The following is a 144179-nucleotide window of genomic DNA, read 5'->3' as shown; positions in this document are numbered from 1 at the left end:
AATAATGAACGATGTGCAAGAAGAGCCAATGGATATAACGCACCGAGGTCCGCAGGACCAAGTGCGGTATACCCATTTTGCGAGTCGAGCACAGAGTTCATTATTAGGTCTAGTACAAGTATGTGTGCCTTTTTAACAACCCATTCCCCATGTTACCGATTTGACCCAAATGCTATATTTGATCTGAATTATAGATAATTCTATATATTTCCAGACCTCGCAATATCCTGCGCTCTTATGTCAGAGTGAAAGATGTTGTATTACGTCAGAGTGCAGTATAGTGCATTTCGGATGTCATAGTGCAGTTTGCTAAATAGCGTGTGATAAAAAAATTGGACCAATCAGAAAACATAACTTTCTTGAGAGTTGTATAATATTTTATACTAAATGTCATCGGCGTCTCATTATAGCGCCCATCAAGAGCAACCTTTTACCTCATATCCTATACATCAAGTCGTTATCGAATAGCATATTTCGATAACGATTCTATAATCATTAATTCATACATTTCGTCCATGAATCGTGTACTTTTTTGGTTATTTAATACTTAAATTTAATTACATTTACTTTATTTCTTTGTATAACATATTGTAAATGCTCTTGTATTGTATTATTTCAAACACAATCTTTTAGATATTACTCTGATTTTTATCTCATCTATAATATATTATTGATTTACATGTATTTATGTTTTTAATGTCAGGACCATGATGTAAAACAGTTTTTAACTGATCTTGTCATCCTGTATAAATATATTTGAATAAATAAAATAAATAAATGTTTATCTTTGACGAATATGATAAGATAATTAAAAGTAGTCTAAACATCGCTTCCTCTCAATCACTCACCGTTCTTGGTGAACTTTGCTACTCGCAAAGTTGTCCTTTAATAACTTTGCTACTCGCAAAGTTATTAAAGGACAAGGCCACCCCAACAGAAAGCTGCTTTGAATAGAACGAGAAAAATCAGACAACCATAACTCTGAAAATGTCATCAAAATCAGATCTAAAATTAAAAAGTTATGAATTTTTTAAGCTTTGCTTAATTTCATAAATCATTTTGCACATCCTGTGTCGTGTTGCATAAAAAAAATTACCAAAGAAAACTGTGGTAAAACTTAAAAATAAGGTTAGTCTGATTTCTGCCACTGACTTTAACACAGGGGGAAAAAACAACCCTAGTTTTCTCAGGTAAAAAGTTTTATGCAACAGGCCCCAGGTCAGAATGCATATTAGGGGACCGATGGCGTCACTCAATCACTATTTCTTTTGTGTTTTATTACGTAAAATATGAAATATTAAATTTTCTCCTCATTGCCATGTGAAAAAAATCCTCCCTGAACATGTGGGATTCCATTACTTGAACCTTTTGTGGTTCAAATGTCAAACAAGAGGGTCCTACTTGTTAAATTGGTAAAAATATTGAAATATTGGGTAATTCAAACAATAAAAACAAAAGAAATAGTGAGTGACATCATCGACTCTCTCATTTGCATATTACTGAATTGTGCATGTAACTGTTTTCTGAAAAATAAGCGAAACTTTAAAATGTCATAACTTTCTTATTTTACATCCGATTTTGATGACGTTTTCAGCGTTATTCTTGCTAGATTTTTCTCTATTGATTCAAGTAAATTGTTGTCTGGAGTGGACTTGACCTTTAAACAATGAACACGATTTTAAATTGAAAATCATGTCAAAGTGACTCATTTTCACGTTCATATTTTGCAGAGTTCATTATCTGCAATACCTTTTTCACGGTGAATTCAAATACTCAAACCACAATCAGATGGATAATACATTCGACATTGCTTGAAATAAAACCAATTATTTTTTTTTTATCTTTATGGTGTGACAATCCCCAAACATTCTTGCAGTGCATATTCTAGTTTTACTTGGCATATTTCATCATCTATGTATGTTTTTTATTGATGTTTATGCCTTTTTGGGTTTATATCGTTCTATCTATTCAATCAATTATCCACATACTTCGCGGAAGGTGTTAAGAATCCCGAGAAAGACGTTAAGGGCAGAGGAGATAAATTAAGGAAACCGGGGGCGGGGTACTCGACCATAAAAGAGGTAGGCATGTGCCGCGGGCGAGACCAAAAACGGGGGCCTTGGAGCGGGTTTATTGCAAAAAGGAGGGTCCTCGGAACGGGCTTCGGAACTACAAATGTTTGAGAAAAAAGGGGGTCTTTCGAACGGGTTGCTTGTGTGTGAGTGCGTATATGCATTCCTATGGAACGGGCATACGTACATGCAGCTAGCCCGTCGGCACAGGCGCCGGGTGCGCAGAGGCGATGGTCGGACGGCGCTCTGTGGTCGCTTTTCACCAATATTGCAGCTCATTGTACCGGATCAATGAGGCCGGAACGGAGTAGCGAAAAATATTTGACGCTTTGGAGCGGATTTCTTTCTTCTTTTGTTCTCGAAAGGAAGAAAATTCTTTGCGTTGGAGCGGCTTTCTTCGTTCTTTTTCTCAATAAGACAAAAATGCTATGCCTTGGAACGGAAATTTCAGCGTAAAAATGGGGATTCCTTCCGCGGCATATACCCACCATTCATTAAATACTGGGTGCCCCCCCCCCCCCCCCCTCCCCGGGAGGTAAATCGAGATTTTGTTAATAATAATAATAAACAGTTCTTGTATAGCGCATATCGCACTTATGAATAATGTATGAGAAAGCCTTTACTTATCTACTCATGCTCCTCTCACTTTCCACTCAAGTCAGTATTTTACTATATCTACTCAGTCCTTTCATCTTGTCTGCTAATTTTCTAATCTCTCTAATTTACGATTTATTTTAAAGGAGAATAAAACATTTGGAACAAGATAGCTTGTGTGAAAACAGAAAAATGAACGAAACATATCATATACTTCACTTAAATTGCCTCTTTTATCACATCTATCAGTAGATCATGTGTTCTTTCAATAGGAGGGCATGCAATACAGATTTTTAAAGAATACATCGTCTACGAACAGTTTATATTTACCAAAAGAAAAAAGCAAAAGAGACATTTTGAGGATATTTAATCCAAAGGGAAAGTTGTTCACATGTGACATCCACATCCTTGTCGCATTGCCAATGGGAGGATCTCCATGTCATTAGTGATGGTAATTTTCAAATGGTCATAACTTTCTCAATATTTGTCCGATTTTTCTCAAAATGTCTTTGTTCTTATTACTTGATATTTCTGGTTTTACACAAGCCTACTTGTCCTAAAGGTTTCATTCCCCTTTGAGGACTACACCTTTTTACACCATTCAAACCTTCACATTTACTCATTCATTTAAATAAGAAACAATCAAATCATAAAATGTGTTTTTTATTAATGTCAAGTTAACCCTACAAATATTAAAAATATAACTGGCAAATTACTAGATATCTCAAAAGTAAGTAAAATAAGACCAAAGTAGAATCAAACGGGTTTATGTCAGACCAGTATTAGATTAAAAGATAAAAATGTAATTATGTTTAACACGCGATAGCACTACATGTCATAGCAAAAACTCCCAGATTGACACTGTGGCACACCACCCCACCCCTCCTCTTCGCTACCATTCAGGACACACTAAACACTGTACCATGAATTTTCTATACTACAATCTGTGACATGAAAGTATAGTATAGTGATGGGTTCATGGCCATATATACACGCTTGGCAGCCAGTGGCTGAAATATACATGTTTACAAAATATGAGAACATACAAATATATTTTTATACGAAGAGTGCATAATTAAAAAAATAAAATAGATTAAATTACACAAATATTTTTATTAAGATTGATCTAATTACATAAAGGATTTCTAAGAGTTAGTTAAATTATAAATCGCATTGAATCACGTTGCATAGACAGAAAAATGCAAAATAAAAAAATGGTGAAACAAAAGGAAATCTTATTCAGGAGGTCAGCAGAAATATGATTATAAACCAAGCATTGAAAGTTTCATTACTGATTAATGAGTAAATGTGTAATTATCTTATTAAAGTTGTATTAATGTTGCAAATAAAAACAAGTGGAATGCCTCTGGCCGTCTCACCTGCATCACGCGGTTCAATATAGCAGCAGTGGTGACTTTGAATACTACTCTAACTCGCACAAGATGTTCAGTGATACATGGTTACTCTTATGTCCACTTTTTATGAACTAGACCAATAAACTTACAGAGATATGATGGTTATTCAACAAAAAAAACCAACATGGCCAAAGTTCATTGACCTTACATGACCTTTGACCTTGATCATGTGACCTGAAACTCGAACAGGATGTTCAGTGATACTTGATTACTCTTATGTACAAGTTTCATGAATCAGATCCATAAACTTTCAAAGTTATGATGGTAATTCAACAGATACACCCAATTCGGCCAAAGTTCATTGACCTTTGACCTTGGCCATGTGACCTGAAATGCGCACAGGATGTTCAGTGATACTTGATTACTCTAATGTCCAAGTTTAATGAAATAGACCAATAAACTTTCAAAGTTATGATGGTAATTCAACAGATACCCCCGATTCGGCCAAAGTTCATTGACCCTAAATGACCTTTGACCTTAATCATGAGACCTCAAACTTAGACAAAATTTTTAGTGATGCTTGATTACTATTATGTCCAAGTTTCATGAATCAGGTCCATAAACTTTCAAAGTTATGAGGGGAAATCAACAGCTATCCCCAATTTGGCCAAAGTTCATTGACCCTAAATGACCTTTGACCTTGGTCATGTCACATGAACCTCATGTAGGATGTTCATTAATACTTGATTAACCTTATGTCCAAGTTTCATGAACTAGGTCCATATATTTTCTAAGTTATGATGACATTTCAAAAACTTAACCTCGGGTTAAGATTTCGATGTTGATTCCTCCAACATGGTCTAAGTTTATTGACCCTAAATGACCTTTGACCTTGGTCATGTGACATGAAACTCTAATAGGATGTTCAGTAATACTTGATTAACCTTATGGCCAAGTTTTATTAACCAGGTCCATATACTTTCTAAGTTATGACGTCATTTCAAAACTTTAACCTCAGGTTAAGATTTGATGTTGACGCCGCCGCCGCCGTCGGAAAAGCGGCGCCTATAGTCTCACTTTGCTTCGCAGGTGAGACAAAAAAATGAATGGAATTATAAATTCAAAGAAATGCATAAATGACCATTTAGTTATTACAAACTTACACATGATTTGGGGTTTCTACTAATGATGCCTCCTATATTTATGTAATATGTAATATAATATGTAGAATTGTGTGTGGGGGGTACTTCGACAGTCTCACAATGTTGGACATGCTTCAATGTGCCGGATTTTCTCTACCTGTAACTTGCAGACAGGCACAGTGTCCCCTTTATTTTTTGTTGTACCTCTAAACGAGGGATTTATTCATAATTCATCACACATGTCATAATAAACTGAACATCACCATTTATGAACATCACAATATATTTAACATTTTCTCCGGCAATCTCTTATCTGGCTTCTTCAATTCTTTGTTTGTAATTATTCTATTTTCAATTTCTCTTACAAGAAGGTATTTCAAACTTGAATCTCTTCTGTCTATACCATATCTGTTTCTATTATGCAACATTTTATGTATACACCAAAAGGCGACTGTCATTGTTATATCTGTGTTTATATCAGTGTTGATTTTTAGTAAACAAAATGTATTCACATGAATTTCGACTTTAAAAGTATACATAACAACACTCTTAACATAAGAAAAGAATTGTTTGTTCAAATCACATTCAATAAAAGCGTGTATTAAGTCTTCTTTTACATGACAGTGCGGACAATAGTTATCGTCAGAAAGACCCCATTTAAAAAGATTACTTCTAACGGGTAATAAATTGTATAAAAGTTTAAAATTAAATTCTCGTAAACGAAGCTCACCTATACATGTCAAGTTTCTTTTAAACACAGAAGACCAGTAAATATCAGTCTGCAGTATATTTTCCCAAAGGATACAACATCTATTCGTATAATTCGGTGTTAAACAAATCAGATTATAAAAACGTTTACTACTTATGTCACTCGCTGCGACGAGCCTTTCTCCAATTAAAAAAGTAGGGGTTTCAAGAAAGTAATTTAAATCATTCGCTGTCTGTATATTTGTATAAAACTCTTTTGACCACACTTTTGGAATAGCTTTCTTTAACTTTGCATAATCAAATAAAATATTCTGCTTGCCTTTCTTTGTTGTAAGGCGAACTATAATTTTTTCCATAGAAACAAACTGTCCTTCCTCAAAAAGATCCTGTACATAAATAATCCCACTCTTGAACCAATCTTCATAAAACAAAGACTTATTATTCCAAACAATGTTCTTATTATGCCATAATACTTGTTTGTGAATATACATGTTTCTAACAGAACCAGTTTTACATGTAGTATTATTGTTTACATAACTCCATGCTTTTAAGATTTCCAGATAAAAATCAGGTATATGAACACTTCGAAAGTCTAATAAATTACAATCATAATTACAGTGCAGCAGAAGATTTAAGCCTCCGATACAATTATAAAAGTAATGAGACATATCTTTCCATGGACCATCACAGTCTTCCAAGCCATCTTAAACAAAAACTGAGTATTTGTTTGGTGATATCAATCATTCGTAATCCACCTTGGCTATAGTCTTGTGAGAGTGTACATCTTTTTACTTTTTCAACCTTAGAATTCCAAATGAAATTAAAAATTGATCTATTCAGTTTCTTGATATATATTTGCGGAGTCACATCTACTGTCATAAGATGAATTACTTGACTCAAAGCAAGCGATTTTACAACGGTAATTCTTCCGAAAAAAGTTAAACATCTGCTCCTCCAGTTATCTAGGAGTTTCTGTAATTTCGACAATTTGTTTTCCCAACTTATTTTGATTGAGTAGTAGAGGACTTTTACTGGTATCCCCAATCCAAAAAAACAACAGTCTTGTCTTTATTTAATTTTGGACCTGCAATGTTTCCAAATAAATCTAATTCACTTAATATATTAAGTAACGACGGTTTATCTTTAACGAAGAAAAGAGTGTCATCGGCGTACTGTAAAAGCTTTAAGACGGAAGTGCATCCTTTAAATTCAATACTTTTAATTCCATCATTTTGCCTTATTCTATTTGCCATAAATTCAGCTGCTAATATAAACAAGAGTGCCGATAGGGGGCAGCCTTGACGTATCCCTCTTTTGACAGAGAATGTTTCCGAGATCCAACCATTTACAATAACCGAACTTGTGATATTAGCATAAAGAACCCTTACCCACTTCTGGAAGTAAGGCCCAAAGTTCATTTTTTTCTAGACAACTGTTTACAAACTGCATATTAATAACATCAAACGCTTTACTGAAGTCTACCAACATGATCGCTCCAGTTTTCTTATTCTTTATTGTATAGTGAATCACATCTTTTACGAGTCGTACATTATGGGCCGCCAGTCGACCTTTAACATAACCAGTTTGATTTGGGTTAACAATCCGAGATATAATTTTTTGTAATCTGCGGGCTAACACAGCTGCTATGACTTTGTAATCACAATTTAAAAGTGTTATGGGTCTCCAATTCTTTAAATTCAGTCTGTCTCCTTTTTTATATAAAAGTGTAATGAGACCTTTCCTCTGAGTGTTTGACATAGTTCCATTACTATAACATTCATGACTAATGTCGGACCAAAACACCTGATAAAATTCGACGGGAATTCCGTCACAACCGGGAGCTTTATTCTTTTGCATGGAGAAAATCGCACGCTTACATTCCGTAATTGTCAGCAAACCTTCACAGGAATTTTTATCATTATCATTCAGATACGGTATATTTTTTGATTGCACATATTCTTCAAAACTATCGTCATTTGTATTTTCATCAGTATATAAAATACTATAAAATTTCATTGTTTCTTTTAAAATATCATTTTCTTTATTGAGTATTCTTTTCCCATCTACTGATCTTATTTGGTTTATACCTTTTCGAGAAACGTTTCTTTTTTCCAAACTTAAGAAATAATTTGAGCTTCTTTCTCCTTCCATCCATTTTAATCTTGCTCGAATACCTGCACCTTTTGATTCAAATTTATAAATAATTTCGAGTTCTTCTTTTACTGATTTATAATTCATTTCTGTTTCAATATCATTCTTTTTTCATCAATCTGTTTTCCAAGAAAATCCATTCTTTCCTGTAAAAAATCTTTTCTCTCCTTTTTCCTTTCCGTATTTTTACTGCAAAATTTTTGTGTTAATTCACGAACCTTTATTTTCAATAGTTCCCACTTTTCGGAAGAAGTAAAATCTTTAGTTTGAATCTTACATATAATATTACGAACGTTGTCTTGAAAGTTTTCATTTTTCAAAATACTAGTGTTCATTTTCCAATACCCAGGACCTTTATTGTTGTTTTTAATTTTAATCTTAAACGATATTGCGTTATGGTCGGCTCTTATTGCCGGTCTAATATCTGATTTTATTACTCTGGGCTGTACATTTTTGTTTACAAGCCAATAATCTAGTCTTGATGCGATTCGTAGAGATTGGTTTCTCCATGTAAATTGCCTGCATAATGGGTTCATTCTTCTCCAGATATCACAAAGGGAATATTGTTTTAACAGTTTACAAAAATTTCGTGGTTTTTTGTAAAATTTACTGTAGGTACCTTGAACATCACGAGCATTTGATACACAATTCCAGTCTCTACCTAAGATGATCTTAGAATCTGAATAATTCACACCATTCCTAGTAAGAAAAAGTTGTAAATTTCTATAAAAAAAATCTCTCCTTATCATTTTTTTTATGTAGGTCGGTTAACAAGAGTTATACATGCATAGAATCAATAACAATTTCCAGAAGCATCATTCTCCCATAATTATTCTGTTTTACAGAAATAACATCAACATCAAATTTTTGATTAAAAAGAACTGAAATTCCTGATGAAATGATTCGATCCTTGTGAAAAGTAACATGGTCCATGCCATTCATTTCTGATTAAATTCTCTATATCAGTTGTCCAATATGTTTCTTGTATAAAGATTATATCAGCTTTTTGTCGTTGGAACCATCGAAATATCTGTCTTCTCTTTTCTTTATTTCTAAGTCCGCGGACATTAAGACTGATCAAATGACAGACTGACATCTGAAAAATGGATGTAGATGTGTTGAGTCGTATTCAAATTTGTTCATTTCTTTTTTGATTGTCTTTTGATTCCTTTCTGCTTCCTTTTTTACTTAAACGAGGTCGAACAAACTCTGGTGACTCAGCTGAGACATCAGAGAAACGAGAATCAACATGACCATTAGCGTGATGATGACTTTGCACTGGTGTATCGCTGTAAGAAACTCCAGATGCTTGGTCTTGTAGAGGAGGCGAGTTGTTGCTGAAAAGATCTTGTTGCGGGTTGCGTGTAGCGGAGACGAAACGTGTTATCTTCGATTGTGATGTTGTATCGCTTGATGCTCGATCGCGATTACGGGTGGGACTTGACGGTTCGCTCTCGTCATCCCCGTCGTTGCTAGAATCGTCGTTCGAAGATTGAGACTCGAAGATGGGAACCACATTTTCCGTGACCTTGCTAACTGCCTCTCGTTCTTTCTGCAAGAATGTCGTGATCATGCTTTGTTGTGCTACATTTGGCGGTTGATTTCGTTTGGTAGATGGTGATGAGGCATCCTGTATTCCGGGTTGAGCGGTGTCGTCACGAGGAGCGGGGGAATGGTCTGGGTCCGTAGTCGTGCAGTCTCTCTGATAGTGGCCAGGTTTGTGACAAAAGCGGCAGATCACTTCATTCTTGCACTTGGAACGGTGATGGCCCCTTTCCAGACAATTCGAACAAACCGTGGTCGTATTGTCGTCGGTGATCTGATTTGGGTGGAACACCCTCGCTTTGAAGGCGCCAAAATTGACAAACCTTGGCAGGGATTGAGAGGGGTTTTCGATGTATAACACTCTGTCCCCGGTTAGACATTCTGTCAGTTTACCATCGACACGAAGTCTTTGCAGTATGATCTTTCCCACTATTTTCAATTTCTTAGCTTGGAATTCATTCAAGATAACATCATCATGAACAGATAATGGCAAATCTTTGATCAGTACTCTGGTTAGATTGCCCTGGCTAGCAGGTAGGTATGGGTTTAGCTCAAAGACAGTGACACATGAGTTTCGTAAGTCTAGACCTTTTGATATGAGGTCAATTCTACTTTTCTGATCCGACAAGTATAACCTCCAAAGTCCTCCTATCTTCTGAATGCCACGTAATTTCGTGAAGGAAAGTGTTTTAGTCAGGGCTTTATACATTTCCTGGCTTGTTACGGCATTGTCCTTGGACAAAGGTATATCACTGTGCTTGATAAAAACAGGCTTACCTTCCGTGTTCATAGCGTGACGTTCATGTTCGTGTGCGCCTGCTTTCGTGGCGCTAGCGTAGGATGAACCTCGGGAAAGCCCACTAGCCGCCATCTTACTACCCAGTTGGTTGTAGAAAAGTTCAAAAATATAGGCAATGTAAAGTCCAAATCATCCAAAACGATAAGATCACAGGTCGACAAAGTGTTTATGAAAATTATGTAGTCCTTAAAAAGAGTATTCGTAGTCCGATTGATGAGATATCGAGGGATTTTTTTCTCCGGTTTTGAAGTCGTGACTATCAATATACCGTGAAAGGGCGCCCTCCCCTTACCGTGAAAGGGCGCCCTCCAGTGTCCCCTTTATGTTTTTAAAGAAATAAAAAAATGGAAGTGACTTTTCCATGTATAAAAAACTGACATTTTGTCCCAATGGAGAGTTCCAAAAGGACGCTGCTTTAAATAAAGAGTCAATTGCAGAATGAGATGTGATACTTTCGACAGGCAGCCTCCTTTGTGGAATAGGATGTAATTCACTTATAACATGAATTCGACAAAGCAACGTCTCCTCTACTAAACAGAGGTTCGATAAAACTAAAATTTGCTTTACTGCTTTTTTGCCACCGTGGGGCTACACAAACATGACATATTTCAATACAGTGCGTGTCAAAATAAAGTTTACACTTTGAAAAAATCATGTAAAATTATATATTCGTAATATCCTGGAGATTTTTCCACGTTTTAACATTGGTACAGGTCCATTTTAAGCAAATGACGATATAAATGTCGAAAATTATTTCCGCTTGAGTGAGCACCACTCAATTTTGGAAAGTTAGGGAAAAATCATTTGCGCAGAACTTTGAAATAGTTATGCGGATATAAGTAGACCCTGGTCACGAAGAACACATGGATTTTAGCTAGTAAAATTGATTTAAAGATATCTTCTACCTTTTTAAACTTGTTTCCTTGCCCAATACACTTCGAAGAGATCATTGCGCCCTATCCACTCCCCCACACACCGAGGTCATCGTGACGAAATTTGTCTCACGCTGAGCTGTGATTTACATGAACTGGCTTAGGCTTGATTTTTATTTTGTTAATCATTGTCAAGTTTGGGAAAAGTGTGGAGAAAAAGTAATACATTACAAATGAAATGTAAACCCATTTTAAATGATAAAAACTTAGTGAAAAATGCTGGATATATCTGCTATATAATCTTTTGTTCGGATACAGTTGCGTCCTCAGATCTAGCTGGCACAAAAAAGGGTAAAGTTTGTGCTTACTAAGTGCTGAAATTTCAATTTGGGTGGCAAAATTGTTACAAAATGCTTGAATGTATTCGTTTTATGTCAATCACCTAAAAGTGCAAGGGAAATGTGTGAGAAATGTTTTGCAGGGTAAGTTTGATAGCGTCCTTTCCCTTTGACGAGCATTTTTGCGCAAACAGATTTCTGCAAACTTTACAAAAATGGACAGTGCTCATTCAAGTGCAACATTCTTTCATAATTTTTACTTTTATTGGTTAGATGAGATCCAAGCCCAAAAATATATGTGTAAAAAATACCCACATGTTGTATATTTTTAAATTCCCAAGGCTTTTTCAAAGTGTAAATTTTTTTTTGATACGCACTGTATAGTCAAATATGGAAAGAGATGGGGAACTAGTTCCCTTAGAAATAGGCTTTCATTTGCCAAAATTTCTTATTCAGATAGCATGTCCTCCAGGACAATGTGAACGAGTGTTACAGGGGTGCTGATGTAAATTTTAAAATAAAAAATGGTTCAATGTAAAATTTTTGTCCAAAGAAAGGATTGCACTACAAAATGAAGGTTAATTGGTAACTTTTTTTTTCGTTTTGCCACATCTGCCCGAATTCCAGGGGGTGCTGTCTATGGAGAATAATACACACAGCACCCCCCCCCCCTCAAAAAAAAAAAAAAATATTGCGGGTGTTTCAGCCCCTGCTTCCCAGTGCGAGGGCATCCTCTACACAAGTGCCCTTTTCCAGATGAGAGCTTCATTTGTACGATATTCTCATTATATATTGTCAAAACAAATTAAAGGTTGGGTAAGTTCGAGAGGCCACCCTCATGTACATAACCTTATTTTATGCGATATAAAAATGCCTTCCATGTTTTTTTTTTCAAGAGGAGAACGTAAAACGGCCTTACTTTGTAGTTGAAATGAATTTTTCTTCCGATTGGGCTCTAAAAATATTTAAATGTAACATAGAGTGGAATCAATAAAGGGGTTTGAGTAGTTTAGAGCTTACACGTGGCTGTTCTGCAATGTACTATAGCTCTTCTACATGTCACTTGTAGAGTATTTTCTCCTCAATCGATTCCAAGATATCAATACAAACAAAAGTAATCCTTTGAGAGTTCTAAAGAAAATAAATTATTTTAATAAATAAAACCAAAAGTGGAAAGGTATCCTAGGCATGCTCATGTCGGGTTATAGCCTTTACTGTGCTAGAGCATTATTACAAACTGCAGAACAATATCCCCTCTACAGTGCGCATCAAAAAAAAAACGGGAGAGATTTTGAAGTCTATAATTTTTTTTATTATTTTGTCTATATTTAGGTATTAAAAGGTGCTCTAAGGTCTTATCTTTCGAATGCTATTGGAAAAAATGTAGTTTTGTTCATGCTTGAGCGAACACGGAATGTTTTTGTGTGGGGTTAAAAACGAGGCTTGCGCCAAAATGGCATAAAATAATAAATATGATGATCGGACTTCTTGCTAATTAGCAGATTTCTTCGTAACTTTTTCACTATCTTTGCCATAATTTTCAAATCATGCGGTCAAAATTCATTTTCAGATCTATTTATTTGTTTGAATTTTCCTGTTGTTGTTTCTTTTTAATATGCTCTCTGTTAGCTTTGAATATTCCTTATTCATGCTAAAACAAATTTGTTTCAACCGAAGTATAAGGGAGAGCGTTTTTCAAACCCTTCCATTGTGTGCTACAAAGGTTAAGTTGCCTTTAAAAAGTTCCACACGGATGGGCGGGGGCTTAGGATGCTCCCACCCTCAATTAAAAGAAAATCATGACCATGAAAAAAGTGGACAGGAAATAAAAGTAAATTATGATATTATTTTCTGAATATTATGTCAAAATCTATCGCAAAATTTGATATTGTAATGAAAAAGTGGGAATATTTGCGTGCTCACTTCGCTCGCTCACAATTTCTTTTATACATTTTACCCGATCTGCCAAATCTCGCTCCTTCAAAATTGACTTAATATACCATTGTCATTGAAAGACATGAATCCCTTCCTGTGTTTCTTGTCAAGCAATTAAACTGGTCAAGGAATCAATGACCCCTTGAAAAATAGATTCATGTCTTTTAAAGGTACATAACATAATTTGTTTCACAATAAATAAAAGAATTTTAATAATCACAAGTTTTCCCAATTAATAATGCAAATCTTTTTGCTTGGGTTGACAAAAAAATCTTTTCTCAGTTACTTATGAAGGAAAATTAAAAGGTAAGAGAAGTTTAAATGAAAAACAAAATAATTTAAGTAAATAAATATATTTTAAATACAATTTGACAGCATAATTAGAAAATTGTGGCACAGATAACGAAAAGGTAAAGAGGAAGTCTCTTGATTAGCAAGAAGTCTGATCATATTACTCATTTTCTGCAATTCTGGTGCAAGCTTCTTTTTGAATCCCCAACAAAAACGTCACGTGTTCGCTCAAGCATGAACAAAGTTTATTTGTATTAATCATTTCGAAGATAAGACCTTAGAGCACATATTTACAGCAAAATATAGACATCATTATTTGAATCAAAAATTTTATAGACTTTTTAAATCTGTCCCGTTTTTTGTACACACTCTATGTAATAATAATAATGATAATAAATATAAACATAAAAATATAAATATAAATATAAAAGTTGCTTTATTATGCCAAAAACGCCATTTGCCTTGTCTTTGGCTTTAAAACACGATATTTTTTTATTTAGTGTCGAAATACGGAGAGGGGATGGGGTACATTCGGAGGGCTCCCGTTGGCGTAGGCTTAAATAAACCAAAAAATTTCTTCAGGAAACAAGTTGACTGATGTCTCATACATATGTCTTTTCCAAGTCGACAAGTCAAACTGGTTTAAAGTTTTGCCACTTTGGGGTCTCCAAAAGATAGATATTTTAACTAAGTTAAAATATGGATTGAGGTGGGGTACATTCGTCATGATTCATGTGTTTACATTTTTGAAGTCCCAGAGCTTTCTTAAAGCAGTAACCTGCAAAGAATGTCTCCTGTAAATTTTCCAAGAGAAACAAATTCGAAATAAACATGATAAATAAGTGTTTTACCGATACTGAAATGCATTTTGCCCGTATATACCATAGATGGCGGTGTGGCAGACACACCAACAAAAACGATACGAGAAGCCGATGGAAGTTATTGTGATGGGATTGTGTTATCTCGAGTGACCTACCATTGATTACTTTATTGTCGGATTCGTGAGTGTGACTGTGAAATAGAGGGTGTTTTGGTCTCGTTTAAGTGCAATATCACGTATTACATTTTGACATATTTGCCCTCTTTCTAAGCAAGTTAAGACACTAATACTGCCATGAAGCACATCAATGTTTTCGCTAATATATTCTCTTTCATGTAGAATGTTGACATTGTGCATTAATGGCTGTTATTCATAAAACAGTTCAGGATTCATGAAAAAATACTCTGTTTTAAATTATAATTTGCATAATTTATGTAAATTAGGTAATAATAAACAGGGGGATCCCAATCATTTTATGTCAATTTACTTCCTTTCTTACCCTAAGTCTTTATTTCCTTTTTTAGGGCAGTTCTAGTTAAATATATATTCTAAAATACTTGTTTCACTATATCGACCTAATATGCAAATTTATGCAAATTGTTTGCTTATTTGCATAGATAGAGCGTGTCTTTTTAGATGAATTGTTTTCTTTTGACTAAAGGAACATTTGTGCCAAGTGGGACATTTGTACTAAAAAAATGCAGCGTTCAACCTCTTAACAAGTCTACTAAATTGGGTATCAAAAGTAAGAAGCGTCATCGTTTACGATCTTTTTTACTAAGGCAACTTTCTAAATGTTGTCAACATCAATGCCCATGATTCTCTGCACTGTACCGATACATTCATTAAAGACACTTCAGTAAGTAACTTCAGTAGGACGGGTACATGTATCACTATACGAGCTTGGAATTACGTGTTAGAGTGCATAACTAACAGCAGAATAAATAAATAATATCAGTATCTGTTTGTTTTCTGTTCTGACATACAGATATTGATCTCATTTGACATGACCCCTGTTAATCATTAGTGATGCTATAAGCTTGATATCATAAATAAAGATTTTACGGTCCTTAGTGAAATAATATCATAAATAATTATAGAGATGCCAAAGGTTGTCCATGAGGAAATATATTTGTGTAAAGGTTAAGCGGGAAAATAAAAGTTCTCTGTCAGTGATACTGATTATTTTTCACAAAACATGAAATTGCCTTAATTATCGTGTCTCTACAATAAGGCTGCAATTTATTTTTCATTAAATTCATTAATTCTTGGTAATTAACTGTTTTAAACAAATCACTCTATTTCTCTTTTGTTTCATTTTACCATAAACACATTTTTGTAAGCTGTAATAAGAATACAAGAATATTTATTTTCGCTTCTTGCTAAATGCATAAAAATGGCTTTGAAGGGGGAAAGGGTTGTATAGTGATATAAATAACAAGGAGTCAGCTTTCTGGCGTTTGATATTTGTTTATATTCCCTCATCAAACACGAATACATGAAGAAATTGATTGATTTATTATGAAACTTATATCCAGTATGGTTGCACGGTTTCAAGGCGTGCGGCAATGTTTGTTTAGTGACATACCGTGGGTGCTAAAGTAGGCATACAGTGTACATTTATATGTTTTTATATTGGTATAATTATTACTTCATGTTTGTGATGTACCTATTTATTTATTTATTTATTTGTGATCTGTGTGCCGTATGTGCCGTACACTGTAAGAAAATTTATCCTTAAAATAAAAGAAGTTCCTGCAGCAGAGTCTCGAAAACACCTGTAATCTTACCAGATTGCGTAATCTTACAGGAAATTGGTATTTGGTGTATGGAATCTTACAATTTGTTTTGAAGAAAACACCCTTTTTAAACAGACCTGTTCTGTTAAATTGCAGGAAAAAATACTGTTTTTTTATTTAAAGAATGATTCTGTTATTGCTTTCTGCAAAAAATCGTTTTTCCCCTGTAAAATCAGGGGGGGGGGGTGACAGGGTACTTCTTCCCATGCATGTTTTGTTACTCTATGTTATGTATAAAGATTCTTATGACAATCTGTATGTTTCATCGATTACATGACATAAAGTAACACATGAATTCAATTTCGATTGAAATTGAATACATGAAGAAATCGATATGTTTCCCTTTTGAAACTTTGTACTAAACATATAAGCCAGTTTTACTGAAAATGTAGGAACTAACCGGTTTGATATTATCATAAATTTTCAGATGACATAATACAAGTAATAAGGGCAATATCTAAGGGGACCTAGCCTATTTGAATACGTGTGAGAGATCACGTCCTTCATCTCTCATTGGGTTTACGATATAAGAGTGAAGAGCAATTATTATTAAACTAAGGATCACGGGATCATTTTACAACTTTTTTTGTCTCGTGACAGCCAGTGGCAAGTGTTTTTTTAATAAAATATCATAAATATCTTCTTTTTTTAGATACAATGAGTCCACAAGTTATCGGGGTCTACATTCATTTATTTATTCATTATAGTATTATTGTGTGCAAAGCGGATCATAAAAAAAGTGGTTTCATAATACTGGTTTTACGATTTGTAATAAACCTGTGAATAGAGATAAAACTCGATATGATTAAGGTACCCCGCCAGCACCCTGGATATCATCGTTACTAAGTTCCCGCTCTTGAGCTTGAGTTTGGAAACGCCCCAAAATAGTAGACCGGCCAAACCTCAAAAAGTGCTCTAGATAAGGATTCGACGGCAAAATTTGTTAATGCTTGGCATCCCAGCTAAAAGTCTTGCAAAAATACCCAGGAATAGCGTATGGCCGGATGCCAAGCGCAATTTTGTGTGAAAGTTTTATTTTTAGCGTAAAATCTGAAAGAATGTCAAAAATCACGCATTTTGTGGGAATATCTATATCTAAAATCATAGAAACAGGAGCGTACCTAGGATTTTCCACAGGGGGGGGGGCAAAACCGTCGGCCCAAAAAATTGACAAGCCAAAAGGTCTTCAAGCTCGTAGGGGGGTAATCATCTTTTGCATGGGTCGTCAGGCGAGGGAGACTGCGCCCTCTGCCCCCCCCCCCCCCATACATGTTTGAATAAAACGATCAAATTAGCATTTTTAAACTACTCTGTCAATCTACATTTTACTTCAATTATTGGACTATCAAAGTCTAAAAAAATATGGCCGTTGCCACGGCAATACCTATTTTTTGTCTCGCATGCATGCATAGCTGCAGAGCAGGACTAAAGGAACCTGTTTTCCGGCGGAGGCGACGGTAGTTTTGATATAACAGCGGCAAATCAACCTTGAAATCTTATAACTTTTGAATCTTATTGATCCAGTTCATGATTAAATTTGAATATAACGGAGTATCATGGATCATTTTGCACAAATTTCAGTTCACATGATCAAGGTCATACGTCATTTAGGTTCGATGAGCTTATTATTTTATTATCACATGAAGAGAGTGCCGGTTCAGACACTGATGAACTTGGCCCTGAACACCACCATTTCTTGAAAGACATAGGGCATGTTGAGCGAAGTGATCAATTCATAAATCCAGAGGCTCATACCAACGATTACCATCTTTCTACTGATGACGACCTGATATCAAATAAAGAAATTCATGATGATCAATTTGTTCACCAACCTGTACAACAACATGTTTTTACTGATGACCTATTATCAAATAATGGAAATAATGATGATCAATTTGTTCAACAACCTGTACAACAAAATCCTCCTACTGATGACGACCTATTGTCAATAATTAATGGAAATCATGATGATCAATTTGCTCACCAACCTGTACAACACGGTGATGAAGAAGAGCATGTATTAACAAACAAACTATATCCAAATAACAATATAGCAATTAACAATAAAAATGGTCTGAGAATAGCGCATCATAACATAAGATCACTTCTCCCGAATTTTGATGAAGTGAAAGTTACGACCCAGGAACACCGCTTCGATGTGTTAGCATTAAATGAAACTCGTCTTTGCGAATATATTAATGATGCCAGAATTGCCATAGATAACTATGTTGTCTACAGGAAAGATCGTAATACTCGCGGAGGAGGAGTACTTATTTATGTGAATGAGAATAGATTGAACCATAAATTGAGGCAAGACTTGATGATGGATGAAGTTGAACTTGTTGCCGTTGAAATAATGCAACGTAATTCATCACCAATAATAGTAATTGCCTGGTACAGACCGCCTGGTTCTAATATTAGGTTATTTGACTCTATTGAAGTGATCTTAATGAAAGCAGATGACGAAAACAAAGATATAATATTCTTAGGAGATTTCAACTGCGATTACCTTGCAACAGACTCTAATAATTGTTACACGAATAGATTAAGAGTAATATGTTACTATTTTCCTTTAACACAGGTCGTTGAAAAACCTACAAGAATCACTTCTGATACATCTACGATGATCGACCTAATTTTCACGAGTAATGAAGCAAAAATTGTTGAAAGTGATGTTATGCATATTGGTACTAGTGACCATTCATTAGTTTATATCGTCTGGGGGAAAACCAGACATTCGATAGCCAAACACGTTTACAGAACCTACAGAAGTTATAAGAATTTTGATGAAAATGATTTCTGCTATGCATTGAGTGAGATTGACTGGAATACAGTTTATTACCCACAAGATGTAAACCTGTCACTACTTGCATTTGAATGTTTGTTTTCTTTTGTGTGCAATGTACATGCGCCGGTCAGAACAAATAGAGTACGAAATAACAAGTCACCCTGGATTGATGTCGAAATATTGAATTTAATCCATGAGCGAGATTATCTTAAAAAATGTGCCATAAAAACGGAGAAGAAAGAAGACTGGGAAACTTTCAAGAAAATGAAATATTATGTAAATACAAGAATAAGATCTAAAAAAAGACAAAAGTTTCAAGAAAAAATAAAAACTTCATGTGGCAATGTAGGCCAAACGTGGAAAAATCTTAATCTTTTAATCCCTCGTAAAAAGAAGGGTAATAAGATTACATCTTTAATGACAGACTCGGGAGAAATCAATGATGCTCAACTAATCGCTCATGAACTAAACGAATATTTCGTCAGTATAGGACCAAACTTAGCGAATCAGATTATACGGGATTTTGATATTGACTCATGCTTGTACATAGACAAACCCGTGACAGTTGCTCTTTTGATTTTACTCCTGTCGCAACTAATACTATTTCAAAGCAGATAGGTAATTTGTCTAACGACAAGGCCATGGGAAACGACTTTCTACCGATTAGATTGATAAAACTAGCAATGCCATACATAAAAGAACCACTAACGCATATAATAAACTTGTCCACAACTTCTGGGATCGTTCCAGAAAATTGGAAAGTTGCTCGGGTGGTGGCATTGCATAAAGGTGGAACGAAGGAAGCATGTAATTATAGGCCAATCTCAATCCTTCCAATTTTATCAAAGGTTTTAGAAAAAAATCGTATTTAATCAACTTTATGAATATCTAAATAGTAATGGAATAATTAACAAGTATCAATCAGGCTTTAAGCCACTTCATTCTACAACCACGGCACTTTTAAATTTAACTGAGGACTGGCTTAAAAGCATCGAAGATGGACATATCGTGATTGCTGTAATGCTAGACTTTAGAAAAGCTTTAGACACAGTAGATCACGATCTCCTTCAAAAACTGAAAAACTATGGCATTCAAGATCGCCCTCTACGATGGTTTGCCAGTTATCTGGAAAATAGATCACAAGCAACGTGTATAAGTGGCAAAGTATCTGAGTTTTCAGCTATTTACTATTCATTAGCAATATTTAATATCTATTCATATAATATTATATTATTCCTCTCATATATATTTTCACCAGTCAAACCGTTTTTTGTTATTTTATAAAGATTTATTTTATTCTGTTTTACATTACTTTCTATTTATTCGTATTATATTATATTATTCATCTAATATATACGTTCATCAGTCAAACCGTCTGTTTTTGTTATTTTTGATAAGAATTCTTTTATTTTGTTTTACATTACTTGCAATTTTGTGTTATTATATTATTTTTGAGTTTTTCATACATTTTAGACTGTATTATACCTCCTCTATTTTAATAATTTAATAAGTTTGTGCATCTCACTTTACTGCAATAATTCTCCTTTTGTTCTATTTTTATAACTTACATGTTATCATGGTATTAGGCATATTTAAGTAAGCCTTATATATTTATTTTATTCATGACATAAATTATAGTTCTATGCTTTTTATTTATTTATATTTCCTTTGATAATCTTAAATACGTTGCAATTTTGTAGCTTAACGAATTTTATCATTTGTATGTTTTCATTTTACATATACACAATTTGATTTTACTTTTCATTTTTCCTTTATCATTGTGTCATCGGTAATTCCTATTTTCATTGAGTTCTGTATAATATGTATCTCTATTGTCATGCATGTTTTATGTATTTGTTATTTTGCACGGCCCCTTTGTAAACCAGCCTAGTAGCTGAACAGGGCTTTTACCGTCAATAAATAAATGAATCAAATCAAATCAAATGGCGCTTTTGTGAATAATTATTAGTTTCAGTTGTTTCCAATCTTCTGCTGCTATAATTATTATGTGAAAATATGAATAATAAATGTTATTTGGTCTTTTGCATTGCAGGTTATAATTTTCATTCAATTCATTTTGCTTCATTACAGTTTTCGCGTTTGCTATTATCATACGTCCGTACTGTTATATATTGTAGTCTAAGACGGGGGCCGGAGTCCGCACAGCCCGACCCTGGGCAGCCCTGGACATACATGTATGTATTGCCAATGCCAATTTGGGAAATGCAATGTATATATTACAATATCTGCTCTGGACGCTGATCATTAGCCTTTAGATTTGTTTGTCATAATGGTCTTGCGACTGCATTTCCCAACATGGCAAAACATGTGATGAAATGAGCTTTAAGAATTAAATGTGAACTTAAAGAACCTACTCTTTTAGTATTTCAAACATCAATCTCCACAGATGAAAACTTTTAGCTCATGCAAATGGTTATTGGCCGATCTATTTTAATTTCTGGTCTAATGAACTGTTCAATTAACTGATCAAAGAGACCGCAGTGGCATGAAACAACGCCTTCTACATTCTAAAATTTGGAAAATGAGCTACGGATACTGACATAAGCCTTTTGATAGAAGATGCATGGAAGTGATGGGGAGGGGGAGACTTGCCCCCCCCCCAAAAAAAAAAGAAAAGGCATAAAACAAAAGAAACAAAATAACGGAAATCTTGTTGGGGAGGGGGTCATTTAGTTATTTATTCATTTATTTATCTATTCTTTTATTCATTTATTCATGTATTTATTTATTTATTCTTTTATTTGTTTATTCATTTATTTATATATTTGTACACATTTATAAATTTATTATAACCTCAATTGAATATAAATATTGTAATTTTAAACATTTTTTTATTAATAAACACAAATTCTTCCCTAAATTAGGGCTTTTGTTTAAAAGACTTGGTCAGTCAGCTCACTCACCAACAGCGTAGCTAGGATTATACAGCAGAGGAGCACGGGGACGGGGCTTGGTATTTTGCAGAGGGTACAAAAAATAGATCGATTCATCAAGTATCTATTATTAAGAAAATATTAGCTTTATTCTCACAAGCAAGATTAGGTATCTGACAAGGCCTATTTGAATAATGCGAGCGTGAAGCGCAGGCATTTTTATAATCATATGCCATGAAATTTAGAGCTGAAAGTTAGAAGTTACACAATTCGTAAGTGTAATCATGAACATTATTGTAATGTTAAAAATTTCAGAAATTTTCAATATTCTGACGTGAAAACGGAGCATTTAATACATATTTTTTTTAAATGATATATAGGCTATTGATGCGAGCGCGAAACGAAATCTGATTTTTATATTCCAATCCGCAAAATGGACATTTTGATGACGTTTTGAAATAAAGAATGTTATGTATCTGTTTAAAATAAAAATCCAGCACAAGCCGAGCTGGCTTTTTTAAATTAGAAACGAAACATTGTAAGGCGCGATAGCTCAATCGGTAGTGAGGGGGTTTCGGATTCCGGTGGCATGGGTTTGATTCCCACTTGGCGCGCTAGTGCTAAGTAAGGCATTTAAATGGTAGTAAGGCATTATAATCCTCATTATAGGTCCCTTGGAGAGTACCATCGGTCATCTGGTTGCTTGCTTAGAAGCATTCAAGCTTTCTTAGCAAATGAGGTAAAACAAAAATCGTCAAATCATGAACAATGATCAGTATTTCATTAAAGCATTTGATGCGAGCGCGAAGCGTAAACTGAAAATGTCGAATTAAACGAAGGATTTTAAACATGTTTTAATGTAGAAAAAATGAATATCTTACTTAACAAAAACGTTAGCGCAAAAGCGAGAGCTAAAATTGGGAGAGACTAAGAGCTAAAGATTGGACATACAGTATTCAAATGTATTTAATAATGGCCTGGATGCGACTGGATTCTGAAAAGTTGACACTTCAAGCAAGTTTTTTTTTTAACAGATAGCAAGTTGTTTATCTCATATAAACCCCTCAAAAAAAGTTTTGCAACTCAGTTTTGGGGGATGATATCTTTTTGAATCATGAACAATGATCAGTATTTCATTAAAGCATTTGATGCGAGCGCGAAGCGTGAACTGAAAATGTCGAATTAAACGAAGGATTTTAAACATGTTTTAATGTAGAAAAGATGAATATCTTACTTAACAAAAACGTTAGCGCAAAAGCAAGAGCTAAAATTGTGAGAGACTAAGAGCTAAAGATTGGACATACAGTATTTAATGTTAATAATGGCCTGGATGCGATTGGATTCTGAAAAGTTGACACTTCAAGCAAGTTTTTTTTAAACAGATAGCAAGTTGTTTATCTCATATAAACCCCTCAAAAAAGTTTTGCAACTCAGTTTTGGGGGATGATATCTTATTGTTTAATGAAGTATATAGAAGATGAACTGGTGTCATTGAAAAGCTGAATTATTCTTCTTTCCAATGACATGCCAGTTGCTGTGATTATGTAATCATGGAATATGCAGTCACCCTGAACATTGAGAAAAGTCAGAAGTGAAATGTTGCAAAATGCATTGATTTCTAACAAGAGTCTCCATTTCTATAGAATTTCCACCATGCAGGTGACAGTGAATGCACTCGGTCCATCCTCGAAACAATTGGAAATTCGCTATTGGAAACGACGCATTTTGCAACATTTCATTTCTAACATTGCTGCGTATTATCATGTCTGTGTATTTCATGATAACACTAGCATTACAAATGACACATGATTGTAAAGAAGAATAATCATACTTTCCAATGATACCACTTTTCCATATGATGATGGCACACTAAGAAATTTATTAGCACTCAAACTTGAGTTGCAGAACTTTTTTTGAGGGGTTTAGTAATACCAGCGTGAAGTTCGAGTCGAAAATTTATTTGCAATCTTTTTTGTAATCCCGTGTAGGGTGCCTATCTCGCTAAACCACAATAAAATATACATTCGAATCGCGAGCAGAATACTTTTGGTATATTACAGCGGCGTACCCAGGATTTTCCAAAGGGGGGGGGGGCAAATTTTTTTGGAGGATATTTCGTCCGCGAAAAAAATTTACAAGAAAAAAAATCGTTAGGGGCGGGGAGGAGTGGTACGTGGCGGCCAGAAATTTTGTAACTCGTTTTAAGTATGTACTTTTAATATTTGTGGCATTAGGACAATTACTATACATTTGATGGATAAACTCAGTTAAATCGAAGAATTTAAGCTGCGTAAAAAACTTCAAACTATTGATAGTTTTCACAAACTTTTATTTTGAGCCCGGGGGACACTTACATTGACGAGTGGATACCACGCGCGACCAAAAAAACACGTAAAAAGGATGTCTTTTTCACGATAGGGCACGTTACGTACGTAACGTGATAAGGGTGTCAAAAACGCAAAAATAATGAAAAAAGGGTATCTATTTCACTAGGAAAATTACGTGTTTAGGGTCGAATTTGCGGGGATGATGAGACAAAATTAAAATGTCTTATAAAGGATGTCCTTTTTGCCCCAACACTACGTGTTTAGAGTCCGATTTGCGCGGGGTGTAGAAGGTGGGGTCGTACTAAATCAAATAAGGTAAAGCCGACGACCGAAGGACCCGTAACAATAAAACATTCCTGTACTTGTTTAGGGGTTCATTTCAGGGAATATTTGCCAAGAATATCGTTTTGTTTCGAATACTTGTTAAGGGTAGGGTTTCACACGCCAATACTTGTTAAGGGGTGCATTTTCAGAATATGGAAATTACGTGTTTAGGGTGCTTTTCGAGACCCCATGGTCGCGCATGGTATCCACTCGTGAATGGAAGTGGCCCCCCGGGATTTTGAGTAAATCACGATTTTTTAAAGTCATATTGCCATATATGTGTGTGCAATATTCCAAAGTGAAATGCAAAATTAGTAGACCTATAATTTGAAACTCTGAATATAAATAATAAAATATCAAAGATAATAAAAATATGATGATAATCCGTCAAAATATCAAAATGCGTGATCTTCGACAGTCTTTCAGATTTCACGCAAAGGTACACTTGGCATCCATCCGCACGTTATTCCTCAGGATTTCCGCAAGAATTTTAGCTGGGACGCAAAGAATTGACAAATTGTGCTATCCAATTAAAAACTCACTTTAGTCAAGGAGCTTCAAACAGAAGCTCCTTGCTTTAGTGTATACCTATACATGTAATTAAAAACTCGCTTTAGTATGTACTTATACATGTAATTATGTACATAATGTACGGTATTTTCAATTTTTCTTTCAAAATGCGCACCTATTAAAATGCACATTGTCTCCTTTTGGATAACATAAAATGAAATATCTTCCATCTTACTTGAAAATTCTTTTAATATTTGTGGCATTAGGATATTTACTATACATTTGATGGATAAACGCATTTAAATCGAAGAATTTAAGCTGCGTAAAAAAACTATTGATAGTTTTCACAAACTTTTATTTTGAGAAAATCGCGGTTTTATGTTTCCCTGCATGTGCCTTATATGTGTGTGTAATATCAAATTTGAAATGCATATTTAGTACACATAATTTGAAATTATGAATAAAAATAATTTCATATCAAAGATAATCAAAAATATGATGATAATCTGTCAAAATATCAAAATGCGTGATTTTCGACATTCTTTCAGATTTTACGCTAAAAATAACACTTTCACGCAAAATTGCGCTTGGCATCCGGCCGTACGCTATTCCTGGGTATTTTTGCAAGACTATTAGCTGGGATGCCAAGCATTAGCAAGCATTAACAAATTTTGCCGTCCAAAGTATAAAAAATCGTTTTGGCCGGTCTGCTAAAAGACAATTATGACAGGCATTTGTTTTTCTCGTGGTTTTTAATCATTACTTGTTCGATGATATGAAAATTCAGTATGCAAACTCTGGGAATCAAATATTTCAAAGACCTTTACAAAGGAACTACCTGGCTTTAGACCTTACTGTATGCCCGGGGGGGGGGGCACTCGATCAAAAGAGTGGTGGGGTGTGCCGCGGGCGAGCCAAAAAACGGGTGCCTTGGAGCGGGCTTATTGTAAAAAGGAGGAAATGTGCTAAACTCTGCTGTAGAAAATAAAAATATTGTATTGTGGTTGTAAAATTAATCAAATATTCTAGCATCCAAACAAAAAAAACAATACATGATTTACTGTATAGCGAATCTAGGACAACTACAGTGCCGGCCGCAAGAAACGTCACGCCCGTGCCCTCAAAACACCCTAGGGTGCTTTTGCGTCGAACCGAGGGTATTCGAGGGGAGAGAACGGGGGTGTCTATATCCGCACCCTCAATCACCCGCATCGTCAAAAATTTTGGCCTCGCCCGCATTTACCCAAGGGCACATTAGCATTAGGTTTACATGTACTTCGGTTTTCTTGTGATAAACCATTATATATGTTTTCAAAACTAGTGTGATCGAAAAATGTTGTAGATTACATTTCTAATTTTAGATATTTAGGTGTTTTCTTTTCTTTCATTCTTTAATTTCTTTTTTCCCTTTTAAATTATTTTCCCTTATTCTTTTATTCCCTTCCTTGCTTCCTTCCTTCCTTTTTGGTCTTTTAAAATGATTTTGAAATTAGCTTTGGAAATTTAGCCAAAGCAGGCCTTTTACAGTAATAGCCAGCGGTAAATCTTTATAGGTTGGGGTTATATATATATATAGATGATATACAAGCCCTTGGCTAACCCTTGGCTATGGGTTTCTTGTACTGATTGCAAGTTTTGCAACCAGTATTGCATAAAATTTAGCAAGCTTCTAATAGACGCCATCCACCTTTCTTCCCGTTCTTTATACATGTATTTTTCAATCCTCGGCAGGCCGGTAATGTTATGTTGTTCTTTTTTTTCCTTGTCCCTTTTCTTCATATTCTGATTTCCCAATTACCTTTTGGCTCTACCTACATTTCCCGTCATTCGTGCCCTCTATTGCTTATGATGCTAATGTATTAGTATTTCAGAATATTGTGTACTTTCGCACGTGTTCTTCTTTCCTTCCATTTTCCCTGTAATTTTTTTTAGGGATTTGGGATTCATCAAACAGGGTTTTTTAATAGATGTCCAGAGGTAGAAACTGTCAGACATTATATTTTACATTGTCCAAAATATATAATTGAGAGATCAATGCTCGTTGTAGAATTGAATGAATCACAGACAGGACAAATAATGGGGTATTTAAAAAAAGATGACACAGGGATACACAAATAAAAAAAACACGAGTGATCTCCCCCTGGCCACCGACCCATAATACGCCGCGGCGTTCATCAGCGTTATTTTAGAGAAATTCAAATAGCAAGTTTTATTGTTTTTCACCAAAACCGTCAAAAGTCCCCCTAAATCCCCTCAAAATTTGTTTAATCCGCAATGTTTTTTCCCCCCAAGGGCTTTTGAAAATCCCCAAACTTTCAAAGTTTGAGGGTGGAAATATACCGTACACTCTAACTGTACTCCAATATCCAATATCAAGGGGCGCACGTGTGAAGATTTAAAGCCGACGCGCGGCTTCAAGCTTAGCAAATTTCACCAGAAATGTGAAAACAAGTCACCAAACTTTACAAATTAGACCAAGTGGCATGTAGACGAAATGAATGTGAGACTATCTGGAAATTAAACCAAAGGGAAATTAGCCGAAATGGAATTTAGCCGAAATAGAAATTAGATCAACTGCACATTAGACCAATTGGCTATTAGACCAAAAGAGAATTGGACTAAGTTTGTTTACCCTGAGTGTTGTTTGCCCATCTGATGATTTGACCAAATTATGTTAGACTAACCGTCATCTTTGAAACAAAGGATCGTGGGTTCAAATCTACAGTGCTGTATGGTTATTTGTTTTTAAATGAGATTTTTCTTTCAATGAATTGATTATGCTAATCTATGCATTCAATAAAACATTTGTTTTTATTAACTATCATCATGATCATACCGCACTAAAGTGCTATTTTTCACAGACTCCTCGAAGGATGCAGATCAAATGTATTTCACAACAAAATTGGTATCGGATTGTTTTTCTTATGTATTTCACTGTTTTATTATTTCTTATGTCTTTCTTTGTTTACAAATTGTTGCAGACTTAATTCTAATCATTAATGAGACAAAATTAATTCAATGTTTAATCAGTAAAAGTAGGAATAATGATACATTTATAGATTTTGCCTAATTTCATAATTTGAATTGGATTTGAGCAGTTTTAGGGTCTGACATGCACTTACATAATGTTGCGTAGTTTCGTAACCGCGTACCCGGGCATCAAAAATTTGGTGTCAAAAGTTGTGCAACATATAAAAGTAAAAGGTCAGTGAGCTGCACGGTTGAAAAATTTCGTGCGGCAGATTTATGGTGAAAATATGTAGAGGGGGGGGGGGGGCGGATGATTTCGCCCTCGATTAGATAAGTATAATACAAACCATTGGGTACTGCTATCAGTACAGCCAATACCTTTCAATATCTTGTAACAAAATACTATGGTCAATGCTTTCCTCAAATCGGTAAAATCAACACCTGCTAGTTTGTTATCGACATTTAATGATATGACCACTGGTTAACTGGCTTCATCAGAGCTGTTGCAATTGAGTGAAGAAGACGAAAACCTGATTGGTTAGGATGCATTATTTCATTCCTCTCATGAAAGTCACAAACTTTAAACGTAAATTTTTTTCTAGAATCTTGCGTCCCGCGGATAACACCGAAAATGGTCTATAATTATTTGTACTCGACATATCACCAGTCTTGTATATATATACCCTTGCCTTTATCAAGATTTTTGGCATATACCCTGTTCTAATTAATTTATTTGTGAACCAAGTTAAATAGTCAACCATTGTATATTTTGTCACTTTGAAAACACGGATCCTGGTTAGATTTAGGTATGATATGCATCATACCCTCACACTCTTTGTTTCTATTCCCTTCAAACGTATCCATCTTGGAACTGTGGTAATTTCTCTTTTGTTTCCTTTATCAGAAGATGATCTAATTTGTTCTTTAATTCTTATACCTTTTCAATGATGAGGCATCAATCTCATCAGCCATATCATGAGCATGATCTTTTTAATGCATTTATTCATTATTAATTTATTTATTCATATATTTATATTCCACAATTCTCAATGCACAATATTTAGGGCAGCAGTGGCAGAATAAAAAGAGGTGTTTTTATCGGCACTAAGCTCATGAGCAATGCAAAAACACTCTAGTCATGAATATCACAAGAAGGTACTTTTTTCAGGGATTGCCAACTGACTGCTTTTCAAAGATGAGGGACCAACCTTCTTCAGCAACACATCATGAGCATGATTTCTTTCATGCATCGTATTAATGATTTCATTATTGAGCTAAGGGCACGCATTATATGTTATTGAAATAAAGCCGTGATAAAAATGATCACGAAATATTCAAGGAAGGCTTAAAAAGTAACCGCAAAAACCTTCACACTTGAATTGTTTATACTAAAATATGTTACATTTAGGTGTTTGTAAATTGGTACCATGTAAGAAGGTATTCCTTGAACGCTCGAGCGCCCGATCAGTATAGCCGGGCCGAAAACCAGTGTAATAATATGCACCTTTTGAAATATTTGTGTTAAGCGCAATATAAATGTTCATTATGTTCATCATTGCTATTATTATTATTATTGTTGTTGTTGTTATTTATTATTAGTAGTAGTATTATTGTTATTGTTATTATCATTGCATTTACCGATTAATTGAAATCATAAATAATCATCCACAGTTATATTACAATTATCTTGAAAGTGATTGCATTTTACTCTTCTCGAGGTTTGTGTTTGGTTTTGTTATTTTTGTATCATCCATAATGTCAATGAACAATATTAATACAGCACACATCTATAAGTACATTTTCTAAAGGACTTTGCCATAAAATATAGCACATAGCAGATGATGATAATATATGAAAATTTTTCCAAACTTTACAATTGGGAAACATTATCTGTCATTGAAATAAATTACCTACCTATTGATATCTCAGTTACAATGCTCTGTCTTCATCTAGATGTTGTAGAAGCGCTAATACTTTGGAATGAATGCAGCTTAACCTCTGAAAAGGAACGCTTGTAATATTCTTAACGACATGTCCTTTACAATAATATTGGTCAAATCTAAGAAGCCACAATCGAGAGTAAGGTTTTCAACTCCAAGGGAAAATAAACATGCAATTATTCAAACACAATATCGTTCTCATTATTTCCTTCTAATTAAATTCAGGGCTTCTCCGGCAATAATGGCTTTCAAAAGAAAGGTGGCAACATTGAGTAAAGAAAACATTCAATAATATTGGGCCCTGAGACTCCGCGTCCTCCTATCATTCGATGAAGAGAGGCGAGCATTCACAAATAAACACAAGACACTTGGCACCGATTTAATATATTTCAATTCCATAATTATGCAAATATCATTGATCACGCTCATGACCCCAGGGGCCTACATTAGATCACGCGTTTGCAGCAGGAGCGGTGATTTAACCACGTTTTAAGGAGGACGGAAGAGTCTCATAAAGTCTGATAAATACAAAAACAAACAAACAAAATGATGTTCTGCGAGTGACTGAGCCAAATGAATTTTCTGGTTTTATTTTATTTTGTTTTACGAATGGGGCTGTGTGAGGTTGGATGTGTGTAAGCCTACATAATAGAATTAAGAGTGTGACTTTATTATGGTTTTTGTTCTTTCTTTCTTTCCTTCTTTCTTTTTCAGCTATGCTTCGTTTTCCTTTGAAATGTATGATTTTTCTTCACTTTAAACTTAGTTGTATATATGTTAATAAGTAGACAGTTTTTCTTGTTTTACATTTATGTCATTTGTTATATCATGTCTGTACTTGAGTCCATTAGCATTGCTAAGCCTATACAGTGTGAGGTTTTGACTACTATTTCCTTGTTGGATGATTATCATTTACAACAAGATATTGATTGTAGGTACTATATTCCAAATGAGTTTAACCCACCTACTGGGAAGCATCAATCTCATTACTTAAGCTTCTTGCACTGCAATGCAAGAAGTCTCTCTAAACCTGCTAAAAGCTTTGAAAACCTAAATATGTTGCTATCATCTCTAAAATTTAATTGCTCTATAATAGGTGTTACAGAGACGTGGTTGAGTGCTCATTCACCACCATTATTTCTGATTGATGGTTACCAGAAAGTAAGGAAAGATAGATCAATTGGCCGTGGTGGGGGTATTCTCTTTCATGTGTCTAATAAGATCTCTTTCAAACTCAGGGAAGATCTTTCCCTCCAAAATCAAAGTGCTGAAATCTTGTGTATTGAGGTAGACTTACCCTCTGATAAGAACATGATTGTATGTATAGTGTATAGACCCCCTCAAACTGATATTGATAATTTTCTCACAGGTATTGAGTTATTATTGACTGATATAAATGCATCTTGTAAATCAGTTTGCATTATGGGTGACTTCAATGTTGATCTATTGACAGAAAATGCAAACACTCTCCGTTTCCAAAATATTCTCGAGTCTAATGCTCTTTGTGCAATGATTAACAAGCCAACAAGAATAACTGACAGGTCATCAACACTTCTTGATAACATTTTCGTGAAAACTACCAAAGGTTATTCCCAATCAGGTTTATTTTTTAGTGAGATTTCTGATCATCTTCCAATCTTCTGCATGCTTTATGATATTCATTCCAACAAATACAATAAGGCCAAAGTTGTACTAAAGCGCAAATTTACTGAAAGCAATATTTCTAGCTTGAGGGATGCTTGTCAGGAAGATAATTGGGAGGATGTATTGGAATGTCATGATGTTGAACAGGCTTATGAATCATTAAGTAAAATTTTTCATCACCATTTGGACAAGACTATTCCACTTGTTAGAATAAATAATAGAAGTACAGGAAAACGGCCATGGATTACAAAATGTATACTACAATCTATCAAAAGAAGAAATGTCTTATATAAAAAGAGTGTAAAGAAACCTACACAAGAGCACGTTGAAAAATACAAAAAGTACCGAAATAAGCTTACTTCTATTATACGGTCATCACGGAGTTTGCACTATTCTAGACAGTTTGAGAATGCTCGAGGTAACATGCCCTTGACATGGAATGTTGTTAGAGATATATTATGTAAGCGAAATAAGTCAGAACCTGCCACAAAATTTGTCCATAAGGATAAAGAGTTTACTTCTGATAATGACATTGCAAATGGATTCAACAGCTACTTTGTGAACATTGGGCCTGACCAAGCAAAGAAAATAACTCCCGTAGAAGTTAATTACAAAGAATATTTACAAGACAGGTCCGAATCATCTATATTCCTTAAGCCAGCTGATCATGTTAAGTCTCTTAAAAATAGTAGGTCATCTGGGCATGATGAAATAAGTTCAGAATTGTTAAAACAAATAATTGGCTCAGTCCTAACTCCTTTACTGCATATCTGTAATCTGTCCATTTTAACTGGTGTATTCCCTTCCTCTCTTAAACTAGCCAAGGTTATTCCTGTTCATAAAAAGGAAAGCATGACCGTTATAAGCAATTATAGACCAATCTCAATTTTGCCTAGTTGCTCAAAAATACTAGAAAGAATTGTTTATAATAGACTGATTGCCTTTCTTGACAAAAACCACCTACTTAATCCCAACCAATTTGGATTTCGCAGGTCTCACTCAACAGACCTTGCGTTGTTGAAATTTTATGACTATGTATCTAGTTCTCTGGCTAATCGTGAGCACGTTATTGGTGTATTTATGGACCTGAGCAAGGCATTTGACACCCTTGACCACTCAATACTGCTTTATAAACTCCAACATATGGGAGTAAGGGGCGTTGCCCTAAATTGGTTTACTAGTTATCTTTCAAATAGAAGACAATTCACATGCTATAACTATTCTAATTCTGGTATATCAGTTCTGAGGTGCGGTGTGCCGCAAGGTTCTATATTGGGTCCATTATTATTTCTGATTTATATTAATGATATTTGTTTGGTATCAAACACATTGAATTATATATTATTTGCTGATGACACAAGTGTTTTCCTATCACACCGTGATATTGATATCTTAGAAAACATCATTAATGTCGAACTTCCGAAATTATCTAATTGGTTTCGAAGTAATATGTTATCACTGAATGTTAGAAAGACTAATTATGTACACTTTAAAGGCAGAAAGTCATGTGCTGATCATGATTTAAGATTGAAACTTGACAATGCTTTGCTGGAAAGACAGACATCTACGAGGTTCCTTGGGGTCTATATCAATGATCAACTTAACTGGAATGATCACATGAAACACATCAGTAAACCAATTTCTCGAAATATAGGTATACTGTATAAAGTTAAGTACCTTGTACCTTATAAAATACTTTACATGTTGTACAATACTCTTATTCTACCTTATGTGTCATATTGCAATATTCTTTGGGCAACATCAACGAGTGTCACAAACCCAATTCTTTTGTTGCAAAAGAAAGCAATTCGCATTTGTGCTGGAGTTGGTTACCGTGATCATACACGCCCTCTCTTTATAAAGCTGCAATATCTTACTGTTGATGATGTCCATTTTCTTCAAACTTCCCTTTTTATGTATCGGTTTAATGCCAAAATGTTACCTACCTGCTTTTCCAATATGTTTCAACAAAATAATACTATCCATACCTACCACACAAGACAAGCATCTAATATGCATTTGTATAACCCTCGCACACTGTTGGCTCACAAATCTGTCAGACATTATGGACCTGATGTTTGGAATTCGATACCTACTAGTATTAGGAATATATTATCAGTGCATTCCTTCAAAAATGCGGTAAAACGCATACTTGTCTCTAAGATGTAATTTCTTTAGCAAGACACATTTTGTTGCACTGTACATTTTAAACTTAAAGATTGATATAATTTCAAGTATTATTACGCCTCATACACTCCTTGTAAATATTTGTAAATAGTTGTGGAACATAATAATTTGTTTATTTAGTTTTCTTTGTTTTGTTTTTCTTTTTCTTTCCCTTCTTTGAGTAATCATTAGTTTTGACTTTTCAGTATTGTTTTTATATTTATGTATGCATTTCATATATTCAAAGGTCTGACAACAGCTCAAGCATCTGCTTATTTTGTCATACCACTGCATGTCTGCAACCTTGTTATAATCAGTTATGTTAATGTTATGCTAATCATCATAATCATACATTATTATTATGTAAAATTCAATGTAATCAATTTTGTGATGGTTACACTATGTAAATTATCATGACATGCAGAAACAAACAAATAAATAAAATAATAAATTTTATTTTTCACAATATTTTGATATCATCAACTGTGACTATTGTATTCCTTAGATTCGGGAGCAGAGTATTTATTTTTTCTCATTTTACTGCTAAACTTCGACCTTTATCGGCGTGTTTTTTTTTCCTTCAGATTATACTGTTTTGGGTTTGTTGATTACATCGATTGAAAGTTACGAAGCCCTCTACGACGAAACCAGGAAGGTGATTACTATGATTACCATGGCTATGCGTACGAAGAATATTCTGTCAGGTCGGTTCATTGTACGTCAAAATAAACCAATGGGCCTGTGTGACAGTTTGAACCGTATTTACATTCTTCATTATTTTCCAGCAAGCCTGAACGTATTTTAACAAGACCCAGGTGATGTTAATTGGAAGAAAAAAAATATCCCAACCATGACCATGATGTACCTGTGGCGGCCACTCGCGTACGCGCTCACACACACACATGCCCTCACACAGTGGCGCAACAAAAAACTGGGAAAAGGAGAACAAAATGGAAAAAAGGAAGAGAAACGTATGGGGAAGAATAAATCATTGTTCATTATAATTATGTTATGTTATATTACATAACAAACATTTTTGCATAACTTTATGAAACATAACTTGCTCAGGCGGGCCTATGTCTTCATTGTTCCTGGTGCTTGCATTGTCTTTTTAACGAGATATATAATCATGTACTAAAACTTCCGGTTTTCCAGTCAATATACACTAAATGTAGGGTGTTTATTATTGTTTTATGTAGTGACATGTGCTTTATTTTCAAGACTACCGAAAGTGATCGCCCGATTTCAAGGTCCTATTATGAAACATTTCCTGTCCGTGCTAACGTTTGCATTAGTGGATTAGTGATATAGTCTATTCTTCATGAATTCCTAAAGCCTGTCCCTAAAATGTTCCTTTTTCTAATCTGAATACGAAAAAAATTCACCTCGCATCATCCTCCGTGGTCCTAGTTCTATACATCTAGATGTTATAGCATGTTTAGAAAGCGGATATAACCGTTGTGTAATCCATTGTCAGTGACTACAACACCCCAAGTATAGATAATCCTTCGAGGACAGGTCCAGGTCAGTCGTGTGTTTCATTAAAGCTAATTACATAAATAACTATCAAAACTATGCATTTCTATGCAGACACCGGCAGAGTATAAAGCCCTCTACGACGCAGCAAGGAAAGGAGATTACTCTGATTACCATGGCTACGCATACGATGGTATCTGGGTGATGGCTCTAGCTATTAATCACGTGATTAAGATGTTTGAGAAGGAGAATAATCTTGATGCCTTTTTTATTTCAAGTATGATAATCAGAAGATGTTGGATCATTTTAGTAAAGCTATGAATAAGACAAACTTCCCTGGGGTTACGGAGAGGATTATTATTTTCTTATCTTATTATTAATATCTCATTTATAAAGCGTCTGTGACACCTCAACAAAGATTATACACCTTGCCTAAAAGGAACCGCGTAAGTGACAGGGTGTATTTTAAACCTAAACGCAACACTAAGCCAAAATAATGGTTCTCATTTTTTATTCTGAATGGAAGGTATGGAATGCCTGAAAATCATTATAAATCAATAAATCGAGTGAACTTGTTAAAATACGATGGGCTGTAAAAATGCCAAAAAAGAAAAAACTGCAAAAAAGACAACATTTTAACATTAATTTAACATGAAAAACGCCATTGATTTAAACGAACCCTATTTATATGATAGATGCACAGCAATCAACGTAAAAACACGGCATTTCCATTGGTATTTTTACAAAGATTATTATATTTTACCTTGATTTACATTTAATTTTTCTCAATTTGTCGGTATAATATTTCTGCCAGCCTGGAGAACCCCTTTAAATTTGGTGTACTCATGCATGATCGTACTGTTACTTATCGGTTTTTGTCATTTCACAGCCAGTTAAATATGACTTATAAAGACATAGTAATATCAAAGGACTATCATGCAATATTTTGATTTATGGTATGACAATAATGAATATAACGTTTGTTTCGTTTATTACAGGGAGTAGTTCAATTCAGAGAGGGAGAACGGCTTGGATGTACCATGCATAAACAGTTACAAGGTTTGTACCCCCCACCCGACCTTGCGGGCATATCGGTTATATTAATCGTTTTAATGTCGATGATAACCCTTGTTCCTCATCCAGATGACAGCCCTATATGTCATCTCACCCACGAATTCCCCGGGGGGGGGCACTTACGTTGACGAGTGGATACTATGCGCGACCAAAAAAAACACGTAAAAAAGATGTTTTTTTCACGATAGGGCACGTTACGTACGTAACGTGATAAGGGTGTCAAAAACACAAAAATAATGAAAAAAGGGTATCTATTTCACTAGGAAAATTACGTGTTTAGGGTCGAAAATGTCGGGATGATAAAACAGAATTAAAATGTTTTATAAAGGATGTCCTTTTTGCCCCAACACTTCGTGTTTAGAGTCCGATTTGCGCGAGGTGTAGAAGGTGGGGTCGTACTACTAGTAAACCAAATAAGGTAAAGCCGACGACCGAAGGACCCGTAATAATGAAACATTCCTGTACTTGTTTAGGGGTTCATTTCAGGGAATATTATCGTTTGTTTCCAATACTTGTTAAGGGTAGGGTTTCACACGCCAATACTTGTTAAGGGGTGCATTTTCAGAATATGGAAATTACCTGTTTAGGGTGCTTTTCCAGACCCCATGGTCGCGCATGGTATCCACTCGTGAATGGAAGTGCCCCCCCCCCGGGACGAATTCTAATTTTTAAAAACGGGCTAGAAATAGGTGGATGGGGTTACTTGATACACAGAGGGAAGGGGCGGTGTGACATTAATAGTGTATCTCATGGCCAAACTCCTTTGCTGACTCAAAGTCGTTTATTTCCATGCGTTTACAATAAGATCAAAATAATCGTTTTTATCTGCTATGGTATGCTTCACCCAAATGCATTAAAATTAGCTAAACTTTTTACAAAGAAAATATGAATCATGAATTTAGGATGCTTCTTTCGTCGTTTCACTGTTTTTACTGAAAGTTTCAAATAATAGAATAGTAAAGTAATGGTATTTTTTTTTTTAGTAATCTTTTATTCTCTTCTCTCATAAAACACAATTGAACATATAATATAACAAATGCATTTCATCTGTCCGCATAAGTGTTAAGGCAGCTGTCATGAAAATAAGTGCATATCATGCATTAATTAAAAACAAAAACAAATGGATTCCGAGTGCCTCGTCATCGTGAAGTGTGAAAGTTGTCCCACTTCCTCAGGTGACCGGATAATTTTCCACGTGCCTCTGCTATTCTTTTTTCCTCCTTTTCATTTTCCAATATCTTTTTCCTTATCTCTTGAGGGGTTGGGGGTCTTCTTTTAGCCTTACTATGCTCAAAGATCATAAATTTAATTAGAAAGATAATATGATTTAGTAATTAATCCGTCCCTATATCAAAAACCTTAACTCCAATATGAATATCCTTCCAATTAACATTTTCTATTTGACGTAATTTAAATAAACAACCACAGTCTTTCCATAAAGTTTTTATGTATTCGCAGGTGAAGAATATGTGCTCATATGTCTCTTCACATTTGCCACAGAACGAACATAGATTATGTGTTGATAATTTAAATCTAAACAAATATTTTTTAGTATATACAAGTTCATACAGCAATTTAAATTGAAACTCCCTTAACTTGCTATTTAAGGTAGCTACCCTAGGTCTTAAAAATATTGTATCAGTATCTTTTTCAGAAAAGTCATATATTCTTTCAATGTTTTTAACAGCGCATGACCTCTCAGATTTCATGTTTAACAAAGCTTCATAGATTTTCTTTGATGTAACATTAGCTATTGTGTTCACATTTCCATGAAACATAAATTCGAAATTTAAAGCTGTGTCCCTGCATGTGTCTGTTTTCTTCAAGAGACATTTCCACGTTGCTGGAATATTTTTATATACTGTGTGGAGATATTCTATCTCATCTTCTTTTAATCCCATCCTCTGGAAGGCTCTAGATGATTTAAAATTACCCCTGTCATCAACTAAATGATGTATTTTATAAATATTTCTAAGAAATAAGCTTTCTTCAAATAGCATATTTCCGTCCAAACGTATAAATTTATTATTAAAGAATATCTCATTTCTTTTTGACGTTTCCTTTTTAAGCAATATTTCTTTCGTAGCACCCCATATTTCCAACATACTTATGTAAAAGCTTGGTAGGGACAATCTGCACAAATTTAAAGATATGTTACTAAAAAGTATTAGTAAGCCTCCAAAATTACGTGTCCTATTTATAAAAAATCGTTTCCATCCTATTTTCGAATCTCCGAGTATGAGTCTCTTTAACCACATAATCCTTTGTGCAAATACAAATAAGTTAAAATCTATCATTCTAAGCCCTCCTTTTTCGTAATCCATGCACATAATGTTCCTTTTTATTTTGTCTTTCCCATTCCATAAAAATTCAAACATTAACGTTTCAATATCATGAAAAACCCAAGGTGGTACTGGGGTGAGTGACGATACAAAAATTATTTTCGAGAGTGCAAATGTTTTCAACAATTGAATTTTTCCCATTAGAGTGAGATCTCTCTGTTTCCACCAATTCAACAAATTTTTAATATTGCTTAAGATCTCTTTATAATTTATCCTTTCCTGTACCTCCACATCCAATGAAAAAGTTATACCCAATATTTTAATGACTTCCACTACTTTACCAAAAGGCATTCTAACGTTTTCTTCGGAGAGGGGGCCTAACAGCAAAATAAAGGTTTTGTCTTTATTTATTCTCAAACCTGATATTTTTTCAAAATTTTCAAAGGTTTTTTCTATGTTATCTATTGATAACGGATCTTTTATGAAAAGGGTCATATCATCTGCATAAAGTATTTGTTTAACTTCAAAATCACCAAAGTGAATTCCACGTATATCGGAATTTTTACGAATCGAATGAGCTAAGACCTCGATACATAAAATAAATAAATAGGGAGAGAGCGGGTCCCCCTGCCTTACCCCCTTTTCAACGCAGAAGTACCCTGTAGATATGCCTCCATTAAAAACACAGCTTGAGGCTTTGTTATATAATGTTTCAATCCACCTACACCAAGATGCTCCAAAACCGAACTGACGTAAAACATTTTGTAAAAATACGTGGGACACAGAGTCGAATGCTTTTTCAAAGTCTATTGCCATTAAATAGCCAGGAATATTATTTTGTTTCGTATAAAAAATCATGTCGTCTATTAACCTTACTGCCTCTCCTATATTTCTGTCATTTATATATCCAACCTGATCAATATAAATAATTTCATGCAATACTTTTTTAATTCTTATTGAGAGAGCTTTTGCTAAAATCTTATAGTCGACATTCAGTAATGAAATTGGCCTGTAATTCTTAGTAAACAAAGGGTCTTTTCCGTCTTTCGCAAACATAATAATAACTGCTTGTTTTTGATGTGCCGAAAGTTCCCCCTTAGAAAAAGATTCATTCAAAGCGTCTACTATCAAATCTCCTATTATAGACCAAAATACTAAATAGAATTCAACACTAAGCCCATCGTTTCCCGGTGTTTTATTAAGTTTCATTTGTTTTAAAGCTTCCAAACATTCACCTTGAGTAACTTTTCCTTCACAAATGTCTCTTGAAGCCGGTTCTAATTCCGGTATATCTTGAAAAAAGGTATCTTCCATAATCTCGTGTTTTTCGCCTTCCTGTTGCGAGTATAATTTACTGTAAAATCTTTGTATTTCTTGAATTATTTCATTTTGATTAAAACTGATTTTTCCTTCTATCATTAGTTTACGTATTACTGTTTTTCTTTTATTAGATTCCATCAGTTGAGTAAAATACCTTGTATCTCTTTCACCACTTTCATAATATGATGCTCTAGATCTTACCTTCACTCCCTCATTTACGTAATTATAAATTGCTTTTAATTCATTTTGTTTACCTTCTAATAATTCTATTTTTTGCCTGTCTACCTTTCCTAAAAGATCGTTTTCTAAAACCAATATTTCTTTTTCCAAAATCTTTATTTTTTCCTTCCGTATCTTAGCCTTTTCTTTAGAGTATTTTCTTGTAAAACTGCCAATTTTCATTTTTAGAAAATCCCAGAGAACTCTCTTATCTGCAATTTCTTCTTTAAATTCTTCCTTCAATCTTAAAATTTCCTCTTTCATCTTTTTCTTAAAATCTTCATCGTTACATAAACTATTATTGAATTTCCAGTAAGAACTTTTAAATTTTAAATCAGATGGCAGATTATAGCAATGCAACTGAACTGCTGAATGATCTGGTGCTAAGGATGGAAGTATTTTACAATTTGAAATAATCTCTTCTAAAGTTTCTGATACAAACCAATAGTCCAATCTACTTTGCATGAAAGTGTTCATTTGTTTGTAGGTATATTGTTTTTTAATTCCATTTCTTTTCCTCCATATATCTATCAATTTATGTTCAATCAAAAAATCATTGAAAAGAGATTCAAATTTGGAATTCATATTTTGTTTACAAGTACCCCTATAATCTAGGTCTTTATCTCGTATCGTATTGAAATCTCCTCCTATTATTATGGGGTAATTATTCTCATTTATTCTTTTTAATGTTGTATTGAGCTTCCTCAAAAAAGTTATTTGCTCCGATTCTTTCCCACGAACTGGGAAATAAACGTTTGCTAAAACTAAATCAAACCCCTGTATGTTGCATTTCCAAATTATAAACCGACCTTCTTCATCAGCAATGACTTTTAAAACTTGGGCATCTAGCTTAGCATCTACAAGTATACTAACTCCTTTACTATGATTCGTACCATGACTGAAATATATATTTCCAACCCATTGTTTTTTCCACCTCTCTTCGATATCTTTCGTACTAAATGTCTCCTGTAAAAATACAATATCTGAACGTTTATCACGACACCAATCAAAATTTTTTCTCCTCTTTGATTCTTCTCTTATCCCTTTTACATTTAGAGAGACGAAATTACAATCCATGGATATCTTACTAGTGCTACACTCCATATAAATTATTTATAAGTAATAATATACTTGTCCACATTTTACTGCTTCTAATTATTGACGGCGAGGCACTTTCAAATACACATCTGCTATCCTTGATCCTAACATCATTTTCACTGAGACGTCCACACCCATGCGGACAGAGAGATACATAAAAAACAATAACCATACATTCCCCACAAAGACACACCTCCCAATTCACACACAACAAAGGGAATCGCCGTAGTGTCGTAAGCATTAGACCTTAACCTATAATTCCCGTATTCGCCGCCCCCCCCCCCGACACCTAGGAAAATGAATTTATACAACAAAACGACAAAAAACATTAAAATGAAAGGAATCAAATGCCAAAATATAAAAAAGAAACCAATGCAAATATATGAGACATAATAAAGAATTGAAATTAAAAACCAAAATAATTTGAACTAATATCAATTATCTTTCTTTTTTTCTTTTGTATATTAATTACAATATCTTTAATCATGTTAATAAACATGACATGCACGTTTTTAAAAAAATAGATTTCATTTTTTTCAAAAAAAAAACAAAGGGCATCAGACCCGACAGATTATGACCTGCACCCGCTAACGATCCCTTTCCATTCTCACTATAAACCCCATGTCAGGGACTGCTTCCCTTTAATAATTGTATCCCATTAAAAAATATTCTCGATACAATGATTACAATGATGCAAAATTGTAAATGCACACAGAGCTATTCATCCTGTCTATTACCTTCTTAGGCAATATTTATTCTTTTATGAAACTGATTTAAGGTTATGCCTTTAAATTAGACTAAGAAGATTTACTGTCATGTGCATTCAATTCCTTTTTTTTCTTTCTACCCCCTTTTTGGGGCTAAAAGTGGTTTAGTGAATGAGCCAAGAGCTCCTTGAGAAAACCCTTCATACCTTGCAAATTCATACTCAAAATTAATTAATTGTAAGTTAGGTAATATTTGTGTACCTATATATCTTTTCCACAAAATAATAAAGAAAGGGTGATTGTTCCATCAACGTCTTCTAGTTTCTTCATTCTAGATAAAGATTCTTCTTGTTGCATGAAATATCTTTAATAATCAAAATGGTATGATTATTCTATCGATCTCTACACAGCAAAAACTGTGGTGTTAACCGGTGTACATAGAGGACCACACCAGTTATTTTACACCGGTGTTAAATTAGTGGTGTTAGTTTTACACCTAAAGGTGTTATTACAACACATTTTGTTGTTGCATTTACACTCTTGGGTGTTACGTTTAATATCTAGGGTATAATTTTAACACCTCAGGGTGTGGTCCTCTATTAACACCAATTGGTGTCAGTTTGAACACCGCAGTTTTTACAGAGTACCATGTCTACATGTTTAAGAAAACAAAGAAACGGTTCCCATCACGATCAGTTCATACAGTGGAACACTTTTGTGCATGTTAACTTTACTAAAATTTGTGTCAGACAGTTATTTCATTCGCAGATGTGAATTAATTTGTTTCGTTTAGCTTGTTTTGATTTTAAACTTTATTTTTGATAGATGGAGAAATGTTAAAGGTAGCCGAGTATTACGCAATTACTGACTCTCTGAATCTGTCTACCAGATCCGGAAACAACTTCAAGTGGGAAGGTAATCTATGGATGTAATTGTGTTATATAAACAACTCCATACATTAACTACTTTGTTATGTTTGTTGCTATTGTGTCCCCCCCCCCAAAAAAAAATCCCTTTGTGATTTCCTTCTGTTAATCGAGAGTCTAAAAGAAGAGATATACCTGAATGATTTAGTCCCCTTCATAAGACCCCTACTAAATTATCATTCTTTGTAATCAATACGTATGAATTTATGATTACTCCAAAAGTAAACCATTCCCTTTTTATATTATTTTGTTGACGGAAATAAAGGTGATGGCCCGCCCTCTGACGTCCAGATGCAGGAGATTCTGAACCTTTGGGTTTCTCGGATAGTATTCGCTGTACTCGCTACCATAGCAACGGCTGGTATCATCATGGCATTTGGCTTTCTAATATTTAACATGAAGAGCAGAAATCAGATGTATTTTACCTATAGTTAAATGTCATTATTTTAACACGAAGAAAAATCTCTCTCCCAGGAGATCACTTAATATATTGATACTTCCTGGTTTTTAAATTCCATAAATTTTACAATTCCATAAATCTAAATAATAAACCATTCCATTCACGCCCCTTTGTAGTTTGTAGTAGGTTAGTGAGGGGCAATTATGAAAACATTAGAAATTCCACTTTCAACGCAACGTGCGTCTTCTAAAATCTGCGATTTGTTATTTCATGCACGACTCTTCACATCACGGAATGATGAGTACAGTCTTCTATACTTCTTTTAGTAAGAGTGTGTCATATCAAATGCATACTAAAGTGAAGAGAATGCAATTGATTTAAATATACACGATGACCTTTACAATTACAGGTTTTCGTAAAATAACCTTAAAAATGGACATACGCTTTTTGACAGGCACTCATCGGAGTAAACGCGAGAGCTTAACAATATAATTATTACAGAACCGAAACTAGATAATGGACAATGATGGACCGAAACTCGACATACATGCGATTTCCCTCCGTTGAGTGCATGTGGAAAAGCTTCAGTATGTCCGTTTCTAAAGCTATTTTACGATTATACGGTACCAAACACTTATTTAATTTCAGGTTTATAAAGATGTCTAGTCCATTCTTGAATAATCTTATCATCATGGGTGGTATATAGCAGGCGCGGATCCAGGATTTTGTAGGGAGGGGGGCCCAAATTCGACCTGATTTTGGCGCCCCTGTGTAATTTTCGGAAAAATGTCAGCCCCTCCCTCCCCCAGGCAATCATAAGTGCCTTAAATGCATGTTAAATTATCTTATTTCATAGGCACATGAATCAGGGGCGGATCCAGCCTTCTGAATTTTTTTCAGCCATATTTTCCCCGATCGGCCGCTCGAAGATGTTTTTTTTTTAGTTTGTTTCTTTGAAGGGGGTAGTCCTATAAGTCACTTCTTAGCTTTATTCTTTAAATCAACATAAATGTATACTATCATAATCCTTATTTTATAATGCCTGCGCGAAGCGCGAGCAATTTTTTTGAAATTGTATTTATTTTTTCTTAAAATTTGAACATTCTGAAAAAAGATGTGCCTGCAATAATTACTGCGAACGCGAAGCGCGAGTAGAAATTTTTGATAAACGTTTTGAACTGATCGGAAAGCTAGTCCTAACAGTCCTGTTAAAGATTATTTATTTATTTATTTATTTATTTATTTATTTATTTCAAATATTTAAAAGAAGGGTAGCTCAATCAGCAACAAGCTGGTTTTCGTTGAGGCCCTTCGTGAACAAACACAAATATAAAACATGGTAACATATTCAAATATAAACAAAGAATAGAGCATAAATACTAATATTGAAAAAAAAATGAAATGAAATGAGCATAATTAACTATGGAAAATAACAGAACAAATAAAATATAATACTGTAAAGATGTTAACTAAAACTAAACGAAAATATATACACATGAAAAGAGATAAAATATGTACAAAATGAGGAGAAAGAATAAAATAAATTCCATCATTAGTCCCTTACATATTAAAGGTTTTTTCCCATTTAACCATTTCCTGTTTGAACTGTTTAATGTTTTCTATGAATCGGAGGTGTTCGGGTAGTTTATTCCAATGTAATGGGCCTGTGACAAAAAATGATTTCTGATAAAAGGTTGTACGAGCATATGGCACTCTGATTATCATCTTATTTGTGTTTCTAGTTGTTCGGGAGGATACTTTCTCTATATAAATAAACTTATCACAAAGCACCTGGGGAGCAGCTTCGTGTAAACATTTATGAACCATTAAGCAAGATGCTCTAAAAAAGACATTGCGTATTTTGGGCCAGGATAATATTTTGAAAATTTGTTCAGATGGAGTTTCCCAAGAGAAGTTAGATACCATGTATGCTGCCCTCTTATGTAATCTCTCTAACTTACTGTGATTAATTTCAGATCTTCCCGACCAGACGGTACAGCAGTACATTATATGGGGCATTACAAATGCCCAATACAGCTTATTCAATTGTGCTTTATCAAAATACTGTTTACAGCGACGAATAGTTCCTAGTTTTTGTTTTACAATTAAAGCTATGCTGTCAACATGTTTTTTTAAAGTCGAGATTGTTATCTATGATAACTCCTAAACATTTATATTCATTTACACATTCCAATTGACATCCATTTAACACTATCGATAGCATATTGCTGTCTAGTGTTCTTAGCTTTTGTTTTGATCCTAGTAGCATCGTTTTGGTCTTGTCACTATTCAAAATCAACTTGTTTTTATTGAGCCAAGAGTCCAAATCCCTGAGAGCTTTTGACAGTTTTAGCTCGACCTCTTGCTTCGATCCCCCCAAAACAGAAATAGTAGTATCGTCAGCATACATGTAAACGGTGCCATTTGGTATAGCGTTTGGGAGATCATTAATGAATAAAGTGAAAAGTATCGGGGCTAAGATCGAACCCTGTGGCACACCCATTGTAATGTTTCGTAGAGTAGACTTTTCTTTTCCTAATGATACATATTGTTGGCGGTTTTTCAAGTAAGAATCAAACCATTTGATGACATTAGGTGAGAATCCATATTGATATAATTTATCTAATAGTAGGGAATGGTTAACCGTATCAAATGCACGTCGAAGGTCTACAAAAGCTATACCATTCAGGTGTCCTTTATCTACATTCTCTGACCATTGATTCACCATGCATAATAAAGCTGTTTCGCATGAATGCTTAGGGCGAAACCCAAACTGATTCTTATATAAGTAGTCTTTCTGAGATATATAATCAAATACGTTTAAATACACTGCCCTCTTGATTATTTTAGATAGAATCGGCAGTATAGATACAGGCCTGTAGTTTTTCAGTGTGGCTGAATCCCCTCCTTTTGGAATCGGTTGGACTCTGGCTATTTTCCAAGCATCAGGGTATACAGAAGACTTTAAGGACAGATTCAATATATATACTAAGCTTCCGATTACACAAGGAATATCACAAATATAATTCAGTATTTTGACGGAGGGTTCGTCATATCCAGTTGCTTTTTTGCAACTATAAGATTTTATCTCTTTGATGACGAAATCTATAGAAATAATAGAGAAATTAAACAAATCACTTTTTATCTGCTTTTCCGAATTTTCTTCATTAATGTGTTCACACTCTTCGGAATTCTCAACACTTTGTTCAAAATTGTTAGTGAGTTCCTGAACTCAGTCAATAAAATATGTATTGAAGAGCTCAACAATTTCTTTCAAGTCAGATATTTCGGCATCGTTTACGTTCAATGTCATATTTTTAGGTTGCTTTTTCTTAGTCAGACGCCTCATAACATCCACAATGCATTTGCGTTACCTGACTTAACATCTAATAAAGAGGTAATATATGATTTTTTAAGCTTATTGAGTTCCCTTGTCACAAGATTTCTATACCTTTTATATTGATTCCAAAGATATGATGACGACAGTTTGATTGCTTTTTCATGTAAGTAATCCCTTGTATTCATCAATGCAATTACATCACCTGTCACCCACGGACACGCCTTGTTTGGTATACGTTTTCTTTTGTATGGTGCACATTTGTTTATAATTTCCATCAGCGGCTTGTACCATATGTCCCATGCACAATTTACATCTTCACATTGATATACATCTTCAAAATGAACTTGGGATAATAAAGACTGAAATTCAGAGAATTCAAAGCCTTTGAAATCTCTCCATTCTATAATATTTTCTTTTTTATTAATATCTGTATCACCATAGACAGTAAAAATCATATAGTGATCACTGAAAGATGTTTTTATTACTCCATTCATTGAGTGGTTGTCTATATCAGTGGAATATATAAGATCAATAATAGTTTGTGACGTTGTCGTCACTCGTGTTGGTATATCAATTAATTGATCAAACAAAAAACCAGTCATGATTTCATCAAGAGATCGAGACATAGAATCAATATAGCATGGAGACATATCACAGTTCAGATCTCCAAGTAATATAATTTCTACATCTGTGTTTGTAATAGCTTGATTTAACATTCTGTTCAATAAATCAAAAAAATTAGACCCCGAGTTCGGTGGTCTGTATATAACACATATAAGCATTGTTTTTGAGTGTTTTATTGACAGTTTAACCCAAAGAGCTTCAATATCGTCACACACGATATTATTTTCATACAAACAATTTATGTCATCTTTCACGTAGAGTGCTACACCTCCTCCATGTCGATTGCGGTCTTTGCGGAAAACATTGTAGTGTTCAATATCTAATTCAGAATCAGATATTGTACCATCACATTTGGTCTCCGAGATGGCAACAACATGGATAGGATGATTTTGTAGAAAAAAAATTAAGTTCAGATACCTTTGACACTAGTGAATTTATATTAATGTGACATAATTTCAAACCCTTATTTGGAATAAATCTAAACAACTTATCCTGGATTCCGAAATATTTACATGTATGGGCCCAATTCACATCATGTTGTGAGTGAAATGAAAAAGTACTCATAGAGCTGTTTGCATACAGTTAGCCATGAAGACGTTATATATTTCAACAATCAAAGAATGCGAGCGCGAGCTGAAAATATTTGACATTTCTACATAAAGAATGGAAAACTTTAATCAGTTTTTGTAATCATGAACATGCAGGATAGCTATACAGTATAACTAAACAATTTTATGCGAGCGCAAAGTGCGAGCGGAAAAATTCTAGATTTAGACCTAAAACGGGACACTCTATCCATGTTTCCTAAATCATGAAAAAGAGGGGATCTTCCCACATTAATAATGCGAGCGCAAAGCGCGAACAGAAAATGTTTTTATACGTTTTAACTGATCGAAAAGTGCCTTTTAAGGACTGCTTGCATTTAGCCATGAAGACATGACATATTTCATCAATCAAATAATGCGAGCGCAAAGCGCGAGCTGAAATTTTTTGACATTTCTACATAAAGAATGGAAAATTTTAATCAGTTTTTGTAATCATGAACAAGATAGCAATAAAGTATAACTAAACAATTTTATGCGAGCGCAAAGTGCGAGCGGAAAATTCTAGATTTAGCCCTAGAACGGCACATTCTATTTATGTTTCCTAAATCATGAAAAAGAGGGGATCTTCCCACATTAATAATGCGAGCGCAAAGCGCGAACAGAAAATGTTTTTATACGTTTTAACTGATCGAAAAGTGCCTTTTAAGGACTGCTTGCATTTAGCCATGAAGACATGACATGTTTCATCAATCAAATAATGCGAGCGCAAAGCGCGAGCTGAAATTTTTTGACATTTCTACATAAAGAATGGAAAATTTTAATCAGTTTTTGTAATCATGAACAAGATAGCAATAAAGTATAACTAAACAATTTTATGCGAGCGCAAAGTGCGAGCGGAAAATTCTAGATTTAGCCCTAGAACGGCACATTCTATTTATGTTTCCTAAATCATGAAAAAGAGGGGATCTTCCCACATTAATAATGCGAGCGCAAAGCGCGAACAGAAAATGTTTGTATACGTTTTAACTGATCGAAAAGTGCCTTTTAAGGACTGCTTGCATTTAGCCATGAAGACATGACATATTTCATCAATCAAATAATGCGAGCGCAAAGCGCGAGCTGAAATTTTTTGACATTTCTACATAAAGAATGGAAAAATTTAATCAGTTTTTGTAATCATGAACAGGATAGCTTTACAGTATAACTAAACAATTTTATGCGAGCGCAAAGTGCGAGCGGAAAAATTCTAGATTTAGACCTAGAACGGGACACTCTATTCATGTTTCCTAAATCATGAAAAAGAGGGGATCTTCCTACATTACTAACGCGAGCGCGAAGCGCGAGCAGAAAATGTTTGTTTACGTTTTGAACTGATCGAAAAGTGCCTTTTAAGGACTGCTTGCATTTAGCCATGATAACATTACATGTTTCATCAGTTAAATAATGCGAGCGCGAGCTGAAAATTTTTGACATTTCTACATAAAGAATGGAAAACTTGAATACAATTTGCTTAATTACAGAAAAAAAAATTCGAATTTGTACTGATTCCCAATATTTATCACACACAAATCCATTATTCCATAAACTAAAGACTCTAACAGTATTTGACATAAATACACTTCAAAGTTTGCTACTTATGTTAAAGTACGTAAATAACATGCTCCCACCTACCTTCATTCCACAATTCTTATTCTCTGAATACATCTATTCATTCATACCCTACCCGTAACTCTTCAAATTTCCATTTAATCAACCCAAAACTGCTTATTGCGCAGAGATCCATACGACACCATGGTCCAGATTTGTGGAACTCTCTACCAGCAGAGTCTGTAAAACAATCTTCGTCTCTTCACTCATTTAAGGCAAACGTTAAATCTATGTTATCAGAATATTTGAAGTAAAATTTCTGTGTCGTATCCTTTTTATCGTGAATTTATTCCTCCTTCGATTTAGTCATTACCAATATCTTCATCATGACCACCATCATCTCCATGGCCTTCATCATCATCATAATCATCATCATCATCATCATCATCAACATCATCATATCACCGTCACCCTCAGATTTATCATCTTCATCTTCATACTATAATATTGCATGAATTCATGTTTCGTATTTGAAAATATATGCCAATTCTTCTTTATAAATGTATTAATTCAATTAGTATAAGTTTGGGATTGTAATTTTTTCAAGCAATCTGCTTATGATGACAATCCTCCTGCAAATTGTGAATATCATATAGTTAATTATTTTTGTCTGGAATTATTTTTTTAGTACTCTTTATTTATGATTCATGCCAAAAATGCTAACGTATTATGTTTATTATGTTGTGAAAAATGTATTATGCGAATGTTATGGATGCAGTCATGCAGAAAAAAAACAATAAATCAATTGATGCGAGTGGAACAATTCTAGATTTAGACCAAGAACGGGACACTCTATTTATGTTTCCTAAATCATGAAAAAGATGAGTAAGAGGGGATCTTCCTACATCAATAATGCGAGCGCAAAGCGCGAGCAGAAAATGTTTGTACACGTTTTGAACTGATCGAAAAGTACCTTTTAAGGACTGCTTACATTTAGCCATGAAGACATTACATATTTCACAATCAAATAATACGAGCGCGAAGCGAGAGCTGAAAATTTTTGACATTTCTACATAAAGAATGGAAAACTTTAATCAGTTTTTGTAATCATGAACAGGATAGCTATATAACTAACGATTGATGCGAGCGCGAAGTGCGAGCGGAAAAATTGTAGTTATAGACCTAGAACGGGACGCGCGTTTCCGTTTTACACCCTGGCGAAGGCATTTTCCGGAAAAGTAGCCAAAAAGCGACTAGTGAAGAGTCTACACACGTCGCTGGTTGCATGCAGCGTGCGACATAGGCGAGTCCACCACCGCATGCAATTTGCACAGTTACTGATCAGAGCACAGAGTTCCTCGGCACTTCATGTACAGAGAGAGCGGCAGTCAGGAGTAAAATCCGAACATGCTTTTGCAGTCGCGTTGTTTATGACAGTTTTTTTTTCTAAAAATGAATTATTAACTAAATGAATAGAATGACAGACATAATCAAAATAAACAGATACTTATAATGGAAAGACAAATTGAAGTTTGATGGATTGATACACTTAGAAGCTGCCGAAAGATATATAGAAGACTGATAAATAGATAGAGACAAGATAGACAGATAGATAGATAGATAGATAGATAGATAGAAAGAGAGAGAGAGAGAGAGGTGGATAGATAGATAGAAAGAGAGAGGAAGAGGGAGAGATGGATGGATAGATAGATAAATGGAGAGAGGGGGAGAGACAGAGAGGTCGATATATAGAGGGAGAGGGGGAGAGAAAGAAAGAGAGAGAGAAGGATAGATAGATAGAGGAAGAGAGAGGTTGTAGATAGAAATATGGACGGACAAAGAGAAAGAGAGAAAAAAGACAGACAGATGCTAGAGAAGGAGAGAGATAGAGAATTTGAGAGACAGATAGATAGATGTTAGAATGAGAGAGACGTACGGAGAAGATAGACAAATTAACAGATAGATAGATACATAGATAGATATATAGATAGAGAGAAAAGTAGAGAAAGACAGACAGATGGATAGATAGATAGAGAGAGAGAGATATTAAATAGATAATTAAAGAATGAGAGAGACAGAGAAGATTATTAACAAATTTAATTAACAGATAGATAGATACTCTAGTTTAAAAATAGATAAATAGATAGAGAGAAATAGAGAAAGACAGACAGATGGATAGATAGATGGATAGAGAGATAGATAGATGTCAGATAGATCAAGAATGAGAGAGAAGAGCGACAAATTAACAGATAGATACTATAGTTACATAGGCAGGTAGAGAGAGAAATAGAGAAAGACAGATGGATGGATAGATAGAGAGAGATAGAGAATTTGAGATAGATAGATGTTAGATAAAGAATGAGAGAGACAGAGAAGATTATTAGATATATAGATACTGCAGTTACATAGATAGAGATAGAATTTGAGAGATAGATATATAGACAGATAGAGAGAAAGACAGACATCAGCAAATCGGCAAGGCAAATGATCAAGGCAAACATTCGTATTGAACATGGAAAGTAGCTGCATTTGCAAGTACGGTATTATTCGGTGCGGACATTGGATCGCGCGCCCAGCTGATAATGTAAACAAACGTAGACGTAGACTCTTCACTAGTCGCTTTTTGACTACTTTTCCGGAAAATGCCTTCGCCAGGGTGTAAAACGGAAACGCGCGAACGGCACACTCTATTCGTGTTTCCTAAATCATGAAAAAGAGGGGATCTTCCTACATTAATAATGCGAGCGCAAAGCGCGAGTAGAAAATGTTTATATACGTTTTGAACTGATCGAAAAGTGCCTTTTAAGGACTGCTTGCATTTAGCAATGAAGACATTACATATTTCACAATTATGCGAGCGCGAAGCGCGAGCATAAAAAAATTCGAGATTTCGACCTTGAACGGGATACTCTTTTCATGTTTTGTGAATCATGAAAGGGATGAAAAAGGGGATCTTCCTACATTAATAATACGAGCACAAAGGGCGAGCAGAATTTTTTGATATATATTGTGATCTGAAACTGGATAACTGAATGAAAATGCGCGCGCGTGTTTTAGATTTAGACCTAGAATCTAGGCATTCTAAACAATCTTTTATCATGAAAATAAAAGCGAGCGCGAAGCGCGAGCATAAAATATTTGATATTCCGATCTGATATTTCAAACACTTTGTAGGAAACTTGTAAGGTGGATATAAATCGCACTTGATAAAGAGCTGATATGTTTCATTATTACTTTAATTTTGAGACATAGGAACTTGACATCCTTAGGACATGTTATCATATGAATATGATGACTATATATCTTCCTATTCATCTTGCTAAGCGCGAGATAAAACAAAAGTGACAATTTAATTATTAAATTGATATTAATGCATAATGAGGGTGCGGAATTTGATGATATTATGGCCTGAACACTGAACATTTCAAGCACCTTTTTATTTATGAATAGGATGCATCATTAATTAGTTGATATATTTTTAACCATTAATGCGAGCGCAAATCGCGAGCCGAAATTTTTGATAAACTGTCATGAAAAGGGATTTTAAGTAGTTTGTTAGACAATCAATATTGAGACATACATAACCCGCCAATCAAAAATGCAAGCATAGCAGCGCTAGCTGATGCGTTTTCGTTTTGACAATCAGACCTGAAAAGGGATATTTTGAAAACTTTATGGAATACATGAAAATAATAGGTACCTGATACATCACAATTCGCGAACGCGCAGCGCAATTGGAAAATGTTAATATTCAGACCATAAAACTGACATTTTTACAGAGCACTTTTTAAAAAGCAATATACAAATCACAAAATTAATGAAAGTTAGATTTCCAAGGAGAAATATGTTTGTATATTGACTTCCAAACTTGATATTTAAGCTCCGTGTTGAACAAGATATGTGGATCACTTAACAGGCAATGCGAGCGCTAAGCGCGAGCGAAAATTTTATATAGTGACATAAAATATTTTGTCCAAGTCTTCCTCTCATCTTATTTTATTAATTCGTCTTTCTCCTTTCCTTTTTTTTCTCTTTTCTTTTCCTTCTTTTTTCTTTCTTTCCCACATTTTTTTTTGCTCTACCCATAGGGGGTCCGGGCCCCTCGGGTCCCCACCTGGATCCGCCTATTCATGTAGAAGAGGCAATTGAATAATGGTTTTAAAATGATGTGTTCATGAATAAATGTAATATCACTTTAAAAAAATAATCAATGCGAGCGGGAAACTCGATCGATTTCTATTTTAACCATTTGATGCTTTCAATTTCGTTTTATTCTCATCAGAGTAGGCCCTGATTATGTTTCAAAATTGAACATTGCGGTTGGGGTTCAAAACTGCACCCCTAAATTTCAAATTGAACCCCTAGGGGTGCAATTTTGAACCCCTAGGGGTGCAATTTTGAACCCGCAGGGTGCAGAAATGAACCCCAACCGCAGGTTCAACTTTTGAACCCCAAATCAGGGGTTCAATTTTTGAACCCATAGGGTGCTGATTTTGAATCAACCTTTCGGGGTCAATTCTGAACATTTATTTCTTAGTGTGTGCAAGTAAACTTCAAAATTTCTGTAAATAATATCTGTCAATATATCCATCAGTGTTGTAAGTCAAGGCTCAAACCTCCAAGACCCAAGACCAAGGCTTTAATCCCCAAGGCCAAGGCATGGAAACCCAAGGCCTAGAAACCTCAAGGCCAAGGCATTTCAAACTTTCAATTTATGGAACAATGAACCAACAACAAGGCGGCAGTTCGAATATCAGTTCGTCGCCCCTACATGTAGGTCGATCATCAATTTGCCCCCCCCCCCCCCCCCGTTCGAACATCAATTCGGTCCCCAGTTCGAATATCATTTTAGCATCCCTTCGAACCCAATTTGCCTTCCCTAGTTCGAATATCATTTTACCTCCCTAGCTCGAGTATCAATTTTGCGCCCCCAAGTTTGAACATCAATTCGGCGCCCCCTAGTTTGAGTATGTATTTGGCGCCCCCCTACCTAGAACATAGATCCGGGCCCCCTCCCTAGTAAGTAAGTAAGAATGCCCTTCTGTAAAGTTGTATTTGATTTGTATTGTTTTATATTACTTTGTATTATGTTTTGAATGGAAATGAAATAAAAGAATTGAATTGAATTGAATAGTTCGAGTATGAATTTGGCGCCCCCACTTCGAACATCATTTCGGCGCCCTCCTAGTTCGAATATCAATTCGGCGCCCCTAATTCGGCCCCCAGTTCGAACATCATTTCGGCATCCCTACGAACTCAATTTGCCTTCCCTAATTCGAATATCACCCCCCCCCCCCTAGCTCGAGTATCAATTTTGCGCCCCCCCCCCCCTAGTTGGAAACATCAATTCGGCGACCCCCCCCCTAGTTTGAGTATCAAGTGGCGCCCCCCTCCCCAGTTCGAGTATTAATTTGGCGCCCCCAGTTCGAACATTAACATCCCTTCGAACATCATTTCGGCGCCCTCCTAGTTCGAATATCAATTCGGCGCCCATACATGTAGGTCGATCATCACTTCGCCCCCCCCCCCCCGTTCGAACATCAATTCGGCCCCCAGGTCGACTATCATTTTAACGTCCCTTTGAACATCATTTCGGCGCCCTCCTAGTTCGAATATCAAGTCGGCACCCCTACATGTAAGTCTAACATCAATTTGGCGCCCCTAGTTCGAATACCATTTGCCCCCCCCCCCCCCCCTAGCTCGAGTATCAATTTTGCGCCCCCCCCCAGTTGGAAAAATCAATTCGGCGCCCCCCCCCTAGTTTGAGTATCAAGTGGCGCCCCCTCCCAGTTTGAGTATTACTTTGGCGCCCCCAGTTCGAACATCATTTTAACATCCCTTCGAACATCATTTCGGCGCCCTCCTATCGATTCGGCGCCCCTACATGTAGGTCTAACATCAATTTGGCTCCCCTAGTTCGAATACGATTTGCCCCCCCCCCCTAGCTCGAGTATCAATTTGGCGCCCCTAGTTCCAACGTCAATTTGGCGCCCCCACGTCCAACATCAGTTCGCCCCCCCCCCCCGTTCAAACATCAATTCTGCCCCCAGTTCGAACAGCATTTTGACATTCCTTCGAACATCATTTCAGCGCCCTTTTGGTTCAAACATCATTTTCTTCTCGTCCTTCCCCTCTTCCTCTCACCTTTTCTTCTCTTCTTTCCCCTTTCTTTCTTTCTTTTTTCTTCTCTTCTTTCTTCCCTCTTCCTCTTTCTCCTTTTCCCTCTTCCTTTCTTTCTCACCCTTTCCCCTTCCTTTTTTTCTCCCCCTCCCCTCCCTTTTCTTCCTCTTCCTTCCCCCATTCCTCTTTTTTCTCTTCTTCTTTTCCTCTCTCTTTCCTCTCTTTCTTTTCTTTCCCTCTCTCTTTTCCCCTTTTCTCTCTTCCCTCTTCTCTTCCCTCTTCCTTTCCTTCCTCCTTCTCCTCTCTCTTCCCCCCCCTCCTCTTTTTTTCTTCTCCCTCCCCCTCCCTTTTTCTTCGCTTCCTTCCCCCTCTTTTTTTTCTCTCTTTCTTTCCCTCTTCTTCTCTCTTTCTTTCCCCTCTTCTTTTCCTCTTTTCTTTCCCTTTCTCTTTTTTTCCCGTCTTCTTTCTTCCCTCTTCCTCTCTTTCCTTTTTTCTCCTTTTCCTCTCTCTTCCCCCCTCTTCTTTCCCCCCCCCCTCCTCTCTCTCTTTTCCTTTTTTCTTTCCCCCCTTTTCTTCTCTTTTTTTCTTCTTTTCTTTCCCCTCTTCCCTTTTTTTTTTCTTTTTTTCCCTCTCTCTTTTTTTCTTAGCCAAGGGGGGGGGGGCCAAGGCCCCCTCGGCCCCCCCATGGATCCGCGCCTGGTATATTGACCTATGGCAGTATCTTTCTTCTTGGTCTTGATCATGGAATGGTCGGTGACTACTCATCATGACTACTCGTCATGTGAGCATACCCGCCCTCAACGACAGCAAATATATAGGGATGAGCGTATACAATGTAGTAATCATGTGTGTATTGGGTGTATCTCTATCATTCGTCATCAATGATAATCCCAATGCTTCATACGGTCTTTTGTCAACCTTCATTCTCTTCTGTACGACCATCACTCTTTGTCTCGTATTCGTACCAAAGGTAAGAAATAAAGAGTGCCGTCTAAATACCACATAATTAAAGGGAATCCAGCCTTGGCCATAAAATGTTATGTTGGGAAGGAGAAAAATAAATCAAACAGAATGGTGAAAGTTTGAAAGAAATCGGACAAGCAATGAGAAAGTTATAGCTGCTTTAAAATTGAGATCACTAATACTATGTAGATTTCAAATTGGCAACTGTGTAAGTAAATTATGACAAGGGGCAAGGACAACTTTCCCATAGGCCATGTACTTTATTATCAGGGATTTGTGGTTTTCTCCTAAGTACCCATTCCCCCGGGGCAGTAATCTAAATATAACCCAGGTAGTATATTGTTTTATGTCCTCATGAAAGAAAAATATAATTTGAAATAAAACTTTTGGGAAAAATGACAGTTTAGCCATAATATGTATTGGAGTACATGGAAGAGTAGTCCTTGCCTTACATCACTATGACATCACATATGCGGCCAATTTGAAGTCTCCATGGGTATAGTGATTACCAATATTTACAACTTTTAAAAATTCATAACTTTCTTGTTGTTTGTCCAATATTGTTCAAACTTTCACCTATCAACTTGTCTGATTTTTCTTTTCCTTATAAAAACAAGTTTTTATTTGGGTTGGATTCCCCTTTAACAACTTCTATACCTGTATACTTTCGGCAAGAAGAATAAATTGTATTCATCATCCATAATGGCAGAATCAAAACCTATATATGACTTATATGTCGCAAGACATTACATTTTGCACCCCGAAAAAACCATATCATTTACTGTAGGCAAAAGGCCATTCTTATAGCCAGCAATTGCATTTTATGCAGGTTCCCTCATATTTCACTCCTTTAAATTGTCTTTAATTCCAAACCACCATTTTCTTTAATTTGAATTAAATGTTCTGCCTCTTGTCTGATTTGTATTCTCATACGTTTTCTGGTATTGTTTTCATAATTTTGTTTGTACTTGTGAAATATGTTAAATAAAGTCAAATCAAATCAAATTGTGGGACAAAAACACGTTATGATTAAACCGTCATATATAGGAGAAGGCGGTTGAGCATAGGAGCAAGTTGAGCCACCAGCCCCCACCAATAATGAATGAGTCAGACGTTGTTGTGGTGTCATGTATTGATGGCCCATTACATAACCCTTTACCCGACCATATTGTTTTCGACTATGAACCAAAAGGACTTTTTTAGACGGAAAAATACAAATTTCAGCCAAAAAAGTAAAAAAAAAAGGCGTAAAATAGAGGAGTGCTTTTAGCCACACACGTCTTTAAATATAATAAACAATTAAGAGCAATATTGCTTTGGAACAGTCTCCCCATAAATGTACGTGAAGCGCCATCATCATGATCATTATAGAATTGTTTAAGTCCCTCTTGAAAACTCACCTCTTTTAATTTTGGTTATCCTATCCTTCCCTGCCTTACTGATTTGCATGTAATTATACCCCTCAGTTAAATTGTATCACAAGTCATATTGTATTTAATATTTTAGTAGTTTATGATTTTAATTGATTCAGATGTCGATCTTTTGTATTTAAGTTGTATCTGTTTAGATTATTTCTATATTGTATTTCTAATTAATTGTAGTAATGATATTCTTACTTTCATTATATTTGTTGTATACTATATAATCCTAATTAATTGTCTTATACTATTCTTACTCTTATCATTTCTTTATTTTCTTAGCGCTTTGAAACATTATGTATAAAGCGCTTTAAAAATGTTTGAACCAAAAGGTGCCGAAATGATGTTCGAAGGAATGTCAAAATGATGTTCGAACGGGGGGGGGGGGGGATGTTCGACGTAGGGGCGCCAAATTGATGTTGAACTAGGAAGCGCTAAATTGATGTTGGAACTAGGGGGCACCAAATTGATACTCGAGCTAGGGGGGGGGGGGCGAAATGATATTCGAACTAGGGGCGGCAAATTGATGTTGGACCTACATGTAGGGGCGCCGAATTGATATTCGAACTATGAGAGTGCCGAAATGATGTTCGAATGGATGTTAAAATGATGTTCGGAATGGGGGCGCCAGATTGATACTCGAACTAGGGGGTGCAATCGATGTTCGAACTAGGGTAGCGCCAAATTGATATTCGAAATAGGGGGGGGGGCTCAGATTTGATGTTCGACGTAGGGGCGCTAAACTGATGTTGAACTAGGGGGCGCAAAATTGATGTTTGAGCTAGGGAGGCGAAATGATATTCGAACTAGGGGCGCCAAATTGATGTTTGACCTACTTGTAGGGGCGCCGAATCTATATCCGAACTAAGAGGGCTCCGAAATGAAGTTCGAAGGGAAATTTAAAGGTCAAGTCAACCTCAGAAAAATGTATATTTGAATCAATAGAGAAAAATCAGTCAAGCACGATGCTGAAAATTTCATTAAAATCGGATGTAAAATAAGAAAGTTATGACATTTCAAAGTTTCGCTTATTTTTAACACAATAGTTATATGAACGAGCCAGTTACATCCAACATGTCCAAAAAAGAGAATTGATGATTTCACTCACTCACTATTTCTTTTGTTTTTTGTTTGAATTGTAAAATATTTCAATTTTACGAATTTGACGATTAGGACCTCCTTGCCTGAAGCACAAAATGTTAAAATAAAGAATTTCCACGTGTTCAGGGATGAATGGAACTTCATTTCACATGACAATGATGAGAAAAAAAAATATTTCATATGATAAAATACAAAAAAATAGTGAGTGATGTCATCAGTTCCTCATTTGCATACCGACCAAGATGTTCCTATAACTGTTTTGTGAAATAAAGCGAAACTTTAAAATGCCATAACTTTCTTATTTTACATCCGATTTAGATGAAACTTTCAGTGTTATATGCTAGTCAGTTTTTCTCTTTTTATTCAAATCAAGTTTTTGTTGGGGTGGACTTGTCCTTTAAAATGATGTTCGAAATGGGGGCGCCAAATTTGTACTCATACTAGGGGGCGCCGAATTGATGTTCGAACTAGGGGCGCCAAATTGATACTAAAGCTAGGGGGGCGAAATGATATTCGAACTACATGTACATGTAGGCCTAGGGCGTCGAATTGATATTCGAACTAGGGGCGCCAATTTGATGTTCCAACTGGGGGCACCAAAATGATGTTTTACCTAGGGAGGCCAAATAGATGTTTGACGTAGGGGGGTGCGACGAATGGGTGTTCGACGTAGGGGCGCAAAATTTATGTTCGACATCGGGGGGAGCGCCGATTGAATGTTCATACATTCCGTCCCGAAGAGACTTCCAAGAAATTCTCGAGTTCTCGAAAGCGGGCAAGGCGCGAATTTAAACTCGCCAGTCTGCAACTCATGGCGCCCAGGCAACCACGCCAAAGTACAAAGTTCTCAAGTACCATGGCCAGCAAAAAATCTTCAGGTTGCGAAAATCGAAAAAAAGGCGGAGAGGATAAAGCAAGCTGGCTCCCTAGACAAGTACCTACGCCAAAATTTGAGAGGTAGGAACAAATGGTGAAACATGAGCATTCATCGATTGATAATTTAGATAGATCGATAGATAATCCAGTACGACAATACACCAGACGGTGGACTGTACTGTTTCCAGAAGAAGAAGAATTTGATGTCTCATTGATAATTTAGAATATAGTAAATCCCCTGAAAAAAGGAAAACGTGATTCGGTGAAAGGTTTTGCTACCATAATCATAATTTTTCTTCATGTGATGTATAAATCGAAATATATGATTCGTTTCTGTCATTTAAAGACCATATCGATGGCCATCAAACATGCAAAGTTCATAACTAAAACATCCATTTATTTTTGTTTTTCATCATTATGAAAATATGAAAATATGAATGACGCACGGTCGCGAAAAAGTTGCATGAAACATATTTGATTCTTTACCTATTCGATGAATCGTTGGAAAAGAAACATATCACGGCAATAATGTTCAGTTATGCCAAATTGAATATTTGTTTCCTTTGAATTATGGCTCAAAGCTCATGACTAGTTGACCACCATAGTCATGAATGTATGTCGACCTTAGTTATGAGGATAATTGACTGATGGCTATTTTGTTATTTGGGGGCTAGTTGACCACCATAGTCATGAATGTATGTCGACCTTAGTTATGAGGATAATTGACTGATGGCTATTTTGTTATTTGGGGGCTAGTTGACTACCATAGTCATGAATGTATGTCGACCTTAGTTATGAGGATAATTGACTGATGGCTATTTTGTTATTTGGGGGCTAGTTGACCACCATAGTCATGAATGTATGTCGACTTTAGTTATGAGGATAATTGACTGATGGCTATTTTGTTATTTGGGGCTAGTTGACCACCATAGTCATGAATGTATGTCGACTTTAGTTATGAGGATAATTGACTGACGGCTATTTTGTTATTTGGGGGCTAGTTGACCACCATAGTCATGAATGTATGTCGACTTTAGTTATGAGGATAATTGACTGATGGCTATTTTGTTATTTGGGGGCTAGTTGACCACCATAGTCATGAATGTATGTCGACCTTAGTTATGAGGATAATTGACTGATGGCTATTTGTTATTTGGGGGTTAGTTGACCACCATAGTCATGAATGTATGTCGACTTTAGTTATGAGGATAATTGACTGATGGCTATTTTGTTATTTGGGGCTAGTTGACCACCATAGTCATGAATGTATGTCGACTTTAGTTATGAGGATAATTGACTGATGGCTATTTTGTTATTTGGGGCTAGTTGACCACCATAGTCATGAATGTATGTCGACTTTAGTTATGAGGATAATTGACTGACGGCTATTTTGTTATTTGGGGGCTAGTTGACCACCATAGTCATGAATGTATGTCGACTTTAGTTATGAGGATAATTGACTGACGGCTATTTTGTTATTTGGGGGCTAGTTGACCACCATAGTCATGAATGTATGTCGACTTTAGTTATGAGGATAATTGACTGATGGCTATTTTGTTATTTGGGGGCTAGTTGACCACCATAGTCATGAATGTATGTCGACTTTAGTTATGAGGATAATTGACTGATGGCTATTTTGTTATTTGGGGGCTAGTTGACCACCATAGTCATGAATGTATGTCGACTTTAGTTATGAGGATAATTGACTGATGGTTATTTTGTTATTTGGGGGCTAGTTGACCACCATAGTCATGAATGTATGTCGACCTTAGTTATGAGGATAATTGACTGATGGCTATTTTGTTATTTGGGGGCTAGTTGACCACCATAGTCATGAATGTATGTCGACTTTAGTTATGAGGATAATTGACTGACGGCTATTTTGTTATTTGGGGGCTAGTTGACCACCATAGTCATGAATGTATGTCGACCTTAGTTATGAGGATAATTGACTGATGGCTATTTTGTTATTTGGGGGCTAGTTGACCACCATAGTCATGAATGTATGTCGACCTTAGTTATGAGGATAATTGACTGATAGCTATTTTGTTATTTGGGGGCTAGTTGACCACCATAGTCATGAATGTATGTCGACCTTAGTTATGAGGATAATTGACTGATGGCTATTTTGTTATTTGGGGGCTAGTTGACCACCATAGTCATGAATGTATGTCGACTTTAGTTATGAGGATAATTGACTGATGGCTATTTTGTTATTTGGGGGCTAGTTGACCACCATAGTCATGAATGTATGTCGACTTTAGTTATGAGGATAATTGACTGATGGCTATTTTGTTATTTGGGGGCTAGTTGACCACCATAGTCATGAATGTATGTCGACTTTAGTTATGAGGATAATTGACTGATGGCTATTTTGTTATTTGGGGGCTAGTTGACCACCATAGTCATGAATGTATGTCGACTTTAGTTATGAGGATAATTGACTGACGGCTATTTTGTTATTTGGGGGCTAGTTGACCACCATAGTCATGAATGTATGTCGACTTTAGTTATGAGGATAATTGACTGATGGCTATTTTGTTATTTGGGGGCTAGTTGACCACCATAGTCATGAATGTATGTCGACTTTAGTTATGAGGATAATTGACTGATGGCTATTTTGTTATTTGGGGGCTAGTTGACCACCATAGTCATGAATGTATGTCGACCGTAGTTATGAGGATAATTGACTGATGGCTATTTTGTTATTTGGGGGCTAGTTGACCACCATAGTCATGAATGTATGTCGACCTTAGTTATGAGGATAATTGACTGATGGCTATTTTGTTATTTGGGGGCTAGTTGACCACCATAGTCATGAATGTATGTCGACCTTAGTTATGAGGATAACTGACTGATGGCTATTTTGTTATTTGGGGGCTAGTTGACCACCATAGTCATGAATGTATGTCGACTTTAGTTATGAGGATAATTGACTGATGGTTATTTTGTTATTTGGGGGCTAGTTGACCACCATAGTCATGAATGTATGTCGACTTTAGTTATGAGGATAATTGACTGACGGCTATTTTGTTATTTGGGGGCTAGTTGACCACCATAGTCATGAATGTATGTCGACCTTAGTTATGAGGATAATTGACTGATGGCTATTTTGTTATTTGGGGGCTAGTTGACCACCATAGTCATGAATGTATGTCGACCGTAGTTATGAGGATAATTGACTGATGGCTATTTTGTTATTTGGGGGCTAGTTGACCACCATAGTCATGAATGTATGTCGACTTTAGTTATGAGGATAATTGACTGATGGCTATTTTGTTATTTGGGGGCTAGTTGACCACCATAGTCATGAATGTATGTCGACCTTAGTTATGAGGATAATTGACTGATGGCTATTTTGTTATTTGGGGGCTAGTTGACCACCATAGTCATGAATGTATGTCGACTTTAGTTATGAGGATAATTGACTGATGGCTATTTTGTTATTTGGGGGCTAGTTGACCACCATAGTCATGAATGTATGTCGACCTTAGTTATGAGGATAATTGACTGATGGCTATTTTGTTATTTGGGGGCTAGTTGACCACCATAGTCATGAATGCATGTCGACTTTAGTTATGAGGATAATTGACTGATGGCTATTTTGTTATTTGGGGGCTAGTTGACCACCATAGTCATGAATGTATGTCGACCTTAGTTATGAGGATAATTGACTGATGGCTATTTTGTTATTTGGGGGCTAGTTGACCACCATAGTCATGAATGTATGTCGACTTTAGTTATGAGGATAATTGACTGATGGCTATTTTGTTATTTGGGGGCTAGTTGACCACCATAGTCATGAATGTATGTCGACCTTAGTTATGAGGATAATTGACTGATGGCTATTTTGTTATTTGGGGGTTAGTTGACCACCATAGTCATGAATGTATGTCGACTTTAGTTATGAGGATAATTGACTGATGGCTATTTTGTTATTTGGGGCTAGTTGACCACCATAGTCATGAATGTATGTCGACCTTAGTTATGAGGATAATTGACTGATGGCTATTTTGTTATTTGGGGCTAGTTGACCACCATAGTCATGAATGTATGTCGACTTTAGTTATGAGGATAATTGACTGATGGCTATTTTGTTATTTGGGGGCTAGTTGACCACCATAGTCATGAATGTATGTCGACTTTAGTTATGAGGATAATTGACTGACGGCTATTTTGTTATTTGGGGGCTAGTTGACCACCATAGTCATGAATGTATGTCGACCTTAGTTATGAGGATAATTGACTGATGGCTATTTTGTTATTTGGGGGCTAGTTGACCACCATAGTCATGAATGTATGTCGACCTTAGTTATGAGGATAATTGACTGATGGTTATTTTGTTATTTGGGGGCTAGTTGACCACCATAGTCATGAATGTATGTCGACCTTAGTTATGAGGATAATTGACTGATGGCTATTTTGTTATTTGGGGGCTAGTTGACCACCATAGTCATGAATGTATGTCGACTTTAGTTATGAGGATAATTGACTGATGGCTATTTTGTTATTTGGGGGCTAGTTGACCACCATAGTCATGAATGTATGTCGACCTTAGTTATGAGGATAATTGACTGATGGCTATTTTGTTATTTGGGGGCTAGTTGACCACCATAGTCATGAATGTATGTCGACCGTAGTTATGAGGATAATTGACTGATGGCTATTTTGTTATTTGGGGGCTAGATCTATTTATTGAGTTCATATGGGGAGATTAAAAATCTCCCTTAGAGCTGAGTTCCAGTGTATTTCCTACCCTGCTTTGGGGCCTTCTCATACAAAAGTTGACATACACTCTATTTGACATTCACCAAAAAGAAAGACTGTCACATTTTGTGCGCACGTCAAAATTTCGTGTGTCACTCCGTGGATTTTGCTTACTAACCGAATTCCCCCCCCCAAAAAAAAAAAAGAGCCGTTATTTGCCCACAAGGTCAAAACATTTCTATTGATGTATATAATTACCACTAGCATTACATACATAATAAAAAAAAACATGCATAAAAACATTTTGGACTTAATGATTTCACAGATTCAAGTAATATATTTCTATAACGGCTTTTGGGGTCATTTTCCAAACGATATTGGATTCGACGTTTTCTTTGTACACTTCAAAATCATTCATATTCAGCTAGTCGGGTAATTCCATGGATAGAACAAAGGCCAAGGAAGCGGGGGTTTGGGGGCTTCAGGCCCTCCCTACTTTCGTCAAAACCGTGTGCAAAAATGTAATAATTATCATAATTTTATGAATGTGATTTTGTTGCATGGTCAGCAGCCCATTCCCCCCCCCCCCCCACCTCCACTTTGAAACTGATGAACCGGCAGAAAGTTAACTTCATTAAGTTGTTCTTTGCATGTGAACCAGTTAATAAGAGAACTCTCAATTGATCTATAGGTAAAATATTGTTAAATGAGAAGTCCCCAAAGAAAATGGCCAATCACCGACTGGTGCATTTTTCTTTCACAAGCAAACTTACTCTCCCTACGGGGGGGGTGTCAAGTAGATCTAAAACACTTTAAAAAAATGCTTAGCACACCGTCTGAACGGCAGGTAATGTTATTCTCAAGTTAGGCCCCCACAATCCAAGAAATCAACTAAATTAGATCTACTTCAAGAAGGTTTCCAAAAGTTTCAAAACTCCAAAAACGCTACATATTATTTCACATACAACTAAATCTACATACAAGCTAAATATCCATTGTATTTCAAGATTATGGTTGATGATTAACATAAACACAATAACGCCAATATTTACTTTTAGCACATGTTTCCAATTCAACACACTTTACAATTATATACACGTCATGATAAAAAAAACATCCCAATGTTTCTTTTACTATCGACCTTGTCACATACGCGGGTGTATCTGCTAGTTTATATAATGCGACGTACATTTTTATATTGTATTTTTTTTATTGAATACATCTAATGTGGGAGATTAGCTTTAATCTTACACACGCTTTGGAATATCTGATTCTAGTTTTTAATTTTGCTTACAACAAAGGGTTGTTTGCGTTGTTTATTGGTATGAATCAGGCCGACGAAAATGTGATAACAAATTAATAGAAGTTTGTCAGACTCGTTGGGTCGAAAGGCATGACGCCTTTGAAGTTTTCCTGGCGCTCTTTCCGAAGGTTGGTGACATTTTTTTAAAAAATACATTGCTATCGCTATCCAAAAGGAATTCTCTTCGGAAAAATAAATCAAAAGGAAAATTTTTCATATCCTGAAAGATTTCCCACATTTACATGATGGGTAAAAGTCTCTTTAAAGCGAGAGACAATATTATGACTCCTGCCAAAGTTCCCGGTTGAGATCTAGCACTTCGTATTTTAAAAAGGTGCTCAAAACTGGACATGGCTAAATGGATGAAAGTGGATGTACTCATTAAGAGCACATTGACTTTAGCTAAGAAAATTAATTTGCAAATATTGATGTTTATAACTTTTTCCTTGACAAACACATTCGCCCAAGCCTCACTGCCGAAACTGCCCCGCCCCCTCATTACCGCAATATGTCTTCTTTTCCCGTAATAGTTAGATTTTGTATTTTTTTTGTATGTTGTATGCTGGGGAGGTGTAAGCAGACGACTTTATAATTCAGTTTAAAATTGTAACTACTTGTACTGCGGCTGCTGCTACTTCTACTACTAATAATAATTATGATGGTGGATTCGTTTAGAGCGCACAGATATAGGACAAAAAATGATGAGGAGAAACGCTGGTGAAATTAGACGTTAATTATTAACGATCATTTTCGTATCACTTTCTCGTTTCAGATCGTTGACACACTAAACGGGGGTGAACGGGGGTTTGCGCATGCTGCGCCGGAACTCTGGAATAGCATCCCACAAAATTTAAGGCAAGTTGACACAACTGGGCAATTTAAAACTGCATTGAAAACATATTTTAACTGAAAATAATATTAAAGCATTACCAGCAGCTTACCCTTCATCTTTCTTTTTCTTCTAAAGCGTATTGAGACCTTTGTAAGGTGTAATGCGCTATACAAAAGCTGTTCTATTATTATTATTATTATTAAACAAAAATGTCTTCCCAACATGACAACAGGGATATACAGCAGCTGAGACAGCAACCCTCCTTGCTGCTATCATAAAATTTGAATATCTGGTGGCGCTATCCATTGCGTCTCCTAGTATATCCGGGGGCCGTTTCATAAAGCTGTTCGTAAGTTAAGAGCGACTTTAAGAACGACTGGTGAACCTTTCTTACCGCTAAACCGTCACCAAGGAATATACAGTGTACTACAAGAAAGCCGGATCACCAGTCGTTCGTAAAGTTGCTCTTAACTTACGAACAGCTTTTTTTTACTGCAAGGATGTCAAGTTGACATCATTCGCGACTAGGAGCATGTGACTCTGGTGCAGGAGAAGCTTCAGAAGGAATACGAAGAAGAGTAAAGTTGTTACTATTTCATTTTTATCTCTTACAGTACATGGCAGAGTTGAAGATTGTATTAAAGATCTATTCACGTTGAGATAAAAGTGTAAAAAGTTAAATGAATTAAAAATTTGACCACTCACATGTATCATATATTTTGCATTTTATAAGATGTAATACTAATAATAGGCATTTATATAGCGCCATCTATCTAAGAATATTCTATTCCGAGGTGCGTTGTTATTATTACCCCGGCTTTAGCTCGAGCTGCCTTTCTGCGCTCACGCATTCAAGGAATTAATCCAGCCGGGTACCCATTCACCTCACCTGGGTTGAGTGTAGCACAATGTGGATGAATTTCTTGCTGAAGGAAATTACACTTCTTGTCTCAGCTATTTCTCTCCTCTCTCTTTAATTTTTTTAAAACTATAATTGCAATTTTTTTCAATTTGACAAAAAAAGACTGACCGGTAAATTATGTTGTATTTAAAAAATGATAATTTTCTTTTGCAGGTAAGATCAGAGGAACTGGACGAGAAGCATCTGGAAATGTACAATGCTGCTTGCCAAGTAGCAGAGCATGTGAATATTTCTCTATCCGTCTCCCAAGGACCTGCAGCCAACTGATTCTCCGCGCGGATCCTGACATTGATGAGGGAGAAGACACCATCAGTGCATACTACCGAGTTACAATGACAGTACCAATCCTGGACCATCTCCTCGCAGAGTTTGCATCGAGGTAGGCCTACAAAAATAGTGTAAATGAATGATTAAGAAAAATAATTAACACGTCTATTTCATTTGATTTAGTTTAAGAAATAAAAAATAACTATTTAAAGGGATAAGCTATGGATCCCACATAGAGAAATGGAAAATTAGAATTGAAATAGGATTTATTGTAAAGTAAATTAGATCAAAGTACTACCAAAACAATTATGGTATGAATTGTATCATTTCTGGCTTGTGATGTAATGCATCAGCTTGTCCAATTCATCATCAAATAATTTGTTCATTTTAGATTCAGTGTACTTAAGCAGAAGGCCCTCAATTGATTTCAGATATTGCCGTCCGTAGCTGCTAAAACTTTCCCTTCTGTATAGATGCATTTGATTTCTTCCACGACGACATCCTACATCCCGCAAATCTTCCTCAAGAGCTCGAGCTTTGGCAGGTATGTATCTTATAACATGATTATAGTAGCAGAAACTGTTAGCCCAGTATCTGAACAACAGTGACGTAGTCGTGACTTGTCTCTTGGATGATCTTCTCTATTTCACCCAGAATACCCGCTACGTGACAGATGCAATAAAATATAATCACTGTTCTTTTTATAAAAAACATGTTATTGAGCAATATTAGCAAATTCCGCAAAACTCAATTCAAACCTTGTGTCACCGGTGAGATACCCTGAAACAGCAGCAAAATATAGATTTGGTTTTTCAATCAAGGAATGATAGGATATCATCAGGACTGGTAAATCCCATGTGATGGAAAATATTTGTTTCCATGCAACGATTACAGAGAATGAGAGAAATTCGATTTTTTTTATATAAAAAAGTATTACTGCTATAAAATTTGGCTCTCCAAATTGCCATCTTTCTTTTTTCGTTGATGAAGTGTAATGCAAAATCATTGCACCTGAACAACTTTGCTTTGTAGTTAATCAACGATATATGACTTTATATTCGAAATAATTCAACTTTTCATTTTCATTTTAGATTTCCTGTCCCAAGGAAGAGAAGATGAACGACACATGTCAGCTATCGATGCCATGCGAGCATGCGATAAAGCGAGTTTTTCTGATGCATGCACAATACTTCATATTATGAAAAAATTTTCCAGTGACCAGCGCTGAAGCAGAACTTTCTTTCAGCGCCATCAAGAGATTCAAAACGCGTATGAGATCGACGATGACAGAGGTGAGACTGAATGGGCTGGCAATGATGTTGCTTCATAGAGACCTTGAAGTCGACATTGACAAAGTTGTCAAGGATTTCGCCACTTCCCATCCTCGAAAGATGAGGCTTTCCTGTGTCATTGATGATCCTAACGATGTATAACAGGTAAAACGCTTAACGTATAACAAGTGGATATTTGATTGGTTTTATGTCTAAATTTCTTGAATTACTAGTAGATCCATAAACTATATGTCGACATTTCAAAAAAATTATTTTGGTAAGATTTCGATGTTGATTCTCCAAACATTTTCTAAGTTCATTGACCCAGGCCTGCATTAACCATAAATTCCCTTTGATCTTGGTCACGTTACCTTAAATAAACGTATAGCCAGAATAATCCGCTATATTTTATTACCCTTGTTTCCAAGTTTCATGAACTATGACATTTCAAAAACTTAACTTTGGTTAACATTTCAGTGTTGAAGCCGTCCCCATCGTCAAAAATAGGCGCCAGGCCAATTATTGTCTCGCTCTGCTATGTAGGCGAGACAAAAATTATGTTTTGTAAGATATTTAAGAAGGGGGCGCGTAGGCAATTCGTCATTTCAATGAGTAATTCGTGAGCTTCGCGAGCTGAGGACTCCATAACTCTATTCCTAACAAAAGTCGCTCTTGTTTATTAACGGCTGAGAAACAAAATATGAATAAGAATTCTGAATTCTTGCATGAAAGGAAGCACTCTTCACTTTGACAAAAGTGAGAAGCGTCTGATTTTATCTGTTGCATTTATATTGCTTGCAACACTTAAGCCACTAATCCCAAACGGATTGGAAAATATAATGTTAACAAATTACATTTTATACTGACACTGTTAACATTTTGTACTGATACTCTTGATATTTATTAGAACAAATGAGGATTTCTATTCTTAGGTGAATCAATGTTCTCTTGTTATTTCTCTATTGGAAAGCCGTTTGCAAATCGGTCTAGTAGTATAGTCACCAAACGTTTTGCATGTTCTAGGTGGGTAGACATATAACACAACGCATATCATATTCTGAAATAGGATGTGCAGTATATACCACCATGTGAACTTAAATGTGTATGGAGATATTCATATTATTTACAGAAATGTTGAAGTTTACTTGCAATATGTAAAGGAATAAATTAAATCTTTCATTGTAATGGTCAGAGTTTCGGATGCGTTTTTTTTTGACGAATCTTCAAATACTCTAATAACTGAAATAACTCTATGGTTAATATCGTTTCTATATTTGTGTTTCATGTATAGTAATACGTAAAAGACAGCTAGATACAGTTGATGATACGACACCTTTTCGTTTCCAACCTTAAGTGGGAAATCACTTTGTGATTTTTTTTAAACGAATTCCACTGAAACTATTACGTGGATTTACTCAAGCCTAAACTACATTGCCATCATTTACATTTATTTACATCTTGAAATATTTGAAGTATATAAGATACATGGGACCTTGTAATTCACGTTTCACTTGTATTGTATCAAAGAGAGAGATAAGAACTTATCGTCCAAAATGATGCGAACTTGAGAGCATTGTTTTCATATTTATATAATCATTGCCAATAAAGTATATTTTTACAGCATATTTATCTTTAGTATCTTATTTGTTTTATTTACACCATTTACACGCATTCTGTTTCTTTTGAAAATCTATTTGAAGTATATACAATATGAGCAAGATTATAAGATACATAAGCTTTTGATACTTGATATGATTGCTGCAAGAGCGGAAGCGCCAATGTTTGTTGAATAGGATTGACAAGACAACTCACTGTTTTGAATGGATTTCAAGCGAATAACAAAATATTATATGACATATCCAAACACTTACAGATATAAGTAGGCAGTGCACTCCTAATTAGTAAATGCTGAGTGGTGACTACTGAGTCTACCTCAACTCTATAATAAAAAGCAGGTATATCTTTTCAAAAATATATTACCCAAAATAAAACATTAATTTTCTTTCATGCATAATATACAATTTAGTTATTGCACAACCCGTGTTCATACGCGGTGATACAGGGGCGTCATCCCAGTAAGATTTTTCAAGCCCTGAACCAAAAACTAGAAAAAAAATGGGAGTACCCAGAAGAAAGAAGTATGCCTCTACAATGCAAGAGAGGTTTCTGTGTGAAGTAACTAGACATTCAAAGCTCACATAATTCTAGCAGGGCCTACTCTGATGAGAAGTTAAACGAGATTGAAGGCACCAAATGGTTAAATAGAAATCGCTCGCGCTTCACGCTCGCATCGATTCTTTTTTAAAGTGATATTACATTTATTCATGAACACATCATTATAAAACCAATATTCAATAGCTTCTCCTATGAAATAAGATAATTCAACATGCATTTAAGGCACTTATAATTGCCTGGGGAGGGAGAGGCCGCTATTTTTCCAAAAATGACACAGGGGCGCCAAAATCAGGTCGAATTTGCCACCCCCCCCCCCCTACAGGATCCGCGCCTGATCATACACACCAAACCATATGAGCGTAGGATAAGTTGAAGTGAAGATATCGCATTTACAAGGAAAACAGACAGACGAACGGACGGACACCGAGCGTGATACCATAATAATATGTCCTGTCTTGGACAGGCGTATAGAAAGTGCATTTGTGTGATCTGAAAAATGTGTGTCGGTAATAATAATATTGTAACATTTGGAAAAGAACTGCACGCCTGACTGTGTGTGTGTGTGTCAGGGTGGGTGTGAGTGTATGTGTGGTGTGTGTTCGTATGTGGGCGGATTGGGACGATAGGGGATGTCATTGTGTGCCAGTTTTATTAGTTAATAATAATAATAATAATAGGCATTTATATAGCGCCATCTATCTAGAAATATTCTATTCCGAGGCGCGTTGTTATTATTATTACCCCGGCTTTAGCTTGAGCTGCCTGTCAGCGCTCATGCATTCAAGGAATTAATCATGCTGGGTACCCATTCACCTCACCTCGGTCGAGTGCAGCACAGTGTGGATTTCTTGCTGAAGGAAACTACGCAATGGCTGGGATTCGAACCCACGACCCTCTGTTTCAAAGTCAGAAGACTTATCCACTGGGCCACAACGCTCCACAGTTACTATAACCGTAATTGCACTATCCAAACTTAGAGCTCTTTTATACACTTCTTTGCAAGTGTAATAATTGATTAATATTCATGTTCCATTCGGGACTATGTCGAACCCTAAGTTAGTATTTCTCGTGACATGTGTACTGCCTCCAAGTGCGTTTCATTCATTATTGTTGTTTGTTTTCCACACGTTTTCATTTGTTGTTGGTTCTCTTGAGCAGGTGTGTACATCTTCCTTGCTTTCACGGTCAATGAGAGGGTTTGGAGTCTGTGTAAAGTCCTCATGTGCGGTGACGTCAGCAAGACACCTTCAACAACCTCCAAATCATCACAAGTCAAAGAGAGCACTCTGATAACTGGTTCTGATAGTAGGTCCTTCACGAGGAGCAAAGATGTAGATGACCCCAGAGTGGATATGACGATTGACTAACAACTGATGATGAGAAAGAGGCATGGACCGTCAAATGGATGAGACGACTGCCGTTGACAAAAATCAAGAAATTTCGACATATTTTTTGTTTTAATTCTTGACGAATATAAAGAATAGAACATAACATTTTAATAAACGGAACATGTTTCGAGGTGTCTTGAAATTTTTACTTGACATCCTAACTGTATAAATACCAGTGACTCTGTTAATAATTTTCAGGCTGAGGATGAGGTGCGACACCTCGAAACATGTTCCGTTTATTAAAATGTTATGTTCTATTCTTTATATTCGTCTTCAATTTAGTATCGTGTCGTTCTTTTGGAAGTTTTAATTCTTATTTCACGTTTTTAATTTCTATTGTATTTATTAATTTCAATTTTTGTTTCATTTTATTTTTGCGGGATGGATACAGGGTATGCTACATTAAAGAGGCCAAGGTATAGTCTTTAAAAATAGAATATAAGGAGATGAGGTCAACTCAATAGATGACGAAGGAACTTTCGTCTTTATTAAGATTTCGTCAGAAGTGGTTTGAAAAATACAAAGGGGATTCAACATTCAAGTTAACTTTGCCTTAAAATCAGAAATGAACGCTCTTCAATGAATTATCATAAAGTTGAACAAATTCCATAACCTCATTAGACAGATGAATGAATAAATAAATTAGTTAATAATTAATAAAATAATTAATTCGATTAAAAGAATAATTAGATAAATGAAGAAGATACCTATAATTACATATTATTTTGGCAGTAAAGTAGGATCCCTACCGTTGGTGTATCGTTCTTAATGACTTTGTCACAAATTTCAAAAATGTAAACATTGGTTGCAATGTGGTGAAAGCGTATTGGTAATGCGTATACGTCACAATGATTATGTATATTCATGAAATAGATATCGGAAGCTGGGGGATGATGAAGAAAACATTGTTTCTTAAACACATTTTGGTAATAAGTAATTAAAACTCGTTGGAACAAAATGAATATTGAAATCAAATTGAGTAAAGATTAGATTGGGTTACCTAGGCTAGAAAGCACCTAACAGATACATGAGAAACATGTATCATGAATTGATATCATTAAATTAGTGACACTGATGTAAAAAATGTGACACACGATTGAGGTAAATTAGAAAATATTTATTCCTCTATATTGATTAAGTATGATTCATTCCTGGTGTTTTTTCTGATAAGTTCTATTCCTACGAAATTAATATCATCTTTGGAATGATTATTGAATGGGCAGCAATTGGGTTTTTCTTGCGTCTACTCCATTCCAAAGTCATTCACATTTCTAGAAAACCATGCACATACATGTACAGAGGAATTCCATTAGCCTGCCAATCAAATTGAAGTTCACTTTGACAAAAATGGTTATTGTAGAAATAACAGAAAATTTAGTTTTTAAAGATATTGTTGAAGGTTTGATGAAAATCTATCAAAGAATAAAAGTTATTAGAATTTTAATTATTTGGTATGTGACGTCATAATTATGCGAGCAGCTTTTGTACATATCATATTGTAAAAAATCGATTAAAGGTCATTTTCTCAGAAAATTTAAAATGTTTTTTTATTGAGCTTCACTAAATCAGTAGGAAAATCATTTCACACCCGCCAAAAAAAGAAAAAAATATATAAATCAGGAAAAATTGAAATTTATGCATTTTATAAATTACAAAACACATGGGGACAACTACTCGTGTTTTGACGTCACAAATCTCATTTAATTTTTGATAACTTTCTTAATCTTTGATGGACTTTCTTCAAACCCTCACAAATATTCAAGTTCTGCTATCTTTATGACAAACATTCCGTTGGGATAAACTTGCATACATTAGGCTTGTGCTACGTAGCATGCTTTCAGTTTATCAAGAAAAAATAACCTTTGTTTACAATGTCTGCCTACTTTAAAGATTTGAATATGTTTAGCAAACAGGTATATTTGAACGGTGCCATCCGTCCAGTCACATTGGAATTTGTGAAAACGATTTTATGCGAGTTTTTCAAGCACGCCGATGACGTATTCTGCGACGCCAAATGTATGACGCCGAGTGAAAACACGCTTTGGATTGATTGATTGATTGATTAATTTTATATATACATTCATATATACAGTATACATCTTGTATTGATTTCTTAAGTCATCTACTCTTATATTAATTATTTGATTCAACATGATTTCATTATATTCATTTGAATATACTTAATTAGGCTATAGTTCAAAAGCACAACTCATATAAAATATCATGGAGAGGATACAATGAGTCCTATGGTCGCACGCAGTATAAACGAACAACTTCAAGCGTACTCATGTATTCTTATTAAATTTGTATGTAAATTAGCAAAAATATAGCGACCTTAACTTTGTAAAGTATCAATCTTTTGATGAGGAGAATATTTGTTAAATATATATCAGTTGATCAAACATTTACCTATATATGTAGTATCCTCTGTCATTTTAGGGTTAAGGTTTGATCAAACATTTACCTGTATGTATCATCCTCTGTCATTTTAGGGTTAAAGTTTGATCAAACATTTACCTGTATGTATCATCCTCTGTCATTTTAGGGTTAAGGTTTGATCAAACATTTACCTATATGTAGTATCCTCTGTCATTTTAGGGTTAAGGTTTGATCAAACATTTACCTATATGTATCATCCTCTGTCATTTTAGGGTTAAGGTTTGATCAAACATTTACCTGTATGTATCATCCTCTGTCATTTTTGGGTTAAAGTTTGATCAAACATTTACCTGTATGTATCATCCTCTGTCATTTTAGGGTTAAGGTTTGATCAAACATTTACCTATATGTAGTATCCTCTGTCATTTTAGGGTTAAGGTTTGATCAAACATTTACCTATATGTATCATCCTCTGTCATTTTAGGGTTAAGGTTTGATCAAACATTTACCTATATTTAGTATCCTCTGTCATTTTAGGGTTAAGGTTTGATCAAACATTTACCTATATATGTAGTATCCTCTGTCATTTTAGGGTTAAGGTTTGATCAAACATTTACCTGTATGTATCATCCTCTGTCATTTTAGGGTTAAGGTTTGATCAAACATTTACCTGTATGTAGTATCCTCTGTCATTTTAGGGTTAAGGTTTGATCAAACATTTACCTATATATGTAGTATCCTCTGTCACTTTAGGGTTAAGGTTTGATCAAACATTTACCTATATATGTAGTATCCTCTGTCATTTTAGGGTTAAGGTTTGATCAAACATTTACCTATATATGTAGTATCCTCTGTCATTTTAGGGTTAAGGTTTGATCAAACATTTACCTGTATGTATCATCCTCTGTCATTTTAGGGTTAAGGTTTGATCAAACATTTACCTATATGTAGTATCCTCTGTCATTTTAGGGTTAAGGTTTGATCAAACATTTACCTATATGTAGTATCCTCTGTCATTTTAGGGTTAAGGTTTGATCAAACATTTACCTATATGTAGTATCCTCTGTCATTTTAGGGTTAAGGTTTGATCAAACATTTACCTGTATGTAGTATCCTCTGTCATTTTAGGGTTAAGGTTTGATTAAACATTTACCTGTATGTATCATCCTCTGTCATTTTAGGGTTAAGGTTTGATCAAACATTTACCTGTATGTATCATCCTCTGTCATTTTAGGGTTAAGGTTTGATCAAACATTTACCTGTATGTAGTATCCTCTGTCATTTTAGGGTTAAGGTTTGATTAAACATTTACCTATATGTATCATCATCTGTCATTTTAGGGTTAAGGTTTGATCAAACATTTACCTATATGTAGTATCCTCTGTCATTTTAGGGTTAAGGTTTCATCAAACATTTACCTGTATGTATCATCCTCTGTCATTTTAGGGTTAAGGTTTGATCAAACATTTACCTGTATGTATCATCCTCTGTCATTTTAGGGTTAAGGTTTGATCAAACATTTACCTGTATGTATCATCCTCTGTCATTTTAGGGTTAAGGTTTGATCAAATATTTACCTGTATGTAGTATCCTCTGTCATTTTAGGGTTAAGGTTTGATCAAACATTTACCTATATGTATCATCCTCTGATATAACTATGCCACAGAAAACAATTTTGAATGAAATATGATTCGCTACTTGCTTTACGATTGCTTGACTGATTAATTTTATTTTGTATTCATTTCTATACGTGTACACATTATATTAAGTCTAATCAATTTGGTATTATTTTGTTAATCTCATTTTACAGGTAGTACTTGAGGGAGCAGTAGTACCCCCCCCCCCCCTCCACCATGATTGACCGACTCGTTGATTGTTATTAATTTCTATAGGTGTACATATATCACGTTATTGTATTGATTTATTCAATTTGATGTTATTTTGTTCATTTCATTTTACTGGTAGTAGTACTTGAGGGGGGGGGGGCATGTGTACTCCTTTCGCCCCCCCCCATTATGATTAAATTAGTGATTCATTGATTGGTTGATTTATTTAAGTTTGTATCAATTTCTATGGGTGTACATTTATCAAGTTAATTTATTGACTTATTTAATGTATTATTTAATAATCTGATTTTAATGGTAGTACTTGAGGGGGTAGTTGTACCTCCTTACCCCCTTGCCACCCCCCCCCCCCCCTCCTCCCAGCTGTACATTTATCACATTGTTGTATTGACTTATTTAATTTGACATCATGTTGTTCATTTTATTTTGCTGGCAGTGGCACTTTACGGGGCATGTGATTCATTCATTGATTGGTTTAATTTTTTCCATAGGTGTGCATTTATCAAGTTACTTTATTGACTTATTTAATTTGATATTATTTAATAATCTGATTTTACTGGTAGTACTTGAGGGGGAGTTGTGATTATGATTGTCTGACTGATTCAGTGATTCATTCTATGATTGATTGGTTTAATTTTTCCATAGGTGTGCATTTATCAAGTTACTTTATTGACTTATTTAATTTGACATCATGTTGTTCATTTTATTTTACTGGTAGTGGCACTTTACGGGGCATGTGATTCATTCATTGATTGGTTTAATTTTTTCCATAGGTGTGCATTTATCAAGTTACTTTATTGACTTATTTAATTTGACATCATGTTGTTCATTTTATTTTACTGGTAGTGGCACTTTACGGGGCATGTGATTCATTCATTCATTGGTTTATTGATTGGTTTAAAATTTTCCATAGGTGTGCATTTATCAAGTTACTTTATTGACTTATTTAATTTGATATTATTTAATAATCTGATTTTACTGGTAGTACTTGAGGGGGCAGTTGTGATTATGATTGACTGACTGATTAAGTGATTCATTCATTGATTGGTTGATTGATTGGTTTAATTTGTTCCATAGGTGTGCATTTATCAAGTTACTTTATTGACTTATTTCATGTGATATTATTTAATAATCTGATTTTACTGGTAGTACTTGAGGGGGCAGTTGTGATTATGTTTGACTGACTGATTAAGTGATTCATTCATTGATTGATTGGTTTAATTTTTTTCCATAGGTGTGCATTTATCAAGTTACTTTATTGACTTATTTAATTTGATATTATTTAATAATCTGATTTTACTGGTAGTACTTGAGGGGGAGTTGTGATTATGATTGACTGACTAAGTGATTCATTCATTCATTGGTTTAATTTTTTTCCATAGGTGTGCATTTATCAAGTTACTTTATTGACTTATTTAATTTTATATTACTTAATAATCTGATTTTACTGGTAGTACTTGAGGGGGAGTTGTGATTATGATTGACTGACTAAGTGATTCATTCATTCATTGGTTTAATTTTTTTCCATAGGTGTGCATTTATCAAGTTACTTTATTGACTTATTTAATTTTATATTACTTAATAATCTGATTTTACTGGTAGTACTTGAGGGGGCAGTTGTGATTATGTTTGACTGACTGATTAAGTGATTCATTCATTGATTGATTGGTTTAATTTTTTTCCATAGGTGTGCATTTATCAAGTTACTTTATTGACTTATTTAATTTGATATTATTTAATAATCTGATTTTACTGGTAGTACTTGAGGGGGAGTTGTGATTATGATTGACTGACTAAGTGATTCATTCATTCATTGGTTTAATTTTTTTCCATAGGTGTGCATTTATCAAGTTACTTTATTGACTTATTTAATTTGATATTATTTAATAATCTGATTTTACTGGTAGTACTTGAGGGGGAGTTGTGATTATGATTGACTGACTAAGTGATTCATTCATTCATTGGTTTAATTTTTTCCATAGGTGTGCATTTATCAAGTTACTTTATTGACTTATTTAATTTTATATTACTTAATAATCTGATTTTACTGGTAGTACTTGAGGGGGCAGTTGTGATTATGTTTGACTGACTGATTAAGTGATTCATTCATTCATTGGTTTATTTTTTTCCATAGGTGTGCATTTATCAAGTTACTTTAATGACTTATTTAATTTGATATTATTTAATAATCTGATTTTACTGGTAGTAGTTGAGGGGGCAGTTGTGTCCCCTTCCCCCCCCCTTATCTTATGATTGACTGATTCATTTATTGATTGATTTTATCATGTATTAATAATAAATTTCCGTAAATGTACATTTATCAAGTTAAGGTATTAATTAGATTTAATTTAATATCATTTTTTCTGGTGATTTTACTGGTTGTAGAACTTAAGGGGCAATAGTACCACCCCTACACACATAAATGATTTTATTTTGTATCATAAATCTAAATGTAATAATAGATCAAGTTATTGTATTAATGTGGTATGATTTCACATAATTTTATTCATCTGATTTTACTTGTAGTATTTATGGGGGCAGTCCCCCCCCCCCCGAAAATAAAATAACATATCACTACTTATTATAAGCAAACAATATGAAAGCTCATCATCTGGTTTTCTCAGAGACTACATTTTATATTCGTCCGACCTTTTGTTGCCAATCACTATACAACCAATATTTTCGTAGTGGTAAAATGAAGTTGCCACCACTTCACAAACCACACAAACTGATTTTTTTTTTTAAATTGCTGGTACCTGTCTCTTGTTATAGGAATTATAAAAAAGTATTTACCAAGAAAACAACTGCTATTAAAGAAAAAAACGGACAAAGACTAAATCTACAGCATGAAATTACAAAAGAAAAGAAACAAAATAGGCTTCTATTTGGTAGAGAATGAAACCTTCACAACAAGATAGCTTGTGTGAAAACAGACAAATCAAAGAAACAGATCAACAAAAGTTTGAAAAATTCGGACAAATATTGAGGTTATGAGAATTTGAATATTGTGATCACTAAAGCTATGGAGATCCTCAAATTGGCAATGCGACAAAGATGTGTGATATTACTTATGAACAACTCTTCCCATTACTCTAGTATATATTTCACTTAAATTGCCTTTTTATCACATCTATCAGTAGATCGTGTGTTTCTATAGCAGGGCATGTACTACAGATTTTTTTAAGAACACATTATGAAAAAATAGTTTGTATCACCATCAGAAAAAGTAAAAAGAGACATTGGGGGGGGGGGGGATTTTATAGTCCATCAAAGAGAAAGTTAATCCCATGTGACATCACACATCCGTGTCGCATTGCCAATGAGAGGATCTCCATAGCATTAGTAATTGCAATATTAAAATGCTCATAACTTTCTCATTGCTTGTCAAATCTTTCTCAAACTTTCGTTGATCTGTTCTTCGATTTTCTGTTTTGACACAAGCTTATTTATTTCAAAGGTTTCATTCCCCTTTAAGACTGCATAGCGTAGCAAATACATTGAATTGGTATTTAATGAAATGAAAATAGGGACTTAATGACTGTAAATAGGTACTATGTAACGCTAAATCATTTATGAGAATCACCATTACTACAATTACAGTTGTTAAAACAGTAAATTGTTATTTACATTTTGTCACATGTTCTGAATAAAGAAAAATGCACAGAAAAGTAATGTTACTTGCCTGCTTTTGTGTGATCAGAGTAGTAAACCCATCATATAAATTTCAAATATTGGATGGAATGGTCTTGCCATTTATGATAAGCTTCGTGTTGACTGGCAATAGATTTTTATAGCCAGATTAATGGAGATGGTGGCCAAGAGGTATAGACGCTGGCCTTAAGAACTAGGCCAGTTCGATCACCGCTCGGTCCTAATTTCTTTCAGGGGCTAGACGTTTTAGAATGGAGAATGGTAAAAACAAAGTTATGTTTCATGGGCCCACTGGGAAACCAGTTCAAAAGAGCTGAAGTGGCTTCATCTCTTCACACATCTATATTCTTATTTTACCTGCAGACTTTCAAGGTCTGTTTTTAAAATTATTTATTCAATCCACCAATTTTCTGTTCCCTATAGATGCTTTTAAATGTTTAAATCATTCTAGACTCTCCTCGATTTTCCCCTTTGAAATATATCAAGCCCTATCGTTTTCCATTGGCTTTATCCCTCTTCGAATCTCTTTTTTTTCAGGATCCTGCTTTTTTATTAGTATCCCTCTTTTCCCTCTCCTACCTACCTAATTATCTTTCTGTATCTTTATCTTTTTATCCTTAACAATATGCACAACACAAACTACTGTAGACTTTGCATAAGTCGACCATCCATAACTGAAATAATTGTCTCAATCAAAGCATTATTTCAGACCAGGGCAGGGCCCTGGGAACTTTTTTTTTCAATGGGGGTGGTGTGTTAATGAGCAAATGAGCAAGATTTATCCAAGTCCTCTCGTGGCTGAATTCATGTACCTGCAAATCTCGTGAATTGTGAGACTTTCTTTCTCAAAGAATTTAACCACTTTCCCCTTGAGTAATTTTATTGTACCATGAGCAAGAGTCAATGTTACTCTTTATACTGGCAATTTCTTTTTAATGAAATATTTTGAAAAATAAGTTATTTTTTTACCTGAAAAGATGTATCAAACAATATTTTCTTTTTCTGTTTTCACTTGAAAATTGTGCAACATTTTGTGTTTTAGGTACCAACATTATTTATATCATCAGAAAGCTCAAACTCTATACTTTCTTACAGTGTCATTCTTGATATGTGGCATATTTTAGATGGGTCAGCAGCCAGCTTTTTCCATCATGATGCAAGACGAGATTTCTGAAATTTATGAGTAACATAAAATCCAGAGTTCTGATTGGCTGAATAATGTTTTCAAAACAACAGCCGCGGGTAATTTGAAGAGATTACCACATGGTGAGTGTGACCTTGCAGAGGCCCAATGTGGGGAACATTGGAATTTGCGTGGGTGTGTGGTCTCTGTGACCAATCAGTGCGCAGTATTTTTGTTTTGAGCTGCTAAATGTACTTGGCCTATGAAAAGCTGGCTGCTGACCCATCTAAAATTCATCTTCTTATAAAAATTATATCATATTAAAGCTGAGATCTTCAGCTTTATCATGATTTAAAAATCATTCGTGCTCAAATAGAAATTAAGTGTGAAAATAACTTTTGTTGCATTAAATAAATTATTTTGTTTCATGTTTTAGATCAAACGTTTTCCCTATATTACAACATCCTTTTAAAAATCCAAACACATGACCTGAAAGAATGATTCTTCTTCTTTACAAAGATACCAAAAAACATGAAATTTGGTCAATATATAGAGCAGCAATGGCCGAATAAAAAGAGGTGTTTTGGTTCGCACCAAGTTCATTAACTATGCAAAAACCATCTAGTCATTAATATCACTTGGATAAAAGAAGCTACTTTTTCAGGGCTTGCCGACTGACTGATTTAGGGTCCGATTTGAGCAAGGTATGGTAGAAGGGCGGTACTGATATGTATTACAAGGTAAAGCCAATTGCCGACGTCCACGACAGAACAATTATAATATTGTACTTGTTAAGGGGGTCAAATTTAAGGGGTGGTCTAGGCTGGAAATATTTATCTCAATGAATAGAGTAAAATTCACAATGCTGAAAACTTGATCAAAAACGGATGACAAATAACGAAGTTATTGAATTTTAAAGATTTGCATTAGTCCGGTGAAACAGTTTTGGGCATGTCTTCATGAATATTCATTAGGTGGGCTGATGATATCATATTTCCACTGGTTCTTTTGTACTTTATATGAAATTAGGTTTTTTATGGCAAGAGCTAAAACAATTGGAATGACAACCGATTAAGTGCATTAGTTATTAATATCCACATCTTATTTTATCATAATTGAGACACATCATTTACACATGTGAAGAGCTCACTTGCAAAAGGGGTTTGGTCAATTTCTCACCAAATTTGATTTTTATGTCTGAATTTATAGATTTTTAGTATCTCTATAGGATGATACCAAAGAAAAGTTGACACTGGCAATTTTAAAAGGTTAAAAAGTGAACTAAAATGGCAAAGAAAAATCACTTTTTTCAAAAGGGGTTAGGTCCACACAGTTTTTTTTTTAAGAATAGCTTAAAAATATGAAGACAGGTAGATTTCTTTTATACTCAATTTTATGTTCTCATGGTAGGGTATCATGAAAATTCAGTTTTTGCATAAGAATATTGCAATATGGGAGAACTAAAAAAAAGGGATTTTCATGGAATGGACCCAATCCCTTTTGCAACCAAACTCTTCTTAAGAACTCATTTTTCAAAATGAGGTTAGGTCCATTTTCCATAAATTATATTCCTTTCTGTCTCTAAACCTCTAAATTTTTAGTCGCTCTGATGATACAAAAAAAATGATATTCAAACAAAAACGAGAATAAAAATGGCAAAGGAAAATCACTTTTTTAATCAAAAGAGATTGGATTCATTTCAGTTTGCTTGCAAAAGGGGCAAGGTCCACAATGATAATTTGAAAAAAAAAATATAGGAAAAAATTGAAGACAGGTAGATTTCTTTATACCTAGTTCCATGTTCAAATGATAGGATAGTGCATCATTGTACATCAATATTGCATTCTCGGAATGGTCCAAAGTGGACCTAACCCCTTTTGCAACTAAATCTCCTCATGTATGAAAAAATGAAACAGATTCCATGTAATAAAATAAGACAGTGGGGATATGACATCATCATCCATCTTCATGAATATTCATGGCGGTGTGCATATAAATGTTTTCAAAAAAATATTGATAAAATCTAAAAATTCAATAATTTTGTTATCTGATTTTGGTGAAATTTTCAGCCCAGACCATACCCGTAAAGGAATGCTTGTCAAGGGTACCGTTTATTTTTATTATTTTTTATACTTGTTATAAGGGTAGGGTTTCACACACCAATACTTGTTAAGGGGTACATTTTCAGAACATGGAAAATATATGTTTAGGGTGCTTTTTAAAACCAAATGTGCATGCATGGTATCCACTGGTGAATGGAAGTGCCCCCTCCCCCGGATAGAAAGTTAACTAACTCAACATGCCCGAAAAAAAATGGGATTTGATCTTCCATAGATTTTAAATAGCGCCATCTGTATGGCAATTAGGAAACAGTTTTTTTCGGGGATTCCCCGTGACGACATCGCTCTTCGCCATTTTGGTAATTGGCCGCGTACTCTACAAACTCTTCTTCCTCATCTATTCCGAACTGAGTTCGGAACTCTGACAGTTCACTGGTGGTCATTGTTATCATCATCATGGAGACGTCCAAATGCTGAGATGTTGATCAAATGTTCAGAATCAGTCGTTGACTTAAACAACAAGATCTAGTAGTACTGGCAAGACTGGATGATGGATCTAATCGAGTTCTGAATTGGACATCTTTACTTTAGTTTCGCCAAGTTCATCACGACACGAGTCACGTCAGGTTGTTGGCCTACGACTGGGCCTTGGAAGAATGATCAGATAATACAGCTGCAGGTTATGATGCAGGTGAGATGATCGACATGTTCTCTTTCCATTAATTGCTGTAATTGCCAACCTTTGTTTTGTAGCCTTAGGGGCCGGGGGTCTTCCCACGAGGCTGAGCTGAGGGTCAACGGCCACAATCCAACTTGACCAATTTTTCTCAAATCGTATTTAAATTATAATATCAGGAGTAACGTTACTATTAAAGTAACAGATAGAAGCGCTGTTCCAAAAATTGGGATCGTTCCAGAAAACAAGGATATCCTCATAAACCAGGACAAGTCATGTCTTGAGAAAATGAAATTGTGTACAGGTGTAGGGACAGCTTTTCACTTTTGAATACCCCCCCCCCCCTGCCCTGGCCCTGAGGACATAGATCTAGAGGGGCCAGATCTAGATGGCAATTTAGGATTCAGAATCTTGTTATGAATCCTGATATGTTTTTTTGGCATGGGGTCCGGACAGCCCGACCCGCTGCCCTGGACAACTCGTCCCGGTTGAGTTGTCCAGGGTTGGCTCTGAATCGGACAACTCGACCACTTGAATTCTTCAAAATTTTATTAAATAAAATTTCAAACTTTACTTCAAAAGTATTTTCCTGCATAATCCATGTTTCTTCAATACGTTTTTGATGGAGAAATTGACATTTCAGTGCATTTTGAGCTATTTTGAAAGAAAATAAACAGAGGGGATCAGGGGAATAAAGATGAAATGGCACTTATGGCAGGGGGGGGGTGATCATCATCACAAACATAATTGCCTCCACCAACTTCATCATCATCAATATCATTACCATCATCGTCATTATGACATCATCATCACCACAAACTTCATCATTATCATTGGCTTAATGAGTGAAAGATTTGGAGGGGTAAGACATGGCCCATCATGCCAAAGTTATTTTTTAAAAATTGTGAACCAGTAAAAAAAAATTTTATTACAAAAACTCTTTTTTATAGATTATGACATCGTACTAAAACTCTTCTCTCTTTTCGTTTCTCTTTCATTTTTTTTTTTTGTATTTTATCTTCTTTTTTTGGAGGGAGGGGGGGGGGTGCTCTTACCCCCAAGATCATGATCCCCACCACCTGTATTCCACTGTTCAATACCAACACCATCTACTATCGTCATAAACATCATCAACACTGCTAGCTAACATCACCACCACCGTCATCGACATCGTTACCATCACTAGCATCACCACCTTCCATCTCATAACAATCACCAGTCCATAATTATCTTCATCACATCATCATTATCCTCATCACCACAACATCTTGATCATCATCATGATTATTTCATCTGTGATTTCATACACAGATACTAGTACTTATGTCACATTATTCATCTCTTACCCTGCCTAAGATGGACTTTACATATTCTCACCCGAAAATGACATTTAAATCATTGTTAGTAAAAATCAATGAATAGGATTTATATCTCCCTTATCAAATCAGCGCGTGTTGAAAATGCTTTGAAAAGGGAACCAGATGTATTTCAGTTCTATTAATGAAAGTAAAATGTCAAGATTCAAACTCGCAGCTAAAGAAGTCATATTTGCGTTTGAAAAAAAGAATATTTCAAGCTAAAGCTGTTTGTTGGAATTCTTGTAGAAAAGTGGCACGAATATTCATCCTTGGATAAAGACATGCAAGATTCATTTTCTAAATGTGTTGGAAATGGCATTACCATGGGAATAACAAAAGACGGTATTAATTTCCTTCAGTTCAGTGGTATCCCTTTTCTGCACTTTTATTCCTTTGCATTATTTTTCCTTTTTTTTCATTTCTTTATTTGTGCCTTGGCCCCCTGAATGTCCCCCCTAGATACGACCCTGACTGACCTGGGTACAATACTAGTTTTATCTACTTGATGGTAGCTCCCAAAAAAACTATCAACTTTTGACATGGCTGCCGAATAAAAAATATATCACTGGGGGGGGGACCTACATATGGAAGTCAATAAAGCCAACTTTCAAATGACACCAAAATGTGTTGATCGAGCACTTCCCACTTAAACAAAGGGTATGAAAATTAGTCTGGGCAGGAAAAAGCCTTCCAATTTCAGTCAGTTTTTGAAAGGCAAATCCGTTAGAACCTGCAAAGTTAAGGGTGTTGTGATAAATTGATGATCGATCATGGCAAGTTTTGGTTGTTAAAGCAAATTTCATAAATTATTAAATTGAACTTTAATGCATGAGTGAAGTTCAACACACATTGCATTTTTTGGGGCAGCATTTTAACTTTATTATGTGGATCTCAGCAATGTGTTTATGGGAGTCGGGAGAATAGGGGGTGAGATGGAACTTAGGTGGGAAAAGTAGGTTGATGGAATAAGGTTAAACAGAACATTTAGCCCCCCCCCCCCCACCTCCCTCTCACCTGCCCTCCCCTTCTGTTGAGAGACTGACTGCTATTACATGTACGTATGAAGTCCAGAGAAGAATTTTCGGAATTTAATGATAAGTTCCAAAAATTGGGGCATCAACTTTTACCTTTCAATCTTTTGTCAAAAATTTATCAATAAATCAACTCAATCAATTTGAAATATGCTTGATCAAACATTCATTTTTTCAATAAATTATTTAATAAATCATCATCGGCCTAATCAGTCAATTTCTTGGTAATCATTTGGCACCCCCTAGTTCAAACATCAACCCCCCTCCCCTTAGTTTAAACATCAATTTTGCACTCCTACATGGATAGAACATGGCAGGGGATAAGGTTTTAATATCAATGACACCCTTGAAAATGTTATGAGGGAATGTGGTGACCAGGGAGAAAATCTTTGAAGAATGTGAATAGTAAAAACTCAATTGATTCTAGAGCACTTGATGACATGAATGGAATAGTTCATTAATACATAATATGACCCACATATATAACGATTATTTTTCTTTGGGGTCGAAAAATCTTGGTAGGGCTTGAGCGATTTTTTTGGGGGGGTGGCTTTAATCCCCCCCCCCCCAAAAAAAAAACGCGCCTGAAGAAAAGAAAAAAAGGAGGAAAAGAAGAGAAAAAGTGGAAAGACAGAGTGAATGAAACAGAGAATGGGGGAGAAAGGAAAAAGAAGGGGAAAATGAAGACAGAAAAAGCGAGAGAAAGGAGAAGAGAGTGACGGTCCTACTTTAGGCCTTTTGAGATAAACTAATCGTGTTTTTGAGAATGAAATTATGATTTTCTTAAACTTTGGTCTGCAGAACTATCCCCACAACATATTTATCTTGGTGCCCCCAACCAAAGTTCAAGACCCCCAGTGCACCAAAGCTAAACAAACCCAGCTACTTCATGCACTGATGAGATCTAGTCAATGGATTGCATCATTTCCAAGAGGTTCTCAATAATATTCCTGAGATGATGGAAAGGATGTTGGTGGCGATGGCGATGATGGTCATGATGATAATGATGTTTATGATGATGATAATGATGAACATTGGTGATGACGGTGATGATGGTGGTGATGATGATATTGGTGATCATGATGACGCTGATGATGATTATGATGGTGATTATACTGGTGATACGATGACAATAATGATGATGTTGTGATGATGATGGTAGAGATGGTGGCGATGATGGTGATATGATGATGAAGATTATGGTGATAATAATGATGGCGATGATGATAGTGGTGATGGCGATGATTATGATGATGGATGAGAATGATGTTGGTGGTGATGATGATGTTGGTGTGATGATGTTGGGGTTGATGGCAATGATTGTGATATTGATAGTGGTGATGATAGAGACAATGATGTTGGTGATGATGTCGGTGTGATGATGTTGGTGGTGATGGCAATGATTTTGATATTGATGGTGGTGATGATAGAGACAATGATGTTGGTGATGATGTTGGTGTGATGATGATGGTGGTGATGGCAATGATTTTGATATTGATGGTGGTGATGATAGAGACAATGATGTTGGTGATGATGTTGGTGTGATGATGATGGTGGTGATGGCAATGATTTTGATATTGATGGTGGTGATGATAGTGACAATGATGTTGGTGATGATGTTGGTGTGATGATGGTGGTGATGGCAATGATTGTGATATTGATGGTGGCAATGATAGTGACAATGATGTTGGTGATGATGTTGAATGACAATGTGATGATGGGGATTAAGATCATGATGGCGATGATAGCGATAGTGATTATGGTGATGATGATAATGATGGCAATGAAAATAGCGATAACAATTGTGGTGATGATGATGATAATTAAGATAATGGAGATGATAATGATGGCGATGATGATAGCATAGTGATTATGGTGATGATGATGATGATGATGATGGTGATGATAACGAAGGCGATGATGATAGCATAGTGATTATGGTGATGATGATAATGATGGCGATGAATATATCGATAACGATTGTGGTGATGATGATGATAATTAAGATAATGGTAATGATAATGATGGCGATGATGATAGCATAGTGATTATGGTAATGATGATGATGATGATGATGGTGGTGGTGATGGCAATGATTGTGACGATTGTGATGGTGGCGATGATAGAGATGATGTTGGTGGTGAACTGGTGATGATGTTCCATTCCTCTTCTACATCCCCTCATCTCCATCGCCTCCTCATCTCTGCTCCTCTCAGCTTCATCTCTCTCTCTCTCATCGTCATCACCTCCATCTTTTCCATCATAATTTCAATCCCTCCTCTCATCATCTATTCCTCTCATATCTATCCTTCCTCTCATTTCCATCCTTCCTTTAATCTCCAACCCACTTTTCATAACCATCCTTTTCATATCATCGTCTCCATCCCTCCAATTTCAACTTCAACTTCATCTCTCCCAAACTGTCCATGTAATCACCACAGCACTTAAAGATGAAATGTTCAGCAGAAAAAAATACATGGGAGTAATAGAACCCAATATTCACAATACTTTTTTAGTAGACTCTTTATTTTCTATGTAACAATGTGATAAACTTGATCCCAACTAAAATTACTAAGTAACACATAATTTTCTGTCATATCTTACAAACAGTATAGCATAACAAAAAATGGTCTTGTTATGCTGTTGAAAGAAAAAAACATACATAAAGAAAATCAAATAGTGCACCATATATTTGTTTACTATTTACATATTCACAAATTCATGTGTGCCCAGTCATACTTTTGCCTCTTAGTATAAAAAGCAATTGCCAGTCCAACTTCAGACAAATAATTCCTGCTATACTTCCTTAAAGCCTGCTATATTTGTATATTATTAGTACATATTCACATATTCATGTGGGCCCATACTATATTTGTTGATTTGTAACTCCGATTGAGAACAATATCCTCTGCTTTGGGTGCAAATGTAACAATATAGACAATCTTAAATAGTAACCATACAAATTAACATATAATTATTAATTGCCCCTTTTGATTTAAGAAAATACATTTGAAAATTTATTGCATTATTTGATTACCATGACAACTAACGTAACCTTAACTTACAGAGGTCTCTTTCAAGGTTAAGTCCACCCCAGGAAAATGCTAACTTGAATACATAGAGAAAATCAAACTAGCATAGTGCTAAAAATTTCATCAAAATCGGATGTAAAATAAGAAAGTTATTTTAAATTTGTGCTTATTTTTCACAAAACAGGGATATGCACAAATAGGTGAATAAGACGATGATGCCCATCACTCACTATTTCTTTTTTTATTGTTTGAATAATAAATATTTCATTTTTAGGTGGTCTGTCTATGACAGATCACCTATTGATTTCGTCAGAATTTTCTTTATTTCTTTCTTTCTTTATTTCTTTCTTTCTTTATTCTTGGCACCTATGTTTGTCGCCAACTTTTCTCGGAATTGGCTGAATCAATTTTGCTGATTTTTTCGTCATATATAGAATCTATCATAGAGACGGCAAACTAAGCTTTTCAAGGTCATATGGTCATGATGACGTCATCTACGCGCCATTTTGTAAAATTCTTCATTTGATCATATCTTCATTATCAATTATCAAAAATTAACAATATTTACATGACATTAACTTCAGGTCAAAGGTCAACTGTCAATGTCATCAAAGGTCATGTAAAGGTCATGACGCGCGCGTACGCGCGCGTCAAAGGTAAAAAAATTCTCTAAATGGCCTATAAAATTTTTTGGGTACGTTTCAGGTCATTTTAAGCATTTCAAAAATTTGCGCGCGCGCTTCCGCGCGTAACGCCCTAACGCAACACAGAAACACCGTTTTTTTTACATCATTGCATTGATAATAAAATTCTGAACAATTTGATACCTTGATCAACCTTCTACAACCATTAATAACGAAATTAACACCCGTTAAACTTTGCAGCACGTGTGCGCGCGAGCTCTCACTATAGGCCATATATGGGCAAAAACATGCCTATTGAAAATTCACTGTAGCTCTTTAAATAGTCCATTGACCCCCAATTTTTTTTTCATATATCGATAGAGTATGAGTTGTAGATTTGATTTCATGTCACCAATGTCCCTCAATTTGATCATGACGTCATCAAAATGGCGCCTAAACTAAAAATTTCATTTTTTCAAAAATGACGTCATCAAATTTATGCAAATTTGGTTGTAACTTCTCGAATATAGATCGTTTTTCGCCCAGATTTCGATATGTTGTAGATTAGAATGTACTCTTTCTCTTAAGTACACATGAATTTTCGTTTTGAGAAACGCATCATTGCGTAAAACAGCGATGAAAAGAGGCATGTCATTTTTCCTCATTTTGCGTGTAATCTCTATGGGACATGACTTTTTCTCAAAACTAGAATCGACATTCCTCTATTTCGTGAGCCATATCTCCATTTTTTTTGTCGGTTTTCCCTGAGCGTTTAGTATGTTGTAGCTGAGATCCTATGCTTTCGGAATGTGCCCTCCATTTTTTGATCAGATGCCGGGATCATGCCCGTTTTTCACTTGCAAAATTGGTATTGTAATTCTCAAAATTGCTTACGTGTAATCTCTATGGGGAATATCGTAGCTCAATGGATAACGCATTTGACTTGCTTTCTCGAGGGCGGAGGTTCGAGTCCTGGGGTGAACGAGATGATTTTTTTTTCAATTTTTTTTTCTTTTTGCCACCTCTTACATGATCCTTTATGATGATTAAAAGGCATAAAAGTTTAAATTTAGCAAGATAAAACAGATTATAATTGCTTTTTTTCATATCACATGTATTTTGCGTGTAATCTCTATGGGACATGACTTTTTCTCAAAACTAGATTCGACATTCCTCTATTTCGTGAGCCATATCTCCATTTCTTCTTGTCAGTTTTGCCTGAGCTTTTAATATGTTATAGCTGAGATTCTGGGCTTTCGGTAATAAGCCCTCCACTTTTTGATCAGATGCCGGGATCATGCCCGTTTTTCACTTGCAATATTGGAATTGTAATTCTCAAAATTGCTTACGTGTAAAGTCTATGGGAAATATTCTAGCTCAATCGGTTAGGCGTCAGACTTGCATCTCATTCAATCATGCGGGCAGGGGTTTGAGTCCGCGGGTGAACATGATTTTTTTTAATATCTTGCGCACGATCAATTATAACAATTCTAATAAATAATAGCTAAAATATTGCAAAATAAAACAGATTATAATCACTTTTTTTTCATATTATATCTATCTAATCATATCCGTCCATCCGCTATCTGTTATAAATCTATGTATATTTCTTTCTATCTATCTATCAATCCATCCATCTGTCTGTCTATCTATCTACCTACATGACATATATGTCTATCTCTCTGTCAAATATATATCTACATGTTTGAATATGTCTCTCTCTCTCACTCTATCTATCCATATATATGTCTATCTGTCTATCTACCTACTTTGCATATGTATCTGTCTATCTATCTCTGTGTCTAATATAATATACCTATCTGTTTAGATATGTATATCTATCTTTCTATATATCCATCCATCTATCTGCCTGTCTATCTATCTATCTTTCTATATGTATGTCGGTCTGTCTGGCTATCTATCTATCTATCTATCTATCTGTCTATTTCTATTATATATATCTATTGAATATGTCTATCTTTCTATATCAATCTATCTATATGTCTGTCTATCTATGTTTTATTAATATAACCACCTATCATTTATCTCTCAATCCATCACTTGATCCATCCATCGCGCCATCCATCAATATATATAGTCATGATCTGTGTGAATATGTATGTCTGACGGTTGTCATCACCACATTAATAATCACATTGAGCAATGGTCAAAATTTATTCTTAGGATGTCTAGAATCAAGATTATCAATCATATCTAAGTGATTCATTTTATACATTAGCCCGACTCCGAATGAAAAATCATGACAGACCACCTAATTCGTCCGCATGACGAATTAAATTCTAGTTTTTAATAGATTTGATTTGACAATAAGGACTAACTTGACTGAACCATATTAGCATTAAACAATGATAATTCCACATGTTCAGGGAGGAATTAATCGTTGTACAGTTATCACTTGACAATGAGGAGAAAATTAGAATATTTCATATAATAAAATACAAAAGAAATAGTGAGTGGATAACGTCATAGTCTCCTCATTTGCATACCAGCAAGGATTTGCAGATAACTGTTTTGTGAAATTAAGCGAAACTTCTAAATGTCAAAACTTTCTAATTTTACATCCGACTTTGATGAAATTTTCAGTGTTATGCTTGTTGGATTTCTCTCTTTTTATTCAAATCAACTTTTTGTTGGAGTGGACTTGTCCTTTCAGCACTTCCTTACAAGTTTGTTTTGTAAATAAAAACAAGCTACATGTAAGTACGGTTTGCAATCCATGTCTCAACTAAGTCAAACAGCTGGAAAGATGAAATGAAGTATGAAATGAATTATTGACAAAATTATTGTAATTTCAAATATTTGAAGATCTGCAGTCTGCACCTCTTGATAATAAAACAAATTCGACCACTTTCAATCTTCACCTTGTCTTTAACAATTTAGAAGCAAATACAATTTTGATATATCGAAGTTAAGTTAATTTGCTAAACACACTAGAACCATATCTGGTATCTTCTTGAAGATTTACATAACATAAAGGATCCACATAAATTTCGCATTACCATACCCAAAAAATAATTTGAAATGTTACAACTTCTATGAAACCTATAAGTAAAATAAGTAAATTTTTTGTTCAATTCAAGATGTATAAAGAAAAAAAAAGTGAATTAATTATCCAATTCAATTGTCCTTTCTTTCTTTTAAAAATTCGAAAATACCCCAAGAAATTAAATTTCACTTATCTATAAAGCTGTATTTACCTCATCGATCAGGGGACTGCCGCTCTGATGCCCAAGACATTGGAAATCGGTAATATTTGTCGAGTATATGAAACCTCTTCTCATCCCTGGTACAGCACAAGTGCTTGTATCCTCCAGAAGACCCACAGTTACCAATGGAAGTTGCATTAAAAAAGCTGCGACAGCAATCAAAAACGAAAAGCAAGTCTTTAGATTTTGATAAAAAGTTAAGTTTTTTCAATTTCAGCAGAATACATTTCATTTTTAAGGTAATATAGGAGTGCCTTGAGCACCTAACAAGGTGAATATGTGCGCAATATAAATATCCTATATTATTATTATTCAATAAACTATTCAATTTTGATAATTATAAATACCCAATCTATTGTCAGTTGTTTCCCTCCCCCCTGCTCTTCAAAACTTAGAAAACAATAAAAAATTGTGATAGTTATTTAAGAACAAAAATAAACAATGACACTTTCCTACATGAAATGAAAACCGGTATGCCGGCTACCGAGACATTTTCAAATCTATTTCCTTTTATTTAGTGACATAAAAAAACCCTGTTTAATAAGTGGAAGAAGCGTACAAATACAAAAATAGCACACTCTCGCCACTGGAAAATGGGCAATATGTCAAGAGACGGAAAATTAACTAAAACAAGTAAGATCGACCTCGCATAGCTACATGTAGTTGAGCTGACTGCCTCACTCAGTCACAATCACAGCACAGCCGGTCGCCCAGCTGGCCGGCGAGGCGAAGCACCGCATCGATGTCCTTTCCAGGTGAACTATCTCAAAAAGTTTGCATTAAGTATCAGTTTTGTGAAATGCAATAACTTTAAATAAGTATAGGAAATGTGAAAATGGAATATGAAAATACAAAATAGCACACACTCACCATTAAAATATGTAAAGTGACGGAAAAATCAACTCATTTGCTAGTTGTAAGTTGAATGAACACAGCTTGCCGGCAGTATCGGATTTTTCTCGTTTTATTTTCTTTCAAAATAGCTCAAAATGTACTGAAATGTAAATTTTACTGTCGAGAATGTATTGAAGAAACATGGATTATGCGGGATAATACTTTTGAAGTAAAGTTTGAAATTTTATTTAATGAAATTTTGAAGAAGAATTCAAGTGGTCGAGTTGTCCGATTCAGAGCCAACCCTGGACAACTCAACCGGGACGAGTTGTCCAGGGCAGCGTGTCGGGCTGTCCAGGCCGGGCTGTCCGGTGGTCGGGCTGTCCCGGAACCTTTTTAACTAGCACACACAATTGATGTCGGCACTTGACAGGTGAGTGAATGAACTTTCATAGATTTCTCGTGATGAGAAATCTTTGAAAACTGAGACAGTCCCTGTAAACTTGGGACGATCCCAATTTTCTGATCAGCGCCTGTACTACTGGTCTCAGCTAATAACTGGTAACTTTCTGAAGTTACCGGTAGGGCTGTAGCCCGGGGGGGCCACTTCCATTCACGAGTGGATACCATGCGCGACCATGGGGTCTCGAAAAGCACCCTAAACACGTAATTTCCATATTCTGAAAATGCACCCCTTAACAAGTATTGGCGTGTGAAACCCTACCCTTAACAAGTATTGGAAACAAAACGATACTCTTGGCAAATATTCCCTGAAATGAACCCCTAAACAAGTACAGGAATGTTTTATTGTTACGGGTCCTTCGGTCGTCGGCTTTACCTTATTTGGTTTAGTACGACCCCACCTTTTACACCTCGCGCAAATAGGACTCTAAACACGTAGTGTTGGGGCAAAAAGGACATCCTTTATAAAACATTTTAATGTTGTTTTATCATCCCCGCAAATTCGACCCTAAACACGTAATTTTCCTAGCGAAATAGATACCCTTTTTTCATTATTTTTGTGTTTTTGACACCCTTATCACGTTACGTACGTAACGTGCCCTATCGCGAAAAGGACATCCTTTTTACGTGTTTTTTTGGTCGCGCATGGTATCCACTCGTCAATGTAAGTGGCCCCCCCGGGGGCTGTAGACGGTGAATCGCCAGCGTGCTGCTTTCATGTGGGTCAGAGTGCTGCTCTGAAACTTTCTACATATATTTTGTTCTTTAAATTAGAGTAGGATCCAATAAATTCCAAGCTCTGGTTGTTCTTAGAATTTTTTTCTTCTAATTTTCTAATAACATACATGTAGGCAATAGTGTGTTGAATAAGTTGCTGGCTTACTACATGTATGAAGAATTTTTAAGTTAAAAGTTTATTAGATTTAATGACGAATCCAGATCAAAACATTTGAATTGCTTTTAAATCTTTTTCGTATCAACAATGTAAAACTGTTGCAAGAAATATCGGTGTCATCAAGAAACTTAAAAAGGTTCTTCCAGCACAGGCGCTATCCATGTTGTATTGTGCATTAATTTTACCGTATCTTAATTATCAGATTCTTGCATGGGGAAATGCCTCTCAAACGAGACTCAACAAAGTATTTCTACTTCCGAAAAAAGTACTAAGGATAATATGTAATGTGCCCTTTAGATATATGGATTTGTTTCGTCAGAAACGTATCCTTAAAGTCATTGATTTTGACCATTTACAGTTATTCCAATTCATTTGTCAGCTAGATAGAAATAGTGTACCTAATGACCTACAAAATAAATTTATGAGAAATAATACCTTGCATTCATATAATACTAGACAGTCAAATGACTATCACTTAGTAATTTCAAGCAAAACTGTATTTTTCACAAGACCCAAATTCTGGAATTCTCTGAACAGAATGATAAAAGAGGCATCTACATGTACCTTGAATCAATTTAAAGTACTCATCAAAATATTCTTCTGAATTCTTAATGATTTAAGGAAATATCTACAGTAGTGTTGATTATTTTTAATTTAGTATGTAATTCGTGTTAGCAAAAATGTGTCTGTAGGTGTACTGCTCGGTCTTGTGTAATATACATAACAGCACAAGTATTTTAATACACTCTCCTCTTATTTCTTCCAGAATTTGTGTTGGTAGACCTATTGAATGAGAATGGAAATGGAAAAGAAAGATAGAAGGTAAGGATGAGTTGAGGTAAAAAGAACGCAGAGAGCTAGAGCGTAAGAAAAAGGCACATCACCATATTCTTACACTATAATGTAATATTATAATAATACCCATTAATTCCAAACTGCATGGATCCAGGTTTAACTTACCAGATCGACAGTGGTCAGGGACTGACCAAACTCTGGACCTACTTTCAAAACCCAAAAAAGATTCAAATTGAAGAGAAAGAAAAAAAAAACTCTTAATGAATCCCAAACTTGGAACAATTTTCACCAGAGACAACGTCATGGAATCTTATGAACATCAAGGTCTACATGTGGGACTAGCATTGTAAATGCTATATTCTGGCAAAGGAAAGTACAGTTTTATTATGATAGTCTTAGAAAATTATTTTTCTTGGATTGACATGGCCCAGTGGATTAGTCTCCAGACTTTGAAACAGAGGGTCGTGGGTTCAAATCCCAGCCATGGCGTAATTTCCTTCAGCACTCAACCCAGGTGAGGTAAATGGATATATGTAGGAATTAATTCCTCAAAAAGCCTTGTGCACCTGAATAGGTAGCCTAGCTTAGACAGGTAATAATAATAGCAGGGCCCACTGGGAGAACAGTTTTAGTTTTCGGAACTTAAGTAGCTACCATGGGTAAATATACCGTTATTATTATGTTGTAGTGAACGCCAGTAATTGTTTTTATTGTTTTCTATATTTGCATGAATTTACTGCTCTGGTGACAAACATGGGGTGTGGATTTAATGGGCTGTTTTTTGTTTTGAGCATCGACTAGAGGTGAAGGCGAGACTAGAAAGGGATACGAATGGAGTCTGCGTGTTGTCTGTCTGTCATTCGTCTCTTGCAACATATTTTTTTTCAGTTCTGTCACCGAAGAAGAATTTTTGAGATTGGCCCAGCTCATCCCACCGAGGTACTATTCAGATTTAGGGATACATTTGGGAATCTCATCTGCTGAACTTGATCATATCATTGTCCAACATTCATCGAATTACAAGGATGCATTGATGACAATGTTCACACGGTGGAGAGATGAACAACATCCAGATGAAGATATCAGAGCTCTTCTTGCAGAAGGATTAGAAAAGAGTGACTTAGGGGGATTATCCAAAGAACTTCTAGCTGGGAATCTAATCCAGAAAACAACAGGTAAGATAATGATAATATCTAATAGACAACATGAATATATACATTGGTTAATTGCATTTGTTTGAACATGTCTTTAGTTTAAAAATAAAAACTATTTTAATTATCAGGGATCAGTATGAAAATTGGTTTGCTTGTAAAATGTGCATAAAATGCCTTTATGAATGAATGACTTTCATAAAGATTTCCAATACTATTACAATTGGTCATATTCAAAGGTGAGTGACACGACAATCAGAGAGGTTTAAGGGCTCATATCTTTAAACTTAAAGGTTATGAATCAATCATGACTACTATATTATATACAATGTAGGACTGGCATGGGCCACTCCAAGTTTACTTTGAATTTTACAATTCGTTGAGTAGATATGATAAAAAAAGTGGTGCGTAAGTGACATGACAAATTTTGGACATGGGTTTCTGACCATTATCACTTATGATTGGATTCATGCCCAAGTAGTTGTCCAGGAGTACTGTGAGTACCCATACATGTATGTAAATAGTGTACCTATGTAACACATATATAGTCAAAATCAATCAAACCTCTATGGAAAATGGTACCCTCCTATATACCATGAGTGACACAACATCCAAAACGTGAGTGACATGACAAGTGCAAAAATACAACATTTTTCTCAACAACGAAAGTATTTTTGGCATGATGTTCAAGAGTAAAATACCATCAACCAAAAAACAAGATTAATTTCATAACAACTGTCCTCTTCAAAGTTGATAAATGTCATCCTGAATTCTTGGTTTATGGTCATATTTGCCTCTCAACTCACATTCCCTATACCATACTGCATCATTGTCACACTCGGGCTTCTACCACTCTCCTCTTTGAAGGAGGAGGAGGCTCTTGAAGGAGGTGTTATGTGATCTTGGTATTGATTGACATCAACTTTCACATTCTTTTTGTGGCTTGATGTAATTCATACATGTAACTCTCCCTTTCTGTGTATGACAGTTTAAAGGTTTGTAACTCAAAATCCACAATTGATGAAATAATTTTTCTTGTAAGAAAGGGGTATTCTCCATAGTCACATCATCTGGCATGGTCTGTTTTGGGGGCTTTTTGCTTGTCCAATATTCATCTGGAAAGTGTATTGTAAAATACTGGCCCAGCCCCCTTTTTGATATATTACCATCTTTATGTCTTGTATTTCTTTCTTTTTAAATGCTAAAGATGTCAGACAAACAACTGCAACAACTTCAAGAGCATCAACTTCAACAGGAGCAGTAGACATGTCAGCATTACCACAGTATGTAAACAAATCAATACTTAGTTTGTTTACAAATTGGGGATGTGACCAGATCGTTTATATCTTAAAGATCTCTCTGTCTTTAGTCCGCTAGAATATAATGGATTGAGAAAATATAAACCTATATAAACCTATATCATCAGATATCATACTTTTGAATATTAAGATAAAGAAATTAGAGTTGTACTTGTATACATGTATTTTTGATTTAAAAAAATCAGTGTTTTTTCTGGAAAAGGTCATTTACTAAAACAATCAAAGAGACACTATATTAAGTATTATAGAATATAAGTTTTCAAATGTGATGCTACTTTGGTTAACAGTTTATGCAGCACCGTACCAAAAATTCTCCTCCACATGTTCTAGTCTAATAATCCTGCCATGTAGGCCCTCTTCGTTCCCCATTTGTTTTGATAAACTGTGAAGATAGTGATGAAAAATGTTTTTCTGACCTTTGGTCAGGTGCTATATGCATACATGTATTGCCAGTATTTAAACTAATGTGATTATTATAAACATTTTTAGAAGGGATTTTGTTAGACTTTGTATCACTTTAGAGGGATGAAACGTTTTCTTCCATAAAGTTGATAAATATTGAGAAAATTGAGGGATGGGGACTCGTCCCCCTGCCCATGGTATCACCACCCAGAGGAAGAAAAAAAAACTACCTTTCTACTGTTTTGTATTATGACTAAAGAGTCTTTGCAAATGCTGCCTGACAGTTTACCTTCAAGTGAAGTAAACTGGACAGTATTTGGAATACCTGTAGGTGATCATTTTCATACTTGGTGCTGAATAATGGTTCACAATAATATTAGCTCTTGATATTTATCATTCATTTTACAGTACCGTCAGTGAGGAAGAACTTTTGATGTTATCAATGGAAATTGGACCTACTTACTACAAGAGGATTGGCGTTAACCTGAAGATCTCGTTTGTGACTCTTGATAAAATAAAGAAAGATACACAAGATACTACTGATGCTTTGATGACAGTATTCACAAGATGGAGGGATAAACAGCTTCCAGACACAAACATCAGGGCTCATCTTGCAGAGGCTTTACAAAAGAGTGGTCTAGTGTCGCTGTCTCAGAAACTGATTCCTATAGATCTATTAGGGACAGGTGAGAATGAAAAACCAAACTTATTTTAAATTCCTGCAAGGAATCACTCCTTCATGTCATTATTTTTCTTGGGAATAATTATAGAAAAGTCTTGTTCAGATAGTTTGTTGTTTGTAGAGCTACTAATATAAAAAGAAGGGTCTTCTTATGTGAGCTGTTGTTGATATGACTTTGTATGTAATGGCATCTATGGTGATCATCTTGGTAAAAACCTATTAGATTATAGTGTTCAGCATTTGAAACAGGTTTTTTTTTGTCTCACCTGCATAGCATAGCGAGGCTACAGTGCGTATGCCATATCAAAATAAAATTACACATATAAAATAATTTTATTAAATTTATATTTGTTATGTCCTGAAGCTTTTTCCACATTAAAACATTGGTACAGATATCTTTAAGCAAGTGATGATATAGCTGTAAAAAATTGTTCTGGTTGAGTGAACACCACTTGCTTGGTGAAAAGTTGGTGAAAAGTGATCTGCGCAGGACTTGGAAATAGTTACATGTACATGAATAAAAGTAGACAATAATCATGAAGAACACAGGAACTTTAGCAAGGAACAAGGATTTGAAGATATCTTTTGCCTTTTAACTTGTTTTCTTGCCCAAAACATTTCACAGTGCACCATTTCGCCCCCCCCACACACCGTGATGATATCTGCTTTACACAGAGCTCATGAAATGGCGAAAGCTTGCTTTTCTTTCTCATAATCATTGTCAAGCTTGGGGAAAATGTGGAGAAACAAGAATTAAATGAAATATGAAATTAAATTTAAATCCACTGAAAATTATAAAAACTTAGTGAAAAAATGTTGGAGACGGTCTGAAATAAACTTTTGTTTACATTCAGTTATGTCCTCAGATCCAGCTGGCACAAAAAAAAGGCTTACCTAGGGTGGAATTTCATATTTGGGTGGCAAAGTTGTTACAAAATATTTATATGTATCTGCTTTATTTAAATTGGCTAAAAATGAAAAAAAAATGTACAAGAAATGCATGGTCAGTTGGTTTTTGCCTTTTTTCCTTGACCCAGCGTGAAAATGAACTTTTCTGCGCAAACCAATTTCTGCGAGCTTTACAAAGATGGACAGTGCTCACTCAAGTGTAACATTCTGTCAAAATTTTTACTTTCATTTGATAGATGAGACCCAAACCCAAGAATATATGTGAAAAATTTTAGATTTTCTATATTTTTCAATTCCCAGGACTTTTTCGAAGTGTAAACTTTTTTTGATACAGACTGTATAGGCGCCGCTTTTCCAACGGCGGTGACAACATCAAATCTTAACTAAAGGTTAAGTTTTTTACATAACAGCACAACTTAGAAAGTATATAGACCTTGTTCATGAACCTTGGACATAAGAGTAATCAGTATTACTGAACATCCTCTGTGAGTTTCAGGTCACATGACCAAGATCAAAGGTCATTTAAGGTCAATGAACTTTGGCCATATTATGGTTACATGTAATTGTTGATTTGCCATGATAACTCTGAAAGTGTGTGGATCTAGTTTGTAATACTTTTACATAAGAGTAATCAAGTATCACTGGGGACAAGACTAATTTACCGTTCAGCCAATTAGCGATCGCTATTTCACGCCAGTCTGCCTACGTGCCCTTTGTTATATTCTTTTGTTGTGTTCGCTTCCATTTATTTAGGCGTCATACTCTGAAGAGTGCAAAATGAAAATCTTAAGTATAATGGCTCATTTTGGCGCTCTATTTAACTTTATACCAGATTCTGACTGAAGCATAATGATTTGAAAATTCAATATATTAAAATAAATGATTGTTGTCAATAAAAACAAAAATAGTCACTCATTAACAAGAATCCATTTTCGCTCGAAGCATAATAATATTTTGTACAGACTATGAAATTATGTTTAAGAGCAACTTCGGGTCTTACATCCACTGACGCAATATTGGGCAATATCATCACCGTGTACCCACACGTCATAAATTCCTCTCAAAAGTTGTTCAGATTTGAAAGAAAATAGTCATGAAATGACTCCCCATCACCCTCAAATATTTATCAAAAAAAATATGGAGGCCACAAGGCCCCCCCCATGGACTATTTTGGAATTATCATGGTGCAGAGTTTCTGACACTGTCATTGTGGTTTATTATCCTGTGACCCCTTTGTTCAACATCAGCAACAATCTTTTGGCAATCTCGCCGAAGAGGAATGTCAGTCAAATTTACCTAATTTTTTAGACTAATATTTTGTTTGCTTGATTATTTTTTGGAATTTGTTCTACCTGAAAACCAGAGTATTCCCCTTGTTTGAACTCCAATATATTAAAAACTAGAAGAAATATTTCTTTAATAAACAGGATGTACCTAATTAGTGTCACAAATTTGGATCTAATTTGATGATTCCTTGTAGAATGATTTTATTGAGTTTTATCCTCTTTTTGTCACCTTTCACAATTGTGTGAGAGGAAGTGTGTTTCAATACAATTGTCAACTTTAATCCTCATTTTCTCAAAAGTAATATTTTATGATAGTGAATGTTCTTCTCTTTGTAATGAGGGTTAGGTTCATCCAATTAAAGCTGAGTCTCCTCTCTCAGTAGGAACAAGTACCTGACAATCAATCGACCAGGAATGATCAACAGTAGCAAAGTTATTGTGTTCATGTAAATATACGCTTCTTATAACCCTCCTTAATTCATTCATAGGTGCATCAATGCCAGCATCACAGACCCAACCACTCACTCCTGACCTGGTTGAAAGATGTAGAAAGGAGCTTCAATCCCATTACAGAAGATATTTCTGTAAGATTAGAGCTGATAGTCTTAATCCACGTTCCCTTTTGCCATGTGAAGACATATATACACACCTTGTTTTGGAAGAAGAAGATTATCGCAATAAGAAGCGATCACTTGAATATAAGGACCTCTTCAAACTTGAAATTAATGGAGAGTTTCCAAATCGGATCATCATTCAGGGAGAAGCAGGGGCTGGAAAGACGACACTCTGCGCAAAGATTGCATGGGACTGGATAAACGGTAGTCCTGATGTTCCCAAGTTTGTATGGGTACTTGTAATCCCTCTTCGTGAAGTCAAGCGATATACAATTGGTCAGATAGTCAAGTCTTATCTCTCAAAGGACAACCCAGCAACAGCCTGTCAGATCACAGAGTACATCCGTTCAAATCCAGAAAAGGTATTCATTGCCTGTGATGGTTTAGATGAGTTTAGTGGCAAGGTTGTACAGCACACTGAAACCAAACAAGAATTAGCAGGTGCCCAGTCAGAGCCTAATGATCAACCAGATTCAAGACCAAAATCAAAGGGACCAAAGTTAATGGGGCATATGTCCTCAGGTACACCAACTGCCCCATTGATGCCAAGAGACAGCATCTCAGATGCAAGTGAAAGCACTACTGAAGAAGATGATATCTCTCTAGTACATATCCTTCGTTCAGATGAACTTAGCGATTGCCCAGTGATGGTGACCAGTCGTCCATGGAAGGCTAATGAGATAAAGTGGGATCGCAATCTAATGAAAGTGTATGCTTTCATTCATGTGGAAGGCTTTAGTAAGAAGAATGTGGAGGTTTACATTCACAAGTACTTTAAAGACAATACAGTCACAGCAGATCAGCTTATTCAAATGATCAAAGAGAATGATATCATATCAGAGTATATGGCACCCTATCCTATCTATATATCTATGCTCTGTCTTATGTGGAGAGGACTTGATGACAAAAAGAAAGAATTGTTTAAAACCATTCGAACATTCTCTCAATTATTTCATGAGATGTTTGAATTCTTAAACGTGCATTATGTCCAAAAAGAGATCCAAGATCTAAGGAGTCCATCATTTAATGACCATCGCTCTAAAATTGAAAAACTCATGGAACCCGTTGCCAAATTGGCATTTGCTGGACTGCAATCGAACAACCTTATTTTCAATGAAGAAGATCTTGAACAGTACTCAGACTCTGTGGAAACAGCATGCAAAGTAGGGGTGTTGTCACAGGAGAATAAGCTCTCATCCATTCATGATAAGAGCAGACCGTTCCTGCAGTCAACATTCTTCTTTCCTCATAAACTATTCCAGGAGTACATGGCTGCAGTCTATCTTGCTTCTCTCTATGATTCAGATCGCAATGAATTTAAGAGGCTGATTGAGGAAGTAGTGATCCCTAGGAAGGAAGAGTTTAGGTATCTCCTGTACTTCACTGTGTCTCAGAACAAAAACATTGCCAAGTATATCACCCAGTATCTGCTACAACAGTACACCCAAAGCAAAGACAATGATGCAGGAAATGAGATGAATTTCTTGGTTGATGTAGCTTTTGAGAGTCAAGATGAAGATACCAACGCCATGCTTCGGAATTCAGTGTCATCTCTGTCCATTAGGGTTAAAGACACACACACTATAGCTGGTTATGCATTCACTAGGATATATTCAAAGGCGGTAAGTTGGAGTTTATGCATGTTTCTATTTTTTCAATACAGTAGCACTCGTTCAGGAGTGTAGCTGAAAGTCATCTGAAAGATTTTACTAGTCTTGAAATTGACTTATACATAAAAACAAAAAAAAAACCTAAACCATTCAAACATCCATCTTTCAGTTTGTTTCTCATTTACTGAGTAAAATGTCAGTAGTACATACATGTGCATGTATGAAGATATTGGAATCTTGAATTGAACTGAAATATTGTACATCTAATGCATGCATATTATGATAATTATTATACTGGGTGAGTTAAATAAAAACTTAACACCTCGAATCCCCAATTTATTGAAAAATCATGAACACGTAACTATTAAAAATGGCATGAAAGAGTATGTTCTTCCAAATAATTTGATACCATATCAATGGGGTATGTGTTAATGCTTGGATGATCAGTAGGTATTCTTTGCACTGATGTAAATTTTTATTTGTTCCAAAGTAAAGCATGACACTGCAATGAATGAATCCAGATGTCAATGATGTCATAATCCTACAAGGGTTGCATTAAATTCAAATTCAAAACATGTTTTCAATAATTTACATTATAATTGATTAATTGTTTAAACATTTTTTATTATCAGTTCTCAATTTAACTTTATTGACAAGGGATGTGCAAGCATGTTTGCTAACTCATGTAGGATTATGGCATCATAAAAATCTGGATTCATTCATTGCAGTCATGCCTTACTTTGGTGCAAATCAAAATTTACATCTCTGCAACGAATTATCTTCGTGTGAAGACATACCACATAAATGTGCTATCAAATTATTTGTAGGAAGATACTCTTTCCATCCGTATATAATGCTTATGCGTTCATGGATGGCCGTACGCAGGAGGGGAGCAGTTACCCCCTCCCCCCACAAATTTTGAAAACCAGCGACCTTGGAAAAATCCTTGCGAAAGTTCTCGTAATTTTGACAAATACCTACTATTTAGTGGGTATTTTCTTTCGGGGAGATTACGCGTAATTTGCTTTCACGTTGCCAATATTACCTGGTATTTTCTGATCGGGGTATATTTCCCGATCAGAAAATACCTGGAACTGATGAACTTCGAGGTGGTCTGAAACCACCTAAAGAGTATGTTCTTCCAAATAATTTGATACCATGTCTATGGGGTATGTGTTAATACTTGGATGATCAGTAGATATTCTTTGCAGTGATGTAAATTTTTATTTGTGCCAAAGTAAAGCATGACACTGCAATGAATGAATGCAGATGTCAATGATGTAATAATCATTAAAATCAACTTCAAAACTTGTTTTTAATAATTTACATTATCATTGTTCAATTATTTAAAAACTTTTCAGTATCAGTTCTCAAGTTAATTTTTGTCTCACCTGCGAAGCAGAGTGAGACTATAGGCGCCGCTTTTCCGACGGCGACGGCGGCGGCGGCGGCGTCAACATCAAATCTTAACCTGAGGTTAAGTTTTTGAAATGACATCATAACTTAGAAAGTATATGGACCTAGTTAATAAAACTTGGCCATAAGGTTAATCAAGTATTACTGAACATCCTATTAGAGTTTCATGTCACATGACCAAGGTCAAAGGTCATTTAGGGTCAATGAACTTAGACCATGTTGGAGGAATCAACATCGAAATCTTAACCTGAGGTTAAGTTTTTGAAATGTCATCATAACTTAGAAAATATATGGACCTAGTTCATGAAACTTGGACATAAGGTTAATCAAGTATCACTGAACATCCTGCATGAGTTTCACGTCACATGACCAAGGTCAAAGGTCATTTAGGGTCAATGAACTTTGGCCAAATTGGGGATATCTGTTGAATTCCCATCATAACTTTGAAAGTTTATGGATCTGATTCATGAAACTTGGACATAATAGTAATCAAGCATCACTGAACATTTTGTGCAAGTTTCAGGTCACATGATCAAGGTCAAAGGTCATTTAGGGTCAATGAACTTTGGCCGAATTGGGGATATCTGTTGAATTCCCATCATAACTTTGAAAGTTTATGGATCTGATTCATGAAACTTGGACATACATGTAATAGTAATCAAGCATCACTGAACATTTTGTGCAAGTTTCAGGTCTCATGATTAAGGTCAAAGGTCATTTAGGGTCAATGAACTTTGGCCGAATCGGGGGCATCTGTTGAATTACCATCATAACTTTGAAAGTTTATTGGTCTAGTTCATTAAACTTGGACATTAGAGTAATCAAGTATCACTGAACATCCTGTGCATGTTTCAGGTCACATGTCCAAGGTCAAAGGTCAATGAACTTTAGCCGAATTGGGTGTATCTGTTGAATTACCATCATAACTTTGAAAGTTTATGGATCTGATTCATGAAACTTGTACATAAGAGTAATCAAGTATCACTGAACATCCTGTTCGAGTTTCAGGTCACATGATCAAGGTCAAAGGTCATGTAAGGTCAATGAACTTTGGCCATGTTGGGGTTTTTTGTTGAATAACCATCATATCTCTGTAAGTTTATTGGTCTAGTTCATAAAAAGAGGACATAAGAGTGACCATATATCACTGAACATCTTGTGCGAGTTAGAGTAGTTTTCAAAGTCAGCACTGCTGCTATATTGAACCGCGTGATGCAGGTGAGACGGCCAGAGGCATTCCACTTGTATTGACAAGGGATGTACAAATATGTTTACTAACTCATGTAGGATTATGGCATCATAAAAATCTGGATTCATTCATTGCAGTCATGCCTTACTTTGGTGCAAATTAGAATTTACATCACTGCAAAGAATTATCCAAGTGTGAAGACATACATGTACCACATAAATATAGTATCAAATTATTTGTAGGAAGATACTCTTTCCAGCCGTATAATGATTATTCCTCCATCCACGGCCATACGCAGGAGGGTGGCAGATACCCCCCCCCCCACAAATTTTGAAAACTTAAATTTTTTACTGAAATGTTCACAAAATTCACCAAAAGTACGCACAAAATCCTTCAATTTCACTTGGCAACATGTAAAACTCCCCTATGTAAGCTCGGTCGTTTTACTCCCTAGCTAGCATTCGGCCATGCATTCATGACATATTTTTACCTTAAATTGGAGGTGTCAAGTATTTTTCTATTCACATGGTTTATTTGTTGAAATAATCTTTACCTGTTTCGAAACAAGCTTTTCAATACTTAGGCATTACAAGCATTATGTAAGGGTTGTCCTTTTCAGCCCATTCCAAGTTTGCATTCATGCAGCACTGCTACCACTTCTTATATTCTGCACTGCCTAGCATATCAACCCCTTTGATCATTCTCCAAGATGTAAACAAGCTCATCAAATCATAACAATGCGCATGTTCAGAAGGGCAAAAACAGTGTTTGACAGTAACAATTATTTTCAAGTTTGATAAAGGAATATGCACAATGATAGAGACAAGTTATGTACATTATGTTTAATTGATGCTCAATTTTAATTATATTGCATTCTTGATGTCAAATTGTTCCTTTTTATTAACTTAATGGGCTAAAGTTAATTCACCGGACCTTTTTGAATGAAAAAATAAAAATAATTCTACAAGTAATGTTTGCTTTTGCAAAGTATGATACACTCGTGGTTTGCCCTTCTATCAAGTTGATGCACTGATCATGAAAATAAAAACAAAAAAACTTCATTTTTGATGGTTTTTACCCTTCTAATCATGACCAGGTTAAATAATGAGTCCTGATCGATCACGTTAATTTCCCTGCTCAGATCCTGGATGGTTAAACGAGGTTTATCATGCTAATGCAGAAATACATCAGTCTTGAAAACCTGGAATGGGCTGAAATGCACCACTTTTACATGTATGTAACAGGGTGTGTATTCAAAACCACAGAAGGGAGACCAGTGAAATTTTCCTAAAAGTTACATTATCAAATAAACTTTCTACTCCTCTACAATTGATTGAAAATACTACCACATTTTAAAATTTAATTCAGCCTTTTGTCAGAGAGACATTTTTGGGAGATGCGCTCTATATTTATATTTTTCATATTTTTGTCTCACCTTCATAGCAGAGGGAGACTATAACCATAAACATTGTACATGTACATGTAGGCACCGCTATTCCGGCGGCGGCGGCGGCGTCGACATTGAAATCTTAACCAAGGTTAAGTATTTGAAATATCATCATAAATAAGAAAGTATGTGAACCTAGTTCATGACACTCAGACATAAGGGTAATAGTATAAACCTGAAGAACCTGTCTGAGTTTCAGGTCATATCACATGATTTAGGTCAAAGGTCACATAGGGTCAACATAATTGGGGTTTGGGGTTATTCGAGGAATTGTCATCGTAACTTTGAAATTTTATGGATCTAGTTCATGAAACTTGGTCATAAGAGCAATCAAGTATCCTTGAACATCCTGTGCTAATTTCAGGTCACATAACCAAGGTCAAAGGTCATTTAGGGTCAACAAACTTTGGTAATGTTGGGGGTATTTGTGGAATTGTCATAACTTAAAAAGTCTATATGGATTTAGTTCATGAAACTTGGACCTAAGAGCAACAGTGTATCCCTGAATACCCTGTGTGTTTCAGGAACATGGCCAAGATGAAAGGTCATTTAAAGGTGAATGACTGCTGGCCTTGTTGGGAGTATAATTGCATGGCATTGTAACTTCGAATGTTTTTGGATCTCGCTCATGAAACATCCGGTAATCAAGTATGAATGATTGTTTCGCACATGTCTTCGGTCACATGACAATGGTCAAAGGTCATTTTGAGTCAATGGACATAATATTTTATCATATTTTCACTGCTGCTATATCGATTTTGCGTAATGCAGGCAAGACTGCCAGAGGCATTCCACGTGTTTAAAAATTAACATTGAAAATGAAAGATAATTTTTCATTTCGAATGAAAACAATAATTCTGACACTAATGGCAGTCAATTTATTAAAACAAGAGAGAGACATGAGAGCATTGTCTGCTGAGTTTACCATCTCTAATAGGCCTACTATCAACTTGATTCTAATAATGTTTTAATTTGTCATTAATATGTAACAGATCATGCTTATATTTGAGTGCAGGTCTTTGAAATTAATTTTTCAATTGAGGTAAATACAGGATAGACATATTGAAAAAGGCTTCTTTAACTACACCGGGGGGGGGGGGGGGGGGGTGGGGCCACTTCCATTCACGAGTGGAAACCAAGCGCGACCATGGGTTCTCAAAATGCACCCTAAACACGTAATTTCCATATTCTGAAAACGTTCCCCTTAACAAGTATTGCCGTGTGAAAACCTACCTTAACAAGTATTGGAAACAAAATGATAATTTTGGCAAATATTCCCTGAAATGAACCCCTAAACAAGTGCAGGAATGTTTTATTGATACGAGTCCTTCGGTCATCGGCTGTACCTTATTTGGTTTAATACGACCCCACCTTCTACACCTCACGCAAATCGGACTCTAAACACGAAGTGTTGGGGCAAAAAGGACATCCTTTATAAAACATTTTAATTTTCTTTTATCATCCCTGCAAATTCGAGCCTAAAGACGTAATTTTCCTAGCGAAATAGATACCCTTTTTCATTATTTTTGTGTTTTTGACACCCTTATCACGTTACGTACGTATCATGAAAAAGACATCCTTATGTGTTTTTTTTTGGTCACGCACGGTATCCACTCGTCAATGTAAGTGCCCCCCCCCTGGGAACTACACACAAAAATTGTAGATACCATATACTATTTACATTACTCTTCCAGAATACACAATTTTAAATTATTCAATGGGGCAATCTAAATATCAAATAATGCATTCAAATTAATGTAATTGTGATGTATTGCTCTACTTTCAGATCACAATGTGTATTGGTGAATATTATAATACAACTTCCTATGGACCAGGTATATCAACTGAGGTTGCATTGATGTTATGCTCAGCACCATCACTAGGGGATGTTGAACTGAATGCAAGCTTTGACCCTACCTTCTATGAAACTCTTGCCAGAGAAGGAAGGACAGCCAAAGTAAGTAGAAATTCATCTTAAAGAATAAGATGGTCATGTTGATGCTAGAATTTATAAGGAGGAAGAAGATGATGAGTGATGATAGTAATAATGAGAATGACAGTGCTAAAACAATACTGATAGTAATTTATAATTCTAGATTATGTATCACTGTAATTGTAATCCTGATATAATGCTGTTGACTTTACATGATTGCAATTTAAGTTGCCTACATTATAGTGATTTATAATGCCATTCTTGTATAGTGACATTCCTAGATACATGTAAGACAAATTAATGATTAAAGAACCAATTTGGAAAAAAACATGATTTTTTTAATACATTTTATTGATAAAAGTGGAAACAATTACAAGAAGACGAGGTTATCTGTTTTAGACTAACAGTATACATGGCAACATAAAATGAATATACATGTACATGAACAAACATAAATCAAGTGATAATATGCACATGGATTATAACAAATCATTTCAATTCATAACAAATTTCATAGTGAAGTAATGAGAAGGGTGAGGAGGAGATGCTATTTGGTTTAACTTATTTTGTTCTGATTCTTTTTTTACATGAATTCATAACTGTACAAACATATTGATATGTCAAATATGTATATAAATTATGCAAATACAAAAAAAGCAAGAATGGTTGGAATTGAGTATTCATATCTTAAAGAAGAAATTTGGGGGCAAATGGGAGCTTGAAAAGAGATCACGATGGGGAGAATGAGGAAGCAATGACTGATGGGAAGAAAGGATATCGAACATAGTAAGATAGAAAAAAGGTTGAGGGGAATAAAGAGAAAGAGGAGAGAGAGAGAGAGAAAAAGGGAGAGAGGGAAGAGGGCAAAGAGAAGGGAAAAGAAATCAGTCCTTATGCGGTAATAATCTTAACAGCGTAATAATGCCAGGAATATTATCAATCTATTATTTCTAAAGAAAGCTAAAACAAAGCAAATGTAGCATATAATGTCATTGATGGTTTGTGATGGAGCTTTGCTCAGACCAGACATATCAAATGAGGTACAGTGTAGTAGTACTAATTAGCACCAATCTCTATAATGTTTTTTAAAAAAAAATGGGGCCAATCTTTCAACCTAGCTGCTTTTATGAGGCTCTTGGTATTAAAAAGAGATATAAAGAAACGTTTTAATAGATTACAATGGATAGTTGATGGACAAAGACATTGTACATGTATATTTAAGCGCAGTGGTGTAGCGGTTCTGACCTTCGCCTTGTAATCAGAGGGTCGTGTGTTCGAATACCACCATGGTATAGCGTCCTTTGGCAAGGCGTCAATCCACAATTTGCCACTCTTCACCCAGGCATTAAATGGGTACCCGGTAGGATGCGAAAGCCTATAAATATTATACCTAGCAATTGAGTCTTGGAACTCTTGATGGAATGCTCCCCAGGGAGTGGAGAAGTGCATACATTGTATGCGGGCCTGCAAGGATCCTTTGATCTGGGTAATATTTCTGTAAAGCGCTTAGTGACATTGTTCCGTTGTGTTAAGCGCTGTATAAATACAAAATATTATTATTAAACATGTATTATAACATTCCCTCTAGATTGTTTTAAATAACAAACAAAAGGTGCATTAATATCCTGGATATTTTTTTGTTTTACATGTACTGCACAGGTTTAGTGTCCAGCTCCAGCTAATTCTGTTATGAAGTTCTGGTTATAATCGCTACACAGGTTTACATAATTACGGTAGGCCTATATATTAAGTAACTGACCTATGCCGATTCATGATTCTTTTCATACATCTTTGATAAATACTGATGTATGTACAAGGAAGAAATCAACACTTTATTCAACATTCAAAATCAAACAAAGGAACACAGGTTAATATACAATAAAAAAGGAAATAAGCCCAGGTCATGAACTAATAAATTACATGCAGGGCAACATATGTAAATTACAAAGAAAACGAATCACAATATAGACAACAATAAAAAAAGAATCATACCAAATATAAAAGATCAAGTTTTGAGCAGAAAAATATATATATCTCATAAGTTGTGTATAATGCTAGATAATAACCTTTTTATTTAATTGTAGTTTTGAGTTCAACATAGAGTGGCAAGACACTGCATTAGGAGTATAAGGTGAGGCAGAGATAAGAAAATAATCTATAAAGGAAACCAGAACAGAAGAAGAAAAGCGAACCTGTCGGAAAGAGTAAAATGAGAGGAACAATCCAGAGCAAGCCTCATCAGAATTGGCGACGAGATAAGCAAGGCGCGGAAGCCAAAAGAGTCCCGCCACATCCCCATGGGGACCCCCAAACCGGCCAACACGCTCTGAAACCACAGACCCCGCCGACAACCCTCACCCCCTCCGCACACAAATCCTCGAATCCTCCCCACTATCCTTCAAATTGGGAAGAAGAAAAGGAAAAATCCGAAAATTTGTGCACAAAAACAAATGGAGAGCAGCCCACAGAGTCAGCCATTACGAAGCCAATCCGAGGATCCCCAGGGAGCACAACGGGACCCTTCAAACCTCCACACCTCGCTCATCCCACAACCGACCCTGACAAGACAAGCACCAGACCGCCCCTCCCACTCCACCCCCTCCGACAGGACCCTCTCCCTCCCCGTGTTTTGGGTTCCTTTAAGTGAGCGGTAGCCGACACTCCCATTGAGGCTCTTCCTTGGCTTTGTATATCACAAAGGAAGAGACGATAGCGAGTTTGGATAACTCTCTGCTGAAGATTTTGGAAGAGATTGGCCTTTTGCAAAATGACAACAGTTCTTTTAACCTTGCAAATTTGTCATTCGAAACGAAGCCACGCGAACCAATTTCAACTGGAAGAAAAACAACTTTGACATTTTTTCCCTCGATGTCCACGACCATTGGTGCGTATTTGTTACTTTTGTAGTTGTGTGCTTTGTCGATATTCGTTTCAAACGGAACAGACAATTCGAAAATTAGCATTTGGTTTCGTTGCTTAGATACAATACAGAGATCGGGAATTAGGTCGGTTTGTGTGAACTCAACGGGAATAGCTGATCTACCACGTGAACCAACGGGAGTGTCAGAGCCAAGATCACAATAAATTGCAATATCGTCATTACCAAATCCTCTCTCTATCCCGCTTGACACAATTGAGCGAATATAATTAAGCAAATTGTTGTGACGCCAGGTGTATCTACCTTGGTCTAGTGAAACCTGACAATGGTTTAAAACATGGTGAAGAGTTTCACGATTGTTACATTTCGAACATTTCTCATTTGATCTTTTCCCCCATCTACTCAGGTTGACATTTATATTGAGAGTGTCACAAGAGGCATTGAATAATAATTTTGCAACCCGTTCTGGTAGATTGTAAGCAAAACTCTTCCAGTTTGTTTCATTTCCCTCCAAAACAATGAGTTCGAGTAGTTTTCCCTGAACTGCTAGGTTTCTAACGTGGGAATGCCAAAACTCTGAGACACGTTTTTTGCATTCGTTTTTGGCCTGCTTCTTCTGTTTAGCAGGTTTAGCATTTGCGTCGCAAACGTCAGTCCAATCTGTTTCGTTTGTGCATGTAATTGATTTTCTTCAAGTCCAACTTTGCTCGCGCTGGAGATTAGAGTCGAGACAAGCGTTTACTTTCACATCTCCAAGTGATCACATGGGTAAGGGTATGGCATTCGACATATAAGTCAGAAATACAGGGAATATCAAGTCCTTCTGGCATGTGTAGAAAAGCTAAGGTTGCGGGATGGGCAAGACCAGACCATTTCTTAATATATCTATTACACAGAGCATCCAGATCCTTTAAACTTGTGTTACAAAGATCATTGACAGTTAAATGGTATTTCATAGAGGGCAGGAAATATTGAGCATACGTCTTTAGTTTATACTCTGACCTTACTAGTAACGCATCTATGTTACGTAATCCTTTCATAAGGAGGTCTTTCAAGTAATCGCTCACTGATTTGGAAGTGTTAAATTGCAAAGAAATCAGTGATCCAATAAATTTAAATCGATCATCTGAATCATTGATCGTGCTCACATTCTGGCCACTGACCTGAAATGATGTGTCTGTGTCATTCTTTCCACTGGATATTGAAAGATAGCGAGATTTCGCAGGTTTGAATTTCAAACCAAGTTTGGTTGCGTGAGTCGAGAGGGTATTTGTTATCGCTGATGGGATCTTTTGTTAGATGTAACTAGGCAACAGTCGTCGGCAAAAAAGGTTGTGATATACTTATTACCATTCAGATCATAGCCAAACTGTTCGCACGAATTCAAATACTCTACAAGAGGGTTGATACACATTTTAAAAATCAGTGGAGAAAGGGGATCCCCCTGGAAGATACCTCGTCTAAATGTAAAGGAATCTGTATCCCAATCTTTCGTCGACACATATCCTGAAATAGATGAGTAGAGGTTTCTAATGTATAACTGAAATTCTTCAGAGGCACAGAGCCAAATGCGTCTTGGAGGTCAAACCATGTCAAATGGGCTGTCTTTTTAGAGGATTTAGCATGGGTCATGATTTCATGTACTACCGTATTATGTTCGATACAACCAGAAATGCCTGTCATGAAACCCTTTTGGAGTTTTCTGTCGATCAGATCATTTTGATTAAGGTGTCTTTCAAGGCGATTCGTAAGAATTTGGTGAAACACTTTGCCAAATACATTTGAAAGAGCAATCATACGAAAGTTATTAGGGTCATTGGTATCATTTTTCTTATGAATAAGAATTACCTTAGCATGGGTCCATGATGAAGGTGGGGTAGGATTAATAAGGAGTTTGTTATACAAGGTTGCTAAAAAGTGGTGGATACAGGGTAATTGTTTCAAGATGCCGTAGGTAATACCATCCGGGCCTGGTGAGGATTTTGAGCTCCTACTCTGTAGTGTAACTTTGACATCCTTTGGCCTGATGGGTCTACGGTCGAAAGGAAATTCAATGTCACTAGCTATTCTTTTCACCCAATCTAAATCGCGTTCATCATTGGAGGGTGGCTCTGTGTCATATTTTGATGAAAAGTGCTCATTTGCAGTGTCAAGGGAGAAGGGGTCTGGGTTCCTGAGTAAGAGTGCCATCGACTGCGTGCTTGCTAAAGCTCCAAAAATTCTTTCTGAAGCGTGATTCCTCATGTTTAGTAGATCGTTCTCTCATCTTTGAAGAGTGACTCTTGCGTAGGTAGTTGTAAGTGTGAAGCGCATCGTAGAACTGTGATCGGTCATTGGGGGTTGAATTTTGAGAGTTTTTTCATTTCTCCATTTGATCGAGAGATTCACTTGGCCGTCTTCGAAACCCTTGTAGGTTGGTCGATTCTTTCACAGAATTGAAGAGTGGATTAGTTCTCAAGAAGTCTGGCATGATGACACCTAGACAGTCACCTGCTTCGTTGGGAAGTATTGCACCACTTGGAAGATCATGGTGAAGGGAGTGTATCGTAGCTTGTAGGTCCTCGTTCACCTGATTCCATTGTTCATATGTTAATTGCGGACATTCGAATCTCGTAGATAACGTGGATCGGGCCATAATGCACAGCGTGTACAGCAAGGACCAAAAAATGGCGCCTCTGTCCGAAGTAATACTTGGCGACAGTTTCATTCCAATAGTGTGGTTAAAGACCAACAAATGAGGTTAAAAATTGTGCAGAAGTAGGCTCAAAACTTGATTAAATAATATGGTGCAAGTAAAAGATGGCGTTTGAAGGCGGAAAATAATGAAAATAATGCACAATTGGCAGAGGCATTTTACTAACCTTCCTTTTCCGTCTGCGAGCGCCCTCTATCAATCAAAATGTGTTTAAAGGGGAAGTTCACCCTGACAAAAAATGATTGAAATAAGAGAAAATATTTAAAAAATATTGAAGGTTCAAGAAAATCCATCATAACGAATAAATGAAGTTATTATTAAATATTTGATTGATGTTATATGCGAGCAAATTCTTTTCATATCGTTTGGTCAAAATAAATCATCACAAACCATTAAGATACTTGAAATTTATGCATTTTATATTATGTATTATTTTGGACAGCTGCCCTTTTTATCAAAAAATGTAATCGTGGATAAATACATTTAAGAACAAAGTTTTGTACTACATGTATGTAGACAATATTATCTGAGAGTGCTTATAAATAAAGGAGACTAAATGAGAGATTTTTAAAAATCTGGTTAATGCACAGGTATGCTGTCATTTAAAATGTGTTATACTTTCAAGTGTTTTGACGCAAAAACATCTAATTCTAATTGATGCAAAAACATGGAATCGTTTTTAACTTTATAAAATCCATATCTTCCTAGACATCTTTTAATTAATAATACTTTATAATCATGGAAGTTAAAAAGGGAAATATTAGCTTTGAAATGTAGGAGAGAAAATAGATCATTGAATTTGTGCATGTGGTATTTGTATGAGAATGATATTGAATGACAATGTCCATGATACATGTGTGTATTACAGTATAGGGAATATACAATATACATAGAGTGAAGGTAATGAAAAATGACCAGGTGGGTTGGATTGAGATGGTTTGCAGGGTGAAGGCTTCTGAAAATGGAATACATCAATGTAGACATGCAGTAGCAGCACATGTTGAAAGAATGTTTGAAATTATTAAGTTCTTTGCATTGAAAAGTAATTATAGGTCACATCAATTACAGGCTTTAGTAAACTTGTAAATCATCCAAATTTGTTTTGAGAATAATAATAATTGGCATATAGCACTTATCAATCTACGACTTCTCAAAGCGCTTTACAATTATTATTACCCATTCACTTAATCTTTAAGCAGCCTGTTTTTATAGGTGCACACCTGCTAAACAAACCACAATGACGGTTGTTTCCTACCTGTACTCGATCAACTAGTATACCTGGGTAAGAGTAACAAAGTGTTGATTTATGCCTTGTCAAAGGACGCTAGGCCATGGTGGGATTCGAAAACATGACCCTCTGATTACAAGGCGAGAGTCAGAACCGCTACACCACTGCGCTTCCACAAGAATAAGACAGTTTATATTATATAATGCCAACAGTACATAACCAAGATAAATGATTTTGAAAAATTTAATTCTTTCAATATTCAGAGGTTTTTGTCTCACCTGCGAAGCAGAGTGAGACTATAGGCACCGCTTTTCCGACGGCGACGGCGGCGTCAACATCAAATCTTAACCTGAGGTTAAGTTTTTGAAATGACATCATAACTTAGAAAGTATATGGACCTAGTTCATGAAACTTGGCCATAAGGTTAATCAAGTATTACTGAACATCCTATTAAAGTTTCATGTCACATAACCAAGGTCAAAGGTCATTTAGGGTCAATGAACTTAGACCATGTTGGAGGAATCAACTTCGAAATCTTAACCTGAGGTTAAGTTTTTGAAATGACATCATAACTTAGAAAGTATATGGACCTAGTTCATGAAACTTGGCCATAAGGTTAATCAAGTATTACTGAACATCCTATTAAAGTTTCATGTCACATGACCAAGGTCAAAGGTCATTTAGGGTCAATGAACTTAGACCATGTTGGAGGAATCAACTTCAAAATCTTAACCTGAGGTTAAGTTTTTGAAATGTCATCATAACTTAGAAAATATATGGACCTAGTTCATGAAACTTACACATAAGGTTAATCAAGTATCACTGAACATCCTGCATGAGTTTCACGTCACATGACCAAGGTCAAAGGTCATTTAGGGTCAATGAACTTTGGCCGAATTGGGGATATCCGTTGAATTCCCATCATAACTTTAAAAGTTTATGGATCTGATTCATGAAACTTGGACATAATAGTAATCAAGCATCACTGAATATTTTGTGCAAGTTTCAGGTGTCATGATTAAGGTCAAAGGTCATTTAGGGTCAATGAACTTTGGCCGAATCGGGGTATCTGTTGAATTACCATCATAACTTTGAAAGTTTATTAGTCTAGTTCACTAAACTTGGACATATGAGTAATCAAATATCACTGAACATCCTGTGCGCGTTTCAGGTCACATGACCAAGGTCAAAGGTCAATGAACTTTGGCCGAATTGGGTGTATCTGTTGAATTACCATCAAAACTTTGAAAGTTTATGGATCTGATTCATGAAACTTGTACATAAGAGTAATCAAGTATCACTGAACATCCTGTGCGAGTTTCAGGTCACATGATCAAGGTCAAAGGTCATGTAAGGTCAATGAACTTTGGCCATGTTGAGGTTTTTTGTTGAATAACCATCATATCTCTAACTTTATTGGTCTCGTTCATAAAAAGTGGACATAAGAGTAACCATGTATCACTGAACATCTTGTGCGAGTTAGAGTAGTATTCAAAGTCAGCACTGCTGCTATATTAAACTGCGTGATGCAGGTGAGACGGCCAGAGGCATTCCACTTGTTAGTATTAACATAATACATGCACTTAAACAGAAAAGCTATATAATGAAAATAAAGTGTTAGGATATGGTTGATGTAGAAACATGGAATCTTTTTAAGTTTATCCATATGTGATTCTTCCTAGTCATCTCTAATATGATAATACACATGGAAGATATAAAGAGAAATATCAGCTTCAAAAAGGTGGGAGAGAAAGTAGATCATTGAATATCAGAGGTACATGTGATATGTGTATGAGAGTGATATTGACCATGATACATACAATGTATACAGTACAGTGAGAGCTACATTGAGTGTATACATGGAACATAATAATAGGATGAAATGAACAATGACCAGGTGGTTTAGATTGAGATGGTATGCAGGGTAAAAGGTTACTGAAAATAGAATACAAATATGGAGTACTTAACAAATATATCATAGAGTATCTGGGATTATTATGGTCTTCACATATATCTTTTGAATTAATCATTTTCATGGTATCTCAGAAATTGTTGAAAGTGATGTTATAATGTTGAATAATGGTACAGAGATTACCTGTAATAATTCATTCTTTCACGATTCATAGATATTAAAAATGTGTAGTCCTTTAACAAAATACACCTCAACAGAAAAGATGTGAAGCCTAAACATGTATTGATACTAAAATGTTATGTTGTGAAATACATATGAATACATTAGCCTTATCAACACATTTTTGAACCATTTTTACCACATGATCATACCATCTGATATGTACATGTATGTTTAATGATCAATGTTTGTACACATGTAGGTCCATACTCTTGAGATTGGGAATAATGAGCCTCTATCATCAGCCTCTTCACATCACCTAGCAGGAGCTTTATGCTCCCTACCTAACCTGACTAACCTGATACTGAGAGGAGTTTGTGACCAGGAGGAGTTCTGTTCTCATCTGAATGAGAAGGCTTCAACCTTGAAGGTATGTCTGCCTCTAATTTATTCTCACATCATGTTTGAAAACTTGGAATAGTGAAAACATGTCTATCTAATTTTATTGTGTTAAATACATTAAAGAACATATTTGTATACTATTTAGGAGTGATTATTAATAAAGGATACTAGATGAGTAAATGTTTTAGAAATTGGCTCTAATGCACAGGTATGCTGTAATTGAGAAATTGATATATCTTCAAGTGTTTGGTAATGGTTGATGTTGAAATATGGAAACATTTTAAACTTTATCCATATGTGATTCTTCCTAGTCATCTCTTATGATAATACACATGGAAGATATAAAGAGAAATATCAGCTTTAACAAGTTAAGAGAGAAAGTAGATCATTGAATATCAGAGGTGCATGTGGTATGTGTATGAGAGTGATATTGACCATGATACATACAATGTATACAGTACAGTGAGAGCTACATTGAGTGTATACATGGAACATAATAATAGGATGAAATGAACAATGACCAGGTGGTTTAGATTGAGATGGTATGCAGGGTAAAATGTTACTGAAAATAGAATACAAATATGAAGTAACAAACATATCACAGAGTATCTGAGATTATTGTCTTCATATGTATGATCTTTTAAATCAATCTGTTTCATGATATCTCAGAAATTGTTGAAAGTGATGTTATAATGTAGAATAAGTGTACATAGTTTACCTGTAATATTTAATTCTTTCAAAATTCATCTATATTAAAATGTGTTGTCCTTTAACAAAATACACCTCAACAGAAAAGCTGTGAAGCTTAAACAGGTATGGATGCTAAAATATTATGTTGTGAAATACATCTATGCATACATTAGCCTTATCAACACATTTTTGAACCAGTTTAACTTGAAGCATTACAGCATGATCATACCATCTGATATGTACATGTATGTTTAATGATCAATGTTTGTACACATGTAGGTCCATACTCTTCAGATTGACAATGATGTGATTTTCAAGAAGTTTCTATCATCAGCCTCTTCACATCACCTTGTAGAAGTTTTATGCTCCCTACCTAACCTGACTAACCTGACACTGAGTGGAGTTTGTGACCAGGAGGAGTTCTGTTCTCATCTGAATAAGAAGGCTTCAACCTTGAAGGTATGCTTGCTTCTACTTTATACTCATAACATGTTTGAAAACATGTCTATCTAATGTTATTGTGTTAAATACATTAAAGAACATATTTTTTAATACTATTTAGGGGTGTACATTAATAAAGGAGGCTAGATGAGTAAATGGTTTGGAAAATCGGCTCGAATGCACAGGTATGCTGTAAATGAAACAATTTGCATGTCCTCAAGTGTATTAGGTTATGATTTATGCAGAAGTAAGAAATTGTTTACATCTTTGTCCGTCTGAGTTTAACAAGACATCTCCTGATGAAATTGGTATACATGGAAGATATAAAGAGAAATATCAGCTTCAAAAAGGTGGGAGAGAAAGTAGATCATTGAATATCAGAGGTGCATGTGGTATGTGTATGAGAGTGATATTGACCATGATACATACAATGTATACAGTACAGTGAGAGCTACATTGAGTGTATACATGGAACATAATAATAGGATGAAATGAACAATGACCAGGTGGTTTAGATTGAGATGGTATGCAGGGTAAAAGGTTACTGAAAATAGAATACAAATATGAAGTAACAAACATATAGAGTATCTGAGATTATTATGGTCTTCACATGTATCATCTTTTAAATGAATCATTTTCATGATATCTCAGAAATTGTTGAAAGTGATGTTATAATGTAGAATAAGGGTACAGAGATAACCTGTAATAATTCCTTCTTTCACGTTTCATAGGTATTATAATGTATAGTCTTAAACAAAATACACCTCAACAGAAAACTGAAGCCTAAACAATTATGGCTGCCAAAATGTTATGTTGTGATGCAAACATTAGCCTTAACACATTATTAAACCAGTTTAACTTGAAGCATTACAGCATGATCATACCATCTGATATATACATGTATGTTTAATGATCAATGTTTGTACACATGTAGGTCCATACTCTTGGGATTGTGAATTATAGGCCTCTATCATCAGCCTCTTCACGTCACCTAGCAGAAGCTTTATGCTCCCTACCTAACCTGACTAACCTGAAACTGAGAGGAATTTGTGACCAGGAGGAGTTCTATTCTCATCTGAATGAGAAGGCTTCAACCTTGAAGGTATGTCTGCCTCTACTTTATTCTCACACCATGTTTGAAAACATGGAATAATGACAGTGTTTATTCGATTTCATAGTGTTAGATATGTTAGAGAACATAACTTTTTATAATATTTAGATGTATTGCTTGGGAGTGTTTATTAATAAAGGAGACTAGATGAGTAAATGTTTAAGAAATTTGGCTCTACATGTAATTGAGAAATTGTCAATTCATTATCTTCAGGTGTTTGGTTTATGATGTCGAAACATGGAATCGTTTTTAACTTTATCCATAAGTGATTCTTCCTAGTCATCTCTTATGATAATACACATGGAAGATATAAAGAGAAATATCAGCTTCAAAAAGGTGAGAGAGAAATTAGATCATTGAATATCAGAGGTGCATGTGGTATGTGTATGAGAGTGATATTGACCATGATACATACAATGTATACAGTACAGTGAGAGCTACATTGAGTGTATACATGGAACATAATAATAGGATGAAATGAACAATGACCAGGTGGTTTAGATTGAGATGGTATGCAGGGTAAAAGGTTACTGAAAATACAATACAAATATGAAGTAACTAACATATCATAGAGTATCTGAGATTATTATGGTCTCCACATATATCATCTTTTAAATGAATAATTTTCATGATATCTCAGAAATTGTTGAAAGTGATGTTATAATGTAGAATAAGGGTACAGAGATTACCTTTAAAAATTCCTTCTTTCACGTTTCATAGGTATTATAATGTATAGTCTTAAACAAAATACACCTCAACAGAAAACTGAAGCCTAAACAATTATGGCTGCCAAAATGTTATGTTGTGATGCAAACATTAGCCTTAACACATTATTAAACCAGTTTAACTTGAAGCATTACAGCATGATCATACCATCTGATATGTACATGTATGTTTAATGATCAATGTTTGTACACATGTAGGTCCATACTCTTGAGATTGTGAATCATAAGCCTCTATCATCAGCCTCTTCACATCACCTAGCAGAAGCTTTATGCTCCCTACCTAACCTGACTAACCTGAAACTGAGAGGAATTTGTGACCAGGAGGAGTTCTATTCTCATCTGAATGAGAAGGCTTCAACCTTGAAGGTATGCTTGCTTCTACTTTATACTCATACTATGTTTGAAAACATGGAATAATGACAGTGTTTATTCGATTTCATAGTGTTAGATATGTTAGAGAACATAACTTTTTGTAATATTTAGATGTATTGTTTGGGAGTGTTTATTAATAAAGGAGACTAGATGAGTAAATGTTTAAGAAATTTGGCTCTACATGTAATTGAGAAATTGTCAATTCATTATCTTCAGGTGTTTGGTTTATGATGTCGAAACATGGAATCGTTTTTAACTTTATCCATAAGTGATTCTTCCTAGTCATCTCTTATGATAATACACATGGAAGATAAGGTGAGAGAGAAATTAGATCATTGAATATCAGAGGTGCATGTGGTATGTGTATGAGAGTGATATTGACCATGATACATACAATGTATACAGTACAGTGAGAGCTACATTGAGTGTATACATGGAACATAATAATAGGATGAAATGAACAATGACCAGGTGGTTTAGATTGAGATGGTATGCAGGGTAAAAGCTGGAATGGAAAATGGATATGAATATGGACATACTGTTTTCTTGCTGATTCACGTATTGTAGAAGATAAATACCTGCCTTTAAACTTGACATCAGTTTCAAATTAATGTTTTTCAATCAACAAATATCTGTTGGCAAGACAATAAATATGTTTTTGTCCTGCTCAACCTATTTTTTGTGAGTTGGTGTCTGATATATCTGTAGAATATACATCTCAATGGCTTTATAGCACTCATAATTTATATTGAAAATGATTAGTTTAATATTGTTTTACCTTTAAATTTTATGTGTGTAATGAAAGATATAAACCCCTCAAAAAAAAAGTTCTGCAACTCAAGTTTGAGTGCTAATAAATTTCTTAGTGTGCCATCATGTTAAAGTGGTGTCATTGGAAAGTATGATTATTCCTCTTTACGATATGTGTCATTTGTAATGCTAGTGTTATCATGAAATACACAGACAAGATAAATATGCAACAATGTAAGAAATGAAATGTTGCAAAATTCGTCGTTTCCAATAGCGAATTTCCAATTGTTTCGAGGATGGACCGAGTGCATTCACTGTCACCTGCATGGTAGAAATTCTATAGAAATGGAGACTCTTGTTAGAAATAAATGCATTTTCCAACATTTCACTTCTGACTTTTCTCAAAGTTCAGGGTGATTGCATATTCCATGATTACATAATCACAGCAAATGGCATGTCATAGTATTAAGAGGAATAATTCAGCTTTCCAATGATACCAGTTTCATCTTTTATACTTCATTAACCAAACAGATATCATCCCCCAAAACTGAGTTGCAAAACTTTTTTGAGGGGTTTATGTTTGTGTGTTGAATGCATGAGACTTGTCAACAATCTCATCCAGTGACCTAGCAGAAGCACTGTGTATTAATCCCAATCTTTACTGACTTTAATAGCATTGAGTTCTTATACTACATTAATGCATTGGTTATGGGTGTTTGTGTGTTTTGCTTGTTTGCTTTATTCATTTTGCTTTATAGGATATAATAATTTATGAATGGTCTTTTAATAACTTTTGTTTGAAATAGAACAGTGGATATTGACAGGCTGCAAATTGCCAAACAATAACTTCTATCCAATGAGAAGGAGGTCTACTTATCTCATTGTATTTTCTCGTACATAGTTCTGGGTGCTACGACCTCAAAGTGACAACGTTTATTGAGAATAAGATGGGCATTGAACTTGCCCGATCTTCACCATTCAATAGTTGTTGTTTGGTATAAAAGAAGGTTTATCAATTCCCTGTGTCTAGTATCCTTCACGATACGTTTTATTGAAAATAAGTTCTTTTTAATTCACTTCTCCTTAGTTCGGAGATAATTTTGATTTTAGTAATCAGCCATGCATGCTTAAACTATATCTGAAATAACATTAAAAAAACAGTTGGTGTTCCCTCATATTCATATTATAGTATTTAGACTTGCTGACGCTTCAAATGTTTTCCATTCTTGCAATTACTGCGATCCTTGCTCTATTTCATGTCTTTTTTGTTTGTTTGTTTTAATGAGTAATTGATATTTTTATATTCAAAGTGTTTTTTTTTTTTAATGTCTTTTATCAATAATACTTAATACATTTATGTCTAATAGTATATCATGTTCTTGTGGCAGGCAAATTTCCGGAATTGGAAGTACTGATTGTTTTTTATGTAAAAATCCAATAACCAATACCCATTTAGACGAAGAAAATCATGACGAATTATCAGTTGAAAATGAATATTATACCTTTGATGAATTTCAGCAATTGATATCAAATCTTAATAGATTACCGCTTTATATTCTTTTACATTTTAATTGCCGTAGCCTGAAAAGAAATTTTGATGCTTTTAGCTCATATCTACATCACATTAATACATATCAATCTATTATCGCAGTTACTGAAACATGGCTCAAAGAAGGTGATGAGGAAGGATATAATTTACCAGGTTTTTCGTTCACTGCAAAATCTCGTACAATGAAGAGAGGGGGAGGTATAGGTATTTATGTGCGCAGTGATATACAGTCTAAAAGAAGACAAGATCTTGATATCTTCAATGACAATATTGAAAGCATGTCTATTGAAATCAATTCGAAACCAACTAATCATATAGTATCTGTTATATATAGACCACCAAACCAATCAAAGGTAAAATTTATGGATGACATAACCATACTTTTAAATAATATTTCAAAGGAAAAGAAACAGTCCACACTATTGGGTGACTTTAATATAAATATTCTTCATTATAACATAAATTCTTCTGTTAATAATTTTGTTGATACTCTGGCTACTTTTTCTTTTTATCCACAGATAGTAAAACCGACAAGAATTACTCCAACATCACAGACCGCCTTAGACAATATAATATGTAATATCCCCGAAAAGGTTGTTAAGTCAGGTATACTCACTGTAGATATCAGTGACCACCTATCTCCTTTTATTATTATACCTGGAAATGATTCTAATAATAGTTCAGATTGTGTACAAGAACATGAAATCCGAGAGTATACTGATGCAAATTTATATCTATTCTGTAACAAACTGCAAGCCATCAATTGGTCATTTTTGGAAAATGAAAAAGATGTTAATAAGCAATTTGAAATGTTTATACACATGTATTCAAAACTACATGATGATAGTTTCCCTATAAAAATAAAAAAGAAACGATTCTGTAAAAGAGACAAACCTTGGCTCACGAAATCATTGAAAAAAATGTGCAAAAAGAAGCATTTACTTTTTAAAAAATATGTCATAAATCCTACCGTAACTAATTACATGAATTATAAAGCACATAGAAATAAGGTGAACAGTGAAATAAGATATGCAAAACGTAAATACTTCGATGAAAAATTTCAGCATTTGAAAAATAATCCTAGAGCCACTTGGAAAGTCATCAATGAAATACTAAACAGAAAGCCAAAAGGTCAGAATATTAAGAACATAAACTGTGACGGAAATTATACCAGTGATGCTCATACAATTGCTGAATCTTTTAATATGTTTTTCACTTCAATTGGCAGTACCATACACAATGAAATTGCGGAAAATACCGATTGTATACATGACCATACGCAATATCTGAAAGGTAACTATGTAAACTCAATGTTTTTTACTGATATTACAGAAAATGATATTCTAAAGATTGTACTAAAATTACAGTTAAAGAAGAGTCACGGATACGACGGCTTCACTACGAAACTTATAAAGTCGACTATCCATTTTATCACTCGCCCCCTGCATGTTATTATAAAAAATTCGCTAGAATCTGGTGTCTTTCCTGATAGTCTTAAAACTGCAAGAGTTACTCCTGTTTACAAAAGTGGTGACACAGATATTTTAAATAACTATCGCCCCATTTCAGTATTGAGTGTATTTAGCAAAATATTTGAAAAAATTGCCTGTGAAAAATTAATGTCGTATTTAAGAAAAGCTAACATTTTATCTCCAAAACAATATGGATTTAGACAAGGCTATGATACAAATTTAGCTTTCATTGAGCTTGTTGACAAATTAGTGAAATCTTTTGAACAGAAGAAGATAACTGTTGGGATATTCCTTGATCTGTCGAAGGCTTTCGATTGCATGGACCATCGTATTCTATTTGACAAATTATATTTTTATGGCATTAGAGGATTAGTTCTCAACTGGTTTAAAAGTTATCTATCAAACCGAAAACAATATGTTGCAATTGGACATATTAAATCTTCACCGAAAATTATTACAACCGGGATCCCTCAGGGTTCAATTCTAGGGCCAGTGTTATTCCTGATATACATAAATGACCTTCAAAATATTAGTACTAATACATCAGTGATACAATTTGCTGATGACACTAGTTTCTTCCTGTCAGGCAAAAATATTGAATTGATAAAAAATAACTTACAAAATGAGTTGAAAATCTATGAGCAATGTTTTTTATGTAACAAATTACAAATCAATGCTAAAAAAACTTCATATGTTATATTCCACACGAAAGGCAAATCCATCAACTGTGATATGCAATTAAGGATAAACAACATCGAAATAAAACGAGAAAATACTGTGAAATTTCTGGGCATATTGATAGATTCCCAATTAACTTGGAAAGATCATGTCGGCTATATCTCAGGGAAAATATCAAGATTTACTGGAGCATTATACAGAGTAAGGGACCTCCTTCCACTGAGGATCCTTGTAAATTTATATTATTCGATGATTTTCTCACATCTTACTTATAATGGTATAACTGTATGGGGACAATGTAATAAATACCTTTTCCAAAGATTATTTCAACTTCAAAAACGGTCTATCCGTATTATAACAAACTCAAATTATTATGCTCACTCCGAACCATTGTTCAAAAAACTACAAATTATCCCTTTGAATAACCTTTATAAGTTTCACGTAGCAATCTTTATGTATTCTATTATACATAATCTACTTCCTCTCTCAATGAATGAATATTTCCTCTATAACTATAACATAAATAAATATAACTGCAGAAACTCTACAGACCTACATATTCCACTTCTTAAATATGATGTTTCAAGAGGAAGTATATGCTATCAAGGGCCTCAGATTTGGAACAGCCTTCCAAATGATTTAAAAGAGAGTCAATCATTAAACATATTTAAGAGAAAATACAAGCATACTCTCTTACATACTATACTGTAGCTTACCCTGCTTCTGTATCATACAGCATGTTGGTGCAATTTAAAAAAAAAAAAAATTTTCCTTTCTTCTTTTAAGAGTCATATTAATCATAAAATACAGAATATTTAAGTGAAATTCTAAATGCTATATTACTTGGTTATATATATTTATACATCTGTATCAGTATTTTTATGTGTATATACGCAGTAATGACCTATTACAATACAATATCAAATAACTAACACTTGTGTGTCCCCTCCTTTGCCTGCCACCTCCCCCCCCCCCCCCCCCCCCCGCTAATTAGGATTTTAATTCCCTTGTTTTTCCCCCTTTCTTGCGTTATGTTTGTTTGTAAACTGTGTAGCCTTTTCCTGTTGTACGGTAATTAGGGGGATAGACCTCGATAGGCCAATGGCTTTCTGTCCTTCCCCCACATCCGCCGTACAGTGGAAATCATTTTTATTTACTGTGCTTTACTATCTGTTTATACTTGTCAATATTTTTTCTGCAGTATAAGAATTTTGTTTGTATTTATATATTTATGTATTTTTGTGTATTTTAAAGAGGTGTAAATAAATGAATCTGAATCTGAATCTGAATCTGATAGTTTACTACCCTGGTATTTAAATATCAATTTCAAATTTATTAATTCTGTTTGGTAACTACTAGGAGCAAAATTTGTAGGTCTAGCAAAGAAATGGAAATTTACCCCAATATCAAATGTTGCAATGAACAGTCTGCAAAATTACATGTAGTGCTTGTCTCTGATGGTTATATTAATGTTAACCATGATTGAATATTGTATTCTAGATTAATTTAGTGCCCTAAATGAATCACAGTCCTACTTCCTGGATGTTATACACCATCGACTTCAATTAATAATGCTGAATAGAAATTAGAATAAAATCCAATATTTTTTAGAGAAAGGAACTATTTGTAGAATTGTCAAAATTGTGAACTTTGTAAAAGAAAAATATTCATGATTTTTCTACAAAGACAATCACTATACATGCACATGATCTTTATTAATACATGGAGCTATTCATGTTGAACTAACTTTGAAATCCATTATGCTGTACCAACCAGTAAACTCCAGTAACTAATTTACATTCCATTTGTCTAGATGTTTACAATTATTGTGTACTTGACCTTCTAGTCTACCAAAGTCAGAAATAGTCAAATGAAGGGGAGCATGTACATGAATGTAATTAACATGATAACAAATTATGTGAATGGCTTGTACACATTTTAGGGAATCTCCCTGACACTTACATAGTGAATAAAAAAATTGGGATGAAAAATAAAACTTAAGAAAGTGAGACTCTATCCTGTTGATAATGACATGTGAACTCGGAATTTCATACATGTACATCCCTGTCAAATGTTAGGAATTACTGTGTACATTTACTAAACATCTAGACAGGTGTCATCTTGTTTATTTCAATATTAAAGATAAATTTGACATTCTATCAAATAAACCATCTAACCTTACGAGAACAATATGAGCTCTTTTTACATTGCTTCAAGATATCAGGAATGTTTACCGGTATTATTAATTGCTATTGCCCTCACAAACATCTAGGTGGCTAATTCAGATATTAATGCTTATTCTTTACATAATGAACATAATTTAACTCTTCATGCGTTCACCTGTAAACCCCCTGTGTGTTGCATTATTTTAGGGTCTCATTCACATTCGTGCCATGAGTCACAGACTCCTAACAATAAACTTGGCCATGGTATTGTTTGTGAGGAGGGTTTTATTGATTTTATCCTCTCCTTTTTCAATGAACTTCCTGGCTGTGATCAGGATGTATTGATTTTTGGGAAAACTTAATGTTTCTGTAATTTGTAAACTGCGATAATCCGTCGAACGCTAAACTAATGTCGCACGCGCGATCGATCGGTACACATGTATGGTATACAAAAACGCCAGGCTATACATTGTTCGAAAAACAATGGGACAGGGGACGTCTATGGGAAATGTGTGGTTGTGCAAAAATGCGAACGAAACACGCTTACGGATGTGTAATAATGCGAACGTAACTCATGATAGTCTGGTCAGTTAGCGGAATTATGTGGACACGGTGGACAAAAGCATGATTTTTTCTCCAGACCTTTGTTTACGTATAAGAATTAAGAATGGGGTATGCTCCAAAAAATCTGGCTGCAGGAACAGTGAAAAAATGGGTGAAAATGTCAGAATTTATGAGTTCAGATTTGTCTGATATATAGACTAGCGCTAGTGCAAAACTCAATAGCAGTGCATTATTTTGCATTGAATTAGTTCTTGAATTCAGACCCTTTTTGAACAGATCTTCTGTTTGTCCTCGCATCTCAATGCACCAAATATCTGAATGAAGATGCTAACCAAGCCGAAGGGTGACGGTGGAGGGGGTTGAATGTTGGTGTGTGTGTACATATTTTGGTCTTGGGGTAAAGGTGTGCAATACACATTTTTTGCATGTGTTGGAAATTGTGTTGCCATGGTAACAGTGTATTATTGCAAAAATAAGGTAAAAATCTTGCAGTTAGAACCACTTCCTCTGTTTTTAACCGATTCTCATGAAATTTGGCACACACATTGGTCTTGAGGTGAAGATGTCTAAGACACACTTTTGTGTGTCTTTCAGAAATCTTGTTGCCATGGTAACAACATATCTGGTGAAAATTGGGGAAAAAACCTTACAATTCAAACTGTTTCATCAGTTTTCAATCAATTTTCATGAAATTTGGCACACACATTGGTATTGAAGTAAAGATGTACATAGCACTTTTTGTGTGCATTTTCAAAATTGTGTTGCCATGGGAACAACATTATATGGCGAAATTTAGTAAAACACTTGCAATTTGAACTACTTCATCAGTTTTGAACCAATTCTCATGAAATTTGGCTCACACATTGGCCTTGGGGTAAAGATGTGCAAGAACCTTTTTTTTGCATTTGTCAGAGAGTGCATTACCAGGGTAGCCACATATGATAGCCAGAAATGTAGGAAAACTTATTGTGGATCAAACTTCTTCCCCTGTTTTTAGTCAGTGCTCATAAAAATTGGAAGAAATATTCATCTTAGGGTAAAGATTCATATTAAATTCTAAATGTCTTCTCTGCATTAAAATGTGGGGTATTAATCACCTTCATTAATATTTCTGGGTTTGGGGGAAGGGGCAGGATTAGTCCTTTAAATCTGACATCAAAGAAGGTAAAGGCAGTGGCCATTAGAAACATAAAAATGATAAACACTCTTAAAAAACGCATCCCCTTAAGGGCATATAGGCTGGAGGTACACTGGGTGAATATGAAACCTTCCGCTGAAGCAGAGGAGTTCCAACACTGGCAAGCAAAACAAAATGTGTACCCCTTGTACTTTCAACAGCTGATTTTCCAAACCTTAGTTCCACCTCCCCAAGATGTGCACCCCTCCCCATACCACTTTTAGTTCTATTTCCCCATGCTCAAACCAGACAGCACCTTTGTCCCTCAGGGGTCAATGCATTTTTAAAGCTAGACATTACTCTTTTTCTGCGGGGGGTGGGGTCTTTAGAAAATGACCTCATTAAAATTACAGTTAAAGGATTATGACTAGGAACTTAACCCCCCCCCCCCCCGAAAAAAATAGGGGGCTGATATACTTTTTAGCAGAAAATGCCCCCCCCCCCCCTTCAAAGGTAAGAAGAGTCCTTTGCACTTCAGACCATTCATTTGAAGCTTAATGCATTCTGATTTGATAAAAAATTTGTTTACAGTACCCAATTAACCATTGTTTATTTATATTCTCCTACTCAGTCTTTTATTAATATTCATATTCCGTTCCTACTCTTTCTTTTTAACTTTCACATCACTCTTGATTTTGAGCTTCACCATGCCATCTCTTTCTGTTTCCTGTCTCTCTCTAAGTATATTTTTTCTGACATTTTAGAGTGTACCTTTAATCATGCAACTAATTATTATAGAAATATAAATATATATCAAAATATCTGCACTTGTTTTAGAAATTCACTTGCAAATCCATGACTCAGTAACATACCATATCAAAAATATACCTATGTGCACAATAGATTTTAGCCTTATATTTTCTTTCATTTAATTTTTTCAGTATATTTCTGTGGCAGCCCCTGCTTCATGCTTCAAATAAAACATTGATTAATTGGACACCGGAAACTTTTTTTTTCAAAGCAGAATGTTTGAGGCTTTAAATTAATATGCTGAAGTGTAAAGGATTTCCCTTTTTTTTTTTTGGGGGGGGGGTTAAGTTCCTAGTTGTTATAATTTCATTTTAATCTTTATGTGGCAATTTTCTAAAGCCCCCCCCCCACAAAAAAATGTAAGGGGTGTTTTTTAAGAGTGTTTAAGTTCCTCATGGTCATGGCCTTTAACCTTCTATATTTTTATGTTGTCAGTTTTTAAGGACCTCCGCCCCTCCCCCAAAAGCCTATAAATATTATTGAAGATGATTAATACCCTGCGCTATTATATGACGTTATAAAGGGGAATCAACCCAAATAAACACATGTTTTTAGAGGAAAATGAAAAATCAGACAAGTTTATAGGTCAAAGTTTGAACAATATCGGACAAACCATAACAAAGTTGTGAACATATTAAAGTTATAAACATTGGTAATCAATATACCCATGAAGACTTCAAATTGACCGCATGTGTGATGTCACAGTGATTTAAGAAGGCAAGGACCACTCTTCCATGTACTGGAATAATTAATTAGCTAAAATTTCTTTTTTCAAAAGTTTTACTTCAAATTATATCTTTCTTTCATGAGGACATAAAACATGCTACCGGGTTTATATTACGGCCCCAATGGAATAGGGATTTAGGAGAAAACCGAAAATCCTGATAACTATGGGAAAGTTGTCCTTGCAGCCTCACCCCTTGTCATAATTTACTTACCCAGTTGCCAATTTGAATTCTACATACTAGTAGCCTTAGGGATCTTAATTTCAAAGCAGCCATAACTTTATTTTGCTTGTCCGATTTCTTTAAAACTTTCACCATTCTTATTTTTCTCCTTTTTCCATGCACACAACATTATGACCAAGGCTTGATTCCCTTTTAATACTGAATATGAATCTTTACCCAAAATGAATATTTGTGTCAACTTTTATGAGCACAGGCTGAAAACTGAGAAGTAGACTGATCCACAATGAGTTTTCCCCCATATTTCTGGCTAAATGTGGTTACCAAGGCATTGCACTCTCTGACAAAAGGTTCTTGCACATCTTTACCCCAAGGCCAATGTGTGAGCCATAATTTTTTCATGAGAATTGGTTCAAAACAACAACAACAAACTGATGAAGTAGTTCAAATTGCAAGGTTTTTACCTAAATTTTGCCATATAATATGTTGTTCCCATGGCAACACAATTTTGGAAACACACAAAAAGTGCCTTGTACATCTTTACTTCAATACCAATGTGTGTGCCAAATTTCATGAAAATTGATTGAAAACTGATGAAACAGTTTGAATTGTAAGGTTTTTTCCCCAATTTTCACCAGATATGTTGTTACCATGGCAACAAGATTTCTGAAAGACACACAAAAGTTTGTCTTAGACATCTTCACCTCAAGACCAATGTGTGTGCCAAATTTCATGAGAATCGGTTAAAAACAGAGGAAGTGGTTCTAACTGCAAGATTTTTACCTTATTTTTGCAATAATACACTGTTACCATGGCAACACAATTTCCAACACATGCAAAAAATGTGTATTGCACACCTTTACCCCAAGACCAAAATATGTACACACACACCAACATTCAACCCCCTCCATCGTCACCCTTCGGCTTGGTTAGCATCTTCATTCAGATATTTGGTGCATTGAGATGCGAGGACAAACAGAAGATCTGTTCAAAAAGGGTCTGAATTCAAGAACTAATTCAATGCAAAATAATGCACTGCTATTGAGTTTTGCACTAGCGCTAGTCTATATATCAGACAAATCTGAACTCATAAATTCTGACATTTTCACCCATTTTTTCACTGTTCCTGCAGCCAGATTTTTTGGAGCATACCCCATTCTTAGTTCTTATACATAAACAAAGGTCTGGAGAAAAAATCATGCTTTTGTCCACCGTGTCCACAAGTAGGGCATTTTTGACGCTAACAGACCAGACTATGAAGAGTTAATCAAAGGGATATTCTTCTTAAAGTGCATTTTGGGTCATTAGTTATTTAGTGAGTCTCAGAAAGGGAAACATTTTTTAAGAGACCCATATCACAGTCAACTTTAAATTTAGATTTTATAACAGTTTGCCATGGATAAAGGATTGATGATGCAAAGTTTGTCTAACAATGTAGAATGATAGATGCATATAGAGCTATTGTAATAGCTATTGTAATAGCTCTATGATAGATGTAAAGATAGAGAGGAGGCATAATATAATTTTTTGGGAGACTATTAGATATTGAGAAAAAGAAAGATGTAGGAGTAAGGATAGGAAAGAGTGGTAGAATTTTTAAATTAATAATAGTAATAATATTCCGCATATATAGTGCTTAATACATCAGAACGACGTCTCTAAACCGCGTGGAGTGTTGTGGCCTAGTGGATTAGTCTTCGGACTTTGAAACAGAGGGTCATGGGTTCGAATCCCAGCAATGGCGTAATTTCCTTTGGCAAGAAATTCATCCACATTGTGCTGCACTCGACCCAGGTGAGGTAAATGGGTACCTGGCACTTATTCCTTGAAATGCTATCGCACTGTAAAAGGCTGCGAGGCTAAAGCTAGGGTAATAATATCCAATTAAGCGCATTGGGACGCATTTGGCAGTGAAATGCGCTATATAAGCATGTTGGTATTATTATTATCCCGGTCATCGATCCTTTCATGCCCGCATACAATGTATGCACCTTCTCTACTCCCTGGGGAGCATTCCAACAAGAGTTCCAAGACTCAATTGCTAGGCATACTACATAATATAGGCTTTCACATCCTACCGGGTACCCATTTAACACCTGGGTGGAGAGTGGCAAAGTGTGGATTAATGCCTTGCCGAAGGACGCTAGGCCATAGTGGGATTCGAACACACAACCCTCTGATTACAAAGCAAGAGTCAGAACCGCTACACCGCGACACTTCCGTCATGTGTCCTGTTTGATGAAATGATGAGAACCTGGCGGGAGGGGGGGGTAGGGGACTTCCATTGGCGAGTGGATATCCCCCCCCCCTCTCCATTTGTGAATTTGCTTCAGGCAAAATCCATGTAGAAGCATTGGTATGTTTAATTTATTGAGAAACAGAAAGTTCAATTTTATTGTAATTGCTGAATGTTGGAAACAACTTGCAAAACTTGCAAAAGCTGTTTTTTCCATCAGAACAATGGAGTATTAAAGCGAAAATTCAGTAAAAAACAATAGAAGGTCAATTGTTTTAATGAGACAGGATGTGAAAATAAATAAAAATAGAAAAAATAGATACATGTATATATTTATCGATTTCAAAATGATTGTAACTTACAAAAGCTGATACATGTAATTCCATCAGAACAATTGAGTATTTAAGCAAGAAAATGATTGATACAGTAAAAATAATGTGTGTCAAATAACACAGAAAGTCAATTATTTTAATGATAAAAGATGTGAAGTGTCATGGCAAGTTAGTTCTTGAAAGTAGGCCATAGGTTATACATGTAAATTGTATTTGTTTTCTACATGTACAATGTAAGCAAAGGTTATTTGTGTTGAAAACTCAAAATAATGCAAGGAAATATTTTTAAGTCCTTTGATATGGTTTTCCATGAATTTCAGATGGTTAATTTTTAGACAATAACAATCGAGAATTTTAAGAGGATACATAACAGTATAAAGAGGACACAAAACACAAGATAATCAAATTGAGTATTTTATTGTGATACATTTAAACACTATATTTTTGTTGCATTGTCTCTCTCTCTCTCTCTCTCTGTGTCCTCAGATCTTCCTCCTGTTCTATTTCTCATCACTATTTAAAAATTTGTGTCGGTTGAATTTTCTCCTAGAGATGCAAGAGACATCTTCTGTTAATTTGAATTTGAGGAGAGATCAAAAACTTTGTGCTCCGCACACGGAGGAAACTCCCCCTCCCTGCATCCTCCCCCCCCCCCAGGGAGCACGCTTCACACTCTCTGTAAGTGTTGGCAACCTTCGCGTGCATTAATCAGCCCCCAGTAAAAGTCCAACTCTGGATCCATGCCTGATATGACTTGTATGAAATATGAATAAAATAAGAAAGGTATATTCTATGCATGATACAATTTTGAGCATTATGATAATGAGAATAAAGAAATGATTTGGTGAATTACTATTTCCAATGATGCTTCTATTCTTTTAGGGTTCATTCCCTCAGATCAGCAAAGGAAATTTCATGTTCAATGGAGAGCCTCAGAAGGATCTTCAATCATTCTTACAAGCAGTCAGTGACTTGATAAGGTAGGTGAACTAATAAACTTATTAAGCTAAAGGTGACCTCTTCACTCAGGCTGATACAACCTAGATATGATCAATGTATAAACAGTTCTTATACTGCTCATTAATTAGATCATTACAATGGGCTAACTCATTTATAAATGTTAAATAATTGTACCAAAACTGGGCATTTATATACATGTATGTATGACAAGTGAACTAATTGTTCCTAAACTGGTCATGAAACAGCAGCATTTTTGTACCAGACTAATTTATTTGTAAGAAGAATGAAATAATTGTTCCTAAACTGGTCATAAAAACATGTCTTAACATTATTAATTTACATGTATCAGGAATACCTTACCTGGCCATGAAACCACTTTTAGTAATTTATATGAACAAGGATTCTGGGCCCACATCCTGTTGAATTAATCCTGTATTTTTGTATTTTCTAAATATCCCTAGCTTTTATGATGAGAATTTTTCAGACGATAGCTCCTCGGTTCGACCCTCTTTCTTAACACGAGTACTCTGCTGCTGGCGCCTCAGACAAATATTTTGATGAATGACATTTCTCTGCCATGGACTGTGTCATGTACATGTATTATCATTAGCAATTATACCTGTGCGCATTAATGTAAAAAGCATTATGATGTCACTGATGTCTGCACAATACGCTGCCATAGTAACCGGTGATGCCGAATGAAAACCTTAGAATATTTAACTAAATATACCACCTTTCAAACTGATATTCAGGCATTTTTGGTTAATAAAGCATTATATGACAGCTAATGATATCATGCAATGCATTTTTAATAGACCCAACAACTTTTCAGCATAGAAGATGATGCAGTCACCACCTGTCCATGCTAATTTTCATTTATTTACCAAGTACATGACGTTAACAACATGAAATCACCTTGTTATGCAAATATGAAGTATATTTGAAAGCTATTCCAACTATTTTCACATTATTCTTAACCTAAACCCATGTTTCATCTGTCAAATTACATCAGTTTGATGTGTTATCAAGCCAAACTCTTGCCAGAGGTAATACTGTTTTATTCTTCCTGGGATCCTATTATGCTGTTATCTGAGGCAGAAGATCTAACAACTATGCTGTAGGAAATGAGAATGTCCTTGTATTATGTTTACCATAAAGGAGAAAGTCACTCCTTCAATTCTATTATGTTTATCATAAAGGAGAAAGTCACTCCTTCAATTCTATTATGTTTATCATAAAGGAGAAAGTCACTCCTTCAATTCTATTATGTTTATCATAAAGGAGAAATTCACTCCTTCAATTCTATTATGCTTATCATAAAGAAGAAAGTCACTCCTTCAATTCTATTATGTTTATCATAAAGGAGAAAGTCACTCTTTCAATTCTATTATGTTTATCATAAAGGAGAAAGTCACTCCTTCAATTCTATTATGTTTATCATAAAGGAGAAAGTCACTCTTTCAATTCTATTATGTTTATCATAAAGGAGAAAGTCACTCCTTCAATTCTAGTATGTTTATCATAAAGGAGAAAGTCACTCCTTCAATTCTAGTATGTTAATCATAGAGGAGAAAGTCACTCCTTCAATTCTATTATGTTTACCATAAAGGAGAAAGTCACTCCTTCAATTCTATTATGTTTATCATAAAGGAGAAAGTCACTCCTTCAATTCTATTATGTTTATCATAAAGGAGAAAGTCACTCTTTCAATTCTATTATGTTTATCATAAAGGAGAAAGTCACTCCTTCAATTCTATTATGTTTATCATAAAGGAGAAAGTCACTCCTTCAATTCTATTATGTTTATCATAAAGGAGAAAGTCACTCCTTCAATTCTATTATGTTTATCATAAAGGAGAAAGTCACTCCTTCAATTCTAGTATGTTTATCATAAAGGAGAAAGTCACTCCTTCAATTCTATTATGTTTATCATAAAGGAGAAAGTCACTCCTTCAATTCTATTATGTTTATCATATAGGAGAAAGTCACTCTTTGAAATGGAGGGAATGATTTGCTTACATAAATGTTATATTCTTATCATCTGATTTAACAAATCTTGCCTATTCTTTCAAAATTAAAAGTAAAGCTTTCCTTCATGTTATTTTCACAAAATTGTATAAATATATGTTTATGTTGTAATGATCATACATGTACATTTTCATGTTGAAACTGAATGAGCATTATTTGGGTTAAGATTGATCACAGTTTTCAATTCACTTTGTGTGATGTTATCATTTTAGAGACATGAAATCAATTCAATATGAACTTTGAAACCAAGTTGCAATCTTTCAGAATGAAAGGCAGTTCTTTTCACACAAATATATGAACTACCAATATAATATTTGATTCTCTTCATAATAATATGCACATTGAATGATAACATACAATAGATTACTTGTTTTCTGATGCGTACATACACTGAGTTACTCGTCCATTCTCAACTTAAATGAGAATGAAACATTTGGAACAAGATAGTTTGTGTGAAAACAGAAAAATCAAAGAAACAGATCAACCAAAGTTTGAGAAAAATCTGATAAATCATGAGAAAGATATGAGCATTTGAATATTGTGATCACTAATGATATGGAGATCCTCACATTGGTAATGCGACAAAGAAGTGTGATGTCACTTGTGAACAACTCTCCCCATTACTCTAGTATATATTTCACTTAAACTGCCTCTTTTTTCACATCTATCAGTATAGCATATATTCTTTCTATAGGAGGTCATATATTACAGATTTTTAAAGAATACATTATGGATAATAATAATAATATAGGGTATTTATATTGCACACATATCTACCTTGATAGGTGCTCAAGGCGCTCCTATATTACCCGGCTAAGCTAGGCGTTCAAAGCGCACACAGGTTTTTAAGGAATTACTTCCTACCGGTACCCATTTACCTGGGTTGAGTGCAGCACACTGTGGATCAGTTTCTTGCTGAAGGAAATTACGCCATGGCTGGGATTCGAACCCACGACCCTCTGTTTCAAAGTCCAAACACTAATCCACTGGGCCACAACGCTCCATGATAAAGATAAAGAGATAAAGAATTTTTATCACCATTAAAAAAAAGCAAAAAGAGTCATTTTGAGGGTATTTTATAGTCCATCAAAGAGAAAGTTGTTCACATGTGACATCACACATCCTTGTCGCATTGCCAATGGGAGGATCTCCATAGCATTAGTGATTGCAATATTAAAATGCTCATAACTTTCTCATTATTTGTCCGATTGTTCTCAAACTTTCTTTGTTCTTATTCTTTGATTTTTGTGTTTCGACACAAGCCTACTTGTTCCAAAGGTTTCATTCCCCTTTAATATTTATATGTAACTTGTAATAATGATATAGCAAAATGAAAAGATACCAATTGATTATGATAAAGGTAATAATTCTTTACCTTTTAGAAGTGATTCAAATGAAACTACAAGAAGAGAGGGGCGGGTCAATTTCAGATTCATACAAAATTGATTATACAATATAGATACACAAGCTCACAATAGATTACATTGAGTATGATTACTCCTTGGATGAAAATAATCTTCATGTCATTTTTCATCTGTAGCCATGGTATCAGAATGATTTATCTTTTAAACAGAGACCAATAATCAGCTTCAAGTGTTTTGTCATATTTCATCTTATTCTTTGCATTGTTATAAAAAGCAGTATGGATACCCACAGTGTATGTGAAGACCAAATGTATTAATGTGTAGAGTAATAAATGATATACATGTATATATATAATGTTAATTAGTAGTGTAAAGTTTTAAAAGAAAGTATTGTCAATAGTAAACTGATGTCAGCTGATTTTTGATAACTTCAAGAATTTTGTCAGATACATTGTTATTTGTTATCTGTTTATATCTCACTATTATCCATTTGTACAGTGTGTATCAAAAAAAGGTTTACACTTTGAAAAGCCCTGGGAATTAAAAAATATCCAAAATGTGGGTAAGTTTTTCCAAAAAATAATTTTGGGTTTGGGTCTCATCTATCCAATGAAAGTAAAAGTTTTGACAGAATGTTATCCTTGAGTGAGCACTGTCCATTTTTGTAAAGCTCGCAGAAATCTGTTTGGACAGAAATGCAAGGGAAAGGACGAAATCAAACTTTCCCTGCGAAGCATTTCTCATACCTTTCCCTTGCACTTTATAGTCAATTGAAATAAAATGGATACATTCAAGCATTTTGTAACAATTTTGGCACCCAAATTGAAATTTAAATACTTAGTAAGCACAACCTTTACCCTTTTTGTGCCAGCTGGATCTGAGGACAACTGAATAGTCTCAAAATATCAGACATCTCCAGCATTTTTTCACAAAGTTGTTATCATTTAAAGTGGATTTGCTATTCATTTAATACTTATTTCTCTACGTGGGGGAGTGGGGTGGGGCGCAATGCACTCTTCAAAGTGTTTTGGGCAGGGAAACAAGTTTTAAAAAAGGTAAAAGATATCTCCAAAACCATTTTACTAGTTAAATTCAACGTGTTCTTCATGATTAAGGTCTACTTAACTTTTATTTCGCATAACTATTTCAAAGTTCTGCGCAAATAACTATTCAAAAGTAAGTGGTGGTCACTCTAGCCGAAATATTTTTTTTGACAGTTATATCGTAAAAATGTGGAAAAATCTTTAAAGGTCAAGTCCACCTCAGAAAAATGTTGATTTGGATCAATAGAGAAAAATCAGACGAGCACAAAGCTGAAAATTTAATCAAAATCGGGTGTAAATAAGAAAGTTATGACATTTCAAAGTTTCGCTTATTCTCAACAAAATAGTTATATGAACGAGCCAGTTACATCCAAATGAGAGAGCCGATGATGTCACTCACTATTTCTTTTGTTTTTTATTGTTTGAATTTTACAATATTTCAATTTTCACGAATTTGACGATTAAGACCTCCTTGCCTGAAGCACATCATGTTAAAAAAATGAAATTCCACGTGTATATAGGGAGGAATGAAACTCCATTTCACATGACAATGACAAGAAAATAAAACATTTCATATTTCATATAATAAAATTTAAAAGTAATAGTGATGTCATCAACTCTCTCATTTGGATGCAACTGGCTCGTTCATATTACTATTTTATTGAAAATAAGCGAAACTTTAAAATGCCATAACTTTCTTATTTTACATCCGAATTTGATAAAATTTTCAGTGTTATGCTTGTTGGATTTTTCTCTTTTTATTCAAATCAAGTTTTTGTTGGGGTGGACTTGTCCCTTAAGAAATTAGAAATTGTATAGGATTTTTTCTGAGTGTAAACTTTTTTTTGTTACGCATGTATATATTTTATTATTTCATTCTTTTTGTTTCTTCCATAGATATTGTGTGTTTCTTTGTGATCAGCTTATTATTTACATGTTTGACTTTATTTTTAGGTCAATTTAATCCGGGAATTAGAGGGGGGGGGTCAAATTCTCCTATTGGCCGACATTAATAATTGTGATTAAGGTTAGGGTTGGAGTTGGGTTAGCGGTTAGGGTTAGTGTTAGGACTAGGGTTAGCACAGGGCCGTCGCTAAAGTGGGGGTGTGGGGATGCGACACCCCCACCCCCTGATTTGAACATTGTCGGTAAATCATCGCTGCCATCGGGAATTTTTTTTTTTTAAGAAAACAGAGCGAGAAGGAAAAAAAGGGAGAAAAAGGGAAAAAAGGGAGAAAGAGGAAAGAAAAAGGGAAAGAAGAGAAAGAAAAAAAGAAAGGACGGAAGGAAGAAGGAAAGAAAGAAAGAAAAAAAGAAAAAGAAAGGAAAGAAAAAAGAAAGAAAGAAAGAAAGGAAGGAAGGAAGAAAGAAAGAAAGAAAGAAAAAAAAACAAAGGATGAAAGAAAGAAAGGAAGAAAGAAAGAAAGAATGGAAGGAGCAAAGAAGAATAGGAAAACAAAAGGAAGGAGAACAATCAAAGAGAGAAAGAATGAGTTAGACAAGGTTTTGATATAAGGTAAATCTGTGTGTCGGTGTATTAAAGATTATGGCCCGTTTTCTGAAGTCATGTTTATTTCAAACCCAGGCTTAAATTTGTGGTTTAAGTATGGTAAGTCAAAAGTATCAAATTTTGTTATTAAGTTGAACGTTTCTTATGTTTACTGTGCTCTTTCCTGGTTCATCGATGGTGAAGACAATCTATATTTGAGAGCCAAATGAGCTTGATGAAATATGATTTCTCTACCCTTAGTGATTAATGTAACAATTGGCTATCCATACTTAAACCACAACGTTGAACGCGAGTTTAAATCAAACCTGCTATCAGAATACGGGCCGTGGAGTCAGATGTTGAAAAAAAAATTATAAATTGTCTGTTAGGCAAACTCAGGGCTGCTCCATGTACCTTGTTCTTACTTGGTCTTTGAGTTCCATTGTCAGTAAAATAATGGTAAATGGCATACTATTATCATAAAAAGACGACCTTTTTTATCCAACTTCTCCATGTAAAAAAATAAGATCGCGCTCGCATCATATATTTAATAAACATTTTGCTTAAAAAAGTGCTTACAATGTCCAGTTTTCCGATCGGACATCAATTTCAGCTCGCATCAATTGTTAGGTTGATATATCCACCATATTCATGGTTACAATCGAGTTTTCAGGTCGAAATATAAAGTTTTTTAGATAGCGCTTCGCGCTGGCATCTTGTGATTGGAGAGAAATGTATTATATCATGGATCCCTATACGAACAGTCTTTAACAGGTCTTTTTGCTGGCCAGTATATTAAAATTTTTAGCTCGCGCTTTGCGCTCTCATTGATCGTTTAGTTAAATATCAGGCGCGGATCCAGGAGGGGGCCGAGCCAGCCCCGGCCCCCCTATTTTTTGACAACCTGCAGAAAAAGTGTACTCTTTACCTTGATAGAAACTACGAAAAACAGAAAGAAAAGTAAGAAAGAGATATTTTACCCATGATGTGTAATTTACAGCCCGACCCCGAAAGGATACAAAAAAAAAGGTGAGGGGAAGAATTGGAAAATAGACTTTATATAAAATTTTTCGCTCGCGCTTCGCGCTCGTATTGCCTGTGTAATGAATCCCATTCAAGAGCCTGAGGGTTAAATGACACTAATATATATCCAGTATATATACAATATATCCAGTTCTTATATCAATTTGCACACAATTTTTTAGCTCGCACATCAAACTTTCATTATTTT

The 144179-nt window shown here is 35.2% G+C and overlaps 1 protein-coding gene across 1 annotated transcript; it reads left to right on the top strand.

The window, feature by feature from the left end:
• The first annotated feature begins 84281 nt into the window (after positions 1 to 84281).
• LOC121416776 lies at positions 84282 to 138252 on the top strand. Its single transcript, XM_041610251.1, has 13 exons — positions 84282 to 84673; positions 96887 to 96942; positions 97804 to 98090; positions 99274 to 99349; positions 100196 to 100473; positions 103153 to 104900; positions 110727 to 110897; positions 120008 to 120175; positions 121117 to 121296; positions 122213 to 122380; positions 123313 to 123480; positions 136947 to 137044; positions 137486 to 138252. The coding sequence occupies exons 2-13, from the start codon at positions 96911 to 96913 to the stop codon at positions 137580 to 137582; spliced, it is 3471 nt and encodes a 1156-aa protein (XP_041466185.1). The 5' UTR covers positions 84282 to 84673; positions 96887 to 96910; the 3' UTR covers positions 137583 to 138252.
• Positions 138253 to 144179: the final 5927 nt, after the last annotated feature.

This window comes from Lytechinus variegatus, chromosome 6 (genome assembly GCF_018143015.1).
Source record: "Lytechinus variegatus isolate NC3 chromosome 6, Lvar_3.0, whole genome shotgun sequence".
NCBI classification, from domain to species: domain Eukaryota; kingdom Metazoa; phylum Echinodermata; class Echinoidea; order Temnopleuroida; family Toxopneustidae; genus Lytechinus; species Lytechinus variegatus.
Note: the sequence above shows the minus strand (reverse complement) of the source record. Positions and strands in the feature narration are given on the sequence as shown.

Excerpts from the sequence above, each read along its gene's own strand:
- LOC121416776 (XM_041610251.1), top strand. The coding sequence starts at position 96,911 with ATGAGAATGGAAATGGAAAAGAAAGATAGAAG. Across the intron at positions 96,943-97,803 it reads ATGGAAAAGAAAGATAGAAG|TTCTGTCACCGAAGAAGAAT; the intron begins GTAAGGATGAGT and ends ATTTTTTTTCAG. Across the intron at positions 120,176-121,116 it reads AGAAGGCTTCAACCTTGAAG|GTCCATACTCTTCAGATTGA; the intron begins GTATGTCTGCCT and ends GTACACATGTAG.